At 56.7% G+C, this 115939-nt stretch overlaps 8 protein-coding genes and 1 pseudogene across 18 annotated transcripts; 3 read left to right on the top strand and 6 right to left on the bottom strand.

Moving 5' to 3' along the window:
• Positions 1–616: 616 nt before the first annotated feature.
• Positions 617–16310, top strand: Cnot3 (CCR4-NOT transcription complex subunit 3). Of its 3 annotated transcripts, none has more exons than XM_026381178.2 (18): positions 617–865; positions 5187–5261; positions 5368–5435; positions 5686–5760; positions 5902–5991; positions 6213–6341; positions 6431–6526; positions 7635–7854; positions 7948–8081; positions 8563–8619; positions 9812–10193; positions 10284–10407; positions 11151–11349; positions 13383–13482; positions 13583–13781; positions 13995–14127; positions 14814–14939; positions 16212–16310. In XM_026381178.2, the coding sequence occupies exons 2-18, from the start codon at positions 5237–5239 to the stop codon at positions 16308–16310; spliced, it is 2256 nt and encodes a 751-aa protein (XP_026236963.1). In that variant the 5' UTR covers positions 617–865; positions 5187–5236. The 3 variants fall into 3 exon arrangements, with proteins under 3 accessions (XP_026236963.1, XP_026236961.1, XP_026236962.1); XM_026381176.2 differs by having other exon boundaries at positions 7632–7854; XM_026381177.2 differs by having other exon boundaries at positions 5184–5261; positions 7632–7854.
• A 306-nt stretch (positions 16311–16616) lies between these two features.
• Positions 16617–20641, bottom strand: Leng1 (leukocyte receptor cluster member 1). Its single transcript, XM_026381179.2, has 4 exons — positions 20288–20641; positions 18617–18796; positions 17526–17791; positions 16617–16835 (listed from the first exon to the last, which is right to left on the bottom strand). Exons 1-4 carry the CDS (start codon positions 20417–20419, stop codon positions 16622–16624), a joined length of 792 nt encoding a protein of 263 aa, XP_026236964.1. The 5' UTR covers positions 20420–20641; the 3' UTR covers positions 16617–16621.
• A 173-nt stretch (positions 20642–20814) lies between these two features.
• Positions 20815–31458, bottom strand: Tmc4 (transmembrane channel like 4). Its single transcript, XM_026381180.2, has 15 exons — positions 31259–31458; positions 29191–29404; positions 28779–28924; positions 28431–28663; positions 28172–28293; positions 24540–24687; positions 23891–24058; positions 23508–23671; positions 23193–23319; positions 22902–22999; positions 22468–22651; positions 22072–22202; positions 21826–21981; positions 21128–21206; positions 20815–21030 (listed from the first exon to the last, which is right to left on the bottom strand). Exons 1-15 carry the CDS (start codon positions 31335–31337, stop codon positions 20932–20934), a joined length of 2148 nt encoding a protein of 715 aa, XP_026236965.2. The 5' UTR covers positions 31338–31458; the 3' UTR covers positions 20815–20931.
• Positions 31459–31659: 201 nt separating this feature from the next.
• On the bottom strand, positions 31660–41342 carry Mboat7 (membrane bound acylglycerophosphatidylinositol O-acyltransferase MBOAT7). Of its 3 annotated transcripts, none has more exons than XM_026381182.2 (8): positions 41012–41342; positions 40310–40388; positions 40087–40216; positions 39427–39553; positions 38446–38605; positions 36884–37244; positions 35064–35240; positions 31660–32662 (listed from the first exon to the last, which is right to left on the bottom strand). In XM_026381182.2, exons 2-8 carry the CDS (start codon positions 40383–40385, stop codon positions 32275–32277), a joined length of 1419 nt encoding a protein of 472 aa, XP_026236967.1. In that variant the 5' UTR covers positions 40386–40388; positions 41012–41342; the 3' UTR covers positions 31660–32274. The 3 variants fall into 3 exon arrangements, with proteins under 3 accessions (XP_026236967.1, XP_026236966.1, XP_026236968.1); XM_026381181.2 differs by having other exon boundaries at positions 41214–41342; XM_026381183.2 differs by having other exon boundaries at positions 41223–41342.
• A 1269-nt stretch (positions 41343–42611) lies between these two features.
• Positions 42612–47944, top strand: Tsen34 (tRNA splicing endonuclease subunit 34). Of its 2 annotated transcripts, none has more exons than XM_026381162.2 (5): positions 42612–42874; positions 43551–43797; positions 43943–44186; positions 44310–44567; positions 47055–47944. In XM_026381162.2, the coding sequence occupies exons 2-5, from the start codon at positions 43555–43557 to the stop codon at positions 47240–47242; spliced, it is 933 nt and encodes a 310-aa protein (XP_026236947.2). In that variant the 5' UTR covers positions 42612–42874; positions 43551–43554; the 3' UTR covers positions 47243–47944. The 2 variants fall into 2 exon arrangements, with proteins under 2 accessions (XP_026236947.2, XP_026236949.2); XM_026381164.2 differs by lacking the exon at positions 42612–42874 and adding an exon at positions 43008–43120.
• Positions 47945–52594: 4650 nt separating this feature from the next.
• Rps9 (ribosomal protein S9) lies at positions 52595–56571 on the top strand. The gene is made up of 5 exons (XM_026381171.2): positions 52595–52661; positions 52899–53019; positions 53197–53319; positions 55293–55479; positions 56330–56571. Exons 2-5 carry the CDS (start codon positions 52923–52925, stop codon positions 56505–56507), a joined length of 585 nt encoding a protein of 194 aa, XP_026236956.1. The 5' UTR covers positions 52595–52661; positions 52899–52922; the 3' UTR covers positions 56508–56571.
• A 13755-nt stretch (positions 56572–70326) lies between these two features.
• LOC144250336 (leukocyte immunoglobulin-like receptor subfamily A member 6) lies at positions 70327–79217 on the bottom strand. Its single transcript, XM_077792933.1, has 14 exons — positions 79114–79217; positions 78923–78958; positions 78473–78757; positions 78033–78335; positions 77522–77818; positions 76961–77260; positions 76611–76661; positions 76284–76334; positions 75595–75705; positions 75222–75297; positions 73116–73159; positions 71749–71801; positions 70838–70984; positions 70327–70761 (listed from the first exon to the last, which is right to left on the bottom strand). The coding sequence occupies exons 1-14, from the start codon at positions 79145–79147 to the stop codon at positions 70585–70587; spliced, it is 1965 nt and encodes a 654-aa protein (XP_077649059.1). The 5' UTR covers positions 79148–79217; the 3' UTR covers positions 70327–70584.
• A 10849-nt stretch (positions 79218–90066) lies between these two features.
• LOC144250455 (leukocyte immunoglobulin-like receptor subfamily A member 6 pseudogene) lies at positions 90067–93867 on the bottom strand (annotated as a pseudogene).
• A 14749-nt stretch (positions 93868–108616) lies between these two features.
• Positions 108617–112596, bottom strand: LOC144250337 (leukocyte immunoglobulin-like receptor subfamily A member 6). Of its 6 annotated transcripts, none has more exons than XM_077792935.1 (8): positions 112563–112596; positions 112372–112407; positions 111922–112206; positions 111483–111785; positions 110974–111270; positions 110406–110708; positions 110056–110106; positions 108617–108836 (listed from the first exon to the last, which is right to left on the bottom strand). In XM_077792935.1, exons 1-8 carry the CDS (start codon positions 112594–112596, stop codon positions 108700–108702), a joined length of 1446 nt encoding a protein of 481 aa, XP_077649061.1. In that variant the 3' UTR covers positions 108617–108699. The 6 variants fall into 6 exon arrangements, with proteins under 6 accessions (XP_077649061.1, XP_077649060.1, XP_077649062.1 ...); XM_077792934.1 differs by lacking the exon at positions 110056–110106 and adding an exon at positions 108927–109019; XM_077792936.1 differs by lacking the exon at positions 110056–110106 and adding an exon at positions 108975–109019.
• Between the last annotated feature and the right edge of the window lie 3343 nt (positions 112597–115939).

Below are 115939 nucleotides of genomic sequence, written 5' to 3'. Positions count from 1 at the left end.
GGTGGGCCTTCTTGCCTAGCTCCGCCCCCTCGGGCTGTCAGCTGTTTTGATTGGCAGATGAGTTCGGTTCCGCACCAGCTAGGAAGACACCTGTCTCGGATTAGGTACGCGGCTTTTAACGCCCACTCTCCATGCCTTCCTCCACTTTCCCCACCCACTTCCAGGTACAACCAATAGCTTCAAGGCAAAATGTACCCCGCAACCAATTAAGAATGGCTCCGAACTTGACGGACGACTTCCCGCCCCTGATCAGCTTGGCTCCTCCTTCCGACCAATTGGTTAAGGAGAAGGGGGCGGGTACATCCAATCAGCACGACACAGGCCTCCTGATGGACGCACAGGTCCTCGCGCTGGCGTGTTGTGCCCTGAGGCGGGAGGAGGAGGAGGAGCGAGGAAGAAAATCTGAGCCAATCCTAGCAGGCTGCGCGGGAGGCCAATCGAACGCCGCGCCTTGCAGCGATTGCCCAATCCGCAGGAGGGGGCCGGCCGCATCTCTGCCAAGAACCAATAGAGTGCGTCCGACGGCCAAGAGCGGCGTGCGGCAGGAGCAATGACAGGCCTATATTCGGGGCTCGGGGGCGGGTCGGCGCCAGAGACGAGAAGAGAGGAGGGGAGGCCTCCTCCGCCGCCGCCATCTTGGACCGGGCCCGGTCAGCTTCCGCGGAGCCATCGGCAGACGCCGCGGCCTCCCTTGAGCCCCGACCCCCGTCGTCAGAACAACCCCGGGCCCACTCCCCCCACCCCACTTCCGCTTCGCGCCGCTATCGCGATAGCGCCCGGGCCCGGGGCGCGAGAAAAAGGCGGCGGGCGCTCGCCTCCCCCGCCTGTCGCGATACGCTCCTCAGCGGCGGCGCCAGCTCCTGCGGTGAGAGCGTCGGGCTCGACTGGGCCGGACCCCTTCCCCTCCCCCGGTGCCGCCGGCCGCCTTCCGTGCCGCCTGCCCCGGCGGTCCGCCGCCTGTCGAGACACGGCGCCCTGCCCTGCTCTGCTCTGCCCTGCCCTGCCCTCGCCGCGCGCCCGCCGGGCCCCGCCGCCGCTCCGCGCCCGCCGCTCGGCCCTTCCGGCCTCGGCCGCCGCCTCCCGCGTGGCGCCGCGCCGGCCCGAGTGCGAGGTGCCGCCCCCTCCGCCGCGCTCGAGTCCGCCCCCGCCGCGGCGCCCGCGCACCCTCCCGCCGCCAGCCCCCGGAGCGTGGCCGCCCGGCCCCGGACCCTGCCGCCGGCGGGCGATCGGTGGCGGACTGAGTCCCCGGCCCGCAGCGGCCGCGCTCGGAGTTAGAGCCTCAGCCAAAGTTTCCGCCTCGCAGCGTGTGGCTGTTGCCCCAGTGTAGAGCCCCGGCGGCCCGCCCCGTGCCTGAGCCTGTGCTGAGTCTGAGCGTGGCGACCCCCGACCCAGGCTGTCCCTGGCGTGCCCGCCCCGTTATCTGGGGCTGGGCGCCGCCTCTGCTTCGGGGGTGCCGGGTCCCCTGGATGCACACTGCCTGCCTCTCCGGGTGTCAAGTCCACCGCGGTGCGGGTGTCGGGCCGGTTAGCTCCCCGGGTCTGGGTGAAGCCTCCCGAGCCCACTCTCCGTGCTGTTGGTGAGCTCCCAGCGTGAGCAGGGCACGCGCCTGTTTTTCTGAGTGGTAGCTGCTTTTTGGTGCAGGGGCTGTAACCTCCCCCAGGATTAGCCTCCTGCCCTTTTGGTGAAGGTTCTCCACGCCAGGGGTTGTGCCTTCCCTGAGTCTGAGACATCTGATTTTGGGTGTTGTCACCCCGGGAGCCAAGAGCCCCTTCCCCTTTGGTATTCTGGAGAGAACTCTTCCTATGAGGGTGTGATTGTCCCATCATTGAGTTTAGGAAGTTGTAGAATATGGGCTTGCAGGCCTCTCACCTGTCACCCCACAGGGATGGAAAACCTCTCAGACCTAAGGCTTCTGATGGGAGAGGTGGCTTTTCTCTCTAGGGTTGTGCTTTCTTTCCAGGGTAAGGAGTTTGTCTTGGTGTTGCCACTCCCAGGAATAAGGTCCCTGCTTTCTTTGGTGTTGACATTGTCCCCTCTCCTGGTTTTGAGGTGTCCATGCCCCCATGTGTCTTCACTAATGAGACTAAGGACCCCCTTGGGTTGGGGTGCTCTTGGCCAGTGCTTCTCATCTCTGACCTTGTAATCACAAAGACCTTGCTGTGGGTCCCACTCTATTGTGGGAGTATGAGGTGCCTGAGACTGGAGATACCTCATGTGACCACCTTCCCAGGGAATAGAGTGCTCTGCTATAATTCCACGGTGGGAATTCCCATACCCACCCTTGGTGTTGGGCTCCCCCAGGGAATAGAACTCCCTCCACCCATGACCTGCTACCCTGGTGCCTGCATCTTTCCCAAGTTGAGACTTGCCTTGTGACACTGCTCACCAGAGTTCCTTGTCTAGAGTGTAAGCTCTCCTAGATCAAAGGCACTTTGCACCGAGATCTCTGTATGAGCATGTGATGGCCCCAGGATTAGGGACTAAGCTTTGTGCCCCTCATGGCGCCTGAGGTGAAGTTCTGGGGCCTCTTTGTTATTGGCTTCCCTGCTCTGGTGTGTGGCTCATCCCTGCTGCCCCCTCAGCCTGAGCTCCTAACTTGGTGCTGAACATGAGATCCTGTGGTTGGGCCAGTTGTGGGCCAAGAGTCCCAGATTCTTCAGTTCTGTCTCAGACCCCACCGTCTGAGCACATGTTTGGTGTGAAGGCACCCCTTCCTCACAGGCCCTGAAGTGGTTAACTCCGGGGGGGTCTCGGGGAAGCCTTGGATGAGGATCCTCCGTGCTCAGCACCAGCCTCGTTTCTCTTTGTACCTTTGCTGGGGATGGGGCATCTGGTGTGCAGGCATCCTCTTGGGGGCGGAGGTTCTTCGTGGGGTGAGAGTGTTTCCTCCACTGAGCTGAGACTCCAGCATCCCAGGGAGGAGTACCCTGGGCCTGTGGCACTTGCCCCTTCTCTTGTGGAGATGCTTTTCCCCAACCAGGTATTGTCCACACCAGTAGCAGCTGTGCCCACCTTGATGTCAGAAGCACTGCCCCAGCACCGTCCCGCTCCTCTGGCCCCTTGCTTCTGACTCCTTCAGGACTTGCGCCTCCTTGGTGCCACAGCATGATCCCTCCTGGGGGGTATCAGCTCCTCCCCTGACTAAGGTCCCAACCCCTTTGGTATGGGACTTGGGGAGGGCGTCACTTCCTTAAGGTGTAGAGTGCCTTATTTAGGAATGTGAACCATGAGATGACTTCTCCCTCCAGCCTCTGACCCTCTGTTGCACACTTGGGGTGGAAGGGGGGAGTGTAAAGTCTTGTAAAGTTCCTGTCCCTGATGAAGTAGGGGTTTTTCTGTGCTGGCGTGTTGGAGCCAGTACTCACTCTTGGTCAACATCCCTGCATGCTGCATTTTGGTGTCTGGGCCCTGGTAGAAGGACGCTGGATCAAAGGTACTTACCCCAACCCAGTTTGAGTTCTCTCACTGGGACTGTCCTCTGTGTCCTGTTGCTTCACTTTCCTGGAGGTTCCCCGCATTTGTGTCCGTTGACCCTGAAGTACTGCTTTTCTTCAAATGACCCTGTACTGAGTCCCCTGAGTCTCAGGTGCCACCTCCACCTATCTCCATCCGTAGGAATAGGTCCCTATGGGATCAGTAAAAACAAAAATGGTAAACCCTGTGGTGAAGGTATGGCTCTGTTCTTTCTTTCTATGCCTCATGTCTTAAAGCCTGCTGTCTTTATAGTGCCCCATTCAGTAGGTGCTAGCCCTTGTGGCAATTAGTAACAACTTTAAAATAAAAGAAGTTGTTGGGTATGATGGTTCTTGCCAGTAGACCCAGCTGCTTGGAGACTGAGGCAGGAGGACTGCTTGAGCCTGGAACTAGAAAACCTGAGCAACATACTGTGAATTATTTTTTTTTTTTAAAGTAAGTTCCTTAGTTGCACTGGCCACCCTTCAAGAATTCAGAGGCCAGCCAATTCAGAGGCTGTGGAACATTTCCCACATTGTACGTGCTATTGGACAGGACTGTCCCCTGGGTGTTTCCTACCTGTTGGTGAGGATTCCTGGTGTGGTCCCACCAGGTTGAGACTCTTAGTCCTCCATGTGAAGCAGTTGCTGCCTTCACAGTAGTAACTGTGGGTACCCCTGCCCTTTGCCTAGGAATGTCCTTGGATCCTTGCTTTTCAGTGTAGGCCCCTGGGGAAGGCAACCTGTGCTTGCAACTCAAAAGTCCTCTTAGCATGGTCCTTCCTCCCAAGGGTCCCTTGGTCTCCGTGTTGAGCCCTGTGGTGTGGCTTCAGCGTGACTAAAAAGACTGTGGTCTCCCCTGGATTGCATGTAACTTTCCTTAGGGCAAAGATGCCTGTCTTTAAGTTCTGGGTGCCTGCCCTGGTGGTATAGGTTCCTCTGAGTCTAAATTACCAGTCTATTTGATATGGAATTTCTTTGCGTGTGCAGATCAACTCCCTTGTGGCTAAGGTACCTTTACATCCTCTTATCTTTGTAAGATTTCTATCTTTTCCCAACTCTCTTGGGTACTGTTTTCTGCCCCCAAATCACCTGCCCTTCTTGGTATCACACTCTTTGGGTTAGTATTGTTCCCTTTTGGCTCAAGGATTCTGCCCTGGGGTAAATTTCTTGGAGATCTACGCCCTCTCTGATAGGATGGGGTTTAACTCTTCTTAGTTTTAGGTATCTCCTGTCGCTCTTCCACCTTGCCCCAGCGTCCCCTCCCTCTTGCACACTTCATGGGTGCATACATAGTATCAGGCCTTCATGCCACTTGTCTCTTGGCTTGCCTGAAGAATGACTTCTAGTCACCCCTGTTCCCAGTCCCTTTTTGTAGGAAGTGTGATTTCTGGGGCCAGTGCCTTTGTCTTGTAGTCAGTCTTGTGCAGTATGACTGTCCTGCTCTACAAAATCCTTGGATGGTTATCTGGGGAAAGGATGCTCTGTACTCTAGGAACCTTCCAGTTCCTGGGTCAGAGGACCACAAAAAGTGTCTTTCCTCATTTTAACAAAACTCCCAGAGTATCGCAGCTGGGCAATTGAGGGAGCATAAGGAGAAGTGGACCCGGCCTCTCATTAGATAGTACACATTTTTCCCCTTACCCTGCCTCTTACCCCACATTTCCCACCGTGTTCATGTCTGTGGACCAGCGGAGGAATAGGTGTTAATTCCTTCCCGATCTTTGCCAGCAGCGTCTGTCTCCAAGGGAGTATGAAGAGAGTGCGTCTGTAGGGCAGGGAAGATGGCGGACAAGCGCAAACTCCAAGGTACCTGACTGACTACTCACTGCACGTGTAGCTGAATGCTCTCTTTGGGGGTTCCTCTTTGGCTGCTCAATGGGCAGGATTCTAACAGCCTGCCGTCCTCTCACAGGTGAGATTGATCGCTGCCTCAAGAAGGTGTCCGAGGGTGTGGAGCAGTTTGAAGATATTTGGCAGAAGGTACAAGGGCCCTAAAAATCTGGGTTTCCAGGGAGAACACAGGAAGCGCTTTGGGGGTCTCTGGGTGTTGGCAAGGGAGGGGGCTGTATATCCTGGTGCTGAGGACCTATGAGAACCAGCTTAAAAATGGATGGCGGGGGCTGGGGTGGGTGTCAGAGTCCCCCGCCTGAGGAAGAGAGACTGGACCTTCCATGGAGCAGGTTTCGGGACAGCCACTCCCACACTGACTGCTGGATTCTCCATCCCTCAGCTCCACAACGCAGCCAACGCGAACCAGAAAGAAAAGTATGAGGCTGACCTAAAGAAGGAGATTAAGAAGCTACAAGTGAGGGGGCTGGGGCTGGACTCCTGTGTCCTGTGGGAGGAGGGCCTGGGAGAGTGGACTACTGGGTCCCAGGAAAAGAGGGAGCTGAGGGTCCTGGTTCCCAGATCCAAGATCTGACTTTCTTGCTTCTCTTCTCTGCAGCGGCTGAGGGACCAGATCAAGACATGGGTAGCATCCAATGAGATCAAGGACAAAAGGCAGCTTATTGACAACCGCAAGCTTATCGAGACGGTAGGAACCCAGAGCCTAGGTCCCTAACCAGGGTGGTAGCCAGATTCCTGGGACCCCAGGGGGCAGAGATGTAGCAGTCACTCCAGAGATCCCAGGAGGAAGGGAAGAGGCAGTGGGCCTAGAATCTGAGGGATGGGTCCTGAGGCTCAGATTCAGATGTTGCTGGCCCTTAGTTCCATTCCCACCTTCAAGCCCCCCCCCCCCTGCTGCTTTCTCTGCAGCAAATGGAACGGTTCAAAGTTGTGGAAAGAGAGACCAAAACCAAAGCCTATAGCAAGGAGGGCCTGGGCCTGGCACAGAAGGTGGATCCCGCCCAGAAGGAAAAGGAAGAGGTTGGCCAGTGGCTCACGGTGAGTTGGGGCAGAGAAGAGGAGGTGAGCTTGGAGTCCTGGCCCCAGCACACCCAGGACCCCTGGCTAATAGCCTTCTCCCCCTGTAGAATACCATCGACACCCTAAACATGCAGGTGGACCAGTTTGAGAGTGAAGTGGAATCGCTATCAGTGCAAACGCGCAAGAAGAAGGGCGACAAGGATGTGAGTGGGGGGAGCCCCGAGACCCATGGGGTGGAAGATGGAGGTGGGCTAGCAAGTGGGAGCCCATGGGAACTGGGTCTGGATGCCTGAGCAAACCTGGGGTGAGGGCTTGGAGAGGTAGTACAGGAAGGAGGTACACAGAATCAGGTCCTAGGTGTCTGGGTAGATGGGAGATAGGGAGGCCATCACAAAGAGGAGCAGTTTGGAGGAAAATGAACTCAGGTTCAGCTGGGGCCACAAAGTAAGTGTGAGACCTGAAGGGTGACATAGGTGGGAGGCCACATAGTACCTAGAGCCCAGATTCTCAGGAGAGGGTGGCAGGACAAGACAGGGCTCTGAGAGCAATGGGTATGGCCTGAAGGAGAAGAGTGGTCTGGGATGAAGTCAGATGTTGGAGTCCTGGATTCTACTCTAGGATTGTAGGGTGTGGATTCAGAGGAATACAAATAATGACCGATGGGGTTCACTAGGAAAGTTGGAGGTGGGAGCTATGACAGTGTTGGATATGAGACCCTGAGAAGTTTGGGAAGTAGGAACTCAAGAGAGAGAGAGTGGTTCCTTGAAGAAAGGAGAAATTTGAAACTGATCTAAGATGTCAAATCCAAAAAGGAACTGGGGCCTTGGGACTAGGCAAGAGCTGGGCTTCTGGATCTGGGTCTCTAGGGGTATACAGATAGGTGTGTGGGCTGGTGATGGATGTGCCATGATTACAAGAAGCAGATCCTCAGACAGGAACTGTCATTGTTACTGTTAGGGTGAGACAGGAGAACGGATGTTTATCCCAGGAGGTCAGAGCAGGTGGGGGCTCAGTTGAGAGGCTGCAGGTGGCATAGGAGTATCTTGGTCTTTCACCAGTTTCCAGGGATCGCCGGAGACAAAAAGGGTCTAGGGAGGGTGTGGTAGGGATCCCTGAGATGTCAGAAACCTTGAGCTTGGTTCCTGTGGGGTAGAGGGTGGGCAGACTCCACACTGCCCCATGCTGGGAGGGGCCAGAGTGGAGCCTCCGGGTCACCATGGGGATTGGGGACTGAGGACAGGTTCTGTGGGGGCAGGAGGGGCCGGGCAGGCTCTCTGCAGCCCCTGAGCCTGGCCCTGGGCTCGCCAGCAGAAGCAGGACCGGATTGAGGGCTTGAAGCGGCACATCGAGAAGCACCGCTACCATGTGCGCATGCTGGAGACCATCCTGCGCATGCTGGACAATGACTCCATCCTCGTGGATGCCATTCGCAAGATCAAGGATGATGTTGAGTACTACGTTGACTCCTCTCAGGACCCTGACTTTGAGGAGAATGAGTTCCTCTATGATGACCTGGATCTCGAGGACATTCGTAAGGCCCTAGACTGACCTTCATGGTGCAGAGGATGAAGGCCCCAAAGGGTCAGCTGCACCAGCTAACCGTGCCCCTCTCCTGCCTCCACAGCACAGGCGCTGGTCGCCACCTCCCCCCCCAGCCACAGCCACATGGAGGACGAGATCTTCAACCAGTCCAGCAGCACGCCCACCTCGACCACCTCCAGCTCTCCCATCCCCCCCAGTCCAGCCAACTGCACCACGGTGAGGACCCAGAGTAGCAAGAGGAGGATGGGAGTTAAGAGGAGCCTGTTTTCTCCAAAGTGGCTGCAGGGAGGGCAGCTGAGGCCCTTCCGGATGTAAAGAGCTGATAGGTGGACCCTGGTGTCCCACACAGTCTTAAGCCATGGGTGGGTCTTGGGTGTGTGGGGCCAGTGTAGGGGGTGCCTGAGGCCCTGGGCAGCAAGCTCAGGCAGGGATCCAAGGACTGAAATTCCCTAAGGAGAGAAGGTTCCTAGGTTGTTAGGAAGATGGGGGCATTAATGCCAGCTCCCAAAAGACAAGGACATTGGGGAACCTGAATGTAGGTGGTTTCTCCAGAAAAATTAAGGTTAGGTATTTGGACAACTCTGGGGTACAAAGTCATTCAGCTGGGTCCAGGTCCCCAGGAGGTTCAGAGATTATGGTGTCTCTGTGTTGGGACCTAAGAGCCACACAGGTGTCTGACTCCACCTCCTCCAACCAGGAGAACTCTGAAGATGATAAGAAGAGAGGACGCTCGACAGATAGTGAAGTCAGCCAGGTGGGTTCAAGCCAGTAATGGATGGGCATGTCCCCTGTTTATCCAGTGGTTCCCAAAGGCTTATTCAGGTCTGAGTGCTAGCCACTGTGCTAGTGGAGGCTGAAATCGTTGCCCCTTAAGGGGAGATAGGCAGGTGACTGACCACTGTGGTTCAGGTGGCCGTGCCCTGGGCGCCAGAAGACAAGGCAGCCGCAGTTCACAAGGGCAAGCTCCGACCGGAAGCTTAGAAGTGGGATGAGTCTGGCCTGGATTGTTGGGCTACAGGGCTAGGGCTTTGTGGACTGGCCCTGAAGGGGCCAAGCAAGACTGAGAAGCGATAAGTTGAAAGCAGACACCTGCTGTGGAACTACCTGGGTGGGAACACACAAGGATGACGTTAGGAAGGGCAGAATGGGCCTAAGGCCCGCTGTGGGCCAATGAGAGGGGTGGTCCAAGGGAGAGGCCCTTGGTGGATATCAGTGAGACTGGTGTGGGGACCAGGATTAGGAGCAGTGAGAGAGAGGCTGGGGCAGGGACTCCCAGGTGGGCTCTGCCACCTTCCTGGGCCCCCACAGCCAAACAGCAGTCCCAGGAGGGAAGTGGGTAGCCAGTCCCATTTGGTGCCTGGTGAGCCTGAGTTTCCCATGCAGTGGTGAGAAAATGTCCACAAGTTGGTTGGTATGGCAGCCCACTTTGTCTGTCAGAACTTGGCTGCAGCAGGGATGCTCTGCTACTACTTTCTGCAGTGCTGTAACGTATGACCCCACGAGTGGCTGTAGTGGTCCTTTCAGTGACATTCAGAAGCAGTGCTTGACTGTCAGCTGGCTTTCTTCTACTCTTGAACATGAGGCTGCTCTGGCTCCTCTCATGTTGAGGGCATTTAGGAGTCTCCCACTAGTCCCTTTTGACCAACAACAGATGGGTCTTCGCTGACTGACAGCAAGAGTTGTGCCAGATCACCATAGGGTACATGGGGAGGTGTCCTGGCAGAATTTAGGGAGCTGGGCAGACTGGAAATAAATGTGTTTTGAGCACGAAGATGACTGAAGCAGTTAGGATGAGGTCCCCCGGTTCCCTGGAGTTTGGGAGCAGTCAAGGGCAGCAAGTTCAGAGAAGAGGTTGGTAGGACCATGATGGAGCCGGAGCCTGAGCCTGAGGTGGGTGGGAACCTGCTGATCCACTGGGTCCTGACACTGTTCTCTCTTCCCTGCAGTCTCCAGCCAAAAATGGTTCCAAGCCTGTCCACAGCAACCAGCATCCCCAGTCCCCAGCTGTGCCACCCACCTACCCCTCTGGTCCCCCGCCTGCCGCCTCTGCCTTGAGCACCACCCCTGGCAACAATGGGGCACCTGCCCCAGCAGCACCCCCAAGTGCCCTGGGCCCTAAGGCCAGTCCAGCTCCCAGCCACAACTCGGGCACCCCTGCCCCCTATGCTCAGGCTGTGGCCCCACCAGCCCCCAGTGGGCCCAGTGCTGCCCAGCCCCGACCCCCCAGTGCCCAGCCTGGCGGGGGTGGTGGTGGCGGTGGTGGAGGGAGCGGCGGTAATAGTAACAGCAGCACAGGTGGAGGGGCTGGCAAGCAGAACGGTGCCACCAGTAAGTGAGGCCGGCAGGGTGGGAGGAGGGGCCTGGAGCAGGACAGGGAGCAGCCAACAGCCTCTTTCTCTTTGCCTTTTGCTCCCCCAGGCTACAGCTCAGTCGTGGCAGACAGCCCTGCAGAGGTGGCCCTGAGCAGCAGTGGGGGCAACAGTGCTAGCAGCCAGGCCCTGGGTCCGGCCTCAGGTCCCCACAATCCACCTCCCAGCACCTCGTGAGTGTCTTGGCAGCGGCAGTTGCAGCCTCTCCTGGAACACACAGGCTCTGGTGGCTCCCTCATTGGGGGATTGCTAACCTGGCCTTGATGGGCAGGGCGTCCAGTGGGCTTTGACTTCCACCTTTGCTAGGTGTCCTGTCTCCACTTCTCTTCACCTGGGAGGTGTGCATTAGCCTCTAGCTTTATCCAGTAGCTTGTCCTAAATCCACCTTCCTTTCACTGGGACTTTTCTCCAGTGCCCCACCATATTCTCAACATTTCCGTTTCCTGCCCCAAGGCTGACTTCCACTGGATGGGACATTGTTCCACTTTTCCAAGTGAAATGTCCACAAATCCTCCTTTGTTTCCAGCCATTCCTCCAAAGTTTAAGTCAGAGCACTCCTCTGGGTCCACCTGTTTTTGAAAGAATGCTAAATGAAGGACCTGTCATCCTCGTCCTCCTCCATCCCAGCTCTAGCTGGGTTGCCCCAGGGGCACCTGCCCTGTGTCCATCTACCTGAGGACATACCCCCCCCCATTCTCTCTTTACCTCATGGCCTATTTGAGCACCTTCAGAATCTGTATTCCCACTCCAGCAGCTCTGCTTTACTGAGGAAAAAATCCCAGAAATTAATTCTACCTTGGTCCCAAAAAACTGCTTCTGTCCTAAGTAGCCCCTCTCAGAGCCCATCTGGCTTCTCTGTGCTCATCACTCCCACGACTTTCCTCTGAGCCACTTCCCCTTTTCATCTTCTTCCCAGGAAAGAATCCAGTGCGGCAGCCCCAGCAGGGGCTGGCGGTGTGGCCCCAGGCTCAGGGAACAACTCAGGGGGACCCAGCCTTCTAGTGCCACTGCCTGTGAACCCCCCCAGCTCCCCAACGCCCAGCTTCAGTGAGGCCAAGGCAGCTGGTGCTCTGCTTAATGGACCTCCGCAGTTCAGCACCACCCCAGAAGTCAAGGTGAGCTCTGAGTATCCCTGATGACTGTGGCCTCCAGGTGTTTTCCTGCACCCCGCTCCAGGTCTCCAGCAATACCTCTACCTCCCCTTCCTCTCTGAATGTGCATCTGTTTTTTTCTTCCCTTTTCTCACTTGTTCTTTTATCTGGACCTTTTCTACCCCACATCCTCACCTCCATCTCTGGTGCTTTCAACCTCCTTGGCTCTTTCTGGGACTGTGTTTCTCTGGTCTTCTTTCCCTCTCTGTTGGTTGTATTTGCTCGCTTGCTTTCCATGGGTTTGTTTTTTATCTCCCCAGACCCTCAGTCTCTGTCCTGTCCTGAGATGCATGGCACTTTCTACTTCACATGCGCATTCCCTAAGTCACCATGCCCTTGGGCCTTCTAAAAGACCATTTCAATCAAGAAAACACTTGAGTGGCGTGTGGTGTCACACCTATAATCCCAGCAACTAAGGAGGCTGAGGCAGAAGGATTACAAGTTTGAGGCCAATCTAGGCAACTTGCTGACCCTGTCTCAAAAAAAAAAAAAAAAAAATACTGGGGATGTAGCAGAGTGGTAGAACACAACTGGGTTCAATCACCAGTACCAAAAGCAAAAAAATATTTGTTCAGGTCATTTCTCTGAGCCAGGTTTTGTGCTGGTTCCTGCCCTCAGGAATTGTTCCAGTGCTAGAGGGAGCTGTGTGTGATCAGGTGGCCACAGAGGAGGCTCTTGTGGGCTGCAGAGGGGTACCTGACCTGTTCTGGGGGGCAGGTCCAGGAAGGTTATGAGGGGCCTGATGCATAAGCTGTGTGCGTAGGATAGGTGGGAACTGACAACCAGAGGAATTCTGGGAAAGGCACTGATCAGCCCAGGCAGTCTGGGTGGATTCAGCAGAGGAAGAGCCTGCACACATAGCAGGGGGGTGTCCTATGAACCCCACCAGGCTGTCCAGCTCCAGGTCCTGGCTGTCCTGTCTGTGCCTCTTTCTCTTCATTGAAAAGTAGAAATCCTCACTGTTAACACCTGCCACATAGGAATTTTGGCCAGACCATTCTTTATAAGGCCTTGGAATAGTTTCTGACCTAGAAGAAGCTTTCAAACTGCATAGGTATCAGAAAATTCATGGTGTGTGCTTTTCTGGAAAACGGAATAAGCAACTTTGAGAAGGAGTCCATGGTTTTTAAAAGGAAAAAAATCACTGGGGTGGAACATGGGAGCTTTGGCAAGGTTTTGGGTAGAGAAGGGACAAAGATAGCTTGCTGGAGAGGTCCCTGTGGACTGCTGTGGGTGAAATAAAAGGTGGTATGAAGGCCTGGGCAGCTCCGGGCATGGCCAGGGGATGGAATGGGTCTATCCAGGATATTTGGATGCAGGGTGGATGGGCCTTGGTGACCAAAGTGTGGTACAGAATGGGTGGAGGAGCAGCCCTGACTGCAGGGAGCAGAAGTCAGTTCCAACCCAGTTAATACCAGTCCAACTTGCCGGTATTCCCAAAGAGGGCACCAAGTCCCAGAGGGATAACCTTTCACTCTCAAGGGAATGAGACCTCCCACCTCCCTAAGATGCCCCACAATACCAGGTAGTTAAGTGGCTTTTTTTCCCCAGAGTTTGGGGTCCTTTTAGGAATGTCGTAAGACAAATGGTGGCACAATCGGTATTCTGTAGGTCGTATTCTACAATGGAGAGTCCACACAGTTTCCAGTTTTCCCCACAGCAGTTCTTTTACATGTTAGGTACATTTTTTTTTTTTTAATATGACAGCGGAATGCACTACAATTCTTATTACACATATAGAGCACAAGTTTTCATCTCTCTGGTTATATACACAGTGTATTCACACCAATTCGTGTCTTCATACCTGTACTTTGGATAATAATGATCATCACATTCCACCATCATTCATAACCCCATGCCTTAGGTCCATCTTAAGGCATGAGTAATTGCCGTTGATGGCTCTCAGCAGAACAGGCAAGAGTACTTGGGGCCTGACAGGCTGTTCTTAGCAATCTCTGGCCTGTGCCCTTAGTACAGACCCTTTCTTTTCTTCCTAGGCTCCTGAACCTCTGAGCTCCCTGAAGTCCATGGCAGAGCGGGCAGCCATCAGCTCTGGTATTGAGGACCCTGTGCCAACGTTACACCTAACGGAGCGAGGTAAGAGTCCAGGGATGGTGGAGAAGGAGGCAGGTCAAAGAGAAGGGGTTGGCCCCATCCATCCTCCTCATCCGAGGGCTTGACCCTCCCCTCCCCACAGACATCATCCTGAGCAGCACATCAGCACCTCCGGCCTCAGCCCAGCCACCCCTACAACTGTCAGAGGTGAACATACCACTGTCGCTGGGCGTGTGTCCACTGGGGCCAGTGCCCCTCACCAAGGAGCAGCTCTACCAGCAGGCCATGGAGGAGGCTGCCTGGCACCATATGCCCCACCCCTCTGACTCCGAGCGCATCCGGTGAGGGGCCACAGAACGGGCTGGGGGCCGGGACTCCAGAGTCTGAGGGAGGAGGCAGCAGCTGGGGAGCTGGCTCCCAGTCCTGAGAGGCTGTAGGTAAAAGTGAGCTGGCCCCAGGAAGTGATGAAGGCCTGGCTCAGGTTCCCTCCAGATGGCCTGAGATCGGGGCAGGAGCCAGAAAGCAGCTGGCACTAACCCCCTGCTGCTCCACAGGCAGTACCTACCCCGGAACCCTTGCCCGACGCCCCCCTACCACCACCAGATGCCGCCCCCACACTCGGACACCGTGGAGTTCTATCAGCGCCTGTCGACTGAGACGCTCTTCTTCATCTTCTACTATCTGGAGGTACAGCAGGGCCCCCGGGGCAGCCTCGGGCCCCCCGGCTCCGCCGCCACCGCCGCCGTCCCCCCTCGGGCTGGAGGGGCGAGGTGGGTGCCCCAATGCGGCCACCGGGACCGCACCCCCTTCCCTATCCCAGTCCCGGGCCCTGCTCCCCCAAACCAAGACTGTCCCAGTCTCCATCCAGCCCAGTGGTGTCAAGAGCTACTCAGACTGAGGGAGAGGCAGGCCTCAGTGGCAGCCCCAGACCACTTGGTTTCTCCCTGGCATGACCCAAAGCCCCTTCCCAGCTCTCCTCAGCCAGGCCCTTTAGTCTTGGACCTCCTGTTTTCAGGCATCCCTGCAGACTTCTTGGAACCCATGCATCCTGACCCCAGCCCATCATGAGTACCCTCCCCTCATCCCCACCGAGTAGTACTCTAAACTTTCTCTTTTGAGCTCTCGTCATATATTAGTTTCTCTTCCTTCTCAAAGCTTCTCTGAAAGCAATTTCCACCTCCTGTCTCATTTTTCTTCTCCTGACCAACATTGGTATGTTCCATGCCCCCAGCGCTGTCTCCAAACGGATTGTCCAGCCCAACTGTGGTCTGTAGTGGGAGCCCGGGTCCAGCCCTGATGCCCCACCCCATTCCCCTGGTCCCTACCCAGCTTGGGGGCCCCCTGATCCCCCTCTTCCTGCCTTCTTCCCCTAGGGCACTAAAGCACAGTACCTGGCAGCCAAGGCCCTAAAGAAGCAATCATGGCGATTCCACACCAAGTACATGATGTGGTTCCAGAGGCACGAGGAGCCCAAGACCATCACCGATGAGTTTGAGCAGGTGAGGGCCCCACCCACCCTGGTCCCACTGAGAGATGGCTAGGCAGCCCCTGCTGGCTTTCTCCTTTACTCCCACTCTTCAGCCAGCTGAGACCTGCAGACTAAGCAGGATTGCTCTGCCTGGGATGCAATTCTCATCCTTCACTTGTTGAGCTCTAGGTCTGAACCCAAACACTGGGCCCAAAACAGGCTCAAACTGAGCCCAAGTGTCCCTGCCCAAAGAAGGCTTCCTGTAGCCAGCAGCCTGTCTCTTCTGTGTGGCACTAGGCGCCTTGGCTGGGAGTGTGAATGTCCTAGTTGACATGTCTCCCTGAAGCGGGCTGTGGGCTCCACTGTACCCAGCAGCAGGGGCTCAGCAGACACTAGGGAGGCTGTCAAGGTGGCCTTCTCAGTTCCAACAATTAGCCCCTAGGAAACATCTTGTAGTCAGCCTCCTGAGTTTGAGCCCAGCTCCAGCTGGCTGACCTGGGGCAGGCAAGTCCCTGATTCTATTCTGTCATCTTATTTGTAAAAATGGGGTAATAGGACCCACCCCTGCAGTTGTACAAGGATGAAATGAGCTAATAACGTGTAAGTACTAATGGTGCCTGCTGCACAGTGAGTGTTGGGGGACTTTTTTTTTTAAAAGTTACTTTCATTTGGTGTGTTCCACAGTGGTTTTCCTCCACAAATGTCTCCCAGATGTCAAGCCCCTGCAGTGATCCTTGTCCTCACCAAATTCCATCCTGCTCCTCTGATCTCCAGGCTGCTTTCTTTGAAGCATTTCAGACCCTCACTCAGGACCTAGCTCTTCTCCAACCTTGATCGCTTGACTGCTGACTTTGTGTCCCATCCTAGTTTGGTCCTTTACATCAGTACATTCTAGGGCATCCAGTCATTTAGAAATTCCCGCACTATCACTGTCACAATAAAGTGTCCCTGCAGAGCACTTGGAATGTAGACTCTGAGCATGTTGGGAGCTCTAGGCAAGGGCGATGGTACCTGTGGCCTTAGGTTCTTTGTGGAGACTCCACACTAGGCCTTTACATCTGTATTGGGCACTCTATATCTATCAGATGCTCTATAGCTGCAGCCATCTGAAAGCAGGGGGAGCTTTGCAGACAGGCCTGGGTAGAGGCCTGACTGGGATGCACACACCCCTGTACCATGGTGACATTTGCTATCTAGACCACTGAGGTGGAGTGGAATTGCCTGTGCATGTGGGGCAGTTGGTCTGACCCAGCTCCCAGTCCACCACCTCATCCACTCACTGACCACCTTCTCCCCTGGCCAGGGCACCTACATCTACTTTGACTACGAGAAGTGGGGCCAGCGGAAGAAGGAAGGCTTCACCTTTGAGTACCGCTACCTGGAGGACCGGGACCTCCAGTGACACCGGCCCCCTCTACCTGACCCTTCCCCCGCATGCTGATCCCCCTGCCCAGGTGAGGGCCCTGCCCTGGAAGACTGGGGAGGCCCCAGGCCATGGGGTACCCCCTCCCCCAGGAAGCAGGGAGAGGGCCGGGAGGTTTTCTCTTCCTCTCAGCCCCACCCTGGGGGCCCCGGGGGCGAGGGCTGCCCCCTCCTCCCCTCCCCAGTGAGGGACATTTTTTGGTAAACCTATTTTCATTTTGGAAAATATTTATGAATAAATAGTTTTATATGACGGCTGGCAGCACAGCCTCTCCTGTACCCCCTCAGGAGTCAGTGAGCAAGATGATCCTGCTGGCGGGGCCGCCGGGCTAGCTGGGGGTTGAACTGGGAGTTGTACCGCCGGCGTCGATCATCTATCTCTTCCTCTGGCTGACCCTCCTGGGGTACCCTGCCTTGGATCCGGGCCAGCAGGGCCTCAGCCCGAGCCCTCTCAGCCACTTCCCGCCGAAGACGCTCAGCTCGAAGCTGGTCCAGGGATGGGGGCCTAGGGAAGAGAAGCAAGGTCAGAAAGCAGGGCAGCCCTCTCACCTCTACCACCAGGAGCCCCTATGTCTCAGGCTGCTGCTTCAGCTCTTGAAGCCACCTGGTGCAGGAACACCATGAGGAAGTCTCTGCCCACCCTTTTGTGGGCTTCTGTTCTCCCCAGTCCTAAAAGCAGGTGCCCTCTGTACCCCACACACCCCAACCGAGGTCAAGTGCAGAGTAGCATCCTGGGGAGAACAGGGAAACCTCTGGACTGGTTTCCTCTTGTGAGGTAAATCAAATTGTAATTGGAAACGCCCCCTGCACTTGGGATCTAGCATCTTGAGGACACAAGCCTGCTTTTATTCTCTAACCCAGTGATTCTCAAATGTTCTGGTATCAGGACCCTTTTATATTCTTAAAAATCTTTGATTTCCTCAGTTTTTAAGTTTACATACTGGAGTAGAAATGAAACAAATTTTGGACGCAAGTGTTCATAACATCAAGCAATCAGAGCAAAGACATCTCACATCATGAAAAAGCAGCTTGACACTACAGGACTCCAGAGGGCTTTTTTGGAACTTGGGGTCCCTGGACCACATGTTGAGAACTACTTCCTACCCCACCTGCCATATCAGCTGTGGTGCCCAGGCAGGGCTGCTGCCACGTTCTCTGTCTGGAATGGTCTGCCCTGCATTTGTCTTTTTCTTACTGTTTGGGCCGCTGCTTCTCAGATTCTTCCATTTTTCCCTTTCTGTTGTGACCTCGTTCTTCACTGCTGTGCCTTCTCTTCTTCCCCAGATGTTTCTGCATCTCCTGTAAGGGGTCTAGTCGGCTCTTGATCTTCTCATCTGTGCTTGAGCCGGTTGGGGAACCCCCTCGCTTTGGTGGGAGCTGGTACCAAGGGGGTTGAGTCTGGGCCTCTGCTGCACTCTGGCCCAGGTATGTCAGGATGCCCAGCGCTTTTTCTTGCCTCTCCTGAGGGAGCCAGAAAACAGAAGAGATGTTGATAGAACTTGAGTTCCTCAGGGAGCTCTAGATGTGGTAACAGAGAAACCGAGGGCATTTCCTACCCAGAGCACAAGGCCCTGGGGAGACATAACCAGTCATTCCACCACTGGAAATCAAGGGCCAATCATCAGTCAGCTATAATGTGCTAAGGTCTAATACAAACAGGCTGAACTCCTGATGTAGGCACAGTGGCAAATGTAGTACCAAGCAGGTAAATGGGAGGATGGGGCAGAGCTCTGAGTTCAAAGGCAGGGTTTGGGGAGACAGCTGAAAGCACAGTGGTGGAGGTTGGGGAATAACAATCTCAGAATGATGGAAATGCCAGAGAGCTCTAGAGTGGCAGGGTCTGATTCACATTTTAAAAGTTTAAGAAGCTGGGTGTGGTGGTGCATGCCTGTAATCCCAGCAGCTCAGGAGGCTGAGGCAGGAGGACTGCTAGTTCAAAGCCAGCCTTAGCAATTTAGCAAGGCCTTAAGCAACTCAGCAAAACTTTGTCAATAAATGAAATACAAAAAAGGGCTGGGGATGTGGCTCAGGGGTTGAGTGCCCTGGGGTTCCATCTCTGGTACCCCAAAATAAAAAATGTCAGCACCACCTCCATCATATACTAACCAGGACTGTGAGTGCCCCACAGGAATAACCAGTGTCCTAGGCACTATGTTCCAGCCTATTGCAAATGTTCTGTGATTATTTCTTTCACTATACTTCTTAATGCTCAGTCACAGCCCAGGACCAAAATGTCTCCCAGCTCTCTTCAGTATCCCTCTGATGACACAGATGAAGCCAGCTTACTTTTTCCTGTCGTTTTTCTTCCTCATAGTCTTTATTGCCTCTGGTCACCCCTTTCCCTTCCTCCAGCAAATCCCGGAACAGGTCCACAGGGCCAGACCTTGGAGCTCCTGCCTCTGCTGCATCAAGTTCAGACAGTGAATTCTGATGCCTGGCTTTCTTCCTTAGGAACTCTGTGCGAGCCTGGGGGGAAAGAATTATAGGCAGGATATGCAAAACCTACAGGTCACTCAAGGGGACTCAAATGTTCTGACTGCAGAAAGCATAGTGGTCCATCATGCTGGGGGCTACAAGAGAGAACACAGGCACTGGGACCCAGAAGAGGCATCTGTCTCAGCATGAGTGAAAATAGTAAATGGTGTGGTTATCAAGGACAGGTGGAAAAAGATCCCTGGCCTAAACCAAAAGGGATTCCAGTTTGGATAAAAACAGGTACAGGACCCAGGCATGGTAGTGCTTGTAATCCCACATACTGGGAAGGCTGAGGCAGGGAATGCAAGCTGGAGGCCAGCTAGGACAACTTAGCAAGACCCTATTCCAAAATTTAATGTCGGGCTGCAGACGTAGATTGGTAGTGGAGCATTTGCCTAGCATGTTTGAGTCCCTGGTTTCAATCTCCAGTACCACAAAGAGAGGAGAAAAAAAAAAAAAATCTATTGGGCTAGAGGTGCAGCTCAGTGGTGAGCATGAGTGAGGCCCTCGGGTTAGATTTGGTGGTAGTGGTGGTGGTTTACAATGGTTATGAATGTAGTCAGATTGCTTCAGGGCAAACGCTCTAAATCCCAGGCATTGTATCAAGTCACTACCCCAAAATGATTAGTAATTTATACTGAGAAACGAGAATTTTAAAACCCCAGATTGCCACCGCCTCTCCAGCCACCATTGAGGATCAGATTAGCTGAGGAATTAGGTGTAAACCAAACAAATTTAGGAGCTATAAAGAAAGCCTCTGAGTTGAGTGTGGTGGCCCATGCTTCTAATCCTAGAGACCCAGGAAGCTGAGGCAGGAGGATCTTAAGTTTGAGGCCAGCCTCAGCAACTTAAGTGAGACCCGTCTAAAAAGCCGGGAGGGTGGTGGGAATGTAGTTTAGTAGGTAGAGTGTCCCTGAGTCCAATCCCCAGTACAAAAGCAACAGAAAAAAAAAACAAAAAAAAAAAAAAAAAAAAAAAAACCTTGCGTCTGGAAAGCAGTTCAAGGAAAGGGCCCGTCCAGTGAAGTGGAACCTGGCTTGTGCCACTGTTCTCTCTTCCTTTGCCTTCCTCTCTGAAGCTACCTCGCTTCGTGCAAGATGACAACCCCCCTCTGAGAACTCAGCGCTTAAGATTCGGGAATCAAGTGGTCTGCACAAACTGAGCACACAAATAGGGTGCGTAGGCAAACTGGTTAAAAAGTGACTTCCTTGAAATGCATTTTTACAGATTCGCTTATTTATTCAACAACTAATTATTAAGCTCCTACTCTGAGGCAGGCTCTGAACACTGCAAACACATCGGGGGAGAATCAAGACCAGAAATTTCTAGGATTTGCAGAAGTGGGCTTAGAAGCTAGCAAAAAAAAAACGTCGCCAAAAGCTGGAGCGGCGTCTAGTACCAGCGCACCGCGCCTGCGCATCTCCCACTTCCGTTTCCTGCCCGCGACGCCGGTGCGATTGGCCGCCGGTACTCGAAGCTTACCTCTTGTTGAGCTAGCAGTACCCTCCGCTCACGCTCCTTTTCTTCCTCCCTGGCCTGAGCTTCGTCACGCCTCACGCGGGCGACATTGTCCTTATTCCGAACATGCCAGCTCTTCTTGGGCAAGATGTTCATGGTGCTGTAGCTGTACACAGACTGGCAGACCCGCCTTCTAGCACTTCCAATTGGCAGGAGATGCCCCGCCCTGTTCCCTACCTCGGCCACGGTTTGGTTTAGGTCAATTAGCACCGCCCCTCCAAGTCCGTAGAGAAAGGTGATTGGCCGAGACACGCTCCATCACAGCCAATCCCAGACATTGGGAGTTTTGTATGCCTGGCGACAGCTCTTGTCGGGATTGTCAAGCGGCCCTGCCCCTGACGCTACCGGAAGCGGCCGCCGATTGGCTGGCATGCCGTCTAGCCGTACGCGCCGACACGCATGCCCATACACCCGATTGGCTAGTCCCGGGGCAAAGCCCTACCCCAGGCTTCAGGACTCAGGTTTGAAAGAGCGCTCAGGAGCCTCAACCCTGTTTATTGAAGTGATCAGAAGGTTCAATTAGACCGTCCGTACTTGGCAGCGGAAGCTCTGGAAATCTCGGGACAGGGCTGGGAGGCCGTCATCATTTCTGGGGAAAGTCTGGGGCCTCACGGTGGGACGTCATCCCGAGACACGCTGGTCGAAGCCCCTTTGGCGGAGCTCATTGCCACTGTCCGCTGTGCCAGGAAGACTTTATTCTGCGCTTCCTGGGGTCAAGAGAGGTGAAGGTGAGACACACCTTCTCTCCCCCATGCCACTTTCCATGTCCCCAAGGAGCCCTTCCCAGGGACTGGCCTGGCTCACCGTCTTTATCTGGCGTTTGAGCTCAGAGATGAGGCGTCCATAAGAGTTAGCTAGGGCCACGGTATACGCCATCAGGATGCTAAGGGAGAAAGGAATGGAAACCTCTCCAGAAACTCTCTTAGATTATCTTCACCCTATGTCTCATTAAAAAACAGAGACTGGCACGCATGAGCCAGGCCCCAGGTTGAATCCCCAGCAACACAGAACAGGCACCACGGACACACGTCCTGATCTATGTATTTAGGCAGGATGCAGTGGTGAACACCTGTAATTCCAGCTACTCGGGAGGCAGAAATAAAAAGGGATGGGGATGGGGAAATGTAGCTTAGTTATAGAGCGCCCCTGTGTTCAATCCCAGGGCTGGAAAGAAGGGGCGGGGGAAGACTCCAAGACCCCCTCCTCCTTCAGATTCAGGAATTCAGTCTTCTAGACCCTCCTCTTCCTTAGGAGCCAGGACTCCAGGGTCCCACCCCTCCTCTCACGCCCAGGAGAGCAAGACCCCATTCTCCTCCTCTCAAGACCCAGGAATCTAGTACCGAGCCCCAACTCTTCCTTAGGACCAAGCAATCCAGGCCCCAACCCACCTCCCTCAGACTCAGGAATTCATACCCCTGTCCCTTCTTTCTAGGATATCTTGAGGACACAGGTAATGGGACCCCAGATCACATATTCAAACTTAGAAGTCTGTGTCCCCTCACCTGGAGATCAGCAGGAGAGGCACAGCAAAAGCCTGGGTCCCCAGAAAGAAGAGAAAATTCTGGGTGGTCTGAGGGAGGCTGTCAATGGATTCAGGGATCTGGGCCCAGATGGATGACTTCCCCCGGAATGGACCGCACGCCTTAGAAGGTGGGATCCTGGAGGCAGAGACAGGCTGGGCTCAATAGGACCAGAATCAGAACCCTGAGTGAGGGTAGAAGAAGGAGGCAGGAACCGCTCCCACTCACTGGAATATGCTGTAAAACACCGGGACAGCAGAGATGGCCAGACCCAAGAGAAGGACCAGAGGGAAAAAGAAATTCGCGGTGGAGGCCCGGAAGGTGCGGGAGGCTGGAGAGCAGGTGAAGAAGAGGGTGACCTGGCAAAGAAGGTTGGAAAAGGGGTTCTGAGACCCAAGAGTCGCTCATTTATCCTTTTTCCTACCCTAGAGTCCTGCCCCCCACCCCAGGCTGTACCAAGGAACCTGAATTCTAATGGCTGAGACCTAGATAACGGGATGCCCTAGACCCCTTCTTCTGCCCTCCAGCGCTCTCTTCTCAGGACCTAGTGGTCAGAGCACCTGGCATCCTTGTCCAGCCTCCGGGGTGGTCCCAGTACTTGTTGGCTGGGTCCTTCTCACTCACCTTCTTCAGATAGAAAAGCAGCAGGAACTTGACCGTGTTGAGCAGGGGCAGTAAAGGGCAGAAAAAGCTCCCCACCCAGACCACCGTCTGGGCGTAGATAAGCCCCAGCACCTCGTCGGGCACCTGGAACTCCTGGGTCCCGGCGACTCGACCCAGCGCCCCAGGACAGAAGCCACAAACGAGCCTGCAGGGGGAGTGGGCGGGGCGGTGAGAGACGTGCCGGCAGGTTTCCCCGCCCCCAAGGCCTCAGCCGCCAATCGGAAAGGAGCGCGGGGCGGGGTCAGAGGGGAGGAACCCCCGAGCAGGAGGCGGCGGGGTCTCAGCACCAAGCCCGGGCCCCGGGTCCCCAGCGGCGGGGCGAGCAGGGAGTACAGCGCCTTGAGGGCGGGGCCTGCTCCCGGAGAGGCGGAGCCACGGGAGGGGCGGGCTCTCACTTCCGAGGAAACTGGAAGAGCAGCGTGAGCGCCAGGCCGCTCAGAAAATCAAAGATGAGGAGTTTGTACATCTCCTGGCCCAGACGAGTCTCCCAGCACTGAAAAAGGAAGAAGCCGCGGCAGAGAGCCAGGCTGTCGGGCGCTACCGGTGCATTCTCGGGGTCCTCCCTCCTCCCAAGCATCCACCCCTAGAGAGCAACCCAGGCTCCTCCCGCCTCCCAACCCGGACATCAGGTCCCCTTCACCCAGCTCCTCCTTTCCTCCAGGGATCCGTGATTCGAAGCTGCTCACCGGAAGTTCCTTGTAATTATAGCCGCAGGTCTTGCAGTCCTCAGCCTGGGCGTCGCCCCCGCAAGTGATCTGATTCCAGAGCGAGAAGAGTAGGACCAGCAGGGATGCAAGGCGCAGAAACACAGTCCTGCCAGGCAAAGGAGGAGGAGGATTTTCCCCGTTTCACAGATGAAGAAACTGAGGCTCAGTGTGTTCCGATTTTGAATCCAGAACCCCTGGATCCCATATCCGTGGGATTTCCCGTCTCATTTGCAGAGCCAACAACCTGACCGCTGCCATTCCACCACCCCCAGCCCCATCCCAGGAGGCTGGAACCTGAGCAGGATAAAAACGATCTGGCGGCTCCGAGTGTAGCCCTCCAGTGGGGCGATCAAATTGAACACAAACGGCAGCACGAAGTTGACCACGGAGATGAAGATGGACGGAAGATAATTCACTACAAGCTTTAGCAGTGGGGTCTGCTGCACAAGGGACATCTCCTGGGAAGGAGGACAAACCAAGCAAAGAGCCATGCCTAAGGGCCTCTCCCAGCCTCTTCTTCCCTCAGGGCTATTGAGTCCAGGGTCCAAACACCTCCTCCGCCCCTGTGCTCCTAAGATTCCAGGAATCCTAGACCTCGGTTCCCTCCCACAGCCCTCCATCCTTGGAAATGTAGGTTCCAGGGCCCTGGGACGCTCCTTCCCCAAGACCCTTGACACCTGTAGCTCCAAGGTGTATCCTGTGGCCCAGTAGACCCCGTAAAAGGCCGCCGCCAGGAGCGCCAACACCAGCAGGTTGAGCAGCGCGCGCACCAGCCACACCTTGGCTTCCTGGCCCAGTGTCCGAGCCGCAGCCTGGCATCGGACCACTGCTTCCTCCAGTTCCACCTGAGGCCAGGAGAGACGTTCCCGTGGGCTCCATCTCCTCAGTTCTGGGGGCTGCCCAGAGCCCCTCCTCAAGTTGAACGGATGCACTCCTCACCTACCAGCTAAGGGTCTCTTGTTGTCCCCGTTCCACCCACTCCTGACCCTGCATAGGACCATTCAGGCCCCCTCTCAAGACTCCCGCCCTGCACTTCCTGCCTGGAGCTCCAATCCTGCTTTACCAAGCCGCGTCCTTTCTGGCCAAGCCACCAGTCCACTTTGAACCAAGGTGTTCTGCTGGGTACTTGTTTCTGCACTGCTCAGCTCAGGCATCCCTGTTGTCACCATGCTCCTCAGCCCTGCCATACCCACCACCTTCCTCCTTAGAAGAATCTCCGACCCGCTTCTCTCCGAAAGCCCTATCACAGGGTTAGGCCCAGCGTCTTCTCAGCTCGGTCCCTCGGGTCCTTAGGGAGTTGTGGCCCCCGCCCTACCTCAAGCGCACCTGCAACTCATACAGAATGATGCCCTGGCGCAGCCGCACATTCTCGTCCCCACGGAGGCCAAAGTCCCAGGCTGAGAACACGTGGTGGCTGTAGCTGGTCAGAGCCCCGGATTCAGCCAACAAGGTCTGCTTCAGTCCCGACACCGAGCTGAAGAGGGGAGACCCGCAAGACTGGGTGTGAGGGCAGCCACGAGTGGGGGGTCCCGAGGCACCCCTCTAATGGGACAAATGGAATGTGAACTCTAAGGTCTTTGGCAAACTCCGCCTGATGGAGGAAGACTCAAAGAGGCGGAACACACACAGTCCTTGGAACCAAAGGCCACGAGGTGCAGAGAAACGTGGGGTACAGACAACTAAAAGTGACACAGAAGGAGAGAGTGAGTCCCAGAGAGCAGAGGAAGGGACCTGGGAAGGAGACAGAGGCCCAGAGAGGGTAGAGGTGAAGACCACAAGAGACAGAGGGCACAGAGGCCCAGGGAGGGGACAGAGAACCAGAGAAAGGGACAGAAACCACACCCAACCCCACATCCACCTTCACCCTCTGGCCTCAGCCTCACCTTTCCCATGCACAACCAGGAAGGCTGTACCTCTGAGGGCCCATTCTCAGGCTGTACCTCTGAGAGCCCATTCTCAGGCTGAACCTCTGAGAGCCCATTCTCAGGCTGAACTCTGAGAGCCCATTCTCAGGCTGTACCTCTGAGGGCCCATTCTCAGGCTGTACCTCTGAGGGCCCATTCTCAGGCTGTACCTCTGAGGGCCCATTCTCAGGCTGTACCTCTGATGGCCCATTCTCAGGCTGAACTCTGAGAGCCCATTCTCAGGCTGAACTCTGAGAGCCCATTCTCAGGCTGAACCTCTGAGAGCCCATTCTCAGGCTGAACTCTGAGAGCCCATTCTCAGGCTGAACCCCTGAGAAGCCATTCTCTGGGTGTATTTTTTTTAACCCGGATTGAAACCAGGGGTGCCTAAACGCGGAGCCACATCCACAGCCCTTTTTATGTTTTGAGACAGTACTGCTAAATTGTTGAGGCTGGCATTGAACTTGTGATCCTCCTGCCTCAGTCTTCCAATTCACTGGAATTACAGGTGTGCACCACCAAACCCAGCTCATTTTGGTTTTCAGCTGGTTGGGACTTCCTTTTTTAGGCAAAAGAGATGCTGTTGGTTATTGAAAACCCATTATGTAACTTCTCCCTGCTCTTGAGATTCAGGCTGCTTCCTAGCATAACCAGCCAGGGTCCACAACTTCACCTACCTTTGAAACTCAAACCTCATCATCTTCTTCCTCCTCCTCATACTGGCTTTTTATTTCTCAAGACAAACCCAAACATCTTTCCCACCACAGGGCCTTTGCACGGCAGTGTGCTTTGCCTGGAATGCTGGAGTCTTGGCTGTCCAGCTGGCTGGCTCCTTGTCTTTCCAGGGCCCATCTACAGGTTCCCCAGTCAGAGAAGCCTGTGCTGACAACTGCATCCAATGAGGGTCCCCTGCCATTCTCTATTACAGGGGTTACCAGCCCCTGTGTCAAATCCCACTCAACACCTGTTTTTGTAAATATTGGAACAGCCACACCCACTCATTTGCATGTCACCTATGGCTGCCCTCACAAACTATGAAGGCAGAGATTAGTTGAGACTAGACTCGAAGATGAAGATGCGTACTCCCTAATTTACAGAAGTCTGTTGGCTCCTGCTGTCACACCATGCAGCCTGTTTTTTTACAGGGTCATTCCCCAACTCAGATTACTGATGTCTGCTCATCGACATCTGTCCCACTGTTTATTTCCCCTCCCGTGCTGGGCTGTAAAGCATGCAAGGGATGGGGACCCTTGGGTGGCTCCCATGCCTGGCCACAGTGTCCAGCTCATAGGAGACACTCCATTTTTAAAAAATGTTTATTCTTAAGTTTTAGGTGGACACAATATCTTTACTTTACATTTATGTGGTGCTGAGGATGGACCCCAGCGCCTTGTGCATGCCAGGTGCGCACTCCACCGCTGAGCACAACCCCAGCCCCTCCATTCTTTTCTTGTTCAAGATTTCCTTCTTGAACACACTCCTTTCCTTGGGGGTCTCCCTGTCCTGCCTGAATGCCAGAGTCCCCAGTGTGTACTCTAGTCCCCACCCACATATCTAACGCATGCGTAACACTGGGTCTAAAAGGCACCTGGGTGCTTGGGATGTGGCTCGGGGGTGTCGCCTGGCATGCATGAGGCCCTGGGTCCCATTCCCCCCAATATCAAAATAAAAGGCACCTCAAAAATCACTGGGTCCAAAGCTGCGTCCCAGATACCCTCACCAGCCCGCTCCTTGTACGGCCCGTCTGTCTCCACCTCTACCCTGCCGTGTGTGGGTCCACAGGGAGTCCTTCTGGACTTTGATTTCAACCACACCCCTAATACAGTCAGTCAGGAACCCCTGGAAATACACCCAGTGTAACAAGATGAAAACCAGGCCTCAGGACGGTGCGAGCAGAAGGGCGTGGTTACAGGAGCACCCTCTCTCTCTCTCTCTTTCTTTCCTGGTGCTGGGGATTGAACCTGGAGGTTCTCTACCAAGAAGCTACATCCTCAGCCCTTTTTATTTTGAGACAGAATCTTTTGCTTAAGGCTTCACTAAATTGCTGAGGCTGGCCTCAAACTTGTGATCCTCCTACCTAAGCCTCCTGAGCTGCTGGGATTACAGGTGTGTGCCATCAGCCAGCTCCTGATCTCTTTCTTGATACCAGTGGAAACTCAGACCCTTTCCTTGTGTACTTTTAAATACTTGCGGCATTTTTAAAGGTTAAAACTAACTCCAAAACTGACCCCTTGTCACCACCCTGCTTCTCCCATCAGATGGTGGTCTGTGCCATCGCTTGTTACCTGGACTCTGGCAGTGACCTCCTAGTGGACCTCCTCCCCTCACTCACTCCTTCCTTCCCTCCCTCCCCTTCTTTCTCTCTGCCTCCTTCCCTCTCTTCCACAAGCCCACAGGGGGACACTATCCTTCCCTGACTCAGGTCGGGATGGCCTTCTGTCCGAGGACCTGCTGGGCTGGTGCCTGCCTTGCTCTGGCCCTTGGTCCGCCTGGAAGCTCTTCCCCCAGGTGTCTGCCCGGCTGAAACTCTCGCTTTCTCAACGTCATCCTTTCAACACTGTGTTCTCAACAATGCTTCCCTGACCCCCTGCAGTATAGCAGCCTGGCCCAGGCATCACTGGGATGTCCCTCGCTCTGGCCCTGAGTAGCTTCCAGCAGCCTGTGCAAGTGACATGCTCCTTACCCATCCCCCAAGTGCAATATAAGTGCCCCTGCGATGAGACTCTGATGTGTCCCAACATTTAGAACGCGGCCTGGCACCGAGTAGGAATGAATGAAATCAGCCCTGATTGTAGTCTGTACAGCTCTGTCCTAATCAGAAAGCACGAAATACACGTGCTGACTATACCTCCTCCCTCCCCCTGGCTTCCAGCCTGCTGGGGGGAGGACCCGCCACCTCCTGTGTGTCCCTAGCCTGTGTGCACAAGAAGCCTCTTAAAACGGACTTCAACTCAGAAAGGAGCACAGAGCGAGAGCCAGGATATTTGAGGAGGGCATTGACCACCACCACTCGACCCCTCCTGTCCAGGGTATCAGGATGTGGGCAGAACTGACCGGTGCAGGATGAGCAGGAGGCAGATGAGGCTCACGGCAAAGACGGAGCACAGGTAGGTCACGGCCAGGTACTTGCGGGGCGGGTAGAACCCGTAGAAGAGAGGGGACCATTCTAGGTAACCCTGTGAGGGGCAGATCGGGGTCAAGGTGGAGGCAGGGCCCAGGAAGTGGGCAGCCAGGCCTTTGGGGCAGGGCTATAGACACAAGTCACGGGAACACCAGGGCTCGGAGGTGGGACCTACGGAGCCCAGCCGCCTACCTCTCCAGAGAGCAGGTTGAAAAGCTGCGTGGGAAAGGAGACCAGGCCCTGGGTGTGGGGGCTATAGGAGCCGCAGGGCGAGGAGGTACCAGGGCCGGGAGGGCCGGGGGGAGCCCCTTCCAACCAGGTGGGCAGCAGCGTCATGCAGGCCTGGAGCACAGAGGCCAGCACGTTGAGCAGCAGCAGGAAGCGCAGCAGGGAGAAGTAGGACTCGGTGCCCCCGCCAAACTGGCCTGCAGGCGGGCAGGGGCTCAGTCCCTCTGCTCAGCTCAGGCCCAGAGGCCCAGCCCAGCCTCCTCCCTCAGACCTGGGGTCGGGACCCAGCCCTCCCCCTCGGGCCCCACCGACCCCCGATCCTCTTCAGGGTCCAGGCCCAGGGCTGTAGGCTGCGCAAGCCTTCCTTCATCTTCTCCTTGGACCGAGGGAGCAGCCGTGCCCAGTGGGCAGTCCTCGGTCCAGAGCCCAAGGCCACTTGTTCCCTGGCCTGGCTCTTTCTGGAAGGGAAACAGACAGAACCCAGGCGTGTCAGCACAGACGGGGAACACCCAAAGGTGCCGTGCTGGGCTGGCTCCCAGAAGACTGTGGCCAGGGGACAGAAGGGACCCGACCCACGCAGAGCAGGGAGACGGGAGGAGTCACGACGGGTGGCTCCTGAGGGACGTGTGTGCTTGTGTGGGAGCCACAGGGAAAGACAGTGGGCAGCTGCTGGAGGCAGGGAGCGGTCAGCGCCTGAGGAAGGGCTCAGGGAGAGCGGCTGTACCTGTGAGCCCTCCTGGCCCGCATGGGCCACGGCAGCTCCCGGGACGGGCGAGGGTCCCGCAGCTCCATTTGGCTGGCTTCTGCAGAGGCCTGCCTGCTCCTCTCTCCATCCTCATCCTCCTCTTCCAGGGTCCCCCAGGGCAGCACCCCAGGGCCACGGTACCGAAGGGTAGCAGCACTGGGGAGCTGGTGCAGCACAGAGGCCAAGGACTGGCCTGCGCAGGAGAGCAGAAGGCTGGGAGGACACAGGGGTCCAGGCCAGCCTCCCCGCTCAGACCCAGGGTCCAGGCCCAGCCTCCCAGCTCAGACCCAGGGTCCAGGCCCAGCCTCCTCCCTCAGACCTAGGGTCCAGGCCCAGCCTCCTCCCTCAGACCCAGGGTCCAGGCCCAGCCTCCTCCCTCAGACCCAGGGTCCAGGCCCAGCCTCCTCCCTGAGACCCGGGGTCCAGGCCCAGCCTCCTCCCTCAGATCCAGGGGTCCAGGCCCAGCCTCCTCCCTCAGATCCAGGGGTCCAGGCCCAGCCTCCTCCCTCAGACCCAGGGATCCAGGCCCAGCCTCCTCCCTCAGACCCAGGGTCCAGGCCCAGCCTCCCCTCTCAGACCCAGGGTCCAGGCCCAGCCTCCTCTCTCAGACCCAGGGTCCAGGCCCAGCCTCCTCCCTGAGACCCGGGGTCCAGGCCCAGCCTCCTCCCTCAGATCCAGGGTCCAGGCCCAGCCTCCTCCCTCAGACCCAGGGTCCAGGACCAGCCTCCTCCCTCAGATCCGGGGGTCCAGGCCCAGCCTCCTCCCTCAGACCCGGGGGTCCAGGCCCAGCCCCCCCCTCAGACCCAGGGGTCCAGGCCAGCCTCCCCCCTCAGACCCAGGGTCCAGGCCCAGCCTCCTCCCTCAGACACAGGGGTCCTTGCCCAGCCTCCTCCCTCAGACCCAGGGACCAGCCCCAGCCTCCTCCCTCAGAACCAGGGACCAGGCCCAGCCTCCCCCCTCAGACCCAGGGTCCAGGCCCAGCCTCCTCCCTCAGACCCAGGGTCCAGACCCCAGCCTCCCCCCTCAGACCCAGGGTCCAGGCCCAGCCTCCTCCCTCAGACACAGGGGTCCAGGCCCAGCCTCCTCCCTCAGACCCAGGGTCCAGGACCAGCCTCCTCCCTCAGATCCGGGGGTCCAGGCCCAGCCTCCTCCCTCAGACCCAGGGTCCAGGCCCAGCCTCCTCCCTGAGACCCGGGGTCCAGGCCCAGCCTCCTCCCTCAGATCCAGGGGTCCGGGCCCAGCCCCCCCCTCAGACCCAGGGGTCCGGGCCCAGCCCCCCCCTCAGACCCAAGGGTCTGGGCCCAGCCCCCTCCCTCAGACCCAGGGGTCCAGGGCCAGCCTCCTCCTTCAGACCCAGCCTCCTCCCTCAGACCCAGGGGTCTGGCCCCAGCCTCCTCCCTCAGACCCAGGGGTCCAGGCCCAGTCCCCTCCCTCAGACCCAGGGTCCAGACCCCAGCCTCCTCCCTCAGACCCAGGAGTCTAGACCCAGCCTCCTCCCTCAGACCCAGGGGTCCAGGCCCAGCCTCCTCCCTCAGACCCAGGGGTCCAGGCCCAGCCTCCTCCCTCAGATCCAGGGGTCCAGGCCCAGCCCCCTCCCTCAGACCCAGGGTCCAGGCCCAGCCTCCTCCCTCAGACCCAGCCTCCTCCCTCAGATCCAGGGGTCCGGGCCCAGCACCCCCCTCAGACCCAGGGGTCCGGGCCCAGCCCCCCCTCAGACCCAAGGGTCCGGGCCCAGCCCCCCCACTCAGACCCAGGGGTCCGGGCCCAGCCCCCTCCCTCAGACCCAGGGTCCAGGCCCAGCCTCCCCCCTCAGACCCAGGGTCCAGGCTTAACTTCCTTTTCCTTTACTTATGAGCTTGGAAACGTGTCCCCTCCTGAGGCACTGAGACCCTGCCCGTCTCCTAACTCCTCCTCCTCATTACAAAGGATAGAATTCTCCAGTTCCCTTCTCCCCTCTCCTCTCTGCCCTGAAAACCAGGAAACCGGGGCCCCCACCTCCTGAGCCCCCTGGCTGAGGCTGGTGGACCTGCACCCCGAGTTCTCCCACCTCCCCTGGCTTTCCGAGGGGCTGGCTGCTCCCCAGAGGGGCCCCAGGCGTCAGGGTCCCAGGTCCGGTGTTCCTCCATGGCGCCAAGCCTGCAGCGTTTCCGTCTCTCCTGGCTCCCTGGGCGGGGACTGCCCAGGTAAGGGAGGGCCCTACGGCAGGGCCACACCTGACCACCAGGTGGCCAAGAGGGACAGGGTGCAGTTCTCAGGACCTCCCAAGGCTACTGCTGTAGGCTCTGCTGGGAAATGAAGTCCCTCCCGGTGGCTTTTGGAGCCGGGCAGTCACCAGAGTTGCCCTGGGAGGTGGAGCAGTGGCACTTCCTGTTGGCACTAGGTGTCCTAAGTGTCCCCAGGGGTTTACTGCCCACAGATACTCTCACAAACAGATGCCTGTGCCACACTTTATTGGGAAAGATTTACACACTCTGACCTGTTGTAGGCCAAGGGATGATAACAGGGTGGCAGGTGGGCCGGGCCCTGAGGTGGCCGCTGCGTGGGCAGAGTCCCCCCAGGCCACCTGTGCTTCAGTCCCCCGCAGGAAATGGAAGGCTGCATTCCTTTCCACCCTGAAGTACTGCTCTAAAAAGACACAGGAGGACTGAGACCCAGGCAGGGGCTTCCCCTCCCCAGAACCTGACCCTGAAACTCCTGCCCCACACCAAGGACCCAGGGGGAATCTATCAAAGAAGCCACATGGCCACTGGCCTCGCCCTGTTTCTGGGGAAGCGCGCTCTCTGACCACCAGCAGCCTGGAGCAGCAGCGAGGGCTGGAGCCCGCCTCTGGACAGGGCCCTGACTTCAGAGCAGGGAGGAGGGGCCTGCTGCAGGCACAGGGAGCAGGGGAGGGGCGTCCCAGCTCTGCTTCAGCGGACGCCGGGTCATGGCTGGGAAAGAGGATCCTCTCCAGGCTCCTAGCCAACTGGGGGCTCTCCAGGAGGGAAGGCGACGGCCTGGCCCACAGAGCGCCCAGGCCGAAGTCCAGGGGCTGGACACCACCACACTGGGGGTGCTGGCCGCTTACTCCTCCCGGAGCTTTTCCGGGGCAAGGCCAGAGGATTGGAGTGCTGTCTTTCGCCGGCTCGGGCTGCCCCCACCCAGAGCTAGCCCCAGCCCTAGGCAGGCCAGGGCCACGAAGTGGATGCAGAAGTAGATGGAGGACCAGTACCGGAGCGTGTCGCCCGTGGAGAGGAGCACAAAGCCCATGCACATGTAGTCATAGGCGCGCATCTTCAGGAACCAGTGCACCCAGTCCCAGGCCTTCTGGCCCCTGGGACTGAGCCGCCACCTCAGGGCCGACTCCAGGCGACCCTCTGCGGCCAGGCACAGCGGGATGGTCAGGAAGCTCAGGTAGTAGCCAGGATGCAGGCCATGCCAGTAGGCGCTCAGCAGCATGGTCCAGGCGCTCCTGGGGAACAGGCTGGGAGTCAGGCTCTGGGGAGCCACAGCCTCAGTCCCACAGGACCCAGGGGTCCAACCCCAACCCCCCTCCCTCAGACCCGTGGGTCCTCGTCCCCAGCTCCTGAAGGCAGAGGAGGCTATGGATTCTGTCTCCTTTGGGAATCCTGAAGCCCCACCTGCCCCATCCGCACCCCGTGACCCAGGCATGTGCTGCCCTTGACCGTCTTTGGCTCACAGCCTTCCTCCCTCAGGCCAAGGAGTCCCATTCCTTGGCGGGGTGCTGCTCCCAGTGAGCAGGTCCCTGGCCTGGCTTCAGCACACCTGGGAACCTGGTGATCCTCGCCCCACCCCACACCACAGGGACCTGGGCACGAGGCCCAGAAGGCACTGCCAGCGAGCCGAGGCCTCAGGTGGCGCTGGCGCACCTGAATGCCCGAGAGCCGCGGCCCAGCCCAGGAGACCCAGAGTCACCCCTGGACTGCCAGGGCTATGTGTTCCCCCCTGACAGAACCTGCCCTCCTCAGGAAACCAGGAGCCTTTGGCTGTCCTCCATCTGTATGTCCAACTCCCCCTTCCTCCAGGAGGCCAGGATCTCAGAAGCCTGTTCCTCCTCCCTCGGGACCCAGGAGTCTCCACTTCTGATCTGGGAACCCAGCTCACCCGCTCCTTTCTCTCAGGACCTAGAAGTGGGAGACTCCAGCCCCTTCTTGCTTTAGGGACTCAGGAGTGTAAACGCTGACCCACGAGGACTCAGACCTCCAGCCAGGATCCCCTCCTCCCTGGCAGACCCAGGGTCTGCCTGCCCGTGTGTGTAAGAAGACAGAGACAGAACCTGCCCAGTGTGCGGGGGGCAAGGTAAGTATCCTGCCACTGAGCCACGACCCAGCCCTGGAGACCTGTGAACCCGGTGGGGGGGGGGCTGTGCTAAGAAGAGTCATCGGTCTCCATGTCACCCCCCGACTCCAATTCCATCAGTGGCTGGCCATACCTGTGGCCTCAGGAGGGTCTTTCCTGCCTGTGGGCTTGTTCCTCTGACACACTAGATGTTTAAGGTACAAAGATCACCTAATGACAGAACAGCGGTCTGCCACAGGCATGGGGGTGTGAAGCATCTCCTGCACTGTGGTGTTCAGGGGTGTCCCTGGTCCACCCCCACTCCAGGCTCCATCCCTAGCAACACCCCAGCATGCACCACACACTGCCACAGCCATGGCACAACCACCCCCCTGAGACCTGCTGGTCTGCAGAGGCAGCCCTGGGCTATAAGCATCACCTGCAACTGACCACACTCAACATTCACTCTTAAGTGCCAGATTCCCATGACGAACTGCCTATCCAGTGACCCCAGCTGAACATCTGAGTCATCTCCAGGTCAATGACACCAAACCCAAGTCTTGTCACTTCATCTCACCCACTGCTGAAACTTCTCCCTGTAGGGTGCTCCCCTTCTCAGGAAGGGCCCTTCTGGACCCTCAGGCACCCAAACTCATAACCTGGGAAACAGGTTTCATTTACTCTCTTCTCCTGCTGGACACGCGGTGGGCCCAAGTCTAGACTCCCCCTCGAGTCTACGTACTTCCTGGTCACTGACCCCCACGGAAGATCCCAGCTCTTTCACTGGCCCCACCTGGAGAGTCAAGGGCTTCGGATCAGCCTCCTTGTTCCCCTCTGCTCCCTCTCCAGATGAGGCTCCAGTGGAGCTGTCCACTGATTTTTTTGTGATGCTGGGGATCAAACCAGGGCCTCGCATGTGCTGGGCGCGGAGTAGACCTGGAACTCCCAAGTCTGACCACACCCAGGCAGGCGCCATCAGCACTTGTACCAGGAGAACACAGCACAGTGCCTTCCAACCTCAGGAATCTCAGGGGAGGCGAGTGAGACTCAGGAGGTTACCCAGTATCCCTGAGCCTTAGCCCCTTCTCCTTAAGATGGAGACAGGAACTTTGATGACTAGAGATAATGTGCCTAGCAGTCTCAGGAAACACGGGGAGAGGGCTGGGGATACAGCTCAGAAGCAGCGTGCTCGCCTGCCACGCAGAGGGCTCTGGGATCCAAGAGCACAAGAAGAAATATCAGAAAGACGGAACATAGTGACAGCTCTTACACGGCAAGCACCCCCGGGAGGCCTCGCACTGCACCCCACCTGACCGCTCAGCCTGTGATCGAGGTTAACAGGTTAACCCCACTTAACAGCCTAGGACACTGTGGCCTGCTGCTCCCTGGAGTCTTCTCAGTGATCTGCAGCGCCATGATGTGGCAAAGTCTGGCCCCTGAGCCTGCAGGACCCAGGCCACTGCTGCTATTCAATGAGGACCTCACGCCTGAGGAACTACAGCTCCATGAGCCTCAGGGCAGGGGTTGTCTGGGAAGTCTCTGCACTGGCCCTGGCGCTGGGCAGGGCCCCTCACCTCAGGACGTAGGAGCGGGCAGGTGCGCTCTTGTAGATGTACTGCGCCAGCCACCACTGCACTGTCATGTTCCAGTACCGCATGCCATCCCGCACCCGCACGCAGAAATCTGTGCTGTAGCAGTCGATGTTGCGGATGGTCTCAAAATCATACTCCAGGGAAGCCGCCTTCTCCGGACTGGGGGTGGAGGGTGAGGGTGGGGACAGACATGCAGCTCAGCCAGGCCCCTCCGGGTGCCTGCTCCTGTCCCAGCCCCAGATGCTAAGGAGGGGATTCTGGACCAGCGATAGCCCTCTGGCTGTCAGACTTGCTATGACCACAGGGGAGGACAGCCCAGAGGGAGACTTCCAGAGAGCAGGGTGGACAGGGCAGTGTTCACCAACAGCAGGGTTCTCTTGGTAACCAAGAGGCCTGCCACAGCCACCAAAAGCCTGAGCCACAAGTCCTTCAGCAACCAGGCTCAGTATTTTCAGAGAAGCTTCCAAATAATGGTCCCTCCTGAAGTGTGGGGCAGTGTAGTTCCTAGGGAAGAATCCTAAAAGGTGGTTCAGGGTTGCTAGGGGGACGTTCTAGGCCCTGTGACTCTGACTGATCCCTGTTGCTAGGGAAAAGGCATTCCTGAGCAACAAGGCCCAGGCTGTTTAGAAAAGCTTCCAAAGGGGGACTTTCTTCCTGGTCTCTGTGATTGTTCGAGAAGTGTCACCTCCAGAAATACAGTGGCTTCCAGGTCATTGGTACCAAGGGTCCCATTTGAACCCTCAGTGGCTTGATGACGGGAACAGAGCTGCCTTAGAAGTGGGGCCTGGCAGATCCGGAAAAGCCTTCCTTCTGGCCTGTGCTCGGGGCACCTCCTCTCTAGCAGCTGCAGTCCACGGGTGGTTACCAGGGCAATGGCAGTAAATGAACATGGGAGTGCCATGAAAGGATGCTGCTTGTGACTACTAGGTGGGGCACAAACCCAGCAAGGGGTGGTTCATAATTTACACCAAAAGGCCGCTGCCAGCCCCAATCCCAAGAAGGCTGAACATGGATTCGAGGAGCAGAGGGCCCTTCCCCGCTGCCAGGGGTACCACTTCCCTACGGGGGCAGCACTTCCTTGGCAACAAGTTTCTGCCTTTATGACTCACCTAGCAACAGTGGTGCTGGGGGCAGGGGCAGCACCACTAGCAACAGGGCCAATCCACAGTTATGGGGTGGGAGCTCGGCTGGGTTGCGGCAGGAGGAAAGCCCCAGAGGTTGTTGGGAATGGTATGTCCTCAGCAGGACAGTACAGTCAGGGATTCTAGATCCTTAGAAACAGGGTAACTGAACTGCTATGTGATGACATCTCACGGGAAGGTGATGGCTGCTAGTAACACGGGGCAGTTTGGGTGGCAGGTTCTGTAGCCACAAAAGCAAGCCTTCTGGCCTGAAGGGGCTAACAGTTCTAGGGATCCTGCTTCCCCAGCAACAGAGGATGACCTGCCCCTACCAAAGGATGGCATCCTCAGTAACCAGGATCGGTAAGGTTCTTGGGGTGACACGTCCCTGGCAACACAAGGATGCATGAGGTTGCTAAGATAGCGTCTTCCGTCTCCTAGCAACGGAGAGCAATTCACCATAGTGAGGGTGGCAAGCACTTGCAACAAGGGGCAATCCACAGGTACCAGGAACACAGTTCCCTACCAACAGGGAAGGCAGCTGGGTTGCCAGGGGTGACACACCTACACACAAGTGGTGGCCCTGCCCCTGCTCCCCGCTCTCCTCCCTGCTAGGGGCAGGGCCAGCCCTTGGTGGTGGGGCCTGCTGGGTCTTGGGAAGCCTCCCTCCCGCCGCCTGACCTGCTGGGGGGTGGGCATTGGAGGGTGGGGCCGCCCCCGGCCCGGGCTTTGGCGGCCACGGGGTAAGCCCCGAAGCCAGCGGCAATGCAGCCGCACTCCGCGGCAATCCAGGCCACGTAGAAGCGCATGCGGAAGGCGAAGAAGACGGGGATCATGTAGAAGAGGCGGGCGGGCAGCGGGCGGGCGTAGAAGGCGTCCTCACGCACGGCCTCCAGCGGGAAGAGGTGGGAGGACAGCAGGAAGAGCAGGCCAAACAGCGGGGCCGGCCAGGCGCGGCGCAGCAGTGGCCGCAGGCTGGGCACGGCCTCCGGGAAGGGCTGCTCCAGCCAGTCCAGGTAGGTGCGGTAGCGGAAGAACGGGCCTGTGGAGGTGGGGAGGGCAGCGGTCAGACGCTCGTGCCGTGTGCGGCTGGCGAGGGGAAGAGCTCAAGTCTGGAGGAGCTAACAGGGCGAGACGGGGACAAGCAGCAGAGACAGGAGGACCGGGGACCCAGAGAAAGAAGGAGGGACAGATTAGAGTGGAACAAAGATCCTGGGAATGAGACAGAGGAGGGCAGGACTTCAAGATGGGGTGATCTCCATATCAGTGAGTCACAGAAAGTAAAGCAATGGCCACAATAAACTGGGGGTTGGGGGGGTTGGCAGGGGCTCCCCAGGCAAGGCAGGCAGGGAGGGCAGGGTTTCACCGGGAGCTCCAGGAAACCACTGTAGCCCCTCCAACAGGACGGGGGGCTGCCCAGCACCCCACAAGCTCCCTGTGGCTGCTGAGCGGGCTGGGTGTGTAGAGGGGCAGTAAAGGAAAATAGAGACAGTTGTGGCTCTTCAGATGTGACGGTGGCAGCCTCGGGAGCAGCAGTGGGACTAACAGAAAGGGCAGGTGTGGAAAACCTTGTGTGTTCACAGAAGATCACGTGTTATGATTCCATTTACAAGAAATGTCCAGAACAGGCACATCTATAGAAACAGAGGTCAGTTAGTAGCATGCAGAAATGGATGGATGGGTGGATGACTAAAGGTGTCTTTTGGGGGGTGAGGAAACTGGTCTGCAGTGGTGGCAGTGCACAACTCCATGGCTGCACCAACAGTCCGTGAGTTGTGTGCTTCAAGTGGGTGAACGTGTGAACAACAGCTCACTAACCCTGAACAGGGAAAACATTCATAAGAGACGCTTTCTGAAACTGAAAATGGCTCTAAGCTCTGAATACCTGTCCCCTGAATGCAGGAAACATCAGGGGTGATCAATCCCAACTGATCAGGAGACTGAGGCAGGAGGCTGGCAAGTCTGATGCCTTTCCAGGCAATTTAGCAAAATACATTCTCAAAAAAAGGAACATGAGGTTTCAAGAGGCCTAACCCCTTGATATTTGTTAGCTCAATAAATCATAGGAGGAAAGTAGGGAATCCTGCAGGCTCAGAACCATTAGCATCTACCTATAAGAGCTCTGGTCTTATGTGAGAGTCAGACACAGAAGTAGCCACAGAAGAGACAATAAACTCTAGGTGGAGAGAGGAACATCGGGTGACCGCGGTAGACAGGCAAATGTGCAGGGTAGGCCCACTCACCTGTCATGATTCCCACATAGCAGTAGCTGTAGCTGAGCGTCTCCATCAAGGAGGGCACATCGGGCAGCAGCCCCAGGGTGGACCCCTTGCTGAAGCCGGAGGCCATTTCCTTCCTCTGGGCCAGGTGCAGGTCCTGGACCTCACTGGCCAGACTCACCAGCTGGGGAAAGGGAACAAGCAGCTGAACTCTCCTCACATCCATTTCCCTTAAGCTGCCACTCTCAGCAGCAAGGTAGGCTGGGGGGTTACGGTGGGCTGAGGTCCCCGCCACCAGCAGCTCTGTGCATGAGAGGTGGGAAACACCTCCAGTTGGCAGTGATCCTCATGGCTCCATCTTGGGCCTCCTCTTCTTTCTCTATGGTGCATTTGAATCCATGCTTTAAGTATTGTCCACATGCTAATGACACCCAAATTCAACCCCTACCCTGGACCTCTCCAGTCATTTGCCTATTGCCATTTACACTTGGATGTCTCCTAGGCATCTCAAATTTAACACCTCCAAAGTGAAACACGCTACTACTTGATTCCCAGGGTTTCACAGGCCTGAGGTAGGGCCTGGTAGTCTTGCTTTTGTCCACTTGCCCAGGTGGTTAAGAGTCAGAATGGCTATCCCAGTTTTGTGCCCTTGGGCCAGGTACCTCCTCCCCAGAGCTGGAATCCCTCCTTTGCAACACGGCTTGCTACAGAGACTCTGCTGGCAAAGCACACTGGACAGGCTCACTCCAAGTGCCAAATCGCTCCTCCTGCTGATGCACTTGGGCCATTTCCTTACCCCAGAACAGTGGAGAAGTGAAGAACTGCTGGGGCATATGTGAAAGGGAACCCTATCCCTAGGGAGAGGTAAAGTCCTACTCTGGGGGTTTGGATGAAATAAAATCCCACCCCCCACCCCCACTGGCATGGATGGGAGGAGGAGGTGAAGCAAGGGAGGTTAAATGGCCCGTAAGGAAGCTGGAGGGAGAATGCAGCCCCAAGTCTGACCTTCAGTGTCAACAGCAGCTGGACGGCATTGGTGAAGGGCGTGGGAGTGGGCAGGCCCAGCAGGCTGAGGGCTCGGAAGAACAGGAGATAGGAGAAGGTCCAGGCGAGAGCCAGGGCATGGCAGGAGCTGGAGCAAGGAGAAGCCAGTGTGGGCAGGGACCCGGGCCTCTGTTTTCCTCTTGCCAGAGTCTAGCCACATATCCTCCCCCACCTTTCCCTACTGGGACGAAAAAGGGGAGGACAGAGAGAGGACTGGACAATGGGATGCAGGGATGAAAGAGGCAACATGTGGAACTGCACAGTCTCGGAGAAGAATGAAGAAGGGTTGAGAGAATCTGCAGGGTGAAGACCTTCAGTCCTCCATTTTTTCTTCATCACCAAGATCCAGAGCTCAAGATGGGGAAGAAGGGGGGTGGCTATGCATGACTATGAGTGGTGGCATGTCCAGCCATAACATGGACATAAAGGACTATGGCAAACACACAGGGACAAGGTGCAGGACACGATAAAAGGGGAAAAAGATGAGACAAATGACAGAGAAACAAAAGATAAAGAGGAGAAATCCAGAGCAGGAGGCAGAAGCTGAGAAAGACCCAAAGAGGAAACAAGTGGCTTCCTCCACACCCCCACTCTCCCTGCCCTCCCTTCCCCAGTTCTCACCAGGGCTGGGCCTGAATGAGGGCCCAGGTCCCAAGGATGGTGATCAAAGAATGCAAAGTATGGGGACCACAGGTGAACAAGGTGAGTCCCAGGCCCACAGCGGCTGCCCCCCATCTCTTCAGCCCAGGCCCTGCAGAGAAAAGGGACAGCATAAGCCTGGAACCTTCCAGGGGGTCCCCCTCCCGTCCCCCTTATTTTCCACTGGGGAGGGAACCTGACTCACCAGCTTTCTTAAAGAGGAAGCCGATGGGGATGGAGATAAGAAGAACTACCAGATAAGTCCATTCTTCTGGTGACATGATCTGGGGGAGGGATAGAGGGCAAGGGCTTGTGGTGAGTGCCCAGGCCTTCAGCTCTTCTGAGGGAATCCAGGAAACCAGGCCTGTGCTACTCCTCCTCCTAGGATCCAGGAATCCAGCCCCCACCCCTCTCCTGGGCCAACGCAGAAATCAAACCTATTCCCCACCCCCATTTAGGACTCAGACATAAAAGACATCCCTTCTCTGAGAACACAGACACAGCTCCCCTCCCATACTCCTTCTCTTTCAGAGCCTGTACATGCAGACCCCCCATCCCCTCCTCGAAGGACCCGGGAACCCTCTAGACTGCCTTCCAGATCCCCCAGCTACTCCCCCTTCAAGGACCCAAGAAGCCCGACCTCTCCGCCGACAGCACCCAGAGAAGCTCGGGCCTCCAGCCCTCCACCTCTTCTGGATCTCGGACCTCTCCTCCACCTAGACCGCGAGAGCAGACCCTGCAGGTCTTCAGGCCCGTCCGCAGCTGGGCTGAGCCGAGCCCGTCCCAGGCGCTCGGGTAGAGCTACAGGCGGTTACGCCACAGCGCCCGGCGCACTCCAGCGCGGTTCCCACACCTCACCACTAGCCAACCCGCAGCGTCCCCACCCGGTCCCCCCAGCCTAGCCCACCTGAAATGCCCGTGGGGCTGCGGGCGACCGAGCAGTGCCAGCCCGCGTCCGCCGCCACGCCTCCCCGCACAGCAAGCCCCCGCGCCGCCTGCTCCAGCTGCGCCGGCCGGGCCTCCCGGTCCAGGCCTGGGGCGCGCGGCAGCCGGGCGCTGGACAGGCCGGGTAGAGAGGAAACTGGGAGCACGAGGCAGAAGCAGCCAACCTGACGGACCGGCTAGACCCGAGTGCGGAGCACCAGAACGTGAATGGGCAGGACCACTGGCTCGGAGAAGAGGGGCCGGGAGCTTGGAGCCGGGAGGAGCCAGCGCGGGCCCGGGTGGGCGGGGTCAGGAGCTCGGAGTTCCGGAGGAGGCGGGGCCTCTGCCTCGGATTTCTTCGGGCGCTGTCGAGAGCTGGAGCCCGCCCTTTGGGGGCGGGGCCACAGCCTCGGCCTACATCGGAGATAGTCGAATGCGTGAGCAGCGTTCGGATGTAGGCGGGCTACACGCTTGGGAGCTTGCCCAGCACTTAAGTCACTGTTCCAACACAGGCGGGCCTCCAAGGCGACCGGATGTGGGCGGGGCCATAGACTTGGCTGACTTGGGAAACAGAGGGGCAAAGGATCTGCTCCGATGTGGGCGGGGTCACACGCCTCGGCACCCTTCGAGTACCTAAGTTCCCACGCAGGCGGGGCTATAAGCCTTGGTTTACTTGGAGAAAATAGGTATAAGTCAAGTGGCACCTCCTTTTGCCACAGAAAAGTCTTAACTGGGTTCTCCAGAAATCTTCACCATGGCTGATTTTAGGACTGTCAGTAAAAGAGTCTCTGCAAAAGAGGCCAATGTAGATAAACTTCCTATTTTCATGTCGCCCTGTTTATTTGGCCACTGGCCGAGAAGATACCAGCACTCCAGGTGCTGCACACCCCTTACTAGTTTTTCACGAATATATGCAGTATAGTAGTTTGTAAAAATGTGCAAATAAGGCCTCTGGCCTGGAGCTGGGCTTCACAGAGATGTCTACATTTTTAGGATAAGAGGAGTTACCAACTGGGCTCCCTGGTAACAGCTGGCAGGGGGAGGAAAGAAAGGGGAGAAGAAGCTCTCCCCTTCTCAGGTGTGGTCCTTGGAAGGTTAACTTGCCTGGAACAGTGAAAGAAAAAGCTGCTCTTATGGGAACTTCTGCAGACTGTGAACTTCTGAGCCCCTCCCCTTACATGCTGGGTGTAAAACTCTGAAACTACCTGAACTCAGGGTTCAGGGTACTGATTGATTAGAGCAACAGCTGTGCCCTCTGAACCTGGCTGCAGCCAAATAAAACTATTTCCTGCTATCTTCAGTGCCTTGCCTCGTGTGTCCCTACAACATCAGTAACCTTGGTTTAATTACAGGCGGAGCCAACAGCTTCCCAGAGCATTGAGCCTCCTTTAAGGTAAGAAGGCGGGGCCATAGGCAATACGAAAGAGGAGATGAATCGCCTCACTTAGAAAGGGGCGGGAGGAAAACGGCCCAAGGGGGGCGGGGCTCGGAGGACCCGTGTGCCTCAGGGGCGGAGCCAGGGTAAAGAGCCCCAAGATCTGATCTTGCAGAATACCAGGGGACCAAGGAAGCACCCCGAGGGCTGGACCGAAGTGCTGAGGGGGCGGGGCCAAAGTTCGGACTGGGCCGCCCCCAGGCTTCCCGCTCCACTGACGTGGCGTGATGACGAGAGTGACGCAGACAGGCGGCGTGTTAGGAGCTGGAGGAAGCCCTGCGCGGCGCACTACGTAGGGGCTAGCTCCGCCTCGGCCAAGTTGGTGTTTACGAGGACATTAGCTGGTTCTGTCGGAGGACAGAGGGACACTCTGAGAGAAAGCAAGCCGCTGACTGAGCGCTCTCAAGTGGGGTGAGCCCGCCCAGCGGAGCGAACGGCGGGCGCCCAGGGGGCGGGGCCTGAGGCTGCAGGGTTGGGCCGTAGGGCGGGAACTCTCCGAAGTGGGGCGCGTGGCGGCTGGGGGTGGAGCCACGGGCTGTGGGATTGACGGGAGCCTCGGAGGCCCGATCGCGCCCGCCGGCGCCGAGGTGGCGCGGGGCTGTGGAGTCGGTCCGGCCGAGAACACCCGAACGCCGAACGTCCTTCCTTCGGGAGCGGGTGGGGTTCGATCCCGTGGAGTCTGAGTGGGAGCGGGAGGGCCGCAGAGCCAAACCTGGGTGCCTCGGGAGGGGAGGAGCCGAGGTCCCTGCGCCGGGAGAAGGTGTGGCCTGCTCGGCCCCCTGGCCACGGGAGGTGGCGACACCTGACGGCCGCTCTGCGAGGGGGCGGTGCCAGAGTCACCTGCGGAGGGACGTGGCGGCGCACTCGGCCTGTTTCTTCGTGGCGCGAGGCGCGATGGCAGACGCAGCAGCGTTGGCTGAGCGGGCGCCACCGCGAGCCCAAGGGCCGGGTGGAGCCCCGGTGGCTGCCCCGGGGTCCGCTGCTGTCAGCGGCGCTGGGCGTGGCCTGGAGGCGGCCCAGCGGGTCCCGAGCCGGGGCGCCCTTCCCGGCCCCGCGGCCGCACGGTGACCGCGCTCCCGCCCCGCAGGAGGATGCTGGTGGTGGAGGTGGAGAACGGCCGCTCCCTGGTGTGGGGCGCCGAGGCGGTGCAGGCGCTGCGGGAGCGCCTGGGAGTCGGGGGCCGCACGGTGGGCGCCCTGCCGCGCGGGCCGCGCCAGAACTCGCGCCTGGGCCTCCCGCTGCTGCTCATGCCCGAAGAGGCGCGGCTCCTGGCCGAGATCGGCGCCGTGACCCTGGTCAGCGTCCCGCGCCCCGACCCCGCCCGCCACGGCCTCGTAAGTGTTGGGGCCTGGCTGCGGGGTGCCTGGGAGCCCCGTTCTGGGAAGGCGGTTGGGAGAGTGCAGGGAGCGGGAATCCCGGCTGCCCGAGGTGGCCGGAGCTTGGCCTGGTCCGCGGCTTCCAGCTCCGCTTACCTCGCAGGCTCTGGCATCCTTCAAACGCCAGCAAGAGCAGAGCTTCCAGGAGCAAAGTGCCTTGGCAGCCGAGGCCCGTGAGACCCGGCGTCAGGAGCTGCTGGAGAAGATTTCAGAGGGGCAGGCTGCCAAGAAGCAGAAGCTGGAACAGAATTCGGGGTCCTGCGAGAGCCAGCAGGCCCCCGGGAGCCAGGTTGCTGAAGGGAATGAGACTGGAGATGGCCAGGCTTCGGGGGAGCAGGAGGAAGCAGGCAGGTTTGGAGTCCAGGGACCAGGGAAGGAGGAGAGGGAGCCTCTGGGAATTTGGGCTGGGTCTCTCTGGGAGTGGGAGCACTTTGCCCTTGGATTCACAAAACTTCTCTGCACCTCTCCAGTTTCCTCCTCTCCCCAGCCAGGGCTTTCTGATGGGGTAGACCCCCTGCCCAGATCTGCCCTGCTGGTCCAGCTGGCCACTGCCAGGCCTCGACCTGTTAAGGCTAAGCCTCTGGACTGGCGCGTCCAGTCCAAAGACTGGCCCCATGCTGGCCGTCCTGCTCATGAGTTGCGCTACAGGATCTACAAAGACTTGTGGGAGAGAGGCTTCTTCCTAAGTGCTGCTGGCAAGTTCGGGGGTGACTTCCTCGTCTATCCTGGTGAGCCTGGGTTGGGAGCGCCGATGGCTGGCTTTTCCTCACAATCTCAATGTGTTTTGCATTTTTACTTTTTGTCTCTCCTTGTCTTAGCCTCTGAAACCCCCAGGACAGAGAGCACTTGGGAGTTCCCGTAGAAGAGTTTCGTTACAAGGCCCTGGGTTCTAATCCTCAGTGCGCGCGCGCGCGCGCGCACACACACACACACGAACAATTTAGTGACTTATTAAATACTTCCTATAACCCAGGGGAATCACTCAGAAATATTTAGAAATATGCACAAAACACCTAAGAATATTCATTCTGAGGGGCTGAGGCTGTAGCTCAATGGCAGAGCACTTGTCTAGCATATGTGAGACACTGGGTTCAATCCCAAAATTAATAGTTACACATAACAGGTGGTTGTCAGAGGGATGTAGCATTAGTTATCAGAGATTGATGTAGGTCCACGTATGCTTATGACCAGCAGTTGTTGTAGAAAGTGTTTGTGGTAAGTTGTGTATTTGTATAAATATATCGGCACATACATATCACTTAAATAACCTTGAAAACTGTGGCTCTATCTGGGTGCATGTCTTAAATAAGTATACCACATAGGCAGTGTGTCCTTATCCCTAAGTGACCTGAGGTTTGAATCCCTTACATGTTTATAGACTTATTTCTAAACATTTCTGAGGTTAAAAGATGATAAACCTCCAGAAAAACAGTTTTGGGGTTAACATCTTAAGCATTTCAATGCTCCTTTCTCAGCTGGTTAAGGTATCATGACAGCCCGAAGGGTGCCTGGCTTCTGGCTAGGTTCTTGTTGAAACCAGCTGACCACTGGGCTTTAAATTTTAGAGATGCAAGGCCAGTCCCCTTGGGTGGATAGCCTTCCCTTGTAGATTTGTGGTGTCCGTCATGTGCTCTTCTGTGGAGTGCCCCATTCAAATTCCTATTCTATTTTCTCAAAGTCACCTAATCTAGGGGAACTATAGCCTGAGGTCAAATCTGGCCCACCATTTTTGAAACTAAAGTATTTTTTTTAGTATTTTTTAGTTGTGAATGTACCTTTGTTTTGTTTTTGTTTGAGCTGATGAGAATCAAACCCAGCGCCTCATACATGCCAGACAAGTGCTCTACCCTGTTAGGATTTTGTGACACTAGGGATTGAACCCAGGGTCTTCCAAATGCTAGGCTACTATTCTTCCACTGAGCTGCATCACCAGCCCCTTTTAAAAAATTATTTTGGGACAGGATCTTGCTAAATTGCCAAGGCTGGTTTTGGACTTGTAGCCTTCCTGCTGCAGCCTCCCAAGTAGCTGGATGACAAAGCCACTGGCCCACTTGTTGACTCACGGGCAGCCATGCTGCTGCTGTTGCAATGGCAGAGTTGCATGTGTGAATACAGTCCATTAAACTAGCTCTTGGGAAAATTGCGTGGATCTCCTATGCCGGTGTGTGCGTTAACTGGAGATTGAACCCAGGGGTGCTGTACCAGAGTTATAACTGCAGCCCTTTTTATTTTATGCCATTTATTTATTGCTCCATCCTACTGTAAAATCCTTTAGCTGATTGGAGTCACTTCTCAGAAATGATTGGTATGGTCTTTTTGAGTTCCTCATGGCTTTGACTGGTCCTGGTTCTCAGGCCACACCATGACATATTCAATCACTTTTTTTTTTTTTTTTTTTTTTTTTAAATAGGATGCTGCTATACACAGTGTGATAACTTGCTCTTCTCCTTCTTGTCTCCCTCAGAGTCAGTGACCATTTTCCATGGGATGGGGGATGGGAAAGTAACTTGGGATTACAGGCCTGGTTAAAGTTTTTGTTTTTAATTGTGAGATTATCAATATTTGCTTTTAGTGTGCAAATGTAAAGGTATTGGAAGGCAAGAATATACTTTACAAGTATGTATCATCATGTTTGCTTAAGTGGATATCATATTTCTTCAGTACCTCAATTTTTAAAAAATGATTTATTTAGAAACTCACAGAACTACATACTGTTTTTTTACTTTCCTTATACTTGCCAAGTTTCTGTCTAGTGCTTGTAAATAGCATTTACCCTCAACTTGCTGCATAAAATGAACCTTGGTCACATTAAAAACAAGACATAACTCATTCCAAACCCTTCTGTGCTCTTTAAACCCCATGGCTGCTTCCTGTGTTGGGGTAGAGTGATAGGAGCCAGGTGGTGGAGATAATCAACATGGAATGCGCAGGGTCTTTCAATCTTAACAGCTGTGTGTTGTTTCATGGATATACCTCAAGTCTATGGTTTGTTTCCACTAATTAGTAATTTCAGGTAATGACAAACTGATCATCTTGGTAGGTTTATTTTAGTGCCACTGTACTTATAAGAAAAAAATTTTTAGAAGTGAAATAGTTGGGTCCAAGAGTATGTGTTTCAGGTACTTGTAGGGAGTGCTGACGTGATTCCATTTCTGTTCCAATGTGTCCTCACTCTCTGCCATTGGAACTACTATGTGGCCGTCTTTCTCCTGCAGGTGACCCACTCCGTTTCCATGCCCACTACATTGCCCAGTGCTGGGCCCCTGATGACCCCATCCCACTCCAGGATCTGGTCTCTGCTGGCCGCCTTGGAACCAGCGTCAGAAAGACCCTCCTGCTGTGTTCTCCACACGGAAATGGTGTGGTGGCCTACACCTCCCTGCAGTGGGCCAGCCTGCAGTGAGCACCAGAGACCCAGGGGTGTGGCTGACAGCTGCAGGAACCTCCTGGGCCTCCCCCGCCATGGAGGCCCATGCTCTCTCTATGGTTAGTCTCTGATCCCAGGGTTTTTAACATTAATCCTTTTTTTGGTTCTTCCTATTTCAAGCACTTGTTGGCTGTGTCGTTTTGTAGTTACCCATGTCTGAACTGTGAGCTTCTTGAGAGTGACTGTGTTGGGTGGATCTGTTTTCTACAGTGCCTAGGCCCCAGCAGATTTCAATAAACTTGTTGAATAAAAGTTTTTTTTTTTTTTTTTTTTTTTTTTTAAGAAAGAGAATCTTTTTCGTAGATGGACAACACAATAACACAATGCCTTTTTATTTTTTTATTATGTGGTGCTGAGAATCGAACCCGGGCGTGCTAAGTGAGCGCTCTACCGCTGAGCCACAATCCCAGCCCAAGAGTCAAGTTTTTGATGTGCATTCTTAGAAAGGAGGGAAATGACTTGCCAGGGACTTGTTGCTAGCAGGCTGCTGGGCTGGGTGTTCCCCTGGTCTTTCTATATCCTCAGCCCTCAGCTTCCTGTTGAAGATTTCTACAGACATTCCAGATGCATGTGAAGAAAAGGAGTGACGGGTGCGGTGGCACATGCCTGTAATCATAGTGGCTCTGGAGGCCGAGGCAGGAGGATCAAAAGTTCAAAGCTCAGGGCTGGGGATGTGGCTCAAGCGGTAGCGCGCTCGCCTGGCATGCGTGTGGCCTGGGTTCGATCCTCAGCACCACATACAAAGATGTTGTGTCCGCCAATAACTAAAAAATAAATATTAAAATCCTCTCTCTCTCCCTCTCACTCTCAAAAAAAAAAAAAAAAGGGGGGGGCTGGGATTGTGGCTCAGTGGTAGAGTGCTCGCCTAGCATGTGCAAGGTTCTGGGTTCGATCCTCAGCACCACATAAAAATAAATAAATAAAATAGAGGTATTAAAAAAAAAAAAAAAGTTCAAAGCCAGCCTCAGCAACTTAGCAAGGCCATAGCAACTTATCAAGACCCTGTCTCTAAATGGGATGCACTGTTCTTTCTCATGGCCTGAGTAGTATTTGAGATTTGTAACACAAATTTTACAAAAACTAATACATAAAATGTGTGTTTATAGTCAGGTACAGTGTCATAAACCTTTAATCCCAGCTGTTTAGGAGACTAGGTGGCAGAATTTCAAGTTCAAGGCCAACCTGAGGTTAGACCCTGTCTCAAAATATAAAGGGCTGGGGGTGTAACTCAGTGGTAAAGTGTATGCTTAGCATGCAAAAGGCCCTAGATTTAACCCCTAGCACCAACAAAAGCCAAAACAAGCTGGGCACAGTGGCACACACCTATAATCCCATTGGCTGGGGAGGCTGAGTCAAGAGGCTCGCAAATTCAAAGCCAGTCTTAGCAAAAACAAGACACTAAGCAATTCAGTGAGACCTGGTCTCTAAATAAAATACAAAATAAGGCTGGGGAAGTGAGGATGTGGCTCAGTGGTTGAGTGCCTCTGAGTTCAATCTCTAGTACCACCCCCCAAAGAAAATCCAAAACAAATGTACACATGCAGTATTCAAATAGGGGAAAATTGGAAATGGCTCATATGTCCCTGATAGGTGGAATGGCTATATAAATTATAGTACATGAAGCTGGTGAGGTGGTGCACACCTGTAATCCTAGAGGAGGCTTAGGTAGGAGGATTACAAATTAAGGCCAGCCTCAGCAAGTTAGCAAGACCCTGTCTCAAAAAAAATAAATGACAGACTCTCCCAAGCCAAGAACCATGGGCTGGGGTGTGGCTCAGCACTAGCCTAGCCTGTTTGACCCCCAGCACTGCAAAAGAGAAAAGCAAGTTTTAGGGGCAGACTGAACATTTGTTTTGCAATGTGGTCAGCCCAGAAGTATGTAGGCATGGAGGTTTAGGCTGAGAAGACTGGACTGGAGTCACCTGGGGAGCAGGGAACATGAAGATGATGGGTACAGTTCTTCAGTCACATCTTCAGTATCAACTGTGTTGACCTGTGCTGCACAGAAACAGGAAAGGTGGCACCTGCTGGTAATCCCAGTGACTTGGGAAGCTAAGGCAATAGGACTGAAAGTTCACAGCCAGCCTCAGCACCTTAGCGAGGCACTAAATAATTTGTGAGACTGTCTCTAAATTAAATACAAAAAAAGGACTTGGGATGTGGCACAGTGGTTACGTGCCCCTGAGTTCAATCCCCAGTACCCCCCTCCCCCCCAAAAAAAAAGTTTGTCTAGGATTATTCCAGAATAGAGCTAGAAGGAAATAACTCTAGGGGCTACTTGAGGGAAAGCTGTGACAATAAAGAAACAATGCAGAAAGTTCCTCTGGATGATAAATGGCACCAAGGTGGAGTAGAATGTATAGCAATAGGATTCAGAACATTTTCTGCTGCGCCCCTCCCCTGACTCAGGCAATGGCAAGGCCCTACTGAGGTGGATGGCGCAAGGCGTCCATCCTCTGGAGGAGCGCAGTATGTTTCTGGGAATGGGCTGATTTGTTTTTGTATTTCTTTAATAAGTATAGTTGTGATTTCTCATATGACCATTAAGTATGAAGGAAAAATCATGACTTTCCCAATTAATGCAACTACTTCTAAAGCATAGATCTGTTTGCTCTAAATGCAATGATTCAGCTGTGGAGTTTAAATTGTTAATGTCTAATGAAAAACTCCCTGTATTCCTGTCAAGGAAGTTTTTGAGAAATTAAATTAAAATCTAGAGAAGAAAAATTAATGTTAAGAAGATAGATTAGTGCTTAGTACTGGGCAACTTGTTCTTGTTCCTGTGCACAATGGTTTGTGCTCTTACTTTTGTTTGATTAAAAGTAATAACAAATCAACCACTTGCCGTAACCATGGCACCGGTTCCAGTCAGTAAGTCAAGAAACAATAGTCAAGGTATAGGCCAATAGTTTGGGACATTTGTAACTATTATTAAAAGTTAACTAAGCAGAAACAGCTCAAAACAAAACGCGAACTGAAAGTACAAATGCTTGCTTATGCATAAGTCAAAATACATTCTTCTATTCTTTTTTTTTTTTTTTTTTTAAAGAGAGAGTGAGAGAGGAGAGAGAGAGACAGAGACAATTTTTAATATTTATTTTTTAGTTCTCGGCGGACACAACATCTTTGTTTGTATGTGGTGCTGAGGATCGAACCCGGGCCGCACGCATGCCAGGCGAGCGCGCTACCGCTGAGCCACATCTCCAGCCCACATTCTTCTATTCTAATTGTAACTACGTAATATTTTGTTTCTTTGAATAATGATTCCTGTTTTGTAACCACAAAGTACTGTAAGCCTGCCAAAATGAAAAGTATATATGATCAACTTCACAAGTAAAGATTGGGATCAACACCTTCACTTTGGAGTCTGTGTTGTTTCTCCACCCCCTCTTTCGCCTCACCATCCGTTTCGCCTCACCACTCCTCACCATCCGTTCGTCTCCTGAGACCCCCTGTTGGAGCTGGTCTCCGACAATTTTCCCTGTTCTGGAAATCCCCCCTAGGAATGACCTGTATGGTTTAACTTTTCTCCTGTTCCTTCTCTCTGACTCTGAGCTCTGAAGAGGGGCAGCTATATTTGGTGCTGCATGCCATTATGTAGAATGAATCCTTGGACTGCTCAAAAACAATCTGTTGCATAAATGAAGGAAGCCCATGTTGAAGGTGGGCACCTTCCCCAGAAGCAGCCAAAAACATTATAAATAATTCCAGGGATGGCAGAGTTTCTAGTAAGGTCTTTTTCCCCTTGTCTACAACCAGCAAGGCCAAAATGGAATAATACAGGTGCAAAGGTGAGCTGTGTGTGTCCCTGAGCAAGTCATGGAACTGCAGGCAGCCTTCTGCCCGTACTTCTCAGACTTTTTTTAGCCAAGTTAAAAGAGCAGGCAGGATCGGAGTGGCTGAGGAGACTGAGGCACAAGGATCATGAATATGGCTAAGAAAACAACCAAAAAAGCCTGCCTGCTATTTATTCATCTATTTATTTAGCAGTACTGGGGCTCAAACCCAGGGTTACTCTACCATTGTGCTGCATTCCCAGCCCTTTTATTTTGAAACAGTTTTGGTAAAGTTTCCTAGGCTGACCTTGAACTTGGGATCCTCCTGCCTCACTGAGCCTCAGAAGTAGATGGAATCACAGGTGTGCACCTCCAGCAATCAGCCTTTTGGCAATGCTTCTGGTCGAAATTATTCTGAACTTAACAATTTCATTACTCATGGAATCACCATCTGGCTTGGAAGAGTCCATGAAGCTCCAGTTGTCTGGGGTCCTTTTTGCACAGGGAGAAAACTGAGGTCCACAGAGGGTAGGGACAACTTATCCAGCTGTGTTCAGAGACAAGAGTGGCACCAGGACGCAAATCCTAAGCTAGTTTGCCTGTCTTGTTAAAAACTGAGAAAGATGTTTAGGAATACAGAGGGAAAGAACACCAAGTTTCGAAAGGAGAAATATCCCCATTAAAATATAAAACAAACAACTTGTGTTGTTAGACAAAGGAGCCTCAGAGACAGAAAAGAGGTGCACTAAATAGCCCATAAATTACTTTGTGACTTTCCAGTTCCTTATATGTTTTCTGGAATATAGCAAAACAGGAACAAGACCTCAACAGAAAGAGACCATTAACCTTGTGAGGCTAGGGGCTAACATCCGAAACATGACCCTTCAGAGAACAGGTGAAATCTACATACGGGACCAGACCCTGCAACGGGAAAATAATACCTTGCTCAATATTTCCCAGCCAGAGGTTAAGTGCCGTTCCTCTGGATCATACATATTTCACCGTTTTTTTTTTTTTGGGGGGGGGTGTACTGGAGACTGAACTCAGGGAAGCTTAACCACTGTGTCACATGCCCATTCTTTTTTATTTTTTGAGATAAAAAAATAGCCTCGTTAAGTTCTGAGGCTGGCCTTGAACTTGCCGTCCTTCTGCCTCAGTCTCCCAAGCCCCTGACGGCCCAGCACCACCTAATGAACCTCAATAAAAACCCGACCTTAAGCGTTGGTGGGAGAACTCGCGCACACCTTCCAGCATGAACTTTCCGATAAAGCCCTCCCTTCTTGCTCTGCGACCGGACACGTCCTTAGATTCCCAGTGCACACCTCCTCGGACCCTGTACCGTGACAGAACTACCGCCCAACGCGGAGTAGCGCTCTTCTCGACCTCCAGCTTCCTAGGACCTCCGCGTTCCGGTCCCCGGAGGCGTACAAACTCCGTCCTCGCAACCCAACAAGCCGCTCTAGCCCACCCTCTCGTCTCTACCGCTTTGCAGTCAGCCAACGCTTCTTCTGATTGGCTCGGACGTGCGCCTTGCGCAATGACGTAACGACAGGCAGGGTTCTTATAAAGGCGCGACGCGGACCGCACAGTCCTCTCTCTGTTTCCGGCACTGCGTGTGGGTAAGTTCTGCTCACGTGCGTTCTAATTCGGACTTGGGTTATAAGAACCGCGGGCCTTCGGAGCTTTAGTGACCACACAGAAGTTAGGGAGCGAATGTTTTGGGGGGCGACAGGTTAGAAAAGCTTTTGGGGCGCGCCTCGCGAGATCGCTCCAGAGTGCCACAAGCTCTCTGCGGACGTGCGGACTGCGCAGGCCCCGCATGGAGTACTCACACGGAGTGTTACCCTCCCGCGCAGGCGCAGACAGACAAGCGAGCCAACATGCCGGTGGCCCGGAGCTGGGTCTGTCGCAAAACGTATGTGACCCCGCGGAGGCCCTTTGAGAAATCCCGCCTCGACCAAGAACTGAAGCTGATCGGTGAGTGGCAGGGTTTCGGCTTCCGAGGTCAGGGAGGGTAGCACGTGGGGAGGCCGCCCACGTGCGGCCTGTGGGCGTCTCCTGCAGGAAGATGGGTGGTTCCTGGCGCTGTCAATCCAGGTGTTGTACTAGTCGGTCGTCCTGAGACTATCAACCCGCCCTTCCACTCTACTGCAGGCGAGTATGGTCTCCGGAACAAACGTGAGGTCTGGAGGGTCAAATTTACTCTGGCCAAAATTCGCAAGGCTGCCCGGGAGCTGCTGACGCTGGACGAAAAAGACCCCCGACGTCTGTTTGAAGGTGTGTACGTGGTCGTCCCAAAGGGGTGGGGTGCAGGACTGCCGAGATCTAGACTAATCTGGTTAGAGGTGTGACATTGAACAAGCGGAGTCAGTTTTTTATTTAGCGGTTTTTCTTTTTCCTTGGTGCTGGGGTTTCAAGTCAGCCCTGAATGGTGAGTTTGCTTCACCACGCCCCTAGGGTTTTCCCGCCTTTCCTCACTTAGTGGTGGGTTTTGAGTATGTGTATGGTGCTGAGGATGGAGCCCAGGGCCTTGTACACTTCAGGCAAAGTGGTCTATAAATGAGCTACACTCCCCTTAATTTAGCTATTTATTTAATGGAGATGTGTATGAGAAAAGTATCCGGATCTTACCCTTGCCTTATGAGTGTGTGACATTTTCAATATGTGTCTAGAGCTGGTGATGGCAGTCCTGCTTGCACATCAGACGACCTGTGTATTACACAGCAAAGCATTCTGCTCTTTATTGTGTCCTGTTTGCTGGTGGTGGGAAGGCCTTGCCTGAAATTTCAGGAATGTCTGATAGCAGGAAATTGGCCTGGAGGTTTACTTTGCTTCCTTTTTGCAGTAAGCTGGTTAAAACTATTTAAGTGACATTTAGTAAAGGCCTGAAGGGGGGTTGATGTGGATATCTTCAGGAAAAGAGTTCAGGCGATGACATAGGGTTTGCCACCTTTTATTTTTGGCAGTACTACAGATTGAACCCAGGTTGCTCCATCACTGACCTGTATCCACAGCCCTTTTTTATTTTCAGATTTGTGTTGCTGAGGCTGGCCTTGAACTGTTCATGCTGCTGAGTAGCTCACTGTGCTTGGCTTTCACACCATCTTGACACCCTAAGCCTGAGCTTAGATAATGATGTAGGGGAAAACAAAATGGGATGGGAATCAGGAGGCCTGGCTCCTTGGGCAACTGGCTTTAGTTTTCATCTAGGGTTATAATCAGATTTTCCTCCCTGTGTGTGATGGAGTTATATAGGAATAGAGGATGGTCCTACATGTCATGGAGCTTGAGGAGGACAAAATTAGCATGCATGTCACTTATGAAGGCTTGTGGGTGTTGAAGTCTTCATTCTTTTGCTAGATAATAGATCTCTTTGAAAGGCTCATGAAAGCTCTGGAATCCCTTCTGTCATGGGCACTGATGACCAGAGGCAGTTTCTCCCATAGTTGTCTGGGGTCCTTTTTGCACAGGGAGAAAACTGAGGTCCACAGAGGGTAGGGACAACTTTTCCAGCTGTGTTCAGAGACAAGAGTGGCACCAGGACGCAAATCCTAAGCTAGTTTGCTTAGGGGGAGCAGGCCACAGCTAGTTCTTGTTTTATGGGTCATTTTTGAACACAGAACTAAACACAAGGTCTATGATTTGGTGCTTCTCATGTGGAAAGGGAGCTGCAGCTTCATGAGGGCTGCCTGGTTTTTCAGGGTAGAAGTGAAAGTTGGAGAGGGTGGTGGCTCCTTAGGGGGTAGGACTTTCTAGTAAACAAAAGTGTTGAGCCAGGAACTGCAGGCATCCTGTCCTCAGCTTCCTTTATCCAGCCTGCCCTGAGCCAGATTCAAAGGTGTGTGATTTAAGAGTGAAATGAATTATTCTTTTCAGTCCTAAGGATAGGTGCTGGTACTAGCCCCTTAAGAATGGGCCAAAAGTGTGATTGCCTCACAGCAGAGCTTTTTGGCCCTACAGAGCAGCTCTTCCTCTGCATTGTTAGGGCCGTAGTAGCTTCATAGTACCAGCACTTTCTAGACAAGAACATAGGTACATGTGGCCACCTGCTCTCCTTGTTAAAACAGGTGACTAGGATGATTTTCAGTATTACCTCATGTTGGTTAAGTACAATTAAGTCTTGTGTCAAGTTAGCCTTTGTCTCAACGTAGCACTGCCACAACATGGAGCTTCAAGAGGTGGACCCAGGATTTGATCCCTAGAAGTCTGAGGTCAGAACTCTTGAGTGAAAACTTACTCTGTCCCTCCAGGCAATGCCCTGCTGCGACGACTTGTCCGCATTGGGGTGCTGGATGAGGGCAAGATGAAGCTGGATTACATATTGGGCCTGAAGATTGAGGATTTCTTGGAGAGGCGCCTGCAGACCCAGGTCTTTAAGCTGGGCCTCGCCAAGTCCATCCACCACGCACGTGTGCTCATTCGCCAGCGCCACATCAGGTATGGCGACTGCTGAGCCCCTGAATCTCCCTATTCCCTTTGATGGTTGCCCTCTCTAAGCCTGCTGTCCCTGTCTCCTGTGCAGCCATTGGAGCTGACAAAGGTGTGAGGGTATGGATTCACACCCTGCAAACATCTCGGGGGATCTGGGGACAACCTTGTTCCCTGTAGCCCCTGTCAGCGCAAGGGTCACTGCGGCTTAAGCCGTACACCTTGCGAAGGCCTCTGTCAGGCATGCAGGCAGCTGGAGAGGTAACAGCTCTTGGTGCCCCTGGATGGTGAGGACTGGGTGCAACTGGGTGGGCTCAGTTCTGCTGGGCTCACTGGAGCCTGTTCCAGAGGTTTGGTGCAGATACCAGGACCGCAGTAGTCCAGCTGGCAGGATGGCAGCTGATGTAGAGACAGGGCAAAGTGGCATTGAGTTGAGGGCTAGGTGTAGTTCTCTTCCCTACCCCGTACCTGGGATTTAACCCAGGGCACTTATTTACTTTTAGTTCTAGTTGGACACAATACCTTTATTTAACTTACTTCCCAGGGTCTCGCACATGTGAGGCGTGCGCTCTACCACTGAGCCACAGCCACAGCCCCAGCCCCCCCTCTGGGGTCTTGTGTGGGTTTCTTGATTTCTCTCCTCTTCTGTAAAGTGAAGGATAAACTCACCCAAAGCATTGGGGTGGTGTCCCGATGGCCTAAAGCTGACCCAGTACAGGGGTCCAAAGCTGAGAAGTACCCCCAGCACACCATGGGTCAGCACAGCTAGCTAGCTGCAAGGCACAATCCCAGAGCAGAGTGGTGTTTTGGTTGGGGGACTGGTTCCGCCCAGGCCCCTTGACTGCCTTTCTCCTTTCAGGGTCCGCAAGCAGGTGGTGAACATCCCGTCCTTCATTGTCCGCCTGGACTCCCAGAAGCACATCGACTTCTCCCTGCGGTCTCCATATGGGGGTGGCCGCCCAGGCCGCGTGAAGAGGAAGAATGCCAAGAAGGGCCAGGGTGGGGCCGGGGCTGGTGATGATGAGGAGGAGGATTAGGCCCTCCCCCTGGGCTGGAGGATTGTTTTCCAGGCAGGTAATAAAGCAGGTTCAACACTTTGGAGTTGGTGTTTTATAAGTATATCCTTGCACCCCCCCCTGCACATCCTTCTGTGGTGGGCAGAGCTCAGCTGGGTCCCAGGCCAGGCTTCCTGGAGCTGGGGCGTGCAAGTGTTGCCAGGCTAGAAGATACCACCAGGTCCAGGCTAAGCACCTCCCAGGTGGTGGGTCTTGACCTCAGGGTGGGCTACAGGGTAGTGAACAGAATGTGCATAGTCACTTTTATAGTTGGGGGGAGACCAAGTTGCTGAGTAAAGCCAGGCATGTGCAAATGGGGACAGGAAAGAGTCATTTGCAGGCAGACTAGCAAGTGCAGGTCAGGCTTGTCCCACTCAGCCTGGTCAAGAGCTGAACCCTAGAGAGCCTTCATCTGATCATGGAAAGATTGCCACACGGTGGTTGGTGATGGGGAGGGTCCCATTTGTCTCAACATGTGGGTTTAATAAGTGGAAAGTAGCTGGTGACCTTTGGACAGGGGCATTCGAGGAACTGCCTATGGAGTTTGTCCTACACTCATAGTCAGGTGACAGGCTTCCTTTTTCCTGCCTTGCTGAGAAGCTGGCTGGCTGGGAGGTGAGTCAAAGCCTGCAGCCACTTTGCATGCTGCAGTCTGGTCCCTGGGTCAGTCCACTGAATCCTGCACGAAGTCCGACAGCACTGCAGCTTCTTGGGCTAGGTGGTTTTCCACTTGAGTGGCCTTGTTGATGGCAGCTGAGATGTAGAGGGTAACCAGGTCACTCAGGTGTTCTAGTGCAGCTGAAGCTTCCTGGAAGCAGTTTATGCCTCTCACAGGCTCTTGTCCATTTGGCCCTCATCCTGTCCATTAGCTGAGGCTGGCATGGCTCCCATGCCCCCAGGGTCCTGGCAGTCTGGAGTGTGAGGTCTGTCCTTTGTCAGTGGCCTGGAATGGGGACAATAGGAGGGAAGGTGTGCTTGGGGTGGGGCAGCCCAGGGCTTGGGCAGGAAGACTGGTCCTCCTCTCCAGCTTCTGCTCTTGGGAGGCAGGCTTGGGGTCTTGTGATGAAGGGAGGAGGGACACAGGCAGCTGGCCTGCTGGTGGTTGGACACCTGGTGCTTGCAGAGGTCAGGACTGGGAGTAGGAAATGGAGTGGACCTGTCCACTTACGAGGAGCAACAGCCACAGGTGCCCCAGCCAGGGATCAGGCTCCCTTGCCAGGGCAGATAGAGGAGCCTGGGGTGGGTAGGAGCCACCATCACCTCTTGATGGGCCCGAGGCTGGTTTCCCACAACTATGGGACAGTGAAGTAGAACAAGCCAGAGACCAGTGCCGAGCTGACTGGGATGCCCTTGGGCCTCTGCAGGTCCAGGGTGTGGGGCTCAGGTCCCAGTGTCCCCTGCGTGGCTCCTCTGTGCAGGTCAGGCTCTTCAGCCACACCTTCATCCCTGCCATCCTGGTGCGGTGCTCAGCTCCTCAGGGACCAGAGACACCAGCAGTGGGACCCTGAGGGAGTGCTGTGTCAACACCAGTGTGCTCTGGACGCTGCTGGGAACTGGCGCTGGGAGAGGGGCCTGCTGGGTTTCATGTTTGAGCAGGGAGGATGTGGGTGCCCCATGAGGACCACAGGATACTCACCTGACTGTCCAGCTGTCTGTCCTCAGGCTGTGTGTCTTAGCAGCATCTGGGGTGGGGGTGGGCGCACAGAGCGGGACATTCATCTTTTCAAGATACCCTGAGATCTCACTCCACAGAGGCCCAGGGTGGTTCTGACTTGGCCAAGGCCACACAGTATCAGATTCACGTTCTCTAAGCCTAGAATATTCCAACCAACACCCACCTCCCTAGTGCCTGCCAGCCCCATTCTCCCACCTGCAGCACAACCCTCTTCTTCCTTACATAGGTCTCCTCCTGGACCTCAGCAGCCACCCTATGGCTGCAGTGAGTCCTACAGAGGAAACATTACAATACCCTCTATCTCCTTGTAGAATTCAAGACAAGGCAGTTTTAAAAATATGAGCCAGGCTCTGGCACAGGCCTGTCATCCCAGCTACTTGGGAGGCTGAGGCAGGAGGATTGCCAGTTCAAGGCCAGACTCAGCAACTCAGGGAAACCCTGTCTCAAAGTAAAAAGGATGTAGCTCAGTGATAGAGCACCCCTGAGTTCAATCCCTAGTACCACACAAAAAGCTAACTAAAAATAGTGAAATACGCCATAACTGCACATGTTCTCATAGATCTGAAAAGGCCAAAGTCACTATAAACATTTCCGTACGCACTCACATTGCTTCTTTCTACATTTTCTCACTAGGACTGTGGGAAGCCATTCCAACACGTGACTGGGTGACTCCCGTTAAGGGCCTGAGGCACTTTGGCTAAGTCGAAGTCCCCCCCCCCCACCCTTTCCTGATGAGAGAGCCCATCCGTGTGGGGGTGTGCCTGACCACTGACTCCGGGGACCGAATCACTGACCCTGACCTTGGAGTGCAGCCCCCCCTCAACCTTCATTGGATGGAATTCTCCCCTGAATCTCTTGTTCCCTAATAAAAGGCTAGTCCCCAGCGTGCTCACTCTCTCTCTCCTGCTAGCCCTGAGTAATCCTTGCTGCCCTGCTGGGCGAGGGAACCAGAGAGGTGAGCCGTCTGGGACCTAGCAATAGAAATAAGGTAACCGAGTCTGTGTTTTTATTTCGATCTCTTCTAACTAACTTTATGCCTAGAACCTCATTAATGAAACCACTGCGCAGGCCGCGTGGTAGATAGGACATTATGCAAAAGTGTTTCCAAGCTCATTGTTCCCATAGGCAGGTTTCTCTGGGGCTGCTACACTGAGCCACTCCCACTCACCTGCCTTCCTCTGTTGGCTCTGCCAATAGCGTTGGAGAAGGAGGAGGAGCAGCAGGAGGAAGGCCACTGAGACTTGGCAGAACCTGCAGGTGCCTTCCCTTCAGATCTTCCCAGTCCTGGACACAGGGGCATTGTGAACCAGGAGCCACGCCACTTTCCTGAGCACCTACTGTGTGCCAGCCCTGCTGGTCTTTCCACCTGTCACCTCCAGCCCTGTCACTCAGGCATCATGGCACTGCCACCCACTCCCTCAGGCACAGATGAGGAAACTGAGGCTCAGAGGGGGATTCCCTGCCCAGTCACCCAGCAGGAAGCAGCAGAGCGGGGCCTGAACTGGGGGAGTCTGACTCCTCTCCACCAGAGCTCAGCCCTGAGCTGGAGGGAAAGAGCCTGACACCCCAATGGCCCTGAGCCCTCCCCTGCTCAGTGTCACTGTCTCTGCACAGAGGAGACAGAGCCCTGCAGATTCAGGTCCTGGAGGCTTCCCTGCAGGCCCCTCTCCCAGCAGGGCACAGCCAAGGTCAGCCTGAGAGGCACTTGAAGGTCAGGGCCAGGCCTCTCCTCTGCCCTGGGAGAAACTGAGGCCCAGAGGGGAGGGGCTGGTCCCCGTCAGCATCTCCAGAGGGGGCTGCTCCCCCTCAGCTCAGCCCTGCCCTGGACCCCACCTCCCACCAGAGCCCCTCACTCACCACTCTGGGGTCCTGGGTCCGTGGGGGTGAGGGGCTGGTCCTCAGGGCCTCCTGGGGTGGGTGGGGGGTGAGGGCTGGGCTGCCTGCCCCCCACTTCAGCTGGCTGCTCCTCCCCAGGCTGGGCCCAGAGTCACGTCTGCCTGGACCTCCCCCTCATGCCTCCCAGCCCTGAGCCCCAGGGCCTGGGGTCCCCACCGCTCCTGTGCCACAGAGGGAGGTCTTGGCCCTCCTGGGTGGAAGCCTCTGCTGCTTCCTTCCTGCTTTGTCCCCCTGGTGAGGGGCTCCCGGGCCTGTGAGACTGGTGGGAAATGGGGAGGGCCTTTCTCCTTCTGTCTGCCCTGAGTCTTGCCGGCCACCCTCTCCCCACCAAGTCCCTGGTGGCCTTCAGGGGTGAGGCTCTAAGGGGAGGATTGGAAGGGAGGCCCTGGAGGGAGCTGCCCCATCTTCTCACGGGGATATCCTGGGCACAGCCTGGCACTGCCCATGAGGACACAGGAAGAATGGAGACCCTCACCTGATACCCCGAGCTCCAGGGTTCCCTGGGCTGTGACAGCAGGTAGGGGGTGGCGCTGCGTGAGCCATAGCACCTGTAGGTGCCCCGTGGACCAAGGTCACAGCATTCAGTGTGAAGCTGGCCAGAGACGGCACAGGCCCATCCTGGGCGTGGCAGTGCTGGGCAGGAGCAGCTGACCCCTCCTCGCACAGCTGGAAGGTGTCAAGCCAGACCTCAGAAAGACCTGCAGGGTCCCACTCCCCCTGTTCCCTGAGCTGCACAGGAGGGACACCTTCCCTCCCAGGGCCACCAGGGGGCCTGGGTCAGCCCAGGTGAGGGGTTTAGGGGTGGGTTCCTGAGAAGGAATCAGACCTGGGGTTCAGGGATGTCTCCCTGTCTGCCTGGTCAACCCCAGGCCCCTTCCAGACTGGTCAGCACCCAGGCCCATGGACTCCCCTTTCCTAAACCCATCGGAGGTTCACTTAGGCTGAACCAGGAGGTCCGAGACTCACCTACCTTTGTCTTGGCCCACAGGCCAGGACCCAGCCCTGGAAGAGCGCACCCTGTGAGACTGTCCCCATGTGAACCCAGGTGGCCTCAGGACCTCCCAGGGCACAGTGCCCCCCCTGCTCAAGAGTGGCCCTCCCTCTGCCTGCTCTGGCTCTCTGAGCTTGGGGCTCAGAGCTGGGCTGAGTGCCTTGCCTCCCCGTCCCCAGACCTGAGTCCCAAGGCTCCCAGGGACCAGCACCCAGGAGGGGTCCTCTCTGTCCCCAGAGCTCATCCAGGCAGAGGAGGGCGGTGAGGGCGGGGGTCTTGGTGCTGCCTCCCACGGTCCTTGGGGCAGAGCCCTGGCCTGAGGTCCCTTGGCAGAGGGCACCTCTCAGCTCTGTGTTGCAACTGGAGTTTCCTCCCCAGCTGCTGCCCTGGAGGAAGCTGTCCTGCCCTGGGGCCGCTGCCCTGGAGGAAGCTGTCCTGCCCTGGGGCCGCTGCCCTGGAGGAAGCTGTCCTGCCCTGGGGCCGCTGCCCTGGAGGAAGCTGTCCTGCCCTGGAGGACAGGGCTGAGGAGACAGAGGCTCTGGGACCTTCAGGCCAGATGTGAGCCCAGTGGGCCCCTGGGCTCTGCTGCCTGGCCTGACTCAGCCATCTTGCCCCAGCCCAGTGAGTCTGCCCAGGGTCAGTGAGGGCCGGACCTCGGGGCGCCGTCCAGTCACACTCCAAGTCTAGACACGGTGTGCCTGAGGCCAGGCCCCTCCCTCTCCTGAGCTTCTGTGGGTACAGACTGTCTTCCTGTGCTGGGCATCCAGGCCAATCGAGTGGTCACCACCCGCAGGCAGGCCCCGGGGCCGGAGCCTGAGGGATAGTACGTGACCATCGTTTGTCTCCCCTTCTGATTGGTGTGGCATTGTCGGTCACCTTGTGGTCTGGTTGCCTAGGTAACCAGAGATGGTAGCCCCGATCGTCAGGGTCGAGCAAAGGTGTCTGGCCTTCCTGAAGCCCCAGGGGTCCAGCTACACTCACCTGTTCCTTTGGGATATTACCCCTTTGCCCTGTTTGGCATAGAATGTTCCATGGAAATGCCCTTTGTGTGTCCCCTTCTCTTGCTCTGCCCTTGGGTGTGGCCTTCCTAGATGGCAGTCAACCTGACAGCAGACATCAGGAAGCTAGACTCAGCCCCTTGAAACCTGACCCCTGGCCTCACTGGAATGGCTTCTCCTCAATAAAGGGGGTCAGCATGCGCTTTCTCTCTTCTCCTCTCTCTCTCTCTCTCTCTCTCTCTCTCTCTCTCTCTCCGGACCCTTAAGGTCAGAGGAGCCGTCACAGGACCCCAAAGAAAAAGGCATCTCTGTCTCTTGTGTGGTTGTTTTGTGCAGCCCAGTTCCCCTGGGGTGACCCTGGGTGTTACATGGCAGGAGCCGCCAGTGAGGCAGGTGGTCTTCCTGGACGCGAGAGCCAAGGTGGACGGTGTCGTGAGGGTGCTGGGTATTAACAAGGAAGACCCACGTCTGTGTCTCCACTGTGTCCCTTTTTATTGAGCAGCAGTGAATTGGCAGGCGACACCTCCTTCAGCCATGGCACTTCCTGAACACTCGGGTCCCCTGGTGTCACAGCCGGGCATTCACAGGTGCTTTGAACCCCAAGTCACACACTGAAGGGAGACAGACGGGGCTGGACCCGAGGAACAGCGGGGAGCAGCTTACTGGCTGCAGCCAGGCTCAAGAGCATGGCTTTTTGCCTCCATCGAATCACGCCTTGGAACCCTGAGTTCAGAAAATTCTAGAACTTTATACCCAGTGTGTAAGGGGAGGAGCTCAGAGGCTCACAATCTGTAGAAATTCACAAGTTCATTTTCTGGGCACCCAGTTAGGCCAAGGACACCCTCTGTCTGGGGAGGAGAGTCCCTCTCCCCTTTCTTCCCGCCGGCTGGCTCCCAGGACCTGACTCTCGTCCTCTGAGGTGCAGTGCAGAGGCCTCTGGTCGACCCAGACCCAGGCTGGAGGCCGTGGGTCCCTCATCCCACTGTCTCTGCACACACTCCCTCCACCTGAAGCCTGTCCTAGGAATTCTTGCGGACAGTCTAGGAACAGGTCGCCAGACAGCATTTATGAAGGTCTCTGGGGAAGCCTAGTTGTGGCAGGGTCTTCTGGGTGGGGGGTCCCTGGCCTGCTTCAGTCTTCACACCACGACGGATAAATAGGTCACAGAGGAAGAAAGGGCCAGAGCGGCTGCAGGCTTGCACAGCAGAGAGGGTGCACAGTCAGGGTCACTGGACACTGGCGGAGGTCAGGGAAGGATTTTAAGGAGCCAGTCCAGCGGGACGTCTGAGCAGAGGATCTGCACTGACCGCAGTTCCGGTGTCAGTGTGAGCTTGGAGGGCCGTGTGTGGGCATCCCGGCAGAAGAGACCACACTGTGCGGAAGCCCCGTGGGGACGGGAAATGAGAGAGGTTCCTGTCTGTGGGGAGTTTCCTGGCAAGGCTCATGATGAGTGGCCAGATGATGGGGTCAAGGTTCAGTTGTGGGTGTGGGGGTGTCCCCCTTTTGGGGCCTCGAGTGAGGGGTCCTGTCTGGTGAGGTTGAAAAGCTCCTGTGTCTGGTGTTCCTGATATGCTTCGCATGTCCGTGTGTCCAGGTGCTGCTTGACTTGGGTGTCCCTGATAAGGTGGCACGGACAGGTGACTGGCCAGCGTGTGCCTTCGGGGTGCCAGGCAGATGGTGGCTGTTTACTTGTACAGCGAGGAGTGGAGTCATCCGACCTGGCACCTGTACTCAGGGCAAACTAGTGCTTTACACATGGAGGGACTCGGTGGTCATTCAGAGCAGGGCAGACCTGCTGCCCACCAAAAGGCAGATACCACAACCACCTGGACACTCGATAGGCGAGGAGGCCGGCGGAGCAGCGGGAGACCAGCGTGAGCCGCTCTGCGAACCGCGTGCACTGGGGGCCCCGGGTGAGGGTCTCGGGTCCAGTGTACCTTGAAGGGTATGGCCCTCAGGACGGAGGGCTCAGGCAGAGTCTCAGCAGGAACAGGAGGAACAAGGCTCTGTTTCTGGGAGGCACCACCACGCCCAGGAGTGTGGGGGGCTCCATGTGGGGACCACAGCGATAGCCAACATGGCCCACCTGGACCGGGCTCTGGTCAGCACTCTGCGTGGCTGGTCTCTGTGGGCCTGCCACCGACGGCATGGACAGGTTGACCACGCAGAGGAAGGAGAGGAGCTACTGTCGCCCTGGTGGCCGGGCCTTTGGAAAGGACCCTCGGGGCTCAGGTTGGCTCAGGCGTGTGTGATTCACGGCTGTGTGACTGGGCGGTCACGTGTCGGGGCTTGACCAGAGGCGGGGGACTGTCGTGTGGCGCAGTTGAGAGCATCTCTGGCCTGAGCATCAACAGCCTTGAGAGCCAGGGGGTGTGCAAGGTGGGGCAGGGAAGGACGTGGAGGGACGGAGGGTGGGACAGAGGGTGGGTGGAGCAGGTTCTGCTGGGTTGAGAGGACTGGGCCGGGCCAGGACCAGAGCCTGGAGGGGGCCAGGAGAGGCTGGTGTGCTGGCGTGGACAGGGCGTCTGGAGCCTTCTCCAGGGCCTGGGCTGGGCTGCGGCCAGGGGGCGTGGGTAGGAAGAGCTCCGGGCAGCACTGTCTGGAGTCAACCTCTGCAGGGAGGCAAAGCCCCAGGCTGAGGTGGCTCCCCTCTGTGCCTGGGTGGCAGGAGCAGCCGCAGGTGTCCAGGACGATGACCCCAGGAGAGGAGCTTGGGAGGCGTTGGTGAGGCTTGGGGACCCTCAGAGGCAGGTCTGACTGCCCCCTGGCCTGGAGAGGGGTTCTGATCCTCCATGCGCTCTGCTGTCTCCCCTGAGTGTCTCAAGTCCCTTCCCTCCTGGGGTCGTCTCGCCCTCTGCAGCCCCCTCCTCCCCTGGGCAGAACCGCGGTCTTATACCTTGAGTCCCCAGGCTCAGCCCATCCAGAGACGGCCACTGAAGACGTGATGAGGTTGTGACATTTCCTGGCGGCCTTGAGCAGGAACTTCCCCTCACCAGCCTCCTTTTCCCGCTTGTTCCCAAGGGCGGTGACCTCTGCTCTCTGCTATGAGGAACTGGGCGACTGGGGCATGGCTCTGTCTCCAGTGGACCATGGAGGGGAGGCCCTGGGATGGGGACAGTGACAGAGCCAGGAGATGAAGGAGCCCTGCTCCACACCCACCCTGCTGCTAACCCAGAGAGGGGCAGGATGCAGGCTGGGTGTGTGGCCACAGCCCAGGGGGGAAGGGGGAGTGGCGAGGAGAGGGGACCCAGGGAGCCAGCAGAGGCCCACGCTGAGTGTCCTGGTGCCTGATTTGCCCCTCGTCTGTGAAGCCGGCAACTGAACCCACGTCTGCTGGAGGCTGGGGACTGGGGCCTCCGCGCCTGGCCTCCGCTGTGGTGGGAGATGGTTGGTAGGAAATCAGGGAACTGGAAAATGAGGGTCAGGAAGTCCCGGAGGGAGCAGAGGCCTGGACAAAACAGCTCGAGGACAGGACTTGGAACGCGGCACATGAACTCACCAGGTCCCCAACCCAAGGCCAGGCACGGTGGCGCACGCCTGTAATCCCAGTGGCTCGAGGCTGAGGCCGGGAGGATCCTCCGGTCAAAGCCAGCCTCAGCACCTGAGCGAGACCCTCGGCAACTTCAGAAATGTAACGAGACCCTGACTCAAAAAACTAGAAGGGCCGGGATGTGGCTCTGGGTTTATCCCCGGCCCCAAAACAAAGAAGACGCAGGGTGGACGGCAGCACCAGGTGGACTGAGTGGAGCCTGGCGGAAATGAGGGGAGACAGACGACGGCGAAGGCTTTGAAGTCAGCTGGCTCCTGAAACGCCCCACTGGAGGGCGGGCGAGAGCTGTCAGGACCGTGGGGAGCCCTGGAGCGCGGGGAAGGAGGCCCAGGGCCCCGTCCCCCCCAGGGACACGCCGGGGGGCAAAACTGTCAGAATCAGCTTTTGGACTCAGATCCGCTGGGTGGCTGAAGCGACCAAGGGAAGTCCCCATGAGGGCAGCAGAGCACGGGGCCAGTGGCTGTGGCCAGCCGTCAGTGCCCAAGGTGGCAGATGGTCCTCATCGGGAAGAGCGGAGGGCATGTGTCTCCACTGCCCGCCCGCTGCCCTCAGCTCCAGGGCAGGGCTCCTTCTTTCCCTCTGACGGGGCCATTCCCAGGACTGCAGCGTCTTCCCAGGAGGACTGGGCCGGAAGCCGTTGTGTTCTGTTTGTTTATTCTTCATAACCTGCCTGCACCCAGGCCTTGTGCATACTGGGCGAATGCTCTGCCCCCGAGCTCCATCCCCAGCCTTTTTAAATTTTTTGAGACAGATTTGCCCAAATTGCAGAGGCTGGCCTTGAACTTGTGATCCTCCTGCCTCCACCTCCCAAGTAGCAGGGTTACAGGCATGGGCCACTGTGCCCAGCTTCCAACAGTATTCAAAGTCACAGCTAGGGGATGCAGTACCGGAGACTGGGGACACTGTTTGGGACAAGAAGCATATCAGGGATCCTGGGTGTGGCCCACGTCCTGCGTGAGAGATGCAGTCAGGGTCACTCCCTGCGAATTGGGCCAGCAACGAGAAGACCCCACAAACACAAAACGCCTTTTCCGGAGGTCAGGTATGGCTCTGTGACCTCAGGTGTCAGCTCCCCAGCTGGAGGGCAAGGGGAGCAAGGCAGGCAAGAGGGTGGGCGCACCCCGAACCCCTCATTCGGGGAAGGACATTCCGCGGACTATTCCACCCACATAAGGCAAGGGATGGTGTTACAGCAAATGGGGGTGTGGCCTGGTCCCACTGGGTGACGCCCAGAGCTGCACTTCCCAGCGACGGTAAGGCCAGTGTTGCGATGAGTTCCACTCCCCCATTGCTCAAGGCTGAGGGGCCTGCTCAGCTCCTGTTCAGGGGGCCCGACACCTGGGGAGGAGGAGGTCGGGAAAGGAGAACTACGGGAACCTAGGGCTTTAACGGCTCCTGTGTGTCCCTAGGAACAGAGCAGCCAGGGGTAGGGAGCACGCTCAGAGAGACCCTCACCTTCAAGCAGGAGTGCTCCAAACAGCCGGGCTACCCACTGAAGCCAGCCAGAACCCACAGCCGACCTGTGACTTCATGAAGGACACGGATCTGCAGGCCCAGCCGACTCCAAGCTGGGTAACGCCAAAGACATCCACCCGCAGACACATGATGGCCGACTTGTCAAAGCCAAGGACAAAGAGAACTTTGAAAGCCCCGAGAGGGTGAGGTCCCTTGTCACGTACAAGGACCCTCAGGAGGACCAGCAGTCTGATGCTCACTGGAGACCTTCTAGAGCAGAAGGCACCTGGACGACACATTTAAGTGCTAAAGGAATAAAGCTGCCAGCCAGGAACTGTGTATTTGGAAAGCCATCCTTTTAAAATGAAGAAATGATTAAAATATTCTCCGATGATCAAAGGCTCCTTCAGGAGACTTTTTCCTGGTAGATCTATCCTGTAAGAAAAGCTAACGTGGGTCCTTCAGGTAGAAAGGAAAGCAGCATTGAGAGCCACATGAAGAATAGAGACCTCCAGTAAAGATAACCTGGGTGGAGGCCGAGGCAGGAGGACTGCAAGTTCAAAGCCAGGCTCAGCAACTTAGCGAGGCCCTGGGCAACTTATTGAGGCCCCGACTCAACATAAAAAATGAAAAGGGCTGGGGATGTGGCTCAGTGGTAGGGCACCCCTGGATCTAATCCCCTGTATCAAAAAAGAAAAGGAAACACAAGAGAATTCATTTATAAATGGCAAAGCCCACGCACAGACCTGTCGTCAAAGCAGATACAATGTGCATGGTGAGCCCATGGAGAGACGGACAGCGTCATTGTTCACTAGGGAAATAAATCAAACCAGGATGACGCCCGGGTTCAAATGATCTAGCCCTCGCCGCGAGGCCATATCTGGAACAGCCAAACACAGCCGAGCGGAGGAGCCGCGAGTGTCGGTGTGGACGTGGGACCGGGTCTCGGGGGGTTACCAGTGCACCTACAGGAAAGCAAGGTGTCCTCGTGGTGTAAGGTGGCTTGTGGGTCCTCTGGGGGTGGGACAGAATTACGTACTTTCCAGAAACTGTGCTCCTGGGCGGCATCCAGAGCAACTGAGAAGAGATTTCACACAAAGAGTCGCGCACGGACGTCACAGTGTCACTAGTCACAGCGGGAGAAAAGCGAGCACCGCCCGAGTGTCCACCGAGGACCAAGGGAGGAAGGCCACGGGGATCGTCCACCCTGGGGCGTTCTGCATCCTGCTCCCATGCACCACGTTCTACTGGAGAAACAGACTTAAAAGTTGTGCGAGAGAAGAATTCTGTGTCCAGCAGAAAAATTCTTTTTTTTTTTTTTTAAAGAGAGAGAGAGAGAGAGAGAGAGAGAATTTTTTTTTAATATTTATTTTTTAGTTTTCGGCGGATACAACATCTTTGTTTGTATGTGGTGCTGAGGATCGAACCCTGGCCGCATGCATGCCAGGCGAGCGCCTACCGCTTGAGCCACATCCCCAGCCCCGAAGAAAAATTCTTAAGGATTGAAAGCAAAATAAAGTAATTCTTAGACAAAGAAAAACTCAGAAAGTATCTTGCCAACAGACACAACGTCGGAGAAACGTCCTACGGCAAAAGGGAAATGTAGAAATTCAGGAGTGGAGCCGGCGGGTGGGGAGCCCCTGTGGGCTCCGCTGCTAGGGAGGCTGAGGCGGGAGGATTCCCTGAGCCCAGGACTTCCCGGCCAGCCTGGGCAACTCAGCAGGACCCTGCCTCAGAATAGAAGGACTGGGAGTGAGGTGCTGGGGCAGGCCCTTGCCTAGCACCTGTGAGGCCTGGATTCAAAAGACAAAAGAAAGCAAGCCTGGACGACCAACCGCCTCAGCTCTTTGAGCTCCATGAGGGAAGCCCCTGCAGCTGCGCTGCGTCTAGTTCTTAGGGACCCGTCTCCTTCAGGGCCAGGCTTGTCTGCATCTCGGAGACACCTGTTCTGTTAATGTGCCGACTGCATCACTTAATTTCTGAATTTCAAGCCACTCTTGTCCTCCAAACAGAAAGCAAAAGCCAAAACCAAAAGCACGGGAGATCTCCATGCGGTCAGGGCGCATCGACCTTCCTGTGGGCACAGAGTCCAGCACGGCTGAGCTGGGATGGGGTCCTGGGGCACGCCACTGCCAATCCATGACCCTCACACTTTCTATTTGGAGTCAGGGTCTCTGTGAGTTTGGACTTGGGATCCTCCTGCCTCGGCCTCCCCAGTGGCTGGGATGACCGCGTGCCCCTGGGCACCGGCTGGAACCTGATTTCCTTTAGGGCCTCGGGTCTGGGTTGGTGTGAGATGGTCCTGTGACTTGCCCGTTCTCTCGTTTCCTTGTCAGGTCTTGGTATCAGTTTTCTCCTGCTCTGAGAGCATGTGCTGGGTTTCATTTCCTCCTTTTCTAGCCTCAGAAGCAGATCTTACACAGATCGGGCCACGTGCGTGTTTGCCAAGTGCCTAAGTGTTTGGAAGAGACCACCAGCAAAGCCTCCCGAGCTCGAATTTCCACTGGAAAAACGCCTTAAACTACAGACACAGTCTATTTAATGTGCACGAGACAATTCAGATTTTCTGTTTATTTTTATGTTCATTTGGTAAATTGTATGTGTGGGGATTTTGCCCATTTTATCTACATCTTCTACTATGTGGACAGCTCATAATGTTCTCTTGTTACCTTTAAAAACGTGTGCAGGGTCTGCCATCCTGCCTGCTCTCTTGCTCTTCTCATATTGGAACATCCGCCAGGTTCCCCCCGGCCCCCGCCATTAGTAACTAATCTTATCATTTTTACCTTTATTTTCATTTGGAGTGATTTGTTATTTTTTTTTCTAAACCCTCGATAGAATAGCTTAGATCGTTAATTAAAAAAAAACATGTTTCCTAGAGCTGGGCACGGTGGCACATGCCTGTAATCCCAGTGACTTGGGAGGCTGAGGCAGGAGAATCTCAAGTTCGAGGCTGGAGTCAGTGACTCAGCAAGATTCTGTCTTAAAATAAAAAACAAGGGGCTGGGGTTGTGGCTCAGTGGTAGCACACTCGCCTGGCATATGTGAGGCACTGGGTTTGATTCTCAGCACCACGTATAAATAAATAAAATAAAGGTCTATCAACAATAAAAATAAATTTAAAACAAAATGGGCTGGAGATGTGGCTCGGAGGTTAAGCACCCCTGGGTTCAATCCCCAGTACAAAAGGAACACAAAACAAACAACAACAACAACAACAACAACAACAAAACTCAAAATAAAACAACAAAAACCCCATTTCCTAATATAATCAGGTCCTTAACTTTCTCACTTCACAGCCTTGGTGTGCAGTGTTGACCTTGTCATTCACGTTGAGACCTCCTGTCCCTCTGTTTCTCGTCCACTCCTTGGTCACTGAGAAACTCTGGCTGTATTAGTGAAATGCAGGGTATCACTTTTCTCTGATGCAGAGTCAGGCCGGTCTCAGTTCCCGAGACTCTGGAGGTGTCAGGTGGCTGGCTGGCTGAGGGCCACTAGGGAGTGTCCTTGGGGACAGCTCCAGGGTGAGCGGTGGCCAGAGCAGCGTACACACTGGGCTCCGCTGGGGGCTGCTCTTCCTGGGAGGAGGGAGGGGCAGCGGCCCCCCGTCTGAGTGTCCATCTGCACAGCTGGGCGTAGGTCACCTCCTGGGGACCCTCAGATGCAGCATCCTGGAGTGGGAGACGGTGAGAGGGAGGGTGTGTGCTTTGCCCAGGGAAGCCAGGGCCTGGAGAGGACAGCACCCACCTGAGTGTCCGTCTGTCCGTCCTCTGCGTCCTCTGTGCCCAGGAACTGCCCCAACAGCGGGGGGAGGGGGGAGCTCCCGCCCCTCCTGAGTCCTGAGTGCTCCACCTGGGCATATGTCACTCCCTGGGGGTCTCCGTCAGGTGGGCCCTGCAGCAGGGACACAGTGAGACAGACGTGTCCCCTGAGGTCCACTCGGGCTCTCCTCCAGCCACTTTCCACTGTGGCCAGAGTGACCCTTCAACAATCTCAGATTATGTCACTGCTCATGGGGTCTCCAGGGGCTTCTGAGCCTGGGAGGCCTGGAGGCTCCTCCTGCAGCTCTGCGCTCTTACCCCACACCCCCAGCCCTGCTCACATGGCTCCAGCCCCACTCCCCGTCTTCCTGAAAGAGCGTGCTGCTGCCTCAGGACCTTGGCACCTGCCGCGTGCCCTGCTGCAGCTGTCGTCAGGCACCCGTGGTCCCGTGGCTCATCAGGGCCCTCCCTGCCCGTCCCTCTCTCTGCTTTAGTTCCCTTGGGGCTCTGCTCTCCTGAGGCTGCATTTACTTCATGTCGGGCCCAGGTGAGCTCAGGGGGCGGGGCTCTGCTGGCTGCTGCACCTGCAGCTCCACCTGGAGCCGGTCAGGAGGGAGCCCCCTGAGAGCAGCTGGACTGACGAGTGTGGGGCAGCCTGGGGGACGGTGACTCATGTACTCCTGGTCCTCTGGGGCCCCCGGACACGCCAACAGCCAGGCCAGGAAGGGCACCGAGTGGGGGCCACAAGGCCACAGGGAGGGGGGCCACAGCAGGGAGGCAGGAGCTCCAGAGGGAGGGGCAGCCTGGCCATCACTGAGGGCCAGCGGTGGAGGACAGGGAAATGGCCGCTGGGCTGAGCGGGAACAGGGAGTTCTTGGTGCCTGGGGGGGGTCTCACCCGAGTGTCCAGCTCCACCCCGTCCTCAGGCTGAGGGTCCTTCACAGAAGCGTCTGTGGGGACAGAACGGGGTCGTCTCCTGGCCAGAGCTGCCGGGGCCTCTCAGTCCCCCAGTCCCTGCCCTGTCCCAGACGGGGACACAGAGCCAGGGAACTGGGGTGATGTCCCCAGGTCCCCAGTGTGGGTCAGCCACTCAGCCTGAGCCCCAGGTCCCCAGTGTGGGTCAGCCACTCAGCCTGTCCCCAGGTCCCCAGTGTGGGTCAGCCACTCAGCCTGTCCCCAGGTCCCCAGTGTGGGTCACCCACTCAGCCTGTCCCCAGGTCCCCAGTGTGGGTCTGCCACTCAGCCTGTCCCCAGGTCCCCAGTGTGGGTCTGCCACTCAGCCTGTCCCCAGGTCCCCAGTGTGGGTCACCCACTCAGCCTGTCCCCAGGTCCCCAGTGTGGGTCTGCTACTCAGCCTGAGCCCCAGATCCCCAGTGTGGGTCAGCCACTCAACCTGTCCCCAGGTCCCCAGTGTGGGTCAGCCACTCAACCTGTCCCCAGGTCCCCAGTGTGGGTCAGCCACTCAGCCTGTCCCCAGGTCCCCAGTGTGGGTCAGCCACTCAGCCTGTCCCCAGGTCCCCAATGTGGGTCAGCCACTCAGCCTGTCCCCAGGTCCCCAGTGTGGGTCACCCACTCAGCCTGTCCCCAGGTCCCCAGTGTGGGTCAGCCACTCAGCCTGTCCCCAGGTCCCCAGTGTGGGTCAGCCACTCAGCCTGTCCCCAGGTCCCCAGTGTGGGTCAGCCACTCAGCCTGTCCCCAGGTCCCCAGTGTGGGTCACCCACTCAGCCTGTCCCCAGGTCCCCAGTGTGGGTCTGCCACTCAGCCTGTCCCCAGGTCCCCAGTGTGGGTCAGCCACTCAGCCTGTCCCCAGGTCCCCAGTGTGGGTCAGTCACTCAGCCTGTCCCCAGGTCCCCAGTGTGGGTCTGCCACTCAGCCTGAGCCCCAGGTCCCCAATGTGGGTCAGCCACTCAGCCTGTCCCCAGGTCCCCAGTGTGGGTCACCCACTCAGCCTGTCCCCAGGTCCCCAGAGTGGGTCAGCCACTCAGCCTGTCCCCAGGTCCCCAGTGTGGGTCTGCCACACAGCCTGAGCCCCAGGTCCCCAGTGTGGGTCAGCCACTTAGCCTGTCCCCAGGCCCCCAGTGTGGGTCAGCCACTCAGCCTGTCCCCAGGTCCCCAGTGTGGGTCACCCACTCAGCCTGTCCCCAGGTCCCCAGTGTGGGTCAGCCACTCAGCCTGTCCCTAGGCCCGCCCGCTGCCCCTCCTGCCCCCCCTGGGAGGTGCTGGGTCCTGGGCCCCACCTCCCACCCCAGCCCCCATTCCCTCACAGACGGCTTCTTCCTGGGCAGCAGGGGCAGCCGCTGGACAGGATCTGGGGAGACAAGGGGGGTCAGGTGACAGTGAGGGACAGTGGGGGGGACAAGGGGGTGTCAGGTGACAGTGAGGGACAGTGGGGGGACAAGGGGGTGTCAGGTGACAGTGAGGGACAGTGGGGGGACAAGGGGGTGTCAGGTGACAGTGAGGGACAGTGAGGGGGACAAGGGGGAGTCAAGTGGCAGTGAAGGATGGTGGGGGGACAAGGGGGTGTCAGGTGGCAGTGAGGGACACTGGGAGGGAACAAGGGGGTGTCAGGTGGCAGTGAGGGACGGTGGGGGGACAAGGGGGAGTCAGGTGGCAGTGAGGGACAGTGAGGGGGACAAGGGGGAGTCAGGTGGCAGTGAGGGACAGTGAGGGGGACAAGGGGGTGTCAGGTGACAGTGAGGGACGGTGGGGGGGACAAGGGGGAGTCAGGTGGCAGTGAGGGACGGTGGGGGGGACAAGGGGGAGTCAGGTGGCAGTGAGGGACAGTGAGGGGGACAAGGGGGAGTCAGGTGGCAGTGAGGGACAGTGAGGGGGACAAGGGGGAGTCAGGTGACAGTGAGGGACAGTGGGGGGGACAAGGGGGAGTCAGGTGGCAGTGAGGGATGGTGGGGGGACAAGGGGGTGTCAGGTGGCAGTGAGGGACAGTGGGGGGACAAGGGGGAGTCAGGTGGCAGTGAGGGACAGTGAGGGGGACAAGGGGGTGTCAGGTGACAGTGAGGGACAGTGGGGGGGACAAGGGGGATTCAGGTGGCAGTGAGGGATGGTTGGGGGGGACAAGGGGTGTCAGGTGGCAGTGAGGGATGGTGGGGGGGACAAGGGGGTGTCAGGTGGCAGTGAGGGACACTGGGAGGGAACAAGGGGGTGTCAGGTGGCAGTGAGGGATGGTTGGGGGGACAAGGGGTGTCAGGTGGCAGTGAGGGACAGTGGGGGGACAAGGGGGTGTCTGGTGGCAGTGAGGGACGGTGGGGGGGACAAGGGGGTGTCAGGTGGCAGTGAGGGACAGTGGGGGGACAAGGGGGTGTCAGGTGACAGTGAGGGATGGTGAGGGGGACAAGGGGGTGTCAGGTGGCAGTGAGGGACAGTGAGGGGGACAAGGGGGTGTCAGGTGACAGTGAGGGACAGTGAGGGGGACAAGGGGGTGTCTGGTGGCAGTGAGGGACAGTGGGGGGGAGCTAGGGGGTGTCAGGTGACAGTGAGGGACAGTGGGGGGGACAAGGGGGAGTCAGGTGGCAGTGAGGGACGGTGGGGGGGACAAGGGCGAGTCAGGTGGCAGTGAGGGACGGTGGGGGGACAAGGGAGTGTCAGGTGACAGTGAGGGATGGTGAAGGGGACAAGGAGGTGTCTGGTGGCAGTGAGGGACAGTGGGGGGGAGCTAGGGGGTGTCAGGTGACAGTGAGGGACAGTGGGGGGGACAAGGGGGTGTCAGGTGACAGTGAGGGACAGTGAGGGGGACAAGGGGGAGTCAGGTGGCAGTGAGGGACGGTGGGGGGACAAGGGGGTGTCAGGTGACATTGAGGGACAGTGGGGGGGACAAGGGGGAGTCACGTGGCAGTGAGGGACAATGGGGGGACAAGGGGGTGTCAGGTGGCAGTGAGGGACAGTGGGAGGGAACAAAGGGGTGTCAGGTGGCAGTGAGGGACGGTGGGGGGGACAAGGGGGTGTCATGTGGCAGTGAGGAACAGTGGGGGGGACAAGGGGGTGTCAGGTGACAGTGAGGGATGGTGAGGGGGACAAGGGGGTGTCTGGTGGCAGTGAGGGACAGTGGGGGGGAGCAAGGGGGTGTCAGGTGGCAGTGAGGGACAGTGGGGGGACAAGGGGGTGTCAGGTGACAGTGAGGGACAGTGAGGGGGACAAGGGGGAGTCAGGTGACAGTGAGGGACGGTGGGGGGACAAGGGGGTGTCAGGTGACAGTGAGGGATGGTGAGGGGGACAAGGGGGTGTCTGGTGGCAGTGAGGGAGAGGGGGGGAGCAAGGGGGTGTCAGGTGGCAGTGAGGGACAGTGGGGGGGACAAGGGGGTGTCAGGTGGCAGTGAGGGATGGTGGGGGGGCTCTGAGTCAGGGGCAGGAATCACCTCTTCTGCTGGCCTCTGTCCTGGGGTCCTGCCTTTGTGGCCCCTGCAGGTCTCTGGAAGCCAGCGTCTGTCTGGGCTGCATGAGGGGACAGTCTCAGCCCCAGGGGGAACCTCTGGCCCCTTAGAGGCCACCGCAGGGGAAGGGGAACTTGAAGACCCCCTCCTGTCCCCTGAGACGGAAGGGTCCACACCTGCCACATTGGTCTAGAAGCAGGGAGCAGGGGCCTGCTCTTCTCTATTTCCTGGAGAAGTGTTTCCAAGTGACCTGTCCCCAGCGGGCAGTTTCCCTGGGGCTGCTGGCCTGAGCCCACCCTTGCCTGGCCCATGGGGAGGCCACCGGCTGCTGAGAGCCAGGTCACCCAGTGCCACTCACCTGCCTTCCTGCGTCTGCTGTGATGCCAGAGGAGGAGGAGGACGAGGAGGAGGAGCAGCAGGAGGACGGCCACTGAGACCCCGACCAGAACCAGCAGGTGCCTTCCCAGTCCTGGGCAGGGGTGTGGACGAGGAGCCACGCTGCTTACCTGAGCACCTACTGTGTGCCAGCCCTGCTGGTCTTTCCACCTGTCACCTCCAGCCCTGTCACTCAGGCATCATGGCACTGCCACCCACCCCCCAGGCACAGATGAGGAAACTGAGGCTCAGAAGGGGGTCCCCTGCCCAGTCACCCAGCAGGAAGCAGCAGAGCGGGGCCTGAACTGGGGGAGTCTGACTCCCAGTCTCCTTCTCTCCACCAGAGCTCAGCCCTGAGCTGGAGGGAAAGAGCCTGACACCCTGATGGCCCTGAGCCCTCCCCTGCTCAGTGTCACTGTCACTGCACAGAGGGGACAGGGCCCTGCAGATTCAGGTCCTGGAGGCTTCCCTGGAGGCCCCTCTCCCAGCAGGGCACAGCCAAGGTCAGCCTAAGAGGCACTTGAAGGTCAGGGCCAGGCCTCTCCTCTGCCCTGGGAGAAACTGAGGCCCAGAGGGGAGGGGCTAGTTCCCGTCAGCATCTCCAGAGGGGGCTGCTCCCCCTCAGCTCAGCCCTGCCCTGGACCCCACCTCCCACCAGAGCCCCTCACTCACCACTCTGGGATCCTGAGTCCATGGAGGTGGGGGGCTGGTCCTCAGGGCCTCCTGGGGTGGGTGGGAGGTGAGGGCTGGGCTGCCTGCCCCCCACTTCAGCTGGCTGCTCCTCCCCAGGCTGGGCCCAGGGTCACCTCTGCCTGGACCTCCCCCTCATGCCTCCCAGCCCTGAGCCCTGGGCTCTGGGCCCTGGGGTCCCTGACCATGCTCTTGCAATGCTTTGTACACAAGGTTGGCTGAATTTGCAACTGGACTTTGTAGCTCAGGATGATTCTAGAACTCTTAAGATTGCAGAAGACTTTCTGTACAGAGATCTCAGAGACTCACCAGCTGGTGACCTGGGTCCTGAGGGTGGGGGGCTGGGTCCCCCAGAGGGTCCTGGGAATGAGGAGAACAGGAGGGTGAGGGGTGCAGGCTGCCCCTGGGGACTGTCTCTGCCCATCCTCCTACACCTGCCTGGCCTCCCCAGGACCCTCCTGTGCCCACCTGCACCTTCCTGATTCCAGTGGTGGGTGGGTGCACAGGCTGGAGGACCCCGCTGGCCCCTCCTCTCTGAGGGGTGAGTCCCGCTGGCCGACCCTCCCTAGGCCCCTCACTCCCATCCCACCCAGAGCTCTCCTGGGCAGGGCCCTGGGGGAATCCTTGAGCTCACAGAGGATGGGGTCAGGGTCACTCACCTGAGACCACCAGGTCCAGGGGGGCACTGGGCCATGACAGCAGGTAGGGGAATGAGCTGTGAGAGCCATAGCACCTGTAGGTCCCCCCGAGGGCTGGGGTCACAGCTCTCATGGAGAACTCTGCCTGGTACCATGGGGCTCGGTACTCTGCTCTCAGACGCAGGGGGGGACCAGCTGCCCCCTCCTTGCACAGGAGGAAAGTGTCCATCCAGTTTGACTGACACAGCAGGGTGACATTCTCTCCTGAGGACACTGTGGGACCAGGCTGCACTGAGAGGGAGGGTGTGACAGGGAGCTGTCCTGGAGAGAGGAAGGAGGGTGAGGGTGGCCCCAGCTTGTTCTGAGCTGAGACCTCCCCAGGCCTCTCTCTGAGGACCCTGTGCTCTCTGTCTGTCTCATTGTCTCTGATTCTTCCTGTCCCTGTGTCCCCTGTCTCTGTCCTCTCTGCCCCTCCCTGTCTCTCCCTCCTGAGACCCCACCTCACCCTGGCCATCACCTCCTGGGGCTCCCCAACATGGCTGTGCAGAGTCTGGGTCCTGACTGCACCCCTGGGCTCCTCACCTGAGACCAGGATGTCCAGGGGGTCACTGGGGGCTGACCACTCAGAGGAGAGGCTGTGTCCACCGTAGCACCTGTACTGACCCCCGTGGGAGCTGCTCACAGGGCCCAGCAGGAAGTCGGCCTGAGAGAGCCCAGCCTGGGGCTGCTGGGCAGGGCGCTGGGGGAGGTCCTGTGCCCCCTCCTTGGACAGAGCGAATCTGTCATAGGTGACGTCTGAGTGACACTGGAGGGTCAGGGTCTCTCCAGGGGCCAGGACAGGGCCCTGCTGGGTCAGGAGGGAGGGCTTCCTGGACACCCCTGGAGGAAGAGGAGCCTGGGCTGAGGGCTGGACCCTGCCAACCCCCTGCCTCCCCCCGTCCTGCCAGCAGGTCACCCTCTCACTCCTGGGGACTCTGGCCTGGAGTCCCAGGTTCTCTCTCCCTTCTCATATTTGGTCCCATCCTGATGAAAAGGCCCCCAAGTCCCTGCTTAATGTCCCCAACTGTGTCAGGGGAAGATGGAGCTTCCTCACCTGAGACCAGGAGCTCCAGGGGGTCACTGGGTCCTGACCACACCTGGGGGTGGCTCCTGTAATAGCCGTAGCATGTGAATGTCCACCTGTGGCTGGGGGTCACAGGGCCCACAGGGAGCAGGGCCTGGACATGCCCACTGGGGTGTCGCTGTGAGTCCAGGGTCCAGGTGAGGTGGTGTCCTCCTTCCTTGGTGAGAACAAACCTGCCATATCCCTGCCCTGAGCCACACTGGAGGGTCACGTTCCCTCCTGAGGTCACCACAGGGCTGGGCAGGGCTGAGAGCCAGGGTTTGCTGTAGGATCCTAGGAGAGAAGGAGGCAGGTGTTCATGGCTCCCTCCTCCCACACCACCCCCAGCTGGGCTGTGAGAGGGACCCCTGGGAGCAGACCCCCTCCCTGAGGGCAGAGCCTGGGGCTGGGACCCCTGAGTGTCCTCTCACCTGTCACCACCAGCTCCAGAGGGTCACTGCGCTCTGACCACCCAGCAGGGCTGAGATAGAGGCATTGATATCTCCCTGCCTGGTGCTCAGTCATGGTTGGGATGAAGAACTTAGCCTTTTTCCTGGGCCCCTTTGGGCTCTGTCTGACCCAGGGCACTGACCTTCCCTCTTTATCCAGACGGAACTCCTGGGCCTCCAGGGGCCCCTCACACCAGATGGTCACTGGCCTTCCCCAGGCGATCACAGAGCCTGGCTCAGCCCACAGGGTGGGCTTAGGGAGGGTCCCTGCAAGGGAATCAGAGGTGGGTCCCAGCACAGCCCCTCAGATCCCAGCCCTCAGCCCAGCCCCCTCCAGGCTCCCCAGCCTCAGCCCCAACTCTGTTCTCCACCCACTGCCCAGGGTGGCTCCTGGTCCCCAGGAGGAGGACCTGGACAGCTGGGGACACTCACCTGCCTGCCCTCGGGTCCCGGGGCCCAGACTCAGCCCTGGAAGAGAGTTCCTGTGAGAGGGGAGCCCCTGAGGCCTGAGCAGGCCCTGTCCCCCCACAACCTCCTGGGCCCTGGGTCTTCTGATGGCCAGGGCCTGGCTGTGGGCTGGGTCCCCCCAGAACAGGGTGTCCCCTCCCTCCTTCACATCTCACCCAGGCAGAGCAGGGCCATGAGGGTGGGGGTCATGGTGTGTCCTCCCGTGGTCCCAGGGTCCAGATGGAGGAGGTCACAGAGCCTGGAGGACAGACACACACAGGGTGTGGCCACTTGGAGGCCGGGTTCTGCCTGTGTGGGCTGTCACATCAGCTGCCCACAGGAAGGGGAACTGCCCTCCCAGAGCCTGGCTCTTGTCCCCAGGACTGGGTGGGGTGGCCTGGGCTCCCTGCAGGCGGCTCAGACAGCAGTGCTGCCCTCTCAGCCCTTCTGCTGTCACCTGACCTGTCCTCGTCCCTCCAGGGCCAGGATGCAGCAGCAAACTCCCTGGTGCCCTCCTGAGCCGGCCCCTTCCAGGTGAGGGTGACCCAGGGCTGGTCCTCTTCCCAGGGCCTCCCCGGGGCTCCCTCAGCCCGTCCTGGGCACAGGGTTCTGGTCCTTGCTGGCCAGTCGTCTCCCAGCCCTGGAGGTGCTCTGGGGAAGGTGCAGGTTCCTGCTGCAGGTGGGTGCAGAGCAGCAGACCCTGAGCACCTGGCTGTGAGCCAGCTGGAGCTCGTGTGGGGGACAGAGGGACGCAGGGGCCAGGGAAGGACCTGGCCGCTCCTCCTGTAGCTGGTTTGGGTTCCCCTGCTCATGGTCCCCTTCATGGCCCCCTCCTTAGCAGCAGATCCCACATCTCCCAGGGAGGAAGCTGAGCCCTTCCTGCCCGGGGGAGCCCCTGTCTCCTGGGGCCGAACGCTCCTCCTGGGCCAGCTCTTGCTCTCAGTGCCCGCTCATCTCCACTGCCCTGTCCTCCTGAGCAGGGACTCTGGTCTCCCAGCCACTGCTGCCTGTGTGGAGCTCTTGTCTGTCCCTCACGGTGGGAGTGTGGGGTCAGCAGGGCCTGGATGTGGACAGGCTCAGCCGGCTTCTCCTCCAGGGCAGGGAGCCTGGGTTTGGGCCAGGAGAGGTGGGAGCTGGACTTGTGTGGTTCCAGGGAGACCCCATGTGCTCCAGAGACTGTCCCTTAATGTTTGCCCCCTGCAGCTCCTCTCCTCATCAGCAGAAAGGGGACTGGAAAGGTCCCAAATGGAGAAGGAGCCACATGGAAGGGCCCTCTGGGTCTCAGATCAACCAGGGGTCATTGAGGAGGAGGCCCTGCTCCATGTGGGGTGGGAGTGGGCTCTGGGCTCCGGGGAGGGTGGGCGCTGTGCTGTGCTCCAGGCAGGTTCCAGCCAGGCCTGGGCTGGCTCAGTCCCCTGGGCCCAGGGCAGCGCCCAGCCCCTCCCTCTGCACCTCCCCTGTCCTGTCCTGTCCTCCCTCCCCTCCACTCCCCTCTGCCTCCCCTCCCCACCTCTCCTCTCCCCTCTTCTCCTCTCTCTCCCCCACCCCCTGCTGGGCCAGAACCAGGGTCCAGCCTGCTGACAGTGACCTGCCACCCCAGCTTTATCCCAGTGGTTCTGATGTGTCCTCTTGTCATTTCTGTTTGTCTTGAAGAGCTTTCTGATCCCCTCTCCGTGTCCTCTTTGTCCCAAGGATGTCGCAGGAGGCAGGGTCTCCCCTCCAGCCTTGGGGAGCTCTGGTTCCCTCTCAGGATGGGTTCCTGGTTTCACTCCACTGAGGTCTGAACAGACCCCTGAAGGGGCTTTGGTTTCTTAGGTTGGTGGGGACTGTCCTGCCACCTGCCGAGATGCGCCCTGGGGGGTCCTGGCTGTACCCGAGGTTGGCTGGGCTCCTTCTCGCAGCCCACTTGCTCTCTGGGGTTCCCGTCCTCCTGTCCTGTTTGGTCCTGGATGTCCTGCCTGGATGTGGTGTCCAGCATTAAAGTGGGACGTGGCCATGTCTTGTTACTGCCCTTCTCAGCTTTCCCCTGCACATCTGCCTGAATCATCATCATCATCATCATCATCATCATCATCATCATCATCATCTTGGTACAGGGATTGATGGCAGGGATGCGTCACCACTGAGCCACGTCCCCAGCACTTCTTACTTTTTTTCTCACACAGTTGCTTAGGGGTCACTAAGTAGCCCAGGCTGCCCTGGAACCTGCCGTCCTCCTGCCCCAGCCTCCCGGGTGCTGGGACCACAGGAGTGGACACTGCACCCAGCTGTTTCTCTTGTGCATCTGAGTGCCTGGTGGGTGGAAGTGTGTCCCTAATGGTCCCAGGAGGGTGATGGTTGGGTTTTCATCCCTGTTAATGTCCCTCTCTGGGTCTCTAGGTGCCTGTTGAGGTGCCGTCTGTTTTGCTGATGTGACTGGAGTTTCCCCCGCTCTCTCTCTTGGTTCCTGTTGGCACAGAACATTCTCCTCCGTGCTCACCCTCAGCCTCTGTGCGTCCTTGAGCTGAAGTGTGGTTCCCGAGGTGTGCCCAGTGGCAGGACCTGCAGTCCCGGCTGTGTGGGAGGGAGAGGGGAGGATAGCTGGAGCCCAGGAGTTCAAGGACGACCAGGCAAGATAGGCAGACTCAGTCTGAGAAATAAATGAACAAAGAAAGGAAAAAATGAACCAAACAGACAAAAACACCAGATCAAGGGAATCTCTTGCAGACAGTGTGCAGTAGAACTTGGTTTCCCCCACTCCCTGTTGGTGCACGGTCGTTGTACGCCTGGTGGGTGTGCAGTTCCACGTTCACACATGCACACAACGCAGCACTGTGACTCACCATTGCCACCCGTGTTCCCCTCTCTGTCCCTCCTCCCTCCTCCTGGCCCTGTCCTCTCCTCTGCTGACCTCCTCTGATTTCCAGGAGACCTGCCATTCTTTTCCTTTCTCTCTGGCTTCCACTTATAAGAGGAAACAGGCCACCCTTGACCTTCTGAGTTTGTCGTATTTCACTTAACACAGTGGTCTCTAGTTCCATCCATTGTCCTGGAAACGCCATGTGTCCTTCTTCTCAATGTGAGTAAATCTCCACTGTGTGGACCCCGCGTTCTCTTCATCAGTCACCCAGGGGTCACCCCAGGGCTGGTTCCACAGCCTGGCTCCTGGGAGGTGTGCTGCTGCTGTCAACAGGGTGTGCTGTCCCTCTGCAGTAAGATGACCTGGACTCTTCAGGACAGACACTGAGGTGGCACAGCTGGGGCGCAGGGGCTTCCGCGCCTCGTCTTTGGAGGAACCTCCACAGGGTTTCCCTGGTGGCTGTGCTGATCCTCAGCCCACTGGGGGGTAGAGTGCTCCTTTTCTGCACCCCCAGCACTTAGTGTCACCTATTCCTGATGGCGGGCATGCTGCCTGGTGGGGACGGAATCCCAGTGCAGTTTTAATTCCCTTCTCCTTATCTGGTAATGGTGTCGAGTGCGTTTTCATGTGTTTGTGGCCATTTCTATTTCTTCTTTGAGAAGTGATTGGTTCGTTTGCTGATTCATTGGCTTTTTCCCTGTTAAGTTTTTGAGCTCTCTCTGTCTTCTGGATATTCACTTTATTCAGAAGAGCAGCTAGAAGGTTCTCCCCCACTCCCTGGTTCTCTCTTCACATTAATAGCTTCCTGTCCTGCGAAGCTCTTTAATCTGATCCGTCCATTCACTAAGTCTCGACATTGTCCCCAAGTCTTCAACTTCCACGGAGAAGGCCGAGGCCGTCCTGTGTGCTGCAGGGTAGACAGAGGTCTTCCTCTGTGAGTCGCACATTTCTGGTCTAATTCCGAGGTTTGATCCATTTCCAGCTGACGTTGGGCAGGTGAGTGACCAGGGCCTAGTGTCATTCTTCTCCTGGGGTCTCCTGTTGTGGCAGCCCCGTTGCTGCAGGTGTCTTTCCTCCCATGTGGGTTGGCACCTGTGCTGAGCACCAGATGGCTGGGAGCATGTGGGTGCTCCGTGTCCCCTCTCCTGTCCCTCTGTCCCTGGGGCTGTGCTATGTCAGGGCCATGCAGCTCTGTGCTGTAGCTCTCTGGCGTAAGGTGAGCTCAGGTGTGTGATCCCGCTAATACTGCTTTTTTTGCTTTAATTGCTTTGACTATTGTGGGTCTTCTATTCTTCCAAACAAATTTTAAGACTTTTTTTCCTAGTTTCACAGAGTCACTGGAATTTGGTGGGGACTGCAGTGGATTTGCGGATTGGTTTTGGTGGTGGCCATTTTAACAATGTCAGTTCTGGCTCTCCACGGACACGGGAGGACTGCGCCTTCTTCTTCTCCTTCAGTTTATTTCCTAGTGTCCTATGGTTTTCACTGTGGAGGCCTTTCACCACCTTGGTTACTTTTATTCCTATTTTTTTCTTCAGCTTATTGTGAATGGGACAGGGTTTTTTTTGGGGGGGGGCAGTACTGGGGATAGGACTCAGGGGCACTCGACCACTGAGCCACATCCCAGCCCAATTTTGTATTTTATTTAGAAAGGGGCTCTCCCTGAGTTGCTCAGTGCCTTACTTTTGCTGAGTCTGGCTTGGAGTTTGTGATCCTCCTGCCTCAGCCTCCCCAGCTGTTGGGAGTACAGGTATGTGCCGCTGCACCTGGCTCCGACCCTGATTTTATTATGAATGGGTGCTGAATTTTCTCAAAGGCTCTCTCTGAAACTCTTGAGACGACTAAGTGATTGTTTTCTTAATTCTACGATTTGGTAAATTACATTCATTGATTTGAATGTATTAAATCATCCTTGCATTCCTGGGATAAAACAAATTTGGTCATGACACATGTTCTTCTTAATATGTACTTGAATACAGTTTGCCAATATTTTACTAAGAACTTTTGCATCTAAGTTCATGAGCAATAGTCATCTATAGTTTACTTTCCGTGATGTGTCCTTATCTGGTTTGATAGGAGTGTGATATTGGCTCTAGAATAAATTTGGAAGTGCTCCACCCCTTTCTGGTTCACAAAATAATTTGAGGAGCATTGAAATCAGTTCTTTCTTAAAGGTCTTCTAGAACTCAGCTGGGAATGTATCCTGTGGATTTCTTTGTTGGAGTCTTTTTACTTCTGCTTCAGTCTTGTTACTAGTTATGGGTCTGTTTAGGTTTTCTAGGATTCAACATTGGCAGGTCAAATTTGACTAGAATAGGTCCATTTCTTCTAGGTTTTCCAGTTTATTGGAGCATAAATCTTCAAAACAGTCCCTAATGATCCTCTGAATATCTGTGGTAATTTATTTTTTTATCTCTATTTTTTTAAAATTTGGGACTTGTCTCTTTTTCTTTTGTTTAGTGTTAACTAAGTTCTCATCAATCTTGTTTGTGTTTAGGAACAAGTGACTCTTCATTTCACGGGTCTTTTGTATCATTATTATTATTTTTTGGTACCAGGAATTGAACTCAGGGGCACTCAACCCCTGGGCCACACCCCCAGCCCTATTTTGTATGTTATTTAGAGACAGGGGCTCACTGAGCTGCTTAGGGCCTCCCTTTTGCTGAGGCTGGCTGTGAACTTGTGATCCTCCTGCCTCAGTCTCCCGAGCCGCTGGGATTTAAGGCCTGCACCACCTCTCCTGGCTCTTTGTATTGGTTTTTAATTCTAATTTTAATTAAATTCATCTCTGATCATAATCATTTCCCTCTTTCTACTTGCTTTGGAATTGATTTGTTCCTGTGAGTCAGGGGTCCTGAGATGAATGACCAGGCAGTTTATTTGCTGACTTTCTGATTTTCTTCTGTGGCCATCACAGCCATGAACTCTTGTCTTAGAACCATCTTCCTAGTGGCCTAGATGCTCTGGAATGTTGTATGGATGTTCTTATTTCATTCTAAAATTTTTAAAATTTCTCCCCTTTTTTCTTTTATCATCCATTCATTGTTCAAAGGTGTATTCTTCAATCTCCATGTTTATATGATTTCTGTAGGTGTTTGGAAAGGTTGATTTTTTAAAATATATTTTTTAGTTGTTGATGGACCTTTATTTTATTGATTTGTATGTGGTGCTCAGGATCAAACCCAGGGCCTCACACATGCTAGGCAAGCCCTCTACCGCTGAGCCACAACTCCAGCCCCCTGGGAAAGGTTGATTTTTTAAAAAATATTTATTTTTTAGGTGTAGATGGACACAATGCAATGCCTTTATTTAATTTATTTAGTTAGTTTTTTAGGTGGACACAATATCTTTATTTTATTTTTATGTGGTGTTGAGGATCTAACCCAGCCCCTGTGCATGCCAGGTGAGTGTGCTACTGCTTGAGCCACATCCCCAGCCCCAGTGCCTTTATTTCTATGTGGTGCTTAGGATCGAACCTGGGTCCTGCCCGTGCTAGGTGAGCGCTCTACCTCTGAGCCACAATCCCAGCCCTGTAAAAGGTTGATTTTGGTTGATTTTTAAAAAATTTTTCTCATAGCTTTATTGAGATACGATTGAAGTACAATAAAATGTGCACATTGTAAGTATGCAATTTGATAAGTTCTGACCTGCATGTAATAGTCAATATATAATGCATTTCCTTACTTTTTTAATATTTGAAATCTTGTAGACCATGTCTCCTGCACGATTTATTATATTAGAACTCAATCACCTTGAGATATATAGAACCCCACCCCGACGTCAACTGTTTCAAAATTAAGTGGTGCACTTGTAAATATCTCTGAAGTGAGGGAAGAAAGCCCAAGAGAAGTAAATTAAAGGTGCCTTTTCATCCCAGAGATCCTGATATTTTAACTAAGCTTAAAACATAGTTGGGTCTTGTTATTAATCCATTCTTCCAGTCTAAGTCATTTAATGGGAAAGTTGAGACCACTTACATTCAATGTGACTGTAGAGATATGTTATTAATTCCCACCATTTTGATTTATCTTTAATATGTAAGTGCGTCCTCTTTCTCATTTGTTTAGTTACTCTTCAGATGAGGTTTACCTGTTGGTGAGCTCTGTGGTTTTTTATTTCTTTTGAGTTAAATATTTTTACAAGTATTTTCTATAGTGCCATTTTAGTAGTCACGGATTCTTTTACTTTCACTTCTCTTGGGAGGTTTTCATTTCTTATTTGATTCTGAAGGATGACGTTTCTGGATAGAGCAATAGTTGTTGGCCGTTATTTTCTTTCAGGGTTTGGGACACGTGATTCAAAGTCCTCCTGGATTTTCAGGATTTGTGCTAAGAGATTGGAAGTAATTCTGACAGGGCTGCCTCTAAATGTAAACTGACATTTTTATTTTGAAACTTTTAAAATGGTATTTGTTTCCTGTATGTTAGGCATTTAAATCACAACATGTCATGGAGAGGTTCTTTTTAAAAAGTCTTGGCTCTCTGGTGTTCTGAGTGCCTGGTGACGCTGGATGCTCATTTCATTCTTCATGGATCCTACTCAGGGGAAAAATAACAAAATCATTCAAACCTTAAGAACGAATGTCTCTGTGCATCCCCTGTATCTACATCTTCTAAACCAGGGGAAGGCACCCAGACTGTCCATTTTTGCCCCAACCTACCTGTTTTCTGGTGCTGGGATAGAATCCAGAGCCTTGTGAATGGAGGCTGGCCCTGGGCCTCAGAGCGGCCTGCTCAGCTCCTGGCTCCATCCACTCTAAGGGCACCTTCCTGTGCTCATGGCCACCGTCAGCACCTGGTTGCTGTTGTAGGTGTCCCCACATCAGCCTTCCCCAGTGTGTCCCAGGGTCATGTTCTTACTTCCCTGTGGACCTCATGGGTGGCTGGGAGTCCTCCCCCTGGAGTGAGTGAGGGGATGCTCCATGTCGATGGAGCACATGTTGGAGTTCTTGCCCAGTGCAGCTGTGGGCCCACCCACCCACCCTCAGCTCAGGCTTCAGCCTCAGGGAGCAGGATTTGCTGCTGTCTCCTGCTGGAGTGTGTTCCAGGGAAGGAAGTGGCCTCCAGGGGACTTGCAGGTCTCACAGATGGCATTGCATCCAGACCTCTCTGAATGTGACACCTTAGATGCTCATTCACCACAGGTCCAAAGTAATCTAGGGACTAGGGTCCCTGCAATATTCCACCCTTGCCCCAGGGCCACTCCCTGTGTGGTCCACCCTGCAGGCCTCAGGGCCAGTGCACACAGCTGGGTGAACTCTGCTGGTTGGTCCCGTAGCCCAGCTGGTCTGGTAGCCCTGCTAGGACTGTGCTCAGCCGGTGCTCACTGCTCAGGGATGGCCATGGGGGTTAGCAGGAGTCTGTCTTGCCCTCATGGGCCTCAGTCCTGGGCAGGACCCAGTGCCTGGCTGGAGGGTGGCTCACCTTGTGTGCCTCCCCCTTTGCAGCCACACTTCCTTCCTGTGCTTGATTGATGTGGCCAACTTCCTGTTCCTTCTCCAGAGAACGCAGTCTTGACTGGAAACAGGAAGATGTTGGGGGTGCACTGGACAGGAGCTGTGCACCCACCTTTTTTTTTTTAATTTTTTTTAATTTATTTTTTTTAAAGAGAGAGTGAGAGAGGAGAGAGAGAGAGAGAGAGAGAGAGAGAGAGAGAGAGAGAGAGAGAGAAAAATTTTTTTTTTAATATTTATTTTTTAGTTCTCAGCGGACACAACATCTTTGTTAGTATGTGGTGCTGAGGAGCGAACCTGAGCCGCACACATGCCAGGCGAGCGCGCTACCGCTTGAGCCACATCCCCAGCCCATGTGCACCCACCTTTAAGTCCTGAGTAAAGGGGAATGAAATGGTATTGCACCCATCGCAGTGCAATAGGACTCCACCTCTGCTCCCATGGAAAGGTGCAGCTCTGCGGGTGGGCCTCATCTGATGGGGTGAATCACACCCACCTATTTGTGTAACCGTACCCTTTTCCCTTTTTTGGATAGAATGTTCCGTGGATTGGCTCCCCAGTGGTAAAACCTGGGTTCCAGGTGTGCCCTCTCCTTCTTGCCTGCCTGGCCTCCTGTGGGAGCTGTGGCTGAGGAGCCGTCACTGAACCCAAAGAAAAATGTATTTTCTGTGTCTGTGTCTTTATGTAGTCAGCCCAGATTGACGAGGAGTGACCCTGATTGATGTAGTCACATGTCCCTTCAGTAGGACCCTGGGCTAACTGGGGACCTGTTTCCTGCACCCCTGGGGCAGAGTGGCCTTGTCATCTACCCTCTTCCAGCCACTGGGCACCTCACCTGGACCTGCAGGAGTCAGTGACCCTCCCCCAGGGGATTCCGACTGTCCCCAGGGAGGATGTGGCCAGAGCAGACCCCAGGCTGACACAGCAGCACCATCAGGTGGGCCTCACCTGTGGGCTCTCTCCCCTCCCACCTTAGTGTGGAGACCCACAGAGGCTCCTGGGCAGGGGCCTGGGCCTGGATGCCCGCTGCCTGGGTCTGAGGCCCCAGGGCTCCTGTCCCCTGAGCTGTGTGCCAACCTTGACCCCAAGGCACCATCCCAGAGCCCTCTGGCCTCTCCCAAGCGTGTGTGGCAGAGGCCCATCCTGTGGTGCTGGTCCAGGTACATGTCACAGGGGGACCCCGGGGTCCCTGAGGCCCAGGTTCCTGTGGGTCTCCTGCGAGTGGTGATGAGGGGCGGCTGAGCAGCAGATGGCTCCTCTTCTGTTTAGGTAAAGGGTAGTTGAGCTCTGTCCTTTGGACACACCTGGAACCTGGGGAGGGCCTCCTGGAGGGGAGCTGGGAAGAGCTGCCTTCAGAACAGGAGCAGGCCCAGGGGACCTGGGCTCCATGGAGCAGAGACGCTGGTCCCACCCCCAGGTCCCTCAGGCCTGTGCAGTCTCAGAGTCGAGGTGGATGGTGGCAGGTGGCCTCGACCCACACAAGGGCAACTCGAGGTCGCACCGAAGATGGTCGTGAGTGACATCTGCCTGTGGACGGCGACTTTCCCCTGGGTGTGGACCTGTCTAGTTCCTTGTTTTAAACCCCATCAGAACTGTGGGGGCGGTCACTGAGCCCCCTGGAGTGGGCAGCAGTGCTCCCGCCCACCCTGCCCACGACCACATGGACCCTGGCTCCATGACTGTGCAGTCTGTAGGGACGGCAATTGTCCTGCATTCTAGGGACCTCCCAGTCTTGCTGTGACCCATGTGCTGGTCTCTCTGCCAAAGGCACTGCCTGAGGGTCTGTGGCCTCTCCTGGAGGACCCCACGCAGCAGAGAAGGAGCAGGTACTCATCCTGCCCCGGACCACAGTGGGCTGCTCACACAGGGTCACCCAGGGGCCAGCCTGGCGGGTGTGTGAGGCCCTCAGTGGCACAGCAGGGTTCCCGCATGGAGGTGACAGCAGGGCCAGCGCTGTCCCTGCTGATGGTGCTGGGGATGCTTTTGAGTGTGCTCATAAGTTCAGGTGGACAGATTTCCCTGTATACAGGACACAGAGGGGACAAAGGGAGTCCAGGGACATTTGAGGATCCTACAGTGCTGGCTGGACAGAGCAGGAGGGGGGTTCTGTCCCACTGCCCAGCAGGGCAGCTGAGCCGACAACAATGCACCCAGACCTCAGCACAGGGGATATCACGAGGGTTTACAAAGCAGGGGTGAGGGTCTGCCCCAGGTGACCTCGCACCTGATTCATCACTGCTCAGGGTGAGCGTGCCTGACCCTCACAGTGTCCCCCAGAGAGCTGGACTCATCGTGTGTGGGTTACAAAATGCCAAAGAGCCGTGTGTCCCCCCGTGGCGGAGGGGCCTGAGGAGCAGGCAGGCTGCATCTCCAGCACTGAACCTGGGAGGGGGCAGCCAGGAGGGCCAGGTCCGGCTGCCCCTGATTTCCACCCAGTGACAGTGGCCGTCCTCTGCCCCTAGAGCTGAGTGAACACCAGCACACAGGCCAGAGCCTCCTGAGTGTCTGCAGCCAGCCAGGGTGTGGGGACCTGGTGCAGCCCAGGAGCACCTCCCAGAGGGGACGAGGAACACGGCCCCTGCTCCTCCCAATGACCTGCGTCCTGTGTGTCTCTTCCTGCCCCGTGGACAGCTGCCCTCCTGGACAAGGGTGCAGGACTTGTATGAGAGGCGTGAAGCCCTTCTCTTGGGGCAGTGGCTGTGGTTCATGCCATCTGCTCCACCCTGTTCATGGGACCCTGTGCTGCCCCTGGACATATCCTGCAGGGTAGGGTCCCCTGTGTGTCCAGCAGCACCTGCATCTAAGGTCCCAGCTGAGGTCCCCCGTTCTGCCTGCAAGTCACCCTCTCACACCCTGGGTCTCTGCCCACAAGGTCGCAGCCTCACCAAATATTGGAGTGAAGGATGGGAATTCCTCACCTGAGACTAGGAGGTCCAGGGGGTCACTGGGTTCTGACCACACCTGGGGTTTGCTCCTGAAATAGCCGTAACATGTGAATGTCCACCTGTGGGTGAGGTTAACAGGCCCCACGGGGAACTGGGCCTGGAACTGCCCACTGGGGTGTCGCTGTGAGTCCAGGGTCCAGGTGAGGTGGTGTCCTCCTTCCTTGGTGAGAACAAACCTGCCATATCCCTGCCCTGAGCCACACTGGAGGGTCACGTTCCCTCCTGAGGTCACCACAGGGCTGGGCAGGGCTGAGAGCCTGGGTTTGCTGTAGGATCCTAGGAGAGAAGGAGGCAGGTGTTCATGGCTTCCTCCTCCCACACCACCCCCAGCTGGGCTGTGAGAGGGACCCCTGGGGGCAGACCCCTTTCCTAGGCAGAGCCGGGGCCGGACCCCTGAGTGTCCTCTCACCTGTCACGACCAGCTCTAGGCGTTCACTGTGCTGTGAGGAGCCGGCAGGGCTCTGATAGTAGCATTGATATCCCCCTACGTCTTGCGCAGTCACAGTGGGGATGGGGAACATGGTCCTGTTCCCTGGACCCTGTAAGGGTCTTCTGCATGTGGGGCTCGTGGTCCTTTCCATAATGAGACAGTACTCTTGGGTGTACAGTGATCCCTGACACCAGAGGGTCACTGACCTTCCTGGGGGAATGACAGGGCCTGGTTCCGCCCACAGGTTGGGCTTGGGGAGGGTCCCTGCAAGGAAACCAGAGGCTGGGTCCTGGCCTGTCCCTACCCCAGGTCCCACTGCCCTACCTTGTCACCACCCTCGGCCCAGGCTGCTCCCTTCTCTCCTGAGACCCCAGGGGCTGAGCCTGGGCAGGACGTGGGAGGCTGCAGGGCCCTCACCTGAAGACCCCCGGGGGCTCTGTAGCAGACTCAGCCCTGGAAGAGAGGTCCCCGTGAGGAGCTGGCATCTGTGTGTGGGCCTAATATTTCCTTGTGGTCACAGCAGCCATTTGGTGCCATATGGACCTAAAACCTGAATGTTTCCGAGAACTGGCACCTGGGACCCTCCCCACCCACCCTGTGTCCCTCCCTCCACCAACACTGACCAAGGCAGAGGAGGACAGGCAGGGTAGACCTCATCCCACCTGGTCTGAAGACTCCTGCATCCAGAGAGGAGAGTGCAGGCCCTGCAGGTCAGACAGCACGGAAGTGGTAAGCAGGGGCTGCTGCTGGCCCCCGGTCCCCAGAGCTGAGCACCCACCGGATGGGGACGGCCCCTCTTGGCCCATATCTGGATTCCTCAAGGCAGGGCTCAGGGGAATTTTGCCCCTTTGGACATCTCAGCAGAGATCTGAGGTCCCCTGGCCCTGAGGCCCTTATACACTGACCTGAATGCTGCCCATCAATGCCATGTCACTTGCTGCTGGCCAGTCCCTCTGACTGCACCAGGGGCACCCTGACCTCAGTCCCCTGTCAGGTGAAGACCCTCAGGCAGTGCCTAGTCCCCAGGGGTCCCTGTCTCCAGCACTGGAGCTTCCCTGCTCACCAGGTGACCCGCCCACCCTGGAGACCCCAGAACATGAACACCTCAGCCTTTTGCAGATCTGGCTGAGGCCAAGGAGGTGTCCAGGCAGGTCTCAGAGGAGAGTGTGAGCATCAGTGTCCAGCGTCCTTTTCCTTTGCTTCCAGAGGACCCAGTGCAGAGGATCCCAGGTCCCCTCATTGTCCCCTCCTCCTACCTGGGAGAAACCCTCGTGTTTTGCCAAAACCACAATCTGCGCCTGGGAGGATCCTCATGTGTCCCTAGATCTTGTGTTCCAGATGGAGCACTTGTGGGACAACCACACAGAGGTAAGCCCTGTGGACTCTGCCCTCCCAGGACTCTGCCTGTCCCTAGTGTTGGCCGTGGCAGGTCACCCTGTGCTCCTCAGTGCATGACCTCAGCTTCCCAGGGCTCCCCGCTCCAGCCTGGGCTCTGGAGGCCCAATGTCTTCAGGAGGGACTTTCCCCCATGTTCTCTGCTGCCTCCCCTTCCAGGGCACAGCAGCGACAGGAGGTTGGTGAATGGGGGCCACACTGGGGCCAGGATGGAGGAGCTGAGCAATGAGCAGGATGTGGTCACAGGACCCTCACACCCTGCAGGTTTGCTGCCTCCTCCCCACAGCAAGGTGACCAGCTCTCTCCCCAGCAAGGGCCGGGGGTGGGCAGCTGCAGAGGAGGCCTGGGTGCAACCCCAGCCCTGCAAGGCCCGCTCCCCCTCCTGCTACCTGCCCCTGTGTGCACACTGCAGGCTCCACGTGGCCACTTACGTCCAAGGAGACATTTCAATATGTCTCAGCACCTCTCTTGGTCTGTGGGATCAATGGATTCCCTGCCTCAGCCCAAGGTGATGAGGGTGCTCCTATGGAGCATGAACGGGTCCCTGGGTGCTCTGTGCTCCTGCTCCTGACGTGTCCCACAAGGTGTCCAGGTCAGCAGAGGTGGGGGTTCTTGACCTGCTTTGCATCCTGGGCGTTCACTGTCACAGGTCCTTCCCTTTCCCATAACCTGGGAGCCCGTCCCTGTTCAAGTGACTCTGCCTTCTTGACCTTCATGTCCTCTCATTCCTTTGATATCTTTTGTTTGTTTGTTCTGATTCCTTTGCTGCCCTGAAGGTGGACCCAGGCCCTGGGGGTGCTCTGCAGGCCTGTCCCATGAGCTACGTCCTGTCCAGTCCTGTTTACTTTTTATGTTGAGTCATGAGGTTCCTAAGTTCCCCAAGTGGCCTTCAACTTGCCATCCTCCTGCCTTGGCCTCCAGAGTCACTGGAGTTAAAGCCCTGGGCCCCTGTGTTGGGCTGGTCTCTATAATACCTTTTAAGGGTTCCTGTTTCCATCATCTCCTCCGTCTCCTACTATAATTGAAACGAGTAAAACATCCTCTTCTAACTCACAGTACTTTTCAGGTTTTGGTGCTGAATTGCTTGTCGTCTTTGAGAGAGACTCAGGTGCATCTAGAGCTCAGAGACCATGGTACCTATTTGTCGGCATCAGCTCTGAACAGTTTCTCTCCGTGTCACAGGTGCTTCATGGTGGTGCGTTCCCTGTTTCTTTCTGGAGATGCTGCAGAGTCGAACTCTGCTCAGTGCTGAGGGGGCCCTAAGCCTGGAGGGATGAGCCCTCTGCAGAAGGCCCTGGGCGCAGGCATGGTCCTGGGTGGGGCCCTTGTGACAGGGGTGGAGGGCACTGCACCTCCCACCAAACCTGCTGCTCCTGGTGCCCAGTGGCCGACTCCTCCCACTGTCCCTTATCTCAGAGGAGGACGTGGACAGCACAGAGAGGGAGGAGCTCCCCCTTCAAAGCCCTGTGGGGCCTAGTGAGGCTTTGGGCTCCTGAGGGCCCAGCTTCTCCGAGGCTCAGGAGCCCAGGGATGTCTTGAGTCCAGGAGGCCAGTGTGGGCAGCACAAGAGTCCTGCCTCAACAACAAGCAAACCCTCAGCAGATACAGTGTGAAGGGCAGAGACCAGCTGCCGTCCCACTGGGTGGGGCTGTGTGACGGCTCCCCGTGTCCAGGTCCTGGTGTCCACCCCCGCCCTGACAAAGACACGCCTCGAGAGCCAAGTGGAACCTGAAGGCCCTGTGAGCTGTGGTCACCAAGGCACGCGCTGACCTCCAGAAGTCCTGCGTCCTGCAGAACCACACTGGGAACCCTGTTTGTCATCTCCTGAGTCACCACCCCAGCCCTGGGGACTGCTGTGAACACACCCATGTCGTCTACTTGTACTTTGCAGAGGGTGGATCTTCAGTGTTCTCACCAGGGAAAGAACAAACGAGAACGGTAGCTGTGGGGCTGTGGGTGTGTCCATGAGCTCAGTGTGGAGCCCATGTCACACCAGAGTCACATCCCAACACAGGAAACTGTCCCCCCCAACCATGGTCAACTTTTATTCATCATTAACATGGCAATGAGTCTGAGAGGAGTCTTCACCATGACCTTGGTTTCTCCCAGAGTGGACAGGCCTCAGCGTGGGTTGCTCCTTCACCTTCTCCATGGACGGTTACATTAAGGAGGGCTGGGGAGGGGCAGAGGGAGGCCTGGACCCCACCCAGCACCAGGAGGGAAGCATGAGCCAGGTCAGGCATCTCTGGGGTTTGAGAGAAGCTGCGTGAGGCCTCACACTGTGGCCATTGCCCACCCCCTTTCTCGTCCTGGGCTGAGGTCAGCATCATCCCCTAGAGGGGGCAGAGGTAGGACGGGGCAGCTGCTGGGTCTGGCAAGGCCTCCTGTGTCCCCTCCAGGGTTTCCTGGTCCCCAGTGATGGCCCGTGTCCCCCTTCCTCCTCTCAGCCTTGTGCTGTGGGAGGACCTGGCAGGTGGTGGGCAGAGCTTTCAGCTGTCCACACTGGGGAGGGGACTCAGAAGGAAACGGTGCCCAGACCCTTTCTCCTCCTGGGTCCTCAGATCTCGGCTGGACCAGGGGTTTGGTCTCTGGTCCTGTGTCCTGGAAGATGAGGGGCTGAGTCTATTTTCTAATCTTCTGTTCAGTGTTCATTGCTTCAAATGTATGAGGGCTTAAAAATGACCCCTTCACAGCGTCGTCCTGAAGAGAAGTGCTCACAGCCCTTCACATTAGAAAGGAGCCATGTGGAAAGTGTCATTTTCATTCTTTGGTACAAAATAGAGAGAAAATGTGTCTCCTTCCTTGGGAGGGAATCCTGGGCCACCTTCAGGGCAGCCAGCAGGGCACTGGGTGGACAGGAGGCTGGAGTGGGCCTGGGACCATCACAGAGGCCGAGGGCCAGGTGGGGGCTGCAGGGAGAAGGTCCAGCAGGAGCCAGGCCCTCCCTGTGGGCAGAGCTGTGTGCTGCAGGGGACCAGCCTGGGTCAGGGTTTTCTCTGAGAATCCCAATGAGGGGAACAGGGTTTTCCAAGGGGGTGTCCTCCTCAGGGGTGAGGCCCTCTCTGTCCTGCACCATCTCTGAGCAGCACTGCAGAGGGGGCTCCTGTGGAGTCCCCAGGCCGACCTCACCCAGGACGTGCCTGCAGCTGGCTGTCCCCCTCCTCAGGGCGCCTCACCTCCTGTGCTCAGACTCTCCAAGGTCCTGCTCATGTGGGCAGCAGGGCCACCCTTCCTGAGTTTCCACCTTGGCAGCTGATGGGGGCACAGGACCCGCCAGCCACACCCCCTGGATGAGGTCCCACAGGGTCACCTGGATGGTGTGGCCTGTGGGCAGGACAGAGGGTCCCTGAGGGCTGGACAGGTCACACGGGCCCTTTCAGCCCAGCTGGGTGTTGGTCCTCTGCACCCTGAGAGGGAATTCCACAGCAGATCATCTCTCTGGGGCTCTGGCTGGTGGCAATGGCCCAGAATCAGGAGCTGCTAAGAACAGGGAGGGCAGAGGAAGGGGCAGCTGGTGGTGGGGACCCCCTCTGCCCTGCTCATGCAGGTGACCTCGCCGCCTTCTCAGGAGGGCCTGTGTGGCCTGGCTGACCTCACATCCCCCTGAGGCTGGGCAGCCGTGGCCCTGCCCTTGGTTCCTCTCAGGACAGTCTCGGGGACACTATGAAGGTGGAGCTAGGAGGGAAGATCAGGCATGAAGTGCCACATGAAAAACCAGAGAGATCCCAAATGAGAACCAAATGATTCATCAAATACCCCTCGAAGCTCAGGGACAAAGTACTTCCAAGTCAGTGTGAGACAGGAAACAATAAGGTTTGACCCAAAATGAAGGAAATAGACAATTAAACAAATTCAAAGCATCAATGCAACAAAGAGTCGGTTCTTCCTAAAGGTCAGCAAGACTGACCGACCCTTAGCCAGACTGACCAAAAGAAGGACAAAGCAGACCCAAAGGACACTGAAGGAAAAGGAGGTGTCACCACAGACACCGCTGGAATCCAGGGGTCATTGGAGATTACTGAGACCTTGTATTCTAATAAGTTGGAAAATACACAAGATCATACGTATTTCTAAACACATTTGACCTATCAAAATGGATCCAAATGATACGAAAAACTTAAAAAACAATTATCAGGTGAAGCAATTTAGCAAAAACCTCCAACAAAGAAAGGCCACGACCAAATAGATTCTCAGCTGATTTTCCCCCAACCTTTAAAGAGGAATCAATGCAAAATTACTCAAATTGTCTGTGAAACAGAGAGAAAGGGAGCAAACAAAACTTATTCAGGAGCCAATATCACCCTGATAACAAAACCAGATAAAGACACGTGAAGAAAAGAAAACTACAGACCAATATCCCTGATGACCATAGATGACAAACCTCATAATAAAATAATAGCAACCCACCTTCAAAACGCTTTAGGAAGACTGCATACCATGGTCAAGTTAGAGTCGCCCCAGGGATGCAAGGTTGGTTCAATATACACAAATCAGAAAATGAAATTCATAACACAAATAAAACCAAGGGAAAAATCACACAATTCTCCTGATAGAGCAGAAAATGCCCTGGACGAAATTCAGCCACATGTTCATGTTAGAAACAGTGAAGGGGGCTGGGCGTGGGGCTCAGTGGCAGAGCACTTGCCTAGCAGGCACGAGGCCCCGGGTTCCGTCTCCAGCACTGCAAATAACAAGCAAAAAGACAGGGATGAAGCTAGGGACAGAAGGAACTCGCCTGAGCATCATGAAATCTGTATGTGACAAACCCAAAGTCCACATCATGCTGAGCAGAGGGAAACTGAAAGCATTTCCTCGGAGATGAGAAAGAAGAAAGGATCTCCGTTCCCACCACACCTGTGCAATATTGTTCTTGAAACTGTAGCCAGAGAAATCAGGCAAGAAAAGGAAATTAAAGGGATACAAATAGAAGAAGAAGGAGTCCAAATATCTTTGTTTACTTTTGACATAATCTTATACCTAAAGGAACCAAAACACTGCCCCAGAAGTCTTCTAGATCCGATCCAGAGAATGTGACAAAAATCTTTGCCAGCTTCTCTTTCAATAGGAAATAAATAAAAACAATATTAAATAACTGAAAAAACATAACACCCGAAAAAGTAATAACCTACTCAATAAATGGCCAAATGACCTGAAGAGACATTGCTCAAATGAGAAATGCAAGTGGCCAACAATAATATGAAAAAAGTTCAACATCTTTAACAATCAGAGCCATAAGTGAAATCACACTAAGATGCCTCCCACTCTAGTTAGAATGGCCATCATTGAGAATACAAATAACAGTGGCTACTGGCAAGAATGTGGGGAGAAAGGACACGCATACCTTCTTGGTGGGGCTGCAAAGAATATCAACCACTTTGCAAAGCCGTATGGAGATTCTTCAAAAGACTAGAGTGAGAACCACCACATGACCCAGGGACCCCGGTCCTTCGTATGTATCTAAAAGAACCAAAATTAGCAGACTATAGTGACACAGCCACCTCAATATATAGATCAGCACAATGCACAATAGCCAAATTATGGAACCAGCCCAGGTACCTGTCAACAGATAAATGAATAAACAAATTAAATTTATACCCACAATGGAGTTCTACTCACCAAAAAGAAGAATGAAATTATGGTATTTTCTGTGAAAGCTAAAGAGAAAAAGGGAATAAAAAAGGGATCTTACAAAAATAGAGGGAGAGTTGGGGACCAAGGGTCAGGAAGGAGGGAGGGCAACAGGGAGGACCTGGGGAGGGAAGTGGACAGGGTCATGCTGTGTGCAGTGTGAACAGACCTGGATGCATATCAATTTATATGTAACAGAAATGCACCAACTAAAACTAACTTAGTAGAAAGAAGACTGTCCAGTAGAGTGAAGGAAGGCAGGGGAGGGGGTGGGGGAGGAGGGAGCCCTGGGGATTGAGGTGGGCAGACTGCTGTGTGCACTATGAACATGTCAAATGAACCCCACTGTGGTGCCTTCCTACACGGCACTGGTGGATATTACACACACGGACTCCACAGCCCACGCAGGTTTGCAAGAGCTTGAATTCACTGTTACCATGCAGCAGGGGCTTCTGGAACCTGGTAAGCAAAGGGGGGTCTTCCCTGACCCTCCACCAGGCTGAGCCCTGGGCTTCCTTCCTGCCCTGGGATCCCCGAGGCCCTGACACAGCTCAGGTCTGCGCCTCCATCAAGGTGAGACCAGGGCTGTGCTCAGGGCACTTGGGGACCGTCCCTTCCACTCTGGCCTGCTCCTCCTCGGTCTAGTCTTTATCTACACTGGGACACCCTCAAGGTGTCAATGTCCTGTTTGGACTTTGGCAAATGCTCCCTTAGAGGCTCAGCAGGAGTGCGGTTCCCACCCTGAGCATGAGGACATCCAGCTTTCGGGGTCTAAGTCTTTCCCAGGACAGACAGTGGCTCTTTGTGGAGCTGGTGGGACCCAGTCCGTCTGTAGCAGGGCCTGCGTTCTGCCTTGTCCCCTAGATTGACAGTGAGGCCCAGGTCAGGGGACACTCAGCACATGTGAGCACAGGTCAGAATGTCCCAGCAGCCGAGGCCTCCCTCTGTCACTGTGGGAAGAGGAAAGGAGGCAGCGACCTCTTCCTCTTTCTTGGGGCATAATGTCGACACCCCGGAGGGGCCCAGCCAGCACATCCTGTCCCCTGTGTCCCCTGTGGGGCCCCAGCTCCAGACAGGGAGGCTGCAGGAGCCTGAGCCATGGCCCCCTGCTCCATTGCCCTCCTGGCCCTTGGTGAGTCCTGGAAGGTGGGGACTGGGTGGGTGGAGGTGACAGGGCAGGAACAGGTCCCTTCCCTGCACAGGCCTGAGCCCAGCAAACCCAGCAGACTCTGGGCCCTCCCCCGGGGCTGCCCCTCACCTCTGCCCAGGCTCAGTGTGACCAGGGAGCACTGGGTCCTAAAGGCAGACACCTGGGTTGGGGACAGGCCCAGCCTTGGGAAGCACTGGGCAGCAGAGAGGCTCATGGAAGGGGCCCTGGGAGGTCTTGTAGCCACCCCAGGGGAGGAAGAAGGCCACGCTGACCCTGGGAGCAGGTGGCCTGGGGAGCAGGGAGGCTGAGTGCCCAGGCTCCACCAGGCCCTGCTGGCCCAGCTCTGGGGGAACCGGGCGCTCTTCTCACTGGGCTTCTCTTCCAGGGCTCTGCCTGGGCCAGGCCATCCACGCACAGGAGGGTGAGTGCAGGTCCCAGGGCCTCCTCCCAGGGCAGCTGTGGACAGGGGCATGTGGATCCAGGAGCCTGGGACCTTAACAGTGTCCCACGCGTGGGCAACCCCAGTGTGGCCCTCATCAGTCCCTGTGTCTCTGCCTGTCTCCTGTGGTTTCCTGGGCTGAGCACAGGGCTCTCCCCTGACATGGTGGCTGTGTGTCTGGGGACGTGGCAGGATGCTCTGATGGCCCCCTGGGAGTGGGTAGGTGGGGTCAGCAGGCCTGGCCTCTCCCACTTTCCCGTGTTGGTGGAGAGCGTCCGTTCCTGCCCCTCAGCAGCTGTGCAGCCCACACCGTTACCAGCCACAGTCCCCACGCAGGCCAGTGGCTGCCCTCCAAGAGGCCCCTGGACTCCCTCCACCTCTGGCTGCAGTGTCCTGAGTGACAGCCACCTGGGCTTCTCCCACCCTGGACCCTGTGGGTGGGGCAGGGGCCCGACACCTGTCCTAGGTCTCAGCCAGGTGCCCCATGTCCCAGGGAGCACAGCGTCACCTCCTCTGTTCCCTGATGTGCCCAGGGACACTTGTGAGGGGTCACAGCTGTGGACCTGGACATGGTCTCCACCTGCCCGTCCTCCCTCCCCAGGAGGCTGTGTCTGTGCCTCTCCTGCTCCTGTCCACACACAGAGGGGCTCTGAGTGGACAGACAAGGACCAGGACTGAGGGAGATGAGGGGAGGAGATGGACTGGGGTGGCCCAAGGGTGGGACATTCCAGTGGGCAGAGGGGTCTGAGCAGGAGGCCAGCTGTGCAGCAGGCGACCAGCCAGCAAGTGCTAACAGGCTGAGAAGGAGGGAGCAGTGTAGAGGACACCCCAAGGCAGAGGCTCAGCAGAGGCCACTAGACCTGGCCCAGGGCAGGGAGGGGTGGGCACAGACACAGCAGGGCCAGGGTGTCCAGGCTCCCGGGGGACCCCGAATCAGGCAGGATGTACCTGGGGTCAGGTCCTCGTCACCAGGTGGGAGAGCAGCTGCCACAGCAGGGAGGATGTGCACAGGAGGGGACACAGGGAGTGGACACAGGGAGGACAGAGGGAGGGGACAGAGGAAGGGGGACACAGGCAAGGAATGTAGAAAGGACATAGAGAGGGGACAGAGGGAGGACAGAGGAAGGGGACACTACATAGGGACATAGGGAGGGGAAAAGAGGAGGGTACATGGGTGGGGGACATGGGTAAAGGACATGGGGAGGGTGAAACAGTGATGGTCCATGTCCTGTGTGTGCTCAGTCTGGTTAGTGTCCATGAGGGTCAGCCCATCCCAGAGAGGGACAGGGGACATTCTCCATTTAAAGCCAAGTCTTCTCTCCCTTCTCTGTGAATTCTGCTGTAGCCCAGACATCCTGGGGGCCAGGTGCACAGTGTCCAGGGGTGGGCCAGATGCACAGTGTCCAGGGGTGGGCCAGATGCACAGTGTCCAGGGGTGGGGCTCCAGTCAGTTCTGGGGGCACTCACTAGTTTATCCTGAGGCTCTGACAGGTCCCTAGTATCCTGGGTACTTACTGGTGGCACAGTGGCCCCTAGGCGAGGTCAGTGCCCAGACCTCCTGACCCTGTGTCCTGGGTGAGGCTCCCCACCCTGTCTGCCCATGACCAGGACCTGCTGGTGAGTGCTGGTGGGTGCACAGCAGGATCAGCTCAGGTGCCACCTGGGTCCCCAGGCCTCCTTGCCCACCCTGGGGGTCTGCAAATGTCACCATAATCCAGGGTACAGGAGAGGGCCCAGGCAGGAGTTAGAGGACACTGTGGGAGTTGAGGGACGGTCCACAGGAGCCCAGAGACCTCAGGTGTGTGACTCTACCTGTGCTCCAGGCAGGCACACAGGGACTGGTGTAAGCAGGTCAGCTCTGGAGAGACCACCGTGACCTCCACAGGTGAGCAGGCACCTGGCGGGAAGGGGCCATGACACACCCTGCACCTCTCAGGATGTGGCCCCAGGGCAGGGACGTGGCTCCTGGCAGGTGACAAGGTGTGGAGTGGTCATGCTGACGCCCACCCATCCTGACCCCAGTCCATCATGGTCACCTCTGCCTCCCTGACCATGTGACGGGGTGGAGTGTCCCCCATTGTCTGTCCTGTTGGTCCAGCTGTCTGGGTGGATCAGTCCCACCTGCCCCCTCTGCTGTTTGCCTGGAACCTTCCAGGAGGAGGAGACCCTGTGTGGACCCTCGGTCATCCCCTCCCTGTCCCCATGCTGTGGGGACCCTGGTCCTGTCAGGGCTTCCCCAGTGTCTGTGAGGTGATGTGTCACGGTCCTGTGCACTGAGACTCCATTAGGACCTGCAGACCCAGAGCCTGTCAATCACCAGCTCAGGAGGTCAGCTCCAGGGTGCACTGGGCTGGGCATGCACCTGGGGACCCCAGCCCCATGCACTCTGGGTACTGCTCACTGTGGCTCAGCACTGTGTCCCCAGGAGACCCTGGGTGTTGGGGAAGGAGGGTCACCCAGTGAAGGGCCAGCAGAGTCCATCCATCCTACCCTAGGGACGCACACACAGGGGTCACCTACCCTGACCCTTTCCGAAGGCCTCAGATGCTGGGGTTTGGGCTGAGAGGAGGGACGGGGACACTCAAAGGTCCAGCAGACGTCGGGCTGGATGAACTGGCCAAGCAGAGACAGCCCTGGTCCAGCCCAGGGTCACCCTCTGCCCTCCCATGGCTGGTTCTCACAGTGGGCTGTGGGCACCACCAGGCCCTGAGCTCCCCTCTCATCCTCAGGTGGCAGAGGCTGCTCGTCCCCCGTGTTCTCCAGGGTGGCCTTGGCCTTAGACTTGGAGCTGAGTTTGATCAAAGGCAGCTGTGTGTGCTCCAGTCACCTGTCCCCAGGGCCCTCCTGTTCACTGGGAGACCTGGGAGGGACACAGGGAGCAGGGGAGGTGGGGCAGGGTGATCCAATGACAGGACAGTCAGGAGAAGGGCTCAGGAGGCCACGGTCAGCCTAGGGGAGAGGCTGCCAGCCCTTCACCAGCCTCTGACTCCTAGGAGTCCCACGTGACATCAGCCCCCACCCACAGGAGTGAGCTCCCCACAGTAGGTCACCTGGGACTCTGCATGGGGTAGTGCCCACTGGGACAGGTTCTGGCCTGGAAAGTGGGGAGTGGCTCCTATTTCAGGGCCCTGGGGTGGGTCTTGTCCACCTGCCAGTGACCTTTCCTGACAGTCTGCCGTGTCCTTCTGCTTCCAGGCTCTACCCCCCAGAACTACAGGGTGCTGAACTGTGTCCGCCTGGGCCTGGCTGGGCTGGTCTTGGTGGTCCTGGGGGTGCTTCTGGGAGAAGCTTGGCACAGCTGGCTCAGGTCACAGAGAGAAGAGAGCCTGACCCCAGGGCCCAGGGGAGATGCCCACAGGACTCAGCCCATGTGGGCCCCAGGGACCCAGAGGCCACCATGGACTGTGCACTCTGGACCTGGACACTCTGCAGGGTCTGAACATATCCTCAACCTGCACGAAGGAGCCGCGTGGACACTTCCCAGCCTCCCTTGTTGTCAGCTCCTGTATCCCAGGGTGGCCTCCACGCTGGACACCCATCACCTGGGCCCTGGCTCCACACCTTCCTGGTCTCCAGTCCCTCTTGTTGGATGACCGTGTACCACTTCCCTGTTCATGTCCCTCCCCTCCACTGTCCTCCACTGTCCTCCTCGTCCTTTATTGCTCTAGCAGCTCCCATGACAAGCGAGGGCCATTCCCCATCTCTCCGTCCTGCCTTGGTGAGGTCAGCAGTTGGGGCTTCCCTCTCTCACCTGAGCACTGACCTCCAGGTTGGGAAGTCTCAGCTCCCCACAGGACATTTGCAGCTGCCTGCTGGGAATCAGGAACTTGTCCCCAGCCCTGCCTTTCCCAGAAAGTCTACCTGACCCCAGCCTTAGCCACACAGGCCCCCAAACCTGCTTCCCCTTGCATGGATTGACCCCTTGTCACCCAGACTCTGTCCGCCATGGCAGTTTCAGACTAGAAGTCTTTCCTCCTGACATGGCGTTGGTACTTCTTCTCACTTTGGGCTTCAATTTGCATGGAATCCCTCTGTGCCATCACTCTCTGCCCATGTGGGTCCTGGGAGCTACAGGGAGCCTCTGATTGGCTGCATGGAGTTGCACATTATTTCAAGATCTCTGCAGCCTCCCTGTGTGTGTTGATCAGAGATGTGCTTCGTTCACATTCACTGTAATTATGACAGGTGAGGATGGAGTGTGTCCACTGTGTTAATTATGACAGGTGGGGACGTAGTATGTCCACTGTGTTAATTATGACAGGTGAGGACGTAGTGTGTCCACTTTGTTAATTATGACAGGTGAGCACGTAGTGTGTCCACTGTGTTAATTATGACAGGTGAGCACGTAGTGTGTCCACTGTCTTAATTATGACAGGTGAGGACGTAGTGTGTCCGCTGTGTTAATTATGACAGGTGAGGACGTAGTATGTCCACTGTGGTAATTATGACAGGTGAGCACGTAGTGTGTCCACTGTGTTAATTATGACAGGTGAGGACGTAGTATGTCCACTTTGTCAATTCTCTTGTGGTTTTTCTGGTGCTCCTGGTACCCCTCTTCCTCTGGCTACAAGGGGGAATTATTGTAAGTATAGATTTTTAACATACTCCTGCCTTTAAGCTTTATGCTACAGGTAAAATGTCCATCACATCATGAAATCAGACTTCAGAGCTTCTCTACATTTTGCTTTACTGTGAGTTTGTACTTTCATTCTTTTTGTGCAATATTTAACCTGGAGACCTCCACTCAGACCGGGGTGTTGGCCATGGCCTTCAAGGTCCACCACAACAGAGATGAAAGTGCAAAACGCCAAAAATGCCAGATGTTGGCCCAGGTGTTACAGGGCTGCTTCCAACCTAGGGAAAGGGGGAGACACAACCCCCCCAACGAGAACCCCCTGGGCCCTGCTTTCAGTGTGGTGATGAAGGACATTGGGCTAGAGCTTGCCCTGACCCCAGGGCACCACCCAGACCGTGCCCGAGATGCAGACATCCTGGCCACTGGGGATTGGACTGCCCCAATTCCCGGAGGGGAGCTGAGGTCAGTCACCCGCCAGTGACTTGCTGGGCCTAGCAGCCAAGGATTGGCGGGGCCCTGGGTCTTCTGTCCCGACCTATTCAATCACCAAGCAGGAACCCAGGGTGGTTATCCCAGTGGATGGGCCCCCATAAACTTTTTGGTAGACACCGGGGCCACATTCTTGGTTCTGAGAGAGGTTTGGGGAACTACCTATCCCTCTGAATCTCCTATTGTCAGGGTAGGAGGTCAAACCATCATCCTGCGCAGAACTCCTCCCCTCACGTGCTCCTTATCTGAGTTCTCCTTTTTACACCATTTTTTGGTTATGCCTCAGTGTCCAGTGCCCTTGCTGGGAAGGGATATATTATCCATCTTGAAGGCCCCCATAACCTTACCCTAATTGTCCTGCCCTACTCACATCTTTGTCATGGCTTTACTCCCCAACTTTACCCCTTTGTGTCTGGTGTGGAGACCCCAGCGACCACCAGAACACACACTTCCCCTCCCCTGTAAAATGGTAGATCCAATTGTATGGATCTACAATTGCTAATTGCTAATTGCTCTCCCTTGGAAGTGCATCTTAAAGACCCTGACCACTTCCCAAACCAGCTCAGTACCCACTGCCAACTGCCAGTCCTAAGGGCCTAAAGCCAATCATTCAGAGCTTACTAAAAAAGGGGTTCCTCCGTCCCACACACTCTCCATTCAATACCCCAATTTCAGCAGTAAAAAAGCCTAATGGAATATACTGTTTGGTGCAGGATTTAAGGTTAATAAATTCTTCAACCAGGCCCATACATCCCTCGTTCCAAACCCTTATACTATCCTTTCCTCCATTCCTGCAAACTCCACCTATTTTTCAGTTACTGATCTTAAAGATGCCTTCTTTTCGATTCCACTATCTGTCTCTTCCCAAGACATATTTGCCTTCACCTGGACTGATCCAGAAACTAGACATTCCCGACAGTTAACCTGGACTGTCCTGCCCCAGGGGTTTCGAGACAGCCCACATAGTTTTGGACAAGTCCTCGCTGGAGATCCTGAGGATTTTTTCCCTCTATGCCCCGACTCAACACTCCTACTATACTCCCTCATTAGAAACCTCAAAGTCGGACACAGCCACCCTTCTGAATTTTCTTGCTCACCGAGGATATAGGGTTTCTCCGCAAAAGGTGCAGCTCTCTCTCTCTGAGGTTGTTTACTTAGGGTTCCACATTTCCCCAGGAAAGGAAGCTATCACAACCGATAGAAAAGGCCTTATTGAAAGCCTTCCAGTACCTAAAACTAAAGAGGAGATTCTCTCGTTCCTGGGCCTGGCAGGCTATGTTAGGGCCTGGGTACCAAAGTGCTCATCACTTGCCAGACCATTCTAGGATCTAGCAAAGGGGAACAAGCAGGAGCCCTTGTGACTTTCAGCAGCACCACATTTCAGAACCCTCCAGAAGGCCCTCTTACAAGCACCGGCCCTACACCTGCCAGAGGTGAATAGGCCTTTTACTCTATGTCCATGAAAACAAAGGGCAAGGCTTGGGGGTGCTGGGACAAAGGCATGGGCCCACCTTCACTCCGGTGGCATACCTTTCCAAACAGTTGATCCAACCGCCCGGGGATGGGCTCCTTGTCTCCGCGCCCTAGCGGCCTCCTATGTTTTATTAAAGGAATCAGAAAAGCTTATCTTTGAAGCCCAAATCACTGTCACCTCCCCTCATCACCTCAAGGACTTGCTAACATACAAAGGACTGCAAACCCTCCCTCCCTGTCAATTCTCTCTCTTGGTCTCTTTCCTCTACGACTCCTCCGTGTCCTTCCAAACCTGGGCCCCTCTCAACCTGGCAACTCTGTTACCCATTCAGGCCCAAGGTCAAACACAGTCCCCAATACATAAATGCAGGGAAATTCTAGAAAACTTCCTCCCATGCCCAATTAATATCACTTAGGGACCTCTACTCCAACCTGATTATACCTGGTTCACTGATGGCAGCTCCTTTATGCATGAGGGGATCAGAAAAGCTGGATATGCCATAGTGTCCCTATCAGCCAATCCCCTGCCTGCAAATACCACCAACCAACAGGCTGAGCTGGTAGCTGGAACTCGAGCCGGCGAATTGGCAGCAGGGAAAAATCTTACGCTTTATACTGATTCCAAATATGTTTTCCACATTCCTTTATCTCATGCAGCAATTTGGAAGGAGAGAGGTCTCCTGAACTCAAAGGGCATTTCTATAACCAACTCCACATACATCCCCCAGCTACTACAAGCCTCCCAGCTTCCTAAAAAACTTGGAGTTGTCCATTGCAGATCTCACCAAAATGACTCCTCCCCGTCACACAGGGGAATTCAAAAGCAGATCAGGCAGCCAGGTCAGCTGCCCTTCCAGACCCCACCGGATCTCTCATTGCCCCGTGCTCTTCATCATTACCCAATAACGGAGACCCACCTCAACATGCCCTCTTTCCTCACCTCCACTCCATTTTCCACTCCAGTCCGCAGACTCTCAAAGCCTTTCTCCACTCTTTCTTTACTCTGACTCCCTGGGATAAAGAAGTGATACAGCAAACTACAGACTCATGCCAGATATGCAAAAGAGTGAATTCCAACACGTCTTCAAATCCAGGAACCTTCCCTTCTCATCAGGCTAGGGGCCATATTCCTGGGGCAGATTGGCTAATCGACTTTACATGCCCAGAGTAAAAAACTTCAAATACATACTAGTTTTAATAGACACATTCTCGGGTTGGGTAGAGGCCTTCCCCACCTCAAATAAGCAGGCTACCACAGGATTCTGGCTATGTCCCCAGGGTCCAGGTGGACGATTGTTGTGTCCACTGAAGACCCAATGCTGGGCGCTCTGCCCTTGTCCCAGCTCTGCAGGAGAGGGAGCTGCACAGCCCGCCTGCTGGGGTTTTACCAGAGCCTGGCTGACCTGGACAGGGTCGGCCAGCTCCTGCCGCCTGCAGCCCTCGGGTCTCCCCTATGTGGGACAGAAACCCTGAGAAGCACTGTGAAGCTCACTGTCCAGGACTGCCTGGTCATGGAGAGACAGAGTGGACTGACCGTGCACTGCTGGACATGACCGTGCACTGCTGGACACGTGCCCAGCCGCACACCTTAGCTTTCCTGAAAAGCCCATGTACAGGAACTGCCACCCCAGGGGATGATGCCAGGGGACTGGGCCAGAGGAAATGGCTCCAGGTGCACCCTGGGGGCTGCAGGAGGAACCCAGGGCCACCAGCTTGTCTTCTGCAACAGCAGGACAGGAGGAGCCCAAGGCCTGCAGGTGGCGGGCAGGGCCAGGGCCACAGCAGGGTCCTGGGCTTCCTCAGAAGTATGCACATGTCCAGTGTTAGGGACAGCCCCTGCTGCAGAGCCCGCAGGCCACGCTCCCCTGGCGTCTAAACCCTCTGCAACAAATAGGGATGAAACCCTGGCCAGGGGCACCTGGGGGCGGAAGGGTGGTCAGGACCCTGTGGGCTGCAGCTCCTCTCCCACCTCTTCAGGGTCTGTTAGGGCTGACCCTATCCAGCACAGGTCTAGCGGTCAGGGAGTGGACCCCAGGTGTCCCCAGGGGGAGAACACAGCTGGAAATACAGGGCCACCCTGGGAGCCCACAGGCAGGGGGTGGGAGTGGAGAGAACAGGAATCTAAAACAGTCACAGAGATGCCCGGGGCTCTGCTGACAGGGAGCAGCTCTCAGAATAGACGGGTGTCCCAGGAAGAGACTTAGAGGGCCACCAGAGGCCGGAAGGGCTGGCAGGACACGGGGAGGGCCTCAGGGGTGCTCGGGATGGCACCAGGAGGGCAGCTCTCAGCTGGAGGTTGCAGCAGTGGAAACCTCAAGACTGGAAAAGAACCAGGACTGCAAGGTCAGAGCCTCAGGACCAAGGGACACAGGGGTCACCTCTGCACCTGGAGCACCAGGAGGAGAAAGGGGACACAGAGACCCAGAGGGAGGACAGTGACAGGGGGTCCCCAGTTACCATCAGACCAGACCCCAGACTCAGGACCTCAGAGACGCCGCCCAGGACCAGGCAGGAGAGCCACTGAGCACCTGAGCTCAGGTGCAGGAATCCAGGATGACGATGGCCACCAGCCCACCTGCAGAGGGACGGACACAGGTCTGCAGGACCACGAAGAGACCAGGTGGGCAGGACGCTCAGGGTTTTAATGTGACTTTCTCACAGTCATGTCCACAGGACCAGCACTCGTTACACTGTGGGCACAGCTTCACGGACAGCTCCGAGTGGGGACTGGCACATGGAGGGCTGCAGAGAGCACTGGGCCAGCCCTGGGTGCGCACAGCATGGTGGGGAAGGCTCTGCAGCCAGCACCCAGCTGGTCCTGCACCCAGTCACCTCTGCTGCCAGGACAGTCTCAGGTGCAGCCCCACCTGTCCAGGTGGCCTTCAGACTCCTGAGGGTCCTTCCTCTCCCAGCTCTGCCCTCTGAGTGTGCCCTGTTCTCTCCTGCTCACCTCCTGGCTGCATCTCGGGTCCCTCTCTGGCTGTCCTGAGCCTGAAACAGCAGGATCCTGAGGACCAGCAGGACCAGGCCAGCCACGCCCATCCTGATGAGGTTCTGCACTGTGCAATCCTGGGGAGGTGAGCCTGGGAAATGGACACAGAGGTCAGAGGTCGGGGAGACAGGATCCCCACATGTCCAACCAGGGCAGCCACCTCCCCTGGCCAGGACGTGACCCTCAGAGTCTAGTCCCAGAGCTGAGAATCCTCCCGACTCCCCTGAGCTGGAGTATGAGCTGCTCTGCGCTGGGCTGATGGTCTCAGTGGCTCCTGAGAACCAAGTAGAGGAGGAGACCTGTGACCTGAGGAGCCCCGTCCTGCCTGGGACCCACCTCCTCGCCTCATTCTCACCACAGGACTCTCTGAGCCCCTCTGAGCCCTTCCTGGTCCCCAGGGTCCCCTCTGCTCCTCTCCCTGTTCCTTCACCCTCTCTGTGCTCTGGGAGGTCAGGACTGTGTCTGAGTCACGTTGCAGCAAAGTTCAGCTGAGCCCAGAGCAACAGCATGACACTTGCAACTGTCAATCATGTGACAGGCACCAGCACCCCATCCACCCACCAAGGTATGAGGACACTGAGGCTCACCCAGGTCCCCAGCAGGAAGCAGCAGAGCGGGGCCTGAACTGGGGGAGTCTGACTCCCAGTCTCCTCCTCTCCACCAGAGCTCAGCCCTGAGCTGGAGGGAAAGAGCCTGACACCCCGATGGCCCTGAGCCCTCCTCTGCTCAGTGTCACTGTCACTGCACAGAGGGGACAGAGCCCTGCAGATGCAGGTCCTGGAGGCTTTCCTGGAGGCCCCTCTCCCAGCAGGGCACAGCCAAGGTCAGCCCTGAGAGGCACTGAAGGTCAGGGCCAGGCCTCTCCTCTGCCCTGGGAGAAACTGAGGCCCAGAGGGGAGGGGCTGGTCCCCGTCAGCATCTCCAGAGGGGGCTGCTCCCCCTCAGCTCAGCCCTGCCCTGGACCCCACCTCCCACCAGAGCCCCTCACTCACCACTCTGGGGTCCTGGGTCCGAGGGGGTGAGGGGCTGGTCCTCAGGGCCTCCTGGGGTGGGTGGGAGGTGAGGGCTGGGCTGACTGCCCTCCACTTCAGCTGGCTGCTGCTCCCCAGGCTGGGCCCAGAGTCACCTCTGCCTGGACCTCCCCCTCATGCCTCCGAGCCCTGAGCCCCAGGGCCTGAGACCCCTGACCATTCTCTGCAGCGCGCTGGACATAGCTTAGCTGAGTTTGTATCTGGACTTTGTATCTCAGAGTGATTATTGGTTGCCCAAGAATTCAGGACACTGTCTGCACAGAGGCCCCTGAGACTCACCAGCTGGTGACCTGGGTCTTGAGGGTGGGGGGCTGGGTCCCCCAGAGGGTCCTGGGAATGAGGAGAACAGGAGGGTGAGGGGTGCAGGCCGCCCCTGGGGACTGTCTCTGCCCATCCTCCTACACCTGCCTGGCCTCCCCAGCACCATCCTGTGCCCACCTGCACCTTCCTGATTCCAGTGGTGGGTGGGTGCACAGGCTGGAGGACCCCGTTGGCCCCTCCTCTCTGAGGGGTGAGTCCCATAGTCCGACCCTCCCTAGGCCCCTCACTCCCATCCCACCCAGAGCTGTCCTGGGCAGGGCCCTGGGGGAATCCTTGAGCTCACAGAGGATGGGGTCAGGGTCACTCACCTGAGACCACCAGGTCCAGGGGGGCACTGGGCCATGACAGCAGGTAGGGGTATGAGCTGTGAGAGCCATAGCACCTGTAGGTCCCCCCGAGGGCTGGGGTCACAGCTCTCATGGAGAACTCTGCCTGGTACCATGGGGCTCGGTACTCTGCTCTCAGACGCAGGGGGGGATCAGCTGCCCCCTCCTTGCACAGGAGGAAAGTGTCCATCTTGATCTGTGACTGACACAGCAGGGTCACATTCTCCCCTGAGGACACTGTGGGACCAGGCTGCACTGAGAGGGAGGGTGTGACAGGGAGCTGTCCTGGAGAGAGGAAGGAGGGTGAAGGTGGCCCCAGCTTGTTCTGAGCTGAGACCTCCCCAGGGCCTCTCTCTGAGGACCCTGTGCTCTCTGTCTGTCTCATTGTCTCTGATCCTTCCTGTCCCTGTGTCCCCTGTCTCTGTCCTCTCTGCCCCTCCCTGTCTCTCTCCCTCCTGAGACCCCACATCACCCTGGCCATCACCTCCTGGGGCTCCCCAACAGGGCTGTGCAGAGGCTGGGTCCCTGACTGCACCCCTGGGCTCCTCACCTGAGACCAGGATGTCCAGGGGGTCACTGGGGGCTGACCACTCAGAGGAGAGGCTGTGTCCACTGTAGCACCTATACCGACCCCCGTAGGAGCTGCTCACAGGGCCCAGCAGGAAGTCGGCCTGAGAGAGCCCAGCCTGGGGCTGCTGGGCTGGGCGCTGGGGGAGGTCCTGTGCCCCCTCCTTGGACAGAGTGAATCTGTCATAGGTGACGTCTGAGTGACACTGGAGGGTCAGGGTCTCTCCAGGGGCCAGGACAGGGCCCTGCTGGGTCAGGAGGGAGGGCTTCCTGGACACCCCTGGAGGAAGAGGAGCCTGGGCTGAGGGCTGGATCCTGCCAACCCCCTGCCTCCCCTGTCCTGCCTGCAGGTCACCCTGTCACACCTGGGTCTCTGGTCAGGAGTCCCTGATTCTCTCCCCTTTCTCTCACCTGGGGCCATCCTGAGGAAAAGGCCCCGAAGTCCCTGCTTTATGTCCCCAACTGTGTCAGGGGAAGATGGTGCTTCCTCACCTGAGACCAGGAGCTCCAGGGTGTCACTGGGCACTGACCACACCTGGGGTTTGCTCCTGTAATAGCCGTAGCATGTGAATGTCCACCTGTGGCTGGGGGTCACGGGGCCCACAGGGAACAGGGCCTGGACCTGCCCACTGGGGTGTCGCTGTGAGTCCAGGGTCCAGGTGAGGTGGTGTCCTCCTTCCTTGGTGAGAACAAACCTGTCATATCCCTGCCCTGAGCCACACTGGAGGGTCACCTTCCCTCCTGAGGTCACCACAGGGCTGGGCAGGGCTGAGAGCCTGGGTTTGCTGTAGGATCCTAGAGAGAAGGAGGCAGGTGTTCATGGCTCCCTCCTCCCACACCACCCCCAGCTGGGCTGTGAGAGGGACCCCTGGGAGCAGACCCCCTCCCTGAGGGCAGAGTCTGGGGCTGGGACCCCTGAGTGTCCTCTCACCTGTCACCACCAGCTCCAGGGGGTCACTGGGCTCTGACCACCCAGCAGGGCTGAGATAGAGGCATTGATATCTCCCTGCATGGTACTCAGTCATGGACGGGATGGAGAACTTGGTCATGTTCCCGGGCTCCAGTGGTCTCTGTCTGTCCCAGGGCACTGAGAATCCCTCTTTATCCAGACGGAACTCCTGGGCCTCCAGGGGCCCCTCACACCAGATGGTCACTGACCTTCCCCGGGCAATCACAGAGCCTGGCTCAGCCCACAGGGTGGGCTTGGGGAGGGTACCTGCAAGGGAATCAGAGGTGGGTCCCAGCACAGCCCCTCAGATCCCAGCCCTCAGCCCAGCCCCCTCCAGGCTCCCAGCCTCAGTCCCCAACTCTGTTCTCCACCCACTGCCCAGGGTGGCTCCTGGTCCCCAGGAGGAGGACCTGGACAGCTGGGGACACTCACCTGCCTGCCCTCGGGTCCCGGGGCCCAGAGTCAGCCCTGGAAGAGAGTTCCTGTGAGAGGGGAGGCCCTGAGGCCTGAGCAGGCCCTGTCCCCCCACAGCCTCCTGGGCCCTGGGTCTCCTGATGGCCAGGGCCTGGCTGTGGGCAGGGTCCCCCCAGAACAGGGTGTCCCCTCCCTCCTTCACATCTCACCCAGGCAGAGCAGGGCCGTGAGGGTGGGGGTCATGGTGTGTCCTCCCGTGGTCCCAGGGTCCAGATGGAGGAGGTCACAGAGCTGGAGGACAGACACACACAGGGTGTGGCCACTTGGAGGCCGGGTTCTGCCTGTGTGGGCTGTCACATCAGCTGCCCACAGGAAGGGGAACTGCCCTCCCAGAGCCTGGCTCTTGTCCCCAGGACTGGGTGGGGTGGCCTGGGCTCCCTGCAGGCGGCTCAGACAGCAGTGCTGCCCTCTCACCCCTTCTGCTGTCTGCCTGACCTGTCCTCGTCCCTCCAGGGCCAGGACGCAGCAGCAAACTCCCTGTGCCCTCCTGAGCCGGCCCCTTCCAGGTGAGGGTGACCCGGGGCTGGTCCTCTTCCCAGGGCCTCCCCGGGGCTCCCTCAGCCCGTCCTGGGCACAGGTTCTGGTCCTTGCTGGGCAGTCGTCTCCCAGCCCTGGAGGTGCTCTGGGGAAGGTGCAGGTTCCTGCTGCAGGTGGGCGCAGAGCAGCAGACCCTGAGCACCTGGCTGTGAGCCAGCTGGAGCTCGTGTGGGGGACAGAGGGACACAGGGGCCAGGGCAGGACCTGGGGGCTCCTGGTCTAGTGTGGGCTCTCTGCTGAGCAGGTTCTGTGTGCGCTCTTCTTTCTTGTTCTCAGGCACAGCACCCCCCCACCCCCACCCCGTCTCCCTGGAGCCCTCCTCTGTGGGTGTCCTGCCTCCTCCGTGTCCTGTTCCCCAACTCTGAAGTCCCTTCTTGATCCTGGGGCTCTGACCTGAGCTACTGGGCAGGGCTGTGACTAGTGGCCTGAGTTCTGTGCCAAGTTGCTGTGCCTTCATTCAGTTGTGGCCTCATGTCCCTCCCTGTGAGAGCAGAGGGGTCAGCTCATGGCAGAATGCACTGTCATTCAGTAAAAAGGTCACCTTCTGACTCAGACTGAGTGTTTGGTCTGGGATTTGCCTGTATTTAAATTTTCCTGTCAGTTTTTCAACCAGGTATTCTCAGAAGGGCCTGGGTGTGACTGTCCCTTATCCCACCCACCCCCTATGAGAAACTGGGCCTCAGTGACCAGCCTTCATCCCCCTCCCCTCCCTCCCCTCCCCTCTCCTCTGTCCCCTCCCTCCCCTCCCTCCCTCCCCTGTGTCCCTCCCCTCCCTCCCCCCTCCCCTCTCCTCTGTCCCCTCCCTCCCTCCCCTCTCCTCCCTCACTCCCCGCCCCTCCCCTCCCCTCCCCTCCCTCCCCCCTCCCCTCTCCTCTGTCCCCTCCCTCCCTCCCCTCTCCTCCCTCACTCCCCGCCCCTCCCCTCCCCTCCCCTCCCTCCCCACCCCCTGCTGCCTTCCCTCCTCCCTAGCCTCCCTGCCCCTCTCCTCCTCTCCTCTCCTCCCTGTCCCCACTCCTCTGCTGCTCCCTTGCCTCCCTTGGGCTAATGGGGACCTGATCCTGCACCCCTGGGGCAGAGTGGCCTTGTCATCTACCCTCTTCCAGCCACTGGGCACCTCACCTGGACCTGCAGGAGTCAGTGACCCTCCCCAGGGGATTCCGACTGTCCCCAGGGAGGATGTGGCCAGAGCAGACCCAGGCTGACACAGCAGCACCCTCAGGTGAGCCTCACCTGTGGGCTCTCTCCCCCTCCCACCTTAGTGTGGAGACCCACAGAGGCTCCTGGGCAGGGCCTGGGCCTGGATGCCCGCTGCCTGGGTCTGAGACCCCAGGGCTCCTGTCCCCTGAGCTGTGTGCCAACCTTGACCTCAAGGAACCATCCCAGAGCCCGCTGGCCTGTCCCTCGTGTGTGTGACAGAGGCCCATCCTGCGGTGCTGGTCCAGGTACATGTCACAGGGGGACCCCGGGGTCCCTGAGGCCCAGGTTCCTGTGGGTCTCCTGGGAGTGGTGATGATGGAGGGTTGAGCAGCAGATGGCTCCTCTTCTGTTCAGGTAAAGGGGAGGTGAGCTCTGTCCTTTGGACACACCTGGAACCTGGGGAAGGCCTCCTGGAGGGGAGCTGGGAAGAGCTGCCTTCAGAACAGGAGCAGGCCCAGGGGACCTGGGCTCCATGGAGCAGAGACGCTGGTCCCACCCCCAGGTCCCTCAGGCCTGTGCAGTCTCAGAGTCGAGGTGGACGGTGGCAGGTGGCCTCGACCCACACAAGAGCAACCCGAGGTTGTCCCAAAGATGGTCGTGAGTGACATCTGCCTGTGGACGGCGACTTTCCCCTGGGTGTGGACCTGTCTAGTTCCTTGTTTTAAACCCCATCAGAACTGTGGGGGCGGTCACTGAGCCCCTGGAGTGGGCAGCAGTGTTCCCGCCCACCCTGCCCACGACCACATGGACCCTGGCTCCATGACTGTGCAGTCTGTAGGGACGGCCATCGCCCTGCGTTCTAGGGACCTCCCAGTCTTCCTGTGACCCATGTGCTGGTCTCTCTGCCAAAGCCACTGCCTGAGGGTCCGTGGCCTCTCCTGGAGGACCCCACGCAGCAGAGAAGGGCAGGTGCTCACCCTGCCCAGGGCCGCAGCGTGCTGCTCACACAGGGTCACCCAGGGGCCAGCCTGGAGGGTGTGTGAGGCACTCAGTGGCACAGCAGGGTTCCAGCATGGAGGTGACAGCAGGGCCAGCGCTGTCCCTGCTGATGGTCCTGGGAATGCTTTTGAGTGTGCTCATAAGTTCAGGTGGACAGATTTCCCTTTATAGAGGACACAGTGGGGACAAAGGGAGTCCGGGGACATTTGAGGATCCTACAGTGCAGGCTGGACAGAGCAGGAGGGGGGTTCTGTCCCACTGCCCAGCAGGGCAGCTGAGCCGACAACAATGCACCCAGAGCTCAGCACAGGGGAGAAGATCAGGAGGGTTTACAAAGCAGGGGTGAGGGTCTGCCCCAGGTGACCTCGCACCTGATTCATCACTGCTCAGGGTGAGTGTGCCTGACCCTCACTGTGTCCCTCAGAGAGCTGGACTCATCGTGTGTAGGTTACAAAATGCCAAAGAGCCGTGTGTCACCCCGTGGCGGAGGGGCCTGAGGAGCAGGCAGGCTGCATCTCCAGCACTGAACCTGGGAGAGAGCAGCCAGGAGGGGCAGGTCCGGCTGGCCCCTGATGTCCACCCAGTGACAGTGGCCGTCCTCTGCCCCTAGAGCTGAGTGAACACCAGCACACAGGCCAGAGCCTCCTGCGTGTCTGCATCCAGCCAGGGTGTGGGGACCTGGTGCAGCCCAGGAGCAGCTCCCAGAGGGGACGTGGAACACGGCCCCTGCTCCTCCCAATGACCTGCGTCCTGTGTGTCTCTACCTGCCCCGTGGACAGCTGCCCTCCTGGACAAGGGTGCAGGACCTGCATGAGAGGTGTGAAGCCCTTCTCCTGGGGCAGTGGCTGTGGTT

This window comes from Urocitellus parryii, chromosome 15 (genome assembly GCF_045843805.1).
Source record: "Urocitellus parryii isolate mUroPar1 chromosome 15, mUroPar1.hap1, whole genome shotgun sequence".
Lineage (NCBI taxonomy): Eukaryota > Metazoa > Chordata > Mammalia > Rodentia > Sciuridae > Urocitellus > Urocitellus parryii.
The sequence above is the reverse complement of the archived record's forward strand: the minus strand, read 5'-3'. Positions and strand labels throughout refer to the sequence as shown.

Bases quoted from the DNA above. Each gene is read 5' to 3' on its own strand.
- Tsen34 (XM_026381162.2), top strand. From the start codon at position 43,555: ATGCTGGTGGTGGAGGTGGAGAACGGCCGCTCCCTGGTGTGGGGCGCC. The intron at 44,187-44,309 runs GCAGGTTTGGAG...GCACCTCTCCAG, and splicing joins GGGGGAGCAGGAGGAAGCAG to TTTCCTCCTCTCCCCAGCCA. The intron at 44,568-47,054 runs GTGAGCCTGGGT...TTTCTCCTGCAG, and splicing joins TGACTTCCTCGTCTATCCTG to GTGACCCACTCCGTTTCCAT.
- LOC144250337 (XM_077792934.1), bottom strand. From the start codon at position 112,596: ATGACCCCCACCCTCACGGCCCTGCTCTGCCTGG. The intron at 109,020-110,405 runs GTGAGTGACCCT...CTTGGTTCTCAG, and splicing joins CCTGGACCTGGTGGTCTCAG to GAGCCACTGAGACCATCAGC. The intron at 108,837-108,926 runs GTCACGTCCTGG...TCCATTTCCCAG, and splicing joins TCTGGGACTAGACTCTGAGG to GCTCACCTCCCCAGGATTGC.
- Rps9 (XM_026381171.2), top strand. From the start codon at position 52,923: ATGCCGGTGGCCCGGAGCTGGGTCTGTCGCAAAACGTATGTGACCCCG. The intron at 53,020-53,196 runs GTGAGTGGCAGG...ACTCTACTGCAG, and splicing joins CCAAGAACTGAAGCTGATCG to GCGAGTATGGTCTCCGGAAC. The intron at 55,480-56,329 runs GTATGGCGACTG...TTCTCCTTTCAG, and splicing joins ATTCGCCAGCGCCACATCAG to GGTCCGCAAGCAGGTGGTGA.
- Tmc4 (XM_026381180.2), bottom strand. From the start codon at position 31,337: ATGGAGGAACACCGGACCTGGGACCCTGACGCCTGGGGCCCCTCTGGG. The intron at 28,664-28,778 runs GTCGGTGGGGCC...GCCCGCCTGCAG, and splicing joins GACCCTGAAGAGGATCGGGG to GCCAGTTTGGCGGGGGCACC. The intron at 21,207-21,825 runs GTGAGGGGACAC...TTTCTCCCTTAG, and splicing joins CCTCTCCTGCTGATCTCCAG to CATCCTGATGGCGTATACCG.
- Leng1 (XM_026381179.2), bottom strand. From the start codon at position 20,419: ATGAACATCTTGCCCAAGAAGAGCTGGCATGTTCGGAATAAGGACAAT. The intron at 17,792-18,616 runs GTAAGCTGGCTT...TGGCTCCCTCAG, and splicing joins AAGAAAAACGACAGGAAAAA to GAGAGGCAAGAAAAAGCGCT. The intron at 16,836-17,525 runs GTAAGAAAAAGA...TCTCTTCCCTAG, and splicing joins GAGAAGCAGCGGCCCAAACA to GCCCCCATCCCTGGACCAGC.
- Mboat7 (XM_026381182.2), bottom strand. From the start codon at position 40,385: ATGTCACCAGAAGAATGGACTTATCTGGTAGTTCTTCTTATCTCCATC. The intron at 37,245-38,445 runs GTGAGTGGGCCT...CCACCTCCACAG, and splicing joins CTATGTGGGAATCATGACAG to GCCCGTTCTTCCGCTACCGC. The intron at 32,663-35,063 runs GTGAGGGGCCCT...CCTGTTCCCCAG, and splicing joins GCCCGCTCCTACGTCCTGAG to GAGCGCCTGGACCATGCTGC.
- Cnot3 (XM_026381176.2), top strand. From the start codon at position 5,237: ATGGCGGACAAGCGCAAACTCCAAG. The intron at 8,620-9,811 runs GTGGGTTCAAGC...TCTTCCCTGCAG, and splicing joins CAGATAGTGAAGTCAGCCAG to TCTCCAGCCAAAAATGGTTC. The intron at 10,194-10,283 runs GTAAGTGAGGCC...TTGCTCCCCCAG, and splicing joins CAAGCAGAACGGTGCCACCA to GCTACAGCTCAGTCGTGGCA.
- LOC144250336 (XM_077792933.1), bottom strand. From the start codon at position 79,147: ATGACCCCCACCCTCATGGCCCTGCTCTGCCTGG. The intron at 78,959-79,113 runs GTGAGATGTGAA...ACTCTCTTCCAG, and splicing joins CATGGCCCTGCTCTGCCTGG to GGCTGAGTCTGGGCCCCGGG. The intron at 76,335-76,610 runs GTGAGTCTCTGA...CACCCACCCCAG, and splicing joins AGGACCCAGGTCACCAGCTG to GAGGCCCTGAGGACCAGCCC.